This window comes from Theropithecus gelada, chromosome 14 (genome assembly GCF_003255815.1).
Source record: "Theropithecus gelada isolate Dixy chromosome 14, Tgel_1.0, whole genome shotgun sequence".
In the NCBI taxonomy this organism is placed as follows: Eukaryota; Metazoa; Chordata; class Mammalia; order Primates; family Cercopithecidae; genus Theropithecus; species Theropithecus gelada.
The window spans coordinates 12,421,149-12,543,044 of NC_037682.1; the positions used below are offsets into that span (position 1 = coordinate 12,421,149).

General features: G+C 50.9%; 4 protein-coding genes, 1 long non-coding RNA gene and 2 pseudogenes across 9 annotated transcripts; 5 read left to right on the forward strand and 2 right to left on the reverse strand.

Moving 5' to 3' along the window:
- The first annotated feature begins 32,981 nt into the window (after window positions 1-32,981).
- On the forward strand, window positions 32,982-33,531 carry LOC112605831 (annotated as a pseudogene).
- Window positions 33,532-33,670: 139 nt separating this feature from the next.
- LOC112605832 lies at window positions 33,671-41,008 on the forward strand (annotated as a pseudogene).
- A 12,275-nt stretch (window positions 41,009-53,283) lies between these two features.
- Window positions 53,284-67,562, forward strand: FADS1 (fatty acid desaturase 1). The gene is made up of 12 exons (XM_025356194.1): window positions 53,284-53,866; window positions 56,744-56,854; window positions 57,418-57,615; window positions 59,024-59,125; window positions 59,220-59,348; window positions 63,412-63,472; window positions 65,064-65,140; window positions 66,064-66,161; window positions 66,370-66,466; window positions 66,718-66,797; window positions 66,909-67,034; window positions 67,373-67,562. Exons 1-12 carry the CDS (start codon window positions 53,492-53,494, stop codon window positions 67,422-67,424), a joined length of 1,506 nt encoding a protein of 501 aa, XP_025211979.1. The 5' UTR covers window positions 53,284-53,491; the 3' UTR covers window positions 67,425-67,562.
- Window positions 67,563-72,941: 5,379 nt separating this feature from the next.
- Window positions 72,942-78,868, reverse strand: FEN1 (flap structure-specific endonuclease 1). Of its 2 annotated transcripts, none has more exons than XM_025356196.1 (2): window positions 77,132-78,868; window positions 72,942-74,840 (listed from the first exon to the last, which is right to left on the reverse strand). In XM_025356196.1, exon 2 carries the CDS (start codon window positions 74,817-74,819, stop codon window positions 73,677-73,679), a length of 1,143 nt encoding a protein of 380 aa, XP_025211981.1. In that variant the 5' UTR covers window positions 74,820-74,840; window positions 77,132-78,868; the 3' UTR covers window positions 72,942-73,676. The 2 variants fall into 2 exon arrangements, with proteins under 2 accessions (XP_025211981.1, XP_025211982.1); XM_025356197.1 differs by having other exon boundaries at window positions 72,950-74,840; window positions 76,951-78,868.
- TMEM258 (transmembrane protein 258) lies at window positions 77,476-81,003 on the forward strand. Of its 3 annotated transcripts, none has more exons than XM_025356198.1 (4): window positions 77,476-77,605; window positions 79,534-79,643; window positions 80,220-80,356; window positions 80,893-81,003. In XM_025356198.1, exons 1-3 carry the CDS (start codon window positions 77,603-77,605, stop codon window positions 80,344-80,346), a joined length of 240 nt encoding a protein of 79 aa, XP_025211983.1. In that variant the 5' UTR covers window positions 77,476-77,602; the 3' UTR covers window positions 80,347-80,356; window positions 80,893-81,003. The 3 variants fall into 3 exon arrangements, 2 of the variants coding, with proteins under 2 accessions (XP_025211983.1, XP_025211984.1); XR_003115600.1 differs by having other exon boundaries at window positions 77,547-77,605; window positions 80,220-80,410; XM_025356199.1 differs by lacking the exon at window positions 77,476-77,605 and adding an exon at window positions 78,604-78,686.
- A 616-nt stretch (window positions 81,004-81,619) lies between these two features.
- Window positions 81,620-118,252, reverse strand: MYRF (myelin regulatory factor). 2 transcript variants are annotated; one of them, XM_025357856.1, is made up of 27 exons: window positions 118,106-118,252; window positions 104,656-104,743; window positions 104,146-104,409; window positions 100,679-100,740; window positions 99,485-99,764; window positions 98,228-98,478; window positions 98,026-98,149; window positions 95,838-96,033; window positions 93,820-93,896; window positions 93,521-93,631; window positions 93,075-93,165; window positions 92,488-92,688; window positions 92,110-92,221; window positions 91,486-91,595; window positions 90,580-90,740; window positions 90,433-90,505; window positions 90,059-90,147; window positions 89,699-89,767; window positions 89,195-89,275; window positions 88,942-89,027; window positions 88,657-88,848; window positions 88,162-88,413; window positions 86,466-86,568; window positions 86,163-86,237; window positions 85,710-85,815; window positions 84,241-84,315; window positions 81,620-84,054 (listed from the first exon to the last, which is right to left on the reverse strand). In XM_025357856.1, exons 1-27 carry the CDS (start codon window positions 118,149-118,151, stop codon window positions 83,974-83,976), a joined length of 3,456 nt encoding a protein of 1,151 aa, XP_025213641.1. In that variant the 5' UTR covers window positions 118,152-118,252; the 3' UTR covers window positions 81,620-83,973. The 2 variants fall into 2 exon arrangements, with proteins under 2 accessions (XP_025213641.1, XP_025213642.1); XM_025357857.1 differs by lacking the exons at window positions 89,195-89,275; window positions 118,106-118,252 and adding an exon at window positions 115,440-115,487 and having other exon boundaries at window positions 86,466-86,553; window positions 88,942-89,030.
- On the forward strand, window positions 113,100-116,859 carry LOC112606906. The gene is made up of 4 exons (XR_003115703.1): window positions 113,100-113,274; window positions 113,400-113,681; window positions 115,186-115,247; window positions 116,444-116,859. It is a non-coding gene; the product is annotated as an uncharacterized LOC112606906 (long non-coding RNA).
- Window positions 118,253-121,896: the final 3,644 nt, after the last annotated feature.

The following is a 121,896-nucleotide window of genomic DNA, read 5'->3' on the forward strand; positions in this document are numbered from 1 at the left end:
CTTCTTAGGGGTAAAATAATGGAAAAAGCATTTAGACACACTAACCTAGAAGGTCTAAAGTCCTGCTCTTATGTGAACAGATGCAACAAGCCAGTGAAATTCATTCACAGGTGCCACTGTGAGCTCAATGGCTCCCTGCCGGGTTGCTAAGACCCAGGGATATCCAAATTGTGTTATTTGTAACAAAAAACCCCAAACTCCTGACTCCCTGCAAACAGGGACACCACAGGAGTCTGCAGTCTGTCCTCTGCCCACTGTGCTTCTGTACCAGGCTGGTCTCTTCCAAAGCCCCGATCTGTCCACAGGTTGCTCCTTGGCTTACTGTTATCTCTGAGTCATCTTAAGAAGCTACCAGTTCACTCCAGGCACTGAATGAGAGGATCCAGGAGGTTTAGTACAGATTGTGTTTAGCCCTAAGGAGCAAATCCCGTCTCTGATTGTGTCAGCTTCCAGAACAGTACTCCAAGCCTATGGCTGTTCTGGACACATTCACTGAATGGGGATCTCTTCCCTTTCTGGCCCCTGTCTCAATGGTCCCCATAGAGAGCCTGGCAGCCGTGGCACCAGCAACCTTCTTTTCCCTCTCCACTCCTCTCTTGTAGCCTCCTGATAATCCTCCGGCTTCCACTCTTAGCCTGCTCCATTCAGTTTGAGTGACCTTAAAATATAGGTTGGGTCCTGTCATTTCCTGGCTTAAAACTTTCCCATTGTACTTAGAGTAGTCCTAATGCCTCACGTCAAGGCTGCTTGATGGTTTTGAAAAGTCAAGTTCTTTCCTGTTTCATGGCCCTTGCCTAAACTGTTGCCTCTGCCCAAAATGTCCCTCCTCTCCTCGAACTCATATCTGGCTCAAAAGTCATATCTCAGGTGAGTTTTCCCTAACCGCCCTGACCACTTTTTATTTTCTGCCACCCTGTTTGTTCTCTTCATACATACATTTGTTTGCTGATGGATTTATTGTCTTTCTTCCCACTGGAAAGGCTGGAAACTTCCTGAGGGCAGAACCCAGTCTATCTCGCTCACTGCTGTATACTCAGCCCCTTGCAGAGAGCCCAGGACATAGAAGGCATTCAATAATTAGTTGTTGGATGAGTAAATGTATGCATGAGCAAACATTGTGCTGCAGGAAGGAGCGGGCTGGTGTGAACGTACATGGGACTGGTCAAGGAACTGGAAGACTGTCCCTCACTGGGCCTGCCACCCACACCCAAACCCCAGCACTGCTATTAAGGATCCACATGGGCCTGTGACAAGAGGGGACTGAGGTCAGAGAGGGTGCAGCCCAATATCTTCCAAGGTATAGTCCCGAGGGACCCTGGGGGACTTCATATTTTTTTTCTAATCCACGAGGCCTATTGGAAATTAACTCTGAGGTTAACTTTCAAGTTTCTACCGCCTCCTTGGTAGACCTGCTCTATAAGCGGGTAGGAAGGGTGGTTCCTCCTCTGCCTGCCCTAGTGAATATGTTCTAAAGGCTGGACAGGAAGGAAGAGAAGGCTTAGTCACCAACCTTACAGTGCCAGCAATGTGAGCAACATCGATATTTTTCTAGGGTGCTTTTATTTTCAAGGAACTGTAATGACTTCTATACAATTTCCATGAAAAAGGTCTCTTCCACTGACTCAGCCACGCTAATTCGTTGTGCTATTTGTAACGCCAGTGGGTTTATGTTTTCAAGGAATTGTCATGTTTCTAATCTTTCTGATTGACTTAGCTTAATCATCTACACCATGCTCTGGGGAAGAAAATAGAAAGAGTGTCAAATAACTTAGCATATAGTAGAAATGTGCTTTACAGATTTTATCTCATTGATCAGTCACTATCTGAGAAGTAGGTTGTATTATTTCCATTGTACAGAAGAGGAAACATAGACTTGGAGACCATGAGTAATTTATCAAAACCACAAAGGTATTAACTGAAAAGCCATTAAGAGTTTTTCAAAAGAACAGGTTGTATTTTTCCGTCTTAAGGATGTGTGCTAAAAGATTTGGATTAAATGCATATATCCACTGCGCAATCTATGATCAAGAGACACTTCCTTAGAGAAGATTCAATGTTAACAAAGTCAAATAACATCTGTTTATCAGCCAGCAAGTGAGTACTGGGAGATCTTGGCTGCAGGGAAGTGAGATTAGAGATCTTCCTGTGACACAGAATGAAAACTTCACTGGACCAGGAGGCCTGAGTTTAGGTCCAGTCTCATTTTTCACACATGATGTGCCTTTCACCATCCCCTTCACCTCTCTGAGCCTCAGTTTTTTCAACAATAAGGCAAAGAGGTTGAACTATATCTCACTAACAAAGTTTCTTCTTGCTCGAATGTTCTGTGAGTGAATCATTCATCTTCTGTAAGACTCAATTCAACCTTCCTGGACACAGCACCATATTTCCTGAATTATTTTCTGACCGGCTCTACCGTGTTTCCTGGCGGCAAATTGTGAAAATTCAAGGTCCCCATTCCCCTCTCTAGCAAATAAGTATTACCTCCACAGCCAGTATTCTTTCTTTCATGTTATTCAGATTTCACTGCTTCCCCCTCACCCTGCCTCCCCTTTCCTGCCACCACCATGCTGGTCCAGGTTGTAATTGCTTTCCAATTGGTTTCTCCCTCAGTGTCAGCTCTGGCCCAGCTTGTGGATGCCACCAGACTGAGCTTATTAAGAGATTGCAAAACTGTTCTCTCTGTTCTAAACCCTCAGTGACATCTCTGAAGACATGGCCTTTCCCTCCAATCCCTCCCAGGTCTAATCCCAATCCATTCTCGGTGCCCTCTTAACTAGTCCCTTGGAAACGTGACTTCTCCTGGCCTCTTTCCTTGTCCCTAAAAAAACAGAGAGTAGATAAAGTCCTGCTCAAAGTCCCCTTTGATTGAGAATCCCCTAACTCTACCATAGCCAGGCTCTCATTTGTCAGCTGGCCCTAGCATTTCCAGCCCCTTGCCTGCCTACTCACTACTCTGTCTGAAATGTCTTGGGAGCAACTGAGAGTGTGACTGGTAGAGAGTACGGAAGGTCTAGGCCCATGATCTGGGCTAGTTCTATGATTCTGGATATAGTGTTTAACTCCCTGAGCCTATCTCTTCAACTGTGAAAAAGGCAAAGCCATCCTTTTCCTGTCTCCTTTACAGATTTGTTGAGAAGATCAAATGAAGGAATGATTATAAAAGTAGCACTTCCTTCTTTCCTTCCAAAAGTATTAATGCTAGGCACCAGGCACTTTGCTGGGCATTAGGTATGTTGTGGTACACTGGGCAGATTTGGTCTCTGCGCTCAGGAAAAGTTTTCAGTGTAGACCAGAGCTATCCAATAACACTTTCTGGGAGGTAGAAATATAGTAGCCGCTAATCACAGGTGGCTACTGAGCACTTGAAACACAGCAAGTATGACAGGGTCTGAATCTTTAACTTTATTTATTTTTATTTTATTTTAATTTATTTTTTTGAGATGGAGTCTTGCTCTGTCACCCAGACTGGAGTGCAGTGGCATGATCTCGGCTCACTACAACCTCTGCCTCCCAGGTTCGAGCAATTCTCCTGTCTCAGCCTCCCAAATAGCTGGGATTACAGGCCCGTGCCACCACACTCAGCTAATTTTTGTGTTTTTAGTAGAGAAGGGGTTTTGCCATGTTGGCCAGGCTGGTCTCAAACTCCTGACCTCAGGTGATCCACCCAAAAAACCCAAAGTGCTGGGATTATAGGCATGAGCCACCACACCCAGCCAACTTCGTTTAATTTTTAACTAATTTCATTTTAAATAAGCACACAGGGGTAGTGCCTGCTATATTGCATGGTGCAGGCCTGGACATTTAGTGAGTAAAAGAGGTATTAAAAACAAGTTAATGGAAAGTCCTAGCCAGAGCAATCAGGCAAGAGAAAAAAATGAAGGGCATCCAAATTGGAAAAGAAGAAGTCAAATGATCTGTCTGCTCATGATATGATCTTGTATATAGAAAATCCTAAAGACTGCTCCAAAAGGTTCTTAGATTTGATAAATGAATTCAGTAAAGTTTCAGGTTACAAAATCAATGTACACAAACCAGTAGCACTACTATAGACCCACAACAATCAAGCTGAGAATCAAACCAGGAACTCAATCGCTTTAACAACAGCTACCAAAAAAGTACCTAGGGATATACTTAACCAAGGAGGTGAAAGAGCTCTGTAAGGAGAACTACAAAACACTGCTGAAAGAAACCACAGATGACGCAAACAAATGGAAAAACATTTCACGTTCATGGACTGGAAGGATCAACATCATGTAAATGACCATACTGCCTCAAAGCAATCTACAGATTCAACTCAAAGCAATCTACAGGTTCAACACAATTCCTATCAAAATACCAATTTAATTTTCCACAGAATTAGAAAAAAAACCCCTGAAATTCATATAGAACAACAACAACAAAAAAGCCTGAACAGCCAAAGCAATCCTAAGCGAAAAGAACAAATTTGGAGGTATCACATTACTCGACTTCAAATTATACTACAAGGCTATAGTTACCAAGACAGAATGATACTGGTATAAGAGTAGACACATAGACCAATGGAAGAGAATAGAGGATCCAGAAATACTTACAATCAACTTATCTTCAACAAAGCACACAAAAATATAGACTGGGGAAAGGACATCTTACTCAATCAGTGATGCTGGGAAAACTGGACAGTCACATGTAGAAAAATGAAACTAGATTCCTGTCTCTCACCACATACAAAAATTAACTCAAGATGGATTACAAACTTAAATCTAAGGCCTGAAATCATAAATATCCTAGAAGAAACCCCAGGAAAAACTCCTCTGGACATTGGCCTAGGCAAAGAAGTAGTGACTAAAGCCCCAAAAGCAAATGCAACAAAAACAAAAATAAATAAATGGGACTGAATTAAACTAAAAAGCCTGCAAACTAAACACAGCAAAACAAATGAGTAACGGAGTAAACAGACAACCTAAAGAGTAGGAGAAAGTATTTGCAAACTATGCATCTGACAAAGGACTAATATACAGAATCTACAAGGAACTCAAATCAGCAAGTGAAAAACAAATAATCCTATTTAAAAAGTGGACAAACGACATGAATAGACATTTCTCAAAAGAAGATATACAAATGTTAAACATATGAAAAATGCTCAACCTCACTAATCATAAGGGAAATGCCAATTAAAACCACAATGAGATGAAAACTTACCCCAGCCAGAATGGCCATTATTTAAAACTCAAAAAAAAAAAAAAAAAAAAATAGCGGGGCACAGTGGCTTATGCCTGTAATCCCAGCACTTTGGGAGGCCGAGGCGGATGGATCATACCGGAGGTCAGGACCAGCCTGACTAACATAGTGAAACACTGTCTCTACTAAAAATACAAAATTAGCCGGGCATGGTGGGGCATGCCTGTAATCCCAGCTACTTAGGAGACTGAGGCAGGAGAATGGCTTGAACCCAGGAGATGGAGGTTTCAGTCAGCTGAGATCGTGCCACTGCACTTCAGCCTGGGCAATAAGAATGAAACTCCTCCTCAAAAAACAAACAAACGAACAAATAAACAAAATGTTGGCAAGGATGTGGTGGAAAGGGAATGCTTATACACTGCTGGTGGGAATGTAAATTATTACAACCCCTGTGGAAAACAGTATGGAGATTTCTCAAAGAACTAAAAGGAGATCCACCATTCAATCTAGCAATCCCACTATAGGGTATCTACCCAAAGGAAAAGAAGTCATTATATCAAAAAGACACCTGCATATGTATGTTTATTGCAGCACAATTCACAATTACAAAGATATGGAATCAACCTAAGTGCCCATCAACCGACGAGTGGATAAAGAAAATGTGACACATATATATAACTACTATGCAGCCATCAAAATAACAAAATAATATATTTTGTACAACTTGGAACTGGAGGCCATTATCCTAAGTGAAGTAACTCAGACATGAAAAACTAAATACCACATGTTCTCATTTACAAGTTGGAACTAAACTATGGGTATGCAAAGGCATATAGGGTGGTACAATGGACACTGGAGATGCGTGAGAGGCATGGGGAAGTGGGGGAGGAATGAAAAAGAATGCACAGTATTCATGTGACCGGTACACTGAAATCCCAGACTTCACCAATATACAATTTGATATGGCTAGGCTTTGTGTCCCCACCCAAATCTCATCTTGAATTGTAATCCCCATAATCCCCATATCCCCACATGTCAAGGATAAGACCAGGTGGAGGTAATTGAATCACGGGGGCGGTTTCCCATGCTGTTCTGGTGATAGTGAGTGAGTGCTCACAAGACCCGATGGTTTTCTAAGGGGCTTTCTCCCCTTCAAAAGGCACTCCTCCTTTCTGCCAACTTGTAAAGAAGGTTCCTTGCAGGCCGGGCACAGTGGCTCATGCCTGTAATCCCAACATTTTGGGAGGTCAAGGCGGGCAGATCACTCGAGGTCAGGAGTTCGAGACCAGCACAGCCAATGTGGTGAAACCCCATCTCTTTTTATAAAACTGCAAAAATTAGCTGGGCATGGTGGCACACACCTATAGTGTCAGCTACTCAGGAGGCTGAGGCAGGAGAATTGCTTGAACCCAGGAGGTAGAGGTTACAGTGAGCCGAGATCTCACCACTGCATTCCAGCCTGGACGACAGAGCGAGACTCTGTCACACAAACAAACAAACAAACAAACAAACCCAGAAGATGCCTTGCTTCCTCTTCACCTTCTGCCATCATGATTGTAAGTTTCCTGAGGCCTCCCCAGCTATGCTGGACTGTGAGTCAATTAAACCTCTTTCCTTTATCAATTACCTAAGCTTGGGCAGTTCTTTATGGCAGTATGAAAATGGACTAATACACACTTCATCTCTGTAACCAAAAACTATTTATACCCTTAAAGCTACTGAAATTTTAAAAAGTTTAATAAATTCATGAATGATTTCTGAAAAAGTTAAACATAGACCTACTTTATGACTCAGCAATTCACTCCTGGGTATGTACCCCCCAGATTGAAAACAAGTACAGGCATTCCTTGTTTTCCTAAGCTTCACCGTATTACACCCTGCAGCTATTAAGTTTTTACAAACTGAATGTTTGTGGCAACCCCGCGTCGAGCAAATCTATCTACACCATTTTTCCAACAGCATGTACTCACCTCCTGTCTCTGTCACATTTTGGCAGTTCTTGCCTCTGTTGTAGTGATCTGTGACCAGTAATCTTTAATGTCACTATTGTAATTGTTTTGGGGTGCCATGAACTGTACCTGTATAAGACAGCAAATTTAATTGATAAAAGTCATGTGCTTACTTGAGCCCTGGAGTTTCAGATCAGCCTGGGCAACATAGTGAGACTTCATCTCTACAAAAAAATTTTTAAAAATTAGCCAGACATGGTGGTGCATGTCTGTAGTCCCAGCTACTCAGGAGGGTGAGGCATGAGGACTGCTTGAGCCCAAGACGTCAAGGTTGCAGTGAGCTGTGAGCACCACTGCACTCCAGCCTGGGCAACAAAGCAAGATCCTGTCTCCAAAAAAAAAAAAAGTCGTGTGTGTCCCGACTGCTCCACTGACCAGCTGTTCTCCCATCTGTCTCCCTCTCCTCAGGCCTCCCTATTCCCTGAGACACAACAATATTAAAATTAGGCCAACCAATAACCCTCTAAGTGTTCAAGTGAAAGAGTCACATGTCTGTGACCTTACATCAAAAGCTAGAAAGGATTAAGTTTAGTGAGGAAGACACGTCTCTACTAAAAACACAAAAATTAGCCTGATGTGGTGGCAGATACCTGTAATCCCAGCTACTTGGGAGGCTAAAGCAGGAGAATCACTTGAACCTGGGAGACAGAGGTTGCAGTGAGTCGAGATCACGCCACTGCACTCCAGCCTGGGCAACACAGCGAGACTCTTAAAAAAAAAAAAAAAAAAGTTATGCTAAGTGAAAGAAGCCAGATGTAAAAGAGCACATATTTTTTTTTATTCCATTTACATAAAATGGCCAGCAAGGTAAATCTTTAGAGATCAACTGGTGGTTGCCTTGGGCTGAGGGAAAGTGGGCACTGGGGAGTGATTGCTTAAGGATATGGAGTTTCCCTATGAGATGATGAAATGTTTTGGAACTAGATAGAAGTGATAATTGCACAACATTATAAATGTACTAAGTGATCCTGAATTATATACTTAAAATGATTAATTGCATGTTATGTAAATTTCACCTCAACGAAAGTAAATAAATGCAAATTAATACTTATTGTGACTGATATTTTAAAGGAAAAACTGGCATGCTTTGGTAGAGAATAATGGGGAACCGGGAGGGGACCTTGTATCCAAGGTTGATAAGGAAGGGCTATCCAGCTGATACCTGCAGGTAAGTAAGGACTTTGCTGTGGGAGAGTAGGTCACTGGTGAAAAGCTACAGATCCCCCCAGATAGAACTCCCATCTGTGCTCTGCTGGGGGGCCCGTGGCCTCCAGGAAAGAATGCCTGCCCTCTCCCCAGCCTGAACTTGTGCTGTCCCCCTGCCAGACTTGAGTTCAGTGAGGGAAAGGTTTCCAGTAACCACAGATCCTGACACTAATTTGTCATGTGATCTTTAGCAAGCCCCTTTCTTCTGTGTCCCTTTGTGTCTTTATCTGAGTAGTGAGATACCCAAGGCCCTCTTTACCTCCAAAATTCTCCAGGCTAGAGTGTCAGGGCAGTCAGCACTGAGCCATGTGCCTCTGTGTGTGAGGCTGGGAGGCCCAGGAAGTGTGCTGACATCCTACACCTGCAGGAAGGTCATGCCCACGGCCTGGGCATTCGTGCCCCACCTCTTTTCTGGGCAGGACTGCCAAGGTAGAGAATCAGACATACTACCAGTGATCGAGGGGACCCAAACCAGGTGGGCTTTGCTGGTGTCCTCTGAGAGGGTGCTGCATCTGGGCCTGGGCCACCACTCCACTTCCACCCCTCCTCACTCCCCAATCACAAACATACACATCTCTCCTCCTGAGGCTTAATGATTAGCATAGGTGGTGGGGTCAATAGCCCCTGGACCCACAGGCCAGAGGCAGCGGGCCAGACTTGGTCACAAAGCACCTCCACCTACTTTATCTCCACATCAAAGCTTTATGGGAGGCATTATCTCTATCTGGATCAGATAAAAAAATATAGATTACAAGAACTATGAAATAAACAGCCCCAGATCACACTGCAAATACTTGGTAGACCTGTGTCTGTGGCTTAGCTCTTATATCTTCTTTAGCAGGATTCCTTGTCTACACCTGTGGATGCCAACATTTGTCCTTGCAGCCACGCTAGGCTGGCTACACTGGGAATTAAGGACTTGCTTCTAGAGATGCTGATTCAAGAACACAGGAAGTCTGTGGTCTAAAGCAACAAAAGGCTTCACTTCTCTGCTACTCCCACATTTTGATATGGATTCTGGCTCCCTATATTCTCCTCAGCCCCGACTTTGGCCATCACCAATGGGGACGTCCATGTCTATGCCAAGTTCCATCTCATGTGGTAAATTGGTCTCACAGGGTCCACTGCCACGCCCCAACCACATACCGCAGTCTCTGTGTGAATTGCCGACGTCGGGGGTCTTCCTCCCTAACATGCTCCTCGATCATTGCTCCTTGCCTTACTGACAGGTGACAATGTGCTAGCAGCCCTCACTCTCAGTGCCTCTTCGGCCTCCGGCCTCGGCATCCACTCTGGTGGCGCTTGAGGAGCCCTTCAGCCCGCCACGACACCGTGGGAGCCCCTCTCTGGGCTGGCTGAGGCCAGAGCCTCCTCTCTCTGCTTGTGGGGAGATGTGGAGGGAGAGGCGCGGGCGGGCCACGCACACCTAGCGGCCGGCTGGCACCACCGGCCCAGGGCAGTAAGGGGCTTAGCACCAGGGCCAGCAGCTGCGGAGGTTGCACCGGGTCCCCCAGCAGTGCCGGCCCGCCGGTGGCGCCGCACTCAAATTCTCCCTGGGCCTTAGCTGCCTCCCGGCCAGGCAGGGTTGGGAATCTGCAGCCTGCCATGTCTGAGCTCCTCCCCCTGCGATGGGCTCCCCCGCGGCCTGAGCCTCCCCAACGGGCGCCGCCCCCTGCTCCGTGGCGCCCGGTCCCATCGACAGCCCCAGGGCTGAGGCGTGCAGGCGGGGCTCGGGACTGGCGGGCAGCTCTGCCTGCAGCCCTGGTGCAGGATCCACTGGGTGAAGCCAGCTGGGCTCCTGAACTGGATGGGGACTTGGAGAACTTTTATATCTAGCCAGAGGATTATATGTGCACCAATCAGCACTCTGTGTCTAGTTCAGGGTTTGTAAATACACCAATCAGCACTCTGTGTCTAGCTCAGGGTGTGTGAATACACCAATTGGTATTCTGTATCTACCTAACCTAGTGGAGACTTGGAAGACTAGCACTCTGTGACTCTGTGTCTAGCTCAATGATTGTAAATGCACCAATCAGCATTCTGTGTCTAGCTCAGGGTTTGTAAATACACCAATCAGCACTCTGTGTCTAGCTCAAGGTTTGTAAATACACCAATTGGTACTCTGTATCTAGCTAACTCTGTATCTAGCTAACTAGCACTCTGTGACTCTGTCTCTAGCTCAAGGATTGTAAACACACCAATCAGCACTCTGTCAAAACGGACCAATCAGCTGTCTGTAAAATAGACCAATCAGCTCTCTGTATAATGGACCAATCAGCAGGATGTAGGTGGGGCCGAGAGTCAGCCAGCGGCCCTTAGGTTCCATTCTGCGTTGTAGAAGGGTTATTCTTTGGCTCTTTGCAATAAATCATGCTGCTGCTCAGTCTTCAGGTCTATGCTGCGTTTATGAGCTGTAACACTCACCACGAAGGTCTGCCCTTTCAGTCCTGACAGAGAGACCATGAACCCACCAGAAGGAAGAAGCTCCAGATACATCTGAACATCTGAAGGAACAAACTCTGGACACACCATCTTTAAGAACTGTAACACTCACTGCGATGGTCCACAGCTTCATTCTTTTAAGTCACTGAGACCAAGTACCCACCAATTCCAGACGCATTACCCTGCAAAGCACACACAGAACTCACTCGGACCTCCGGTAGGGGGTTAGGCTGCTTGTTCATTCCCTAGCCTTCTAATTATTGTTTGTTTTTAAGGTATCACTGTCCATCTCTGTTTCATTTATGGCTCCATAGAACAGGTAATAGGAATGAATTACAAATAGTAAAATACACCATCTCAGCTGCCTGTAGGCCTGCTTATCAGGAAGCCGAGGCTGGAGGATCGTTTGAGCCAGGAGTTCAAGTCCAACCTGGACAACATATTGAGAACCCTCTTTAAAAAAAAGAAGTAGTTTGGTTGGGTGCGGTGGCTCAAGCCTGTAATCCCAGCAAATCACGAGGTCAGGAGATTGAGATTATCCTGGCTAACATGGTGAAACCTCGTCTCTACTAAAAACACACACACACACACACACACACACAAAAGCCGGGCGTGGTGGGAGGCGCCTGTAATCCCAGCTACTCAGGAGGCTGACACAGGAGAATGGCGTGAACCCGGGAGGCGGAGCTTGTAGTGAGCTGAGATCACGCCACTGCACTCCAGCCTGGTCAACAGAGTGAGAATTCGTCTCAAAAAAAAAAAAAAAATTGGAAGAAGTTTCATAAACAACAAAATGAAGGCCTCCAGGTGGCTCTGACGCCCAGGCAGGTGTGGAAATAACGGCAGGGTCCCATCGCCATTGTCCCCCAGCCTGCCTCCCAGCGCCACCGCCACGGCAGCTTCTACTTTCCACAGCCTCCAGTGTGTGCCTCACTACCCAGCCCTCTGTCCCCTAATTCCTGAAGCCCAGGCCCCCTTTGGGGCAGGCTGCCTCATCGTCTGTTTTCTGATATGTCTGCTTGGACAGCATGATCATTCAGTCTGCAGTGCTGGCCTTCCCTCGCTTAGAGAAGGCAGAAGCCATGCTGGGCCACAAAGGCTCTCCAGGGTGTCAGTCATCCTCCACATCCACATCTGCCTGGGCATAGTCTGCAGAGCCGCAGAGGCTGGTCAGCCCTCCCTAAGCCCCAGGCCTGGTTAGCCACCACCACGAAGGACCAAGGGCCAAGGACCAGCAGGAGCAGTGGAAGCAGCTCCCACAGTCATCTGGAAACCCCAGGGCTATGGTTGAGATGGGGCTCCCAGAAGGCCATGGCCTCTGCTAGGAGAACAAAGTGCCACCTCTCAGCTATGGTTAGGAGGACAAGGAGAGAAGGCACGAAGAGGTTGGGGTTAATGTCACCCCACTGCCAAGGGCACAGGACCTGGGCTCTGTGATGCTAGATCCTGAGAGCCCCCCCCAAACAACCAAAATGGCTGCAAAGTGTACTGAATGTCCTAGGGGCACATACAGCGCTAGGCTCAGTGCCACCTCTGCCTCCTCCTGTCTGCAAGTAGATGCAAACGCACTGCAGGGCCAGCCCTAAGGCAGAGATGTGCCCTCAGATGTTCACAGTCCTCAAAGAAGATAAGATCCTTGTAAAACTAGGAGCAAGAGCCATCAGGCTACAGGAGCTCGGGGCAGGCACTGCAGAGGAGGGCAGGAGGCCAGAGATGACAATCAAATTGGCTCTTTGAGGATGAGGACAATACTGCTAGCTAAAAGGGTGGGGAGAGAAGGCAGCATTCTAGACAGAGGGTATGTCATGGGCAAGTCACAGAAAACATCGTGGGACCCCAGAATCCTCATGGACAGTAGCCTGTTGGAGAGAACACACTGAAATTCCTTCACTTGTCCAAGAATCCTACCCTAAGCCCTCACCACGTGGAAAGCTCTACACTGGGTGATCAGGGGTATGGATCCAAGAAGAAACTCGTCTCTGCCCTAAAGGACATCCGGTCTGCAGGAGAAACAAAAAGGAAATAGTAGCTGAGGATTATGGAGTTTTATCTATCAATGGAAATTTCCAGATGACTTGGCCTGAATTTTTTTTTTTTTTTTGTAAACAAAAGAGAAAGAAGAGGTGGAGCAATATGTCCAAGACAAAAATCGTGCTGGTAGGAGGGCCTGAATGAGACTCAGGTCTTGAGATTTCCATTTCTTTTTCTTTTTCTTTTTTCTTTGTTTTTTTGAGACAGAGTCTCACTCTTGTCGCCTGGGCTGGAGTGTAGTGGCACAATCTTGGCTCACTGCAACCTCCACCTCCCAGGTTCAAGCGATTCCCTGCCTCAGCATCCCAAGTAGCTGGGATTATAGGCACATGCTGCCATGTCCAGCTAATTTTTGTATTTTTAGTAGAGACATGGTTTGACTATGTTTGCCAGGCTGGTCTCGAACTCCTGACCTCAGGTGATCCGCCCACCTTGGCTTCCCAAAGTACTGGGATTACAGGCGTGATCCACAGCGCCCAGCCCAGATTTCCATTTCACGCTCCTTTCCCTGTACCAGGCATGGCAGACACCACAGAAGAAAGGTTTAACTGGCTGTGGGAACTGGGAGGACAGTGGGAAGACTTCCGGTTGGGTGGTGTCTGAGCGAGGCACCCCGGAGCTGGACGTCAAAGGCGGGAAGGCCATACTGTATGTGCTCAGGAAATGTGTCCCGTGGCCATGAGACAAAGGGGATAGAAGGGGCCCAGTGCAGCCAGGCATGGGAGGACCTTCCAGGGAGTTGATACTTTGTTTCTGAGCAATGAGGACGTGAAGAGGCATTGGAGGGTGTTGTGGGATTTGAGTTGTGTTTTTGAGATCATCTGGGGCACATGGGGCGTGGGGTGATGGAAAGGGCAGAGACCTGAAGGAGAGGACCAAACAACTGTGGCTGCAAGGCTGAGGAAAAGATGACAAACACAAGGATGCTAGTGACTTTGAGGTGACAGAAACAACAAGACTGAAGGACTGAGGAGTGGGAAGGAACAGCTGGGACCAGCTAATCATTGTCCAGGAAGAGCACACAATGTAACGCAGGACTCCGACTGCCACCTGCCTGCCATCACTAGTCCTCCCACAACACCCTCCAATGCCTCTTCACTTCCTCATTGCTCAGAAATAAAGTATCAACTCCCTGGAAGGTCCTCCCAGGCCTGGCTCCAGTGGGCCCCTTCTGTCCCCTCTGTCTGGCGTCTGCCACGCCTGGAACAGGGGAAGGAGCGTGAAATGGAAATCTGGGCAGGGCACAGTGGCTCAGGCCTGTAATTTCAGCACTTTGAGAAGCCAAGGCAGACAGACCACCTGAGGTCAGGAGTTCGAGACCAGCCTGGCCAACACAGTGAAATCACATTCCTACTAAAAATACAAAAATTAGCCAGGCATGGTGGTGCACGCCTGTAATCCCAGCTACTCGGGAGGCTGAGGCAGGAGAATTGCTTGAACCCGGGAGGCAGAGGTTACAGTGAGCTGAGATCGCGCCACTGTACTCCAGCCTGGGCAACAAAGGTGCACTCCACGTTTCTAGGCTTATGTCCCAGTGTTCCTGTGTGTATATACTGCTCCAACCAGAATTGACTCTGGTTTGAGCGCCATTTAATGGTATCAAGCCTCTGTTGCAGCTACACAACTACTCAACTCTGCCAGTTTAGCATGCAAGCAGCCATAGACAATAAATACACAAATGAGTATGGCTGGGTTTTAATAAAGCTTTATTATCAGAAACAAATAAGGGGCCATATTGGGGCTGTGGGCTATGGTTTGCGAACTTGATCTAGGGGTCTGCACCTCTATGTGACTTTCTGTTGACTACTGATTAAAGACTTCTGGGTCTGTGAAACTCCATGTTAACTTGTAGATTTTTGTCAGGCAGAGTGAAAATAATTTATCTCAGGTAGGAAAGATCATTCCAAAGGATTTTTGTCCTAGAGGACAATGCCAGTTTTGTATCTGACCTATCAATTTTATTCTAACATTCATTTTTTAAAATCTCTATACTTTCTTCCTCAAATTCTCCCTAGCGCCATCTTTATACCTGCCGAGTCCCTCGTTAATGAGTTAAATAAACCTCTAACCCATGTTATTTCTTTAAAAAAAAAAAAAACCTGGCCAGCCACAGTGGCTCACACTTGTAATCCCAACATTTTTGGAGGCCAAGGCAGGAGAATCGCTTGAGCCCAGAAGTTCAAGACAAGCCTGGGCAACAAAGTGAGACCCCCATCTCTACTGAAACAAAAAAATTAGGTGGGCATGGTACATACCTATAGCCCTAGCTACTCAGGAGGCTGAGGCAGGAGGATTGCTCCACAGTGGGGCGAACACCCCCATCAGGCAGTGTCAACCGCACTGTGCTGAAGAGCACGCTGTGGTGTGGAGGGAGAGTGGTTTACCCAGCACTCAACATGTTGCACGCAGGGCTGGGGCTTGAACTCTGTGGCCTGGGTTTTTATGACACTTTGGCCCAGGCCTTTCACTTCCGCCCACTCCTTTTATGTGAGCCCCAGGGGCTCTACCAGAGACCCAGAGGCTATGCTGGATGCTACCAGGCTGATGACGCAAATGGAACAGTCTTAAACTGTTTACGGTCTGCTTCCAATGATGTTATGATGTGTCTGGTTGTAGGAAGGGCTTGCTATGAGTCATTTGCAGCTGCTGGTCTCCGGCATTCCAGGCTGCGCCCAGAGTGTGCACACGGAGCGCTGAGCATTTAAGGCTATCTCAGTCTGTTTGCTTGGGGATTGCTGCCTCTCTGCCTTAGGACATTGATTTGCTGGCCCTGGTGGTGCCACAGGCTGAGTTCCTCAGGGGCACTGTCCTGCTGTGACAGGGGCATGTTGGTTTGTTCCTTGGCTTCTCACTAATTAGGACTGATTCTAAAAAACTCAAAATCCTCCTCTCGGCAGGCATGAACCCTGGGACCCTGGCCTGAGCCAGTGAGCCTCTCTGCAGCCACAAGGATGTGAGCTTATTCCCCCAGCCACTCATTGAGCTATAGGGCCGCATCAAGAAGCACAGGTAAACAGCCAGGGAGGTTCCTGAAATGCCTGCCTTGAAACAAGCTGCCCAGCCGTGCTCTGGGTTATGGGGATTAAGCAAGGTAAACTTTCTGCAGTCTTGAGGCTCTTCAGGTCAGCCTCTGGCTGCTGCCCCTTCCAGAGAGGGATGAGGTTGTCAGGCGCATGTGCTTTTCACCATCCCACATCACTAGAGCTCCTTCTGTCATGTCATTCATGGCCAAGACAAATCCCTGCAGATCTTTCTGTTTCCTTAACAAACAAATCATGAGCCAGCAGCTCCACTGCTAGGTGTAACCACAAGAGAAACGAGTACATCTGCCCACCAAAAACACGTACAAGATCCATCAGGGGAGCTTCACTCATAACAGTCCTAAATTGGAAGCACGCCAAATGTCCATTAGTAGTAAGAAAGGATAAGCATATTCAAACAAGGAAATACTACTCAGCAGCAAAAAAGAACAAGCTACATGCAACAGCTTGGAGGACTCTCACAGACTCTATGATAAGCAAAGACGGTAGACATAAAATGCCCCCTGTGTATGATTCCATTTAGATGAAGTTCAAGAACAGGCAAAACTACTCGATGGTGCTACAAGTCAGAAGAGTAGTTATGTTGGGGCAGGGTCAGGGAGGTACTGTATGGGAAGGGGAATAGGGAATTTTCAGGGTGCTGGAAACATTCTTGGTCTGAGTGGTGGCTGCATAAGGTTTGAGTGTGTGCATACAGGTGTGTAAAAATTCTTCAAGTTGTACACTTGAGATTTGTGCACTATACTGTATGCATGTTAGGCCTCAATAAAAAACTGACCAAACACATTCAAAATTTGTCCTTTGAAATATACATTCCTGGCCAGGTGCAGCGGCTTATGCCTGTAACCCTAACACTTTGGGAGGCCAAGGTAGGAGGGTTGCTTGACCGCAGGAGTTCAAGACTGGCCTGGGCAACATAGAGAGACCCCATCTCTACAAAAAATATGAAAGTTAGCAGGGCGGGTCGGGCACGGTGGCTTACACCTGTAATCCTAGCACTTTGGGAGGCCAAGGCAGGTGGATCACCTGAGGTCAGGAGTTTGAGACCAGCCTGGCCAACATGGTGAAACCCTGTCTCTCCTAAAAATACAAAAATTCGCTGGGTGTGGTGGCACGCACCCGTAGTCCCAGCTATTTGGGAGGCTGAGGCAGGAGAATCACTTGAACCTGGGAGGTGGAGGTTGCAGTGAACCAAGATCGCGCCACTGCACTCCAGCCTGGGCGACAGAGTGAGACTCCATCTCAAAACAAAAAAAAAAATGTTAGCCAGGCGTGGTGGCAGATGCTTGTGGTGGCATATGCTTGTGGTCCCAGCTACTTAGAAGGCTGAGGTGGGAGGACCACTTGAGCCCAGGAGGCCAAGGCTCTAGTGAGCTATGATTGCACTACTGCATTCTGGCCTGGGCAACAGAATGAGACCCTGTCTTTAAAAAAAAAAAAAAAAAAGTTATACATTCCTATTCTCTTTTCCAACCAGCTGAAGCATCCCAGGAATACTTGCTGTCTCCGTCAGCTGGCTACTGGATTAGCTGCTTCCATAAGTGGCTCTTCAGCGGTTTCAGCTCTGAAGTGTGGAACACTGTGACCTGCTGCCCCCAGGACCTGCCTACATAAGCAGCTTCTTCTCTTTGCCATTTGTCTCCTAACCCTTTATGTTCCTGTATTAGTTCGTTCTCACGATGTTAATAAAGACATACCCAAGACTGGGTAATTTATAAAGAAAAGAGGTTTAATTGACTCACAGTTCCGTGTGGCTGGGGAAGCCTCAGGAAACTTACAATCATGGCAGAAGGCACCTCCTCACAGGATGTCAAGAGAGAATGAGAGCCAAGCAAAGGGGAAGTCCCTTATAAAACCATTAGATCTTATGAGAACTTACTATTATGAGACTAGCAGGGGGAAAACTGCCCCCCTTGATTCAATTACCTCCCACCAGATCCCTCCCATGACATGTGGAGATTATGGGAACTACAATTCAAGATGAGATTTGGGCAGGGACACAGCCGCACCATATCAGTTCCTATATAAAGTGTCCCCAGGGGCAAAAACAGAAGAAAAAGAGGGATCCTGAGCAAGGATGTGGGATGTGGGGAGGCCTTAGGAAGGAGTGAAAATTTGAGCAGGGCTATGGTGGAAAAAGACCTGGAAGGGGCACGCTAGATTGGTAACTGTGGTCGTCTCTGCAGAGAAAATGGTGAGGGGGGTGTTCACAATTTACATATTTCTGCAATAGCTGAAGGTATTAAGTGAATATGAATTTATGACTTCTGCATTTAAAAATAATAGCACATATTCATAACCTCATATAGTCCAACCTCCTCCATTTGCCAGTGGCAAGGTTGTGGGCAGAGATGAGAGGAATGCTTTGCCTGAGATGATGTGACTGTCCCATTGTGGGCCAGGGCTGGTCTCATGTCTCTGCTGACCAGGATCTTGTTCTTTGGAACTTGTTTTATACAGGAGCCAGCCTGGAATTACAGCTGACTGCTTTTGGTTGTACCCCTTGGTGACAAGCTGATTACATTAGCCTTGTTCAAACTGGAAAAGGTCAGCAATTCCTCTTCACTGTGATTGATACGCATATCAGTCTTTCCTGCCCACAGAGCCTCAGCCAGCACTGAGGGCTTGCGGTACTCAATATGACAACATGAGACCCCACATTGTCTAGCATGGGACTAAGCACACACTCAAGAGCAAAGGAGGTGTGGCAGTGGGTATGTGACCATGAAATCCACTGGCCCTATCTCATAGGGCTCCACTTAGATGCTGACAGCCTGGCAGAGTGATGGAATAACCTTTTGAAGGCACCAACATGGAGACCATAGCTTTCAGGATGAGGTGGCATCTTCTAGGATGCAGTATTCACCCTAAGACAATGACTTTTATAAGATACCATGTCTTCAGTAGGTAGAATCCATGCCTGTCTCTAAGAACCAAAGGGCAGAAGTATGTATGCCATTACTCCTGGTGGCAGGGTTAATTGCTCTCTGATCATCATGAACAGGTAGGATTTCTGTTATACAATAAGGGCAGGGAAGAATATGTCTGGCATCTAAGTAATCCATGGAGGGCATCTTTTCATAGCCAGTTGTCTGTGTCAGCTTTATTGAGATAAAACTGACATACAATAAACTTCCCTATTAATAAGTGACCAATTTAATAAGTTTTGGCAAACACATAGAAGCAATATAACCACTCCCACAATCATATTACAGAATATTTCTCTCTCTCATTGTATCATTTCTTTCTCTCTCAAAAAAAAAAAAAAAAAAAAAAAAACCTAACCCAGGAGCCACATTGCATTTAGTCATCATGTCTCCTTAGGCTCCTCTGGTATGTGACAGTTTCTCAAACTTTCCTTATATTTTTAAGTAGTTTTTTAATTTTTATGTGGGTACACAGTAGGTGTATATATTTTGGGGTACATGAGATATTTTGACCATATTACAGAACATTTCTGTAATATGATTGTGGGAGTGGTTACATTACTTCCCAGAAAGTATCTTGTGCCCCTTTGCAGTAAAATTTCTTTTCCTACACCGTAGTCCCTGGCAACTGCTGAGGTGCTTTTCCTGTCATTATAGTTTTGCCTTTCCTAGAGTGCATTAGAAGTGGACTCACACAGCATGTAGTTTTAGGTGTCTGGCTTTTTTCATTTAGCTTAATGCTTTCAAGATTCATCCATGTTGTTGCATGTAGCAGTAGTTTTTTCCTTTTTACTGCTGCATAGTATTCCATTTTATGGATATACCACAATTTGTTTCTCCATTCACCAGTTGATGGACATTTGAGTTGTTTCCAGTTTTCAGCTATTATGAATAAAACTGCTATGCACATTACAAGTCTATTTCCTTCTCTCTTGGGTAAACGCCTAGGAGTGGAATTGCTGGCTCACATAGTAAGTGTATGCCTAACTTTAAAAGAAACTCCAAACTATTTTCCAAAGCAGCTGGACCATTTTGGGTTCCCACCAACAATGCATAAGAGTTCCCAGTTGCTCAATAGCCTTGCCAATACTTGGTGTTTTCAGTGTTTTAAATTTTAGTCATTCTATTGGGTGCAGTTGTACCTTGCAGTGATCTCATTGTGGTTTTAATTTGAATTTCACTAATGATTAACGATGTTGTGATATATGTTTATAGAGGTAGATATATATAAAATACTTAGTGAAGTGCCTTATTTGCCACCCATATATATTGAGGAAGTGACTATTGAAATATTTTGCCACCTTTTATTGGGTTTTTGCTTTCCTATAAGCGGGTTGTCAGAGGTCTTTACATATTATGTGTACAAGCCCTTTGATGGATTTTTGTTTCACAAATATTTTTTCTCAGTCTGTGGCTTGACTTATTTTATTATTTTATTATCTGAGGAAGAAAACATTTTTAATTTTAATGAAATGCAATTTATTAATTTTTTCTTTTAGAGTTTTTGCTACTTTTGTGTATTCAAGAAATCTTTTCCTAACTCAAGGCCACTATGATTTTTTTCTTATGTTTTGTTCCAGGATTTTATCATTTTAGCTTCTAAATTTCTTACATTTAGGTTTATGATTCTTTCAGAGTTATTTTTATATGGTAATTATTTCTTCTTCTAATTTTGGAAGATTTATGTAGAACTGATGCTATTTTTTCCTTAAATGTTTGGTAGAATTCACCAGAGAAGCCATTTGGACCCAGAGTTTTCTTTGTGGGATTTTTTGTTTGTTTGTTTTTTAAGTTTATACTTTGTTGAGCTTTCCCTAGTTTCAACCTAGTGTCCATTTTCTGCTCCAGAATCTAACCCAGGAGCCACATTGCATTTAGTCATCATGTCTCCTTAGGTTCCTCTTGTCTGTGACAGTTTCTCAAACTTTCCTTATATTTTTAAATAATGTTTTATTTTTATGTGGGCACATGATAGGTATATATATTTTGGGGTACATGAGATGTTTGGATACAGGCATCCAATGCATAATAATCACATCCTGCAGAATGGGGTATCCATCCCCTCAAGCATTTATTCTTTGTGTTACAGACAATCTAATTATATACTCTCTTAGTTATTTTAAAATGTTCCAGTAAATCATTATTAACTATAGTCACCCTATTGTGCTATCAAATACTAGGTCTTATTCATTCATTCTTACTATTGTTTTGTACCCATTAACTGTCCCTAACTCCCCTCCACCCCCACCCGCAACTACCCTTCCTTGCCTCTGCTAACCATCCTTCTACGCTCTATCTCCACGGGTTCAACTGTTTTGATTTTTAGATCCAACAAATAAGAGAGCATGCAATGGTTGTCTTTCTGTGCCTGGCTTATTTCACTTAATATAATGACCTCCAGTTCCATCCAGGTTGTTGCAAATGACAGGATCTCATTCTTTTTTGAAGGTACCAGCACGGAGACCATGGATTTCAAGGATGAGGTGCCCTCTTCCAGGGTGCAGTATTCACCCTAAGAAAATGACTTTTTAAAGAGATTAATGTGGCTGAATAGTGCTCTATTGTGTGTATGTACCACATTTTCTTTATCCATTCATCTGTTGATGGACACTTAGGTTGCTCCCAAATCTTGGCTACTGTGAACAGAGGGGCAACAAATACGGGAGTGCAGATATCTCCTTAATATACTGATTTCCTTTCTCTTGGGTATACGCCTACCAATGGGATTGCTGGATCATATGGTAGCTCTATTTTTAGTTTTTGAGGAACCTCCAAACTGTTCTCCATAGTGGTTGTAAACTTTCCTTGTTTTTGATGACCTTGGCAGTTTTGAGAACTACTGGTTTGATAATTGTCAGAGATCCCTCAATTGGGATTTATGTGATGTTTTTCTCATGATTAGATCCGGGCTATGACTTCTGGAGAGGAAGACCACATATAGATCAGTTATGGCAATAATTAGCAATGGCTTAAGTTTCTCCAATAAAAAGTCAAAGACTCAGACTAAAGATGAGAGTTAAATTATAGGTTGTTTACAGAGACTCACTAAAAACAAAATGACCCCAAACAGTTAAAAGTTAAGGCTATGGCAAATGCACACACAAAAGAAGCAAAAATTAATGTCAGATAAAGTAGAAACCTCTATTAAATGTCAAAGACACTGTTCTTTTGTTTTTTCAACTTTTATTTTATGTTTAAGGTTCATGTGCAGGTTTGTTATATAGGTAAATGCATGTCATGGGGGTTTATTGTTTCATATTCCAGGTACTAAACCTAGTACCTAATAGTTATTTTTTCCTGCTCTACTCCCTCCTCCCACCCTCTACCCTCAATTAGGCCCTAGTATCTGTTGTTCTCTTCTTTGTGTCCAACAGTTCTTATCATTTAGCTTCCACTTATAAATGAGAACATGTGGTATTTGGTTTTCTCTTCCTGGGTTAGTTTGCTAAGGATAATGGCCTCCAGTGCCATCCACGTTCCCATAAAAGACATTATCTTATTCTTCCTTACGGCTGCATAATATTCCATGGTGTATATGTACCACATTTTCTTCATCCAGTCTCTCATTGATGGGGATTTAGGTTGATTCCATGTCTTTACAATTGTGAATAGTGCTGCAATAAACATTCATGTGCATGTGTCTTTATGGTAGAATGATATATATTCCTCTGGGTATATACCCAGTAATGGGATTGCTGAGTCGAATGGTAGTCTGTTTTTAGTTCTTTAAGGAATCACCACACTGCCTTCCACAATGGTCAAACTAATTAACACTCCTACCAACAGTGTATAAGTGTTCCCTTTTCTCCATAACCTCGCCAGCAACTGTTATTTTTTGACTTTTTAATAATAGTCATTCTGACTGGCTTGAGATTGTATCTCATTGTGGTTTTCATTTGCATTTCTCTAAAGATCAGTGATATCGAACTTTTTTTCATATGCTTATTGGCCACATGTAGGTCTTCGTTTTATATGTCTGTTTATTTCCTTTGCCCACTTTTTAATGGGGTTGTTTGGTTCCCCCTTTTTTTTTTTTTTTGAAATTTGTTCAAGTTCCTTATAGATGCTGGATATTAGACCTCTGTCAGATGCACAGTTTGAAAATATTTTCTCTAATTCTGTAGCTGTCTGTTTATGTTGTTGACAATTTCTTTTACTGTGCCAAAGCCGTTAAGTTTAATTAGATTCCATTTATCAATTTCTGCTTTTGTTGCAATTGATTTTGGTGTCTTCATTATGAAATCTTTGTTCATTCCTGTGTCCAGAACGGTATTGCCTACGTTGTCTTCCAGGGTTTTTATGGTTTTAGGTTTTACATTTAAGTCTTTAATCCATCTCTTCCATGCCACTGCTCTTACTAAGGTCATCCTCATGGCCCCCAGTAGCCTGGCCTCTGTCCACGGCCTCTCAGAAGCTTTTTGTTGTTGTTGTTTTGTTGTTTTGAGACAGAGTCTCGCTCTGTTGCCCAGGCTGGAGTGCAATGGTGTGGTCTCACTCACTGCAACCTCCACCTCCCAGGTTCAAGTGATTCTCCTGCCTCAGCCTCCCAAGTAGCTGGGATTACAGGCACGGACCACTATGCTCAGCTAATTTTTGTATTTTTTTAGTAGAGACAGGGTATCATCATGTTGGCCAGGCAGGTCTCAAACTCCTGATCTCAAGTGATCCATCTACCTTGCCTCCCAAAGTGCTGGGATTACAGGCGTAAGCCACCGTGCCCAGCCTCTCAGAAACTTTTGACAGTTGCACACTTTCTCCTTCTTGAACCACACTTTTGCCCTGGCGGCCATGAGCCTGTCTTCTCCTGTTCCCTCTCCCATCCCGGATGCTCTTTCCAGGCTCCCTGGCCACCTCCTTTCCACTGCCCAGCACCCCGCTATGGACGTTCCTCAGGGCCCTGTCCCAGGACTCTCTTCTCACTCTCCCCAAGTGGCTTCCATCACCACCTAAGGGCCCAGGTCTCCCCAGACCTGAGTCTCTCCAGAGCTCTCTCTCCAGCGGCTGAGTGGACAGCTTTGCCAGTGTCATACACATTTCTCAGACTCAGAACACACAAACCTAAGCTCCTGTTCCCTCCACCTGCCCCTGCACCCCTCCTTCTTTCTCTTGGCCAGTGGTACCACTGTTTGCCCAAAACAGCAATCGCTTTTGGTTTCCCGTTGCCTCACCATGTTCAATCCACATAAGGCCGGTCTATCAATTTGATGCCACCCCACCCCGACCACACTGCATGGCAAGCTCGCTCATGCCCCTTTGCTGCTTAAAATGGGTCCAGGTTCCTGACTCCCCTTAGAATATCTAAGTTCAAACCGCTGACCATGGCCTCCACGCCCAGGCCCCTATCTGCGTGTCTAGCTTCCTTCTTACCACTCCCCATCTCACCTCCAGCCCTCTCTACTACACATGCTATCCCAGAGCCTTCCCTCTAGGTTCTCCAGGGTCCTCCCCTTCTCCCACCCTCGCGGTCCTGTGCCCCATCCTGCTTTCCAGAAGATGGGAAAACTGCCAGGACAAGCGCTGAGTCCCGTGCACCCCTAGATGGACAAAAAAGACCCACATTTCTCCAGAAGTTCATCGACACAGCAAAGAGCGAAAGAGAGAGGGAAGAGAGAGACAGGAAAAGAGAGAGAGAAAGAACAAAAGACAGGGAGAGAGAGAGACCTCCTCCATGGCAGGAAGTCCAGGGCTATTCATTCATGGAGGTAGGCAAACAGAGACCCACTGGGCATCAGGGCTCCCGGCTCCCCTTCCCTTGTGGGGGTGAGCTCCAGAGATGGACCCAAGGCTTGGGAAGTGGTTCATCAGTCACTGATGACACCCACCTGCAGACCTTGTTTATTCTGTAAGGCAAGGATCTGCTGCCTTTCAGGGAGACTAATGGGGGTGCCTTGCTTAGTCTTCTGGTTAAGAGCCATCAGTGGGCTGTGGGCCTACCTGTCAAAAAATAGTGGGGAAGTTATTATAGAATTTTGACAAGATTTCAAGAAACCGCAATGAAAGGGAGAACTCCAAAACTCACACTGGAAGTTGCTCACCCTGGATCTAGCCAAGCGGATCCACTTCCTCTTCCCTGACCCCTAAGAAACCTAGGTCTGCTCTCCCTGAACCTATAAAATCCAGCAAACCCTGTCCTCTGAATAAGTCACAGCTCCTCTGAGTCCTGGGTCCCTGAGAACTACATTCTATTTATTTATTTATTTAGAGACAGGGTCTCACTCTTGTTACCCAGGCTGGAGTACAGTGGTGCAATCACGACTCACTGCATCCTTAGCCTCCCGGCTCAAGCCATCCTCCCACCTCAGCCTCCCCAGTAGCTGGGACCACAGGTACACACCACTACACCTGGCTAATTTTTTTTTTTTTTGTAGAGGTGAGGTTTCGCCATGTTGCCCAGGCTGGTCTTGAACTCCTGGGCTCAGGAGATCCTCCCGCATCAGCCTCTCAGAGTGCTGGAATTACAGGCGTAAGCCACTGCACCCAACCCCAAGAACTACATTCTTGAGACTCTACCAGCATTAGACGAACAGGCTCCATCTCACTCCAACTCCAGGAGCCCTCCCCTTATTAGGACTCACATTAGCAGGTCGGGTTGTGTCTCACTGGCCATTGGGACTGGAAACAACTCCCTTGTCTGGATGCAGGAAGCCAGATTCCATCATGCCCAGGAGTTCAAGAGGCCCACAGTCCCTCCCCCTGACTCAGCTATGCCCAGAAAAGCCTTGGAAAACAGCCAGTTCTGTATTCACCCTGAGACACCTGCGCTTGCTAAGATTTAGCTAGCTGCTAGGCCTTCTGGGAAGTTGCTCACTTGCCAGGGACCCCAAAGCCCTTGTCAGTTTATTCTTCCAGCCTGGAAGCCTGGAAGCCTGGGACCAGATTGTCCTTAACCTTCAGAATCCACTTACAGCATTCACAGGAGTTCCAGAAAAGCTTGGAAGGAAGTGACATTAGCCCAACTTGAGACTTGGAGAGATTAAGAGACTGCTCCAGGATCACACAGGTAAGTTTCAAGGCTGGCTTTCGATCCTGGCCCTGTCTGCCCCTAAAGCCTATGCATGCTCTTTGCCCCATGCCTCAAAGGCCTTTAGAGAAGATATTCTTAGTGCCAACCCTGGCACTTAGAAACCTTATGTGGAAAAAAAAAAAAAAAAAAAAGACTTCTCCCAGGGGCTGGGGAAGATGGGGAACGACTGCCTCTGAGTACAAGATTTCCTTTCAGGGTGATAAAAATGTTTTGGAACTAGATAGAGGCATTGTTGCACAACATTGTGAATGTTCTAAACACCATGAACTGTGCACTTTAAAAATGGTTAATTTTCTGTTGCAGGAATTTTTATCTCAATTTAAAGAAGAAATTGTAAATAAAAAGGCTTCTCTTTAACAGGATGGGCATCGTGGCTCCCACCTCTGCTAAGACAGCAAGGGATTTGGCTTTTGAGTACAGACAGCCTTCCTGTTAATTTTCCTCAATAATCAGGCTCTGGACATTTCTGACACATCAATCTGAACCACTTTTCAATACCCTTGTCTGCTAATTCCATTATTTGTCAACACTGAGTCTGTTTCTATTCATCATATTTTCCCTAAGTCTTAGTGTTCCAGAACATCCAGCATGAAGTTCACATATGCTCACACATGACTGAATTCCACAGATTTTATTCAGGGCAAGTGAGAAAAGCTGATTCCATTGTTCTTACAGGCACCAAGGATCAGAAGTCAAAAGTCGACTTGTGGGTTCAGGCTCAGGGAATAATTCCAGGACAAAACTGCAGAGGTCACCCATTAGACCAGGATTACATAGGCCTTTTGTTGTTGTTGTTGTTGTTGTTGTTGTTACACCTTAGCAATATTACTCCATTTTTTAAAAAGCTTTCATGAACCACAGTATCTCATTCCTAGAAACCCTTACCTTCTTGCTGAAATGAGAGCATGAGCAGAGGACCAGGGATAAGAGCCAGTATGCCTGGGTCAGGCCAAGGCCTCTGAGCAGAAGGGCAGCCAGCAACACCGTTTCCATCCTTAGCTCATCTTGACTGTCTTAGTCCATTTGGGCTGCTATGACAAAATACTATAGACTGGGTGGCTTCTAAACAACAAACATGTGCTTCTAAGTCCTGATGGCGGGGAAGTCCAAGTCACCATCAGATTCAATGTCGGACGGCCCATTTCCTGGTTCATAGATGATATCTTTTCATTGTAGCCTCATGTGGCGGAAGGGACAGGAAGCTCTCTCTGGCCTCTTTTATGAGGACACTTCCTGTCCTCATAAGGAATGAGGTCCTCATGAGGACCATTCCTGAGGGCTCAGCTCCCAAGACCTAATCACCCCCCTAAAGTCCCCACCTCCAAGTACTATCACCTTGAGGGTTAAGCTTTCAATATACAAATTTTGGGGGGACACACACATTCAGGCCATAGCACTGAACAAGACACAGGAGAGTCTCAAGTCAGGAGGACTGCACAGAGAACTGCAGGAGGATCTGCTCAAGTCTCTGGCTAAGTGGTGGTATGAACACACACGAGCGGAAATGACTCAAGGCCAGGGGAAGAACCACCAGCCAGCTGGAAACCAAATGATTTCTGGAGCACACATAAAGCCAAGATGGTTCTAGTAGCTGAGTGGAAAGACCTTACAAACACACAGGGCAGTGCCATAGTAGTGGGAATGAGTTAACCCTGGATTAAAGGCTGCTATGGATCCACCATAACAAAGTTTAAAAACAAGTCTCAAAAGCATCAATCAGATTCCAAGTCACTTACTGCATGCCAGAACAAAGGCCAACATCATTTAAGTGAATACAACAAATCCATCATCCAACAGTATAAAACTGACACTGTCTGGCAGCCAATCAAGTATTACTACACATGCAAAGAGTCAGCAAGTATGGCTCATATCCTGGGCCATACTTAAAAAACTTTCACGAACCACAGTATCTCATTCCTAGGAACCTCTACCTTCCTGGAGAAAAACTGATGAATAGAAACAGACTCAGTGTTGACAAATAATGGAATTAGCAGACAAGGGTATTGAAAGAGCTATCAAAAATATGCTCCATATTTTCAAGAAGTTAGAGGAAAATGGGAACAAGATGAAAGAAATGAAAGATATGTTTTTAAAGATCCAAATGGAACTTCTAGAATGGAAACTACAACATCTGAGATGAACGCTAGATTGGATGGGATAAACAGCAGACTAGACATTGTAGAAGAAAAGATCAGCGAGCTTGAAGGCATAGCAATAGAAACTATCCAAAATGAAGAATGGAGAGAAAAAAGACTGACAAAATATGAACAGATCATCAGTGAACCATTCTAACATACGTGCTATTAGAGTCACAGAAGGAGAGGAGAGAAGAGGGGCAAAATAGAAAAATAGCTGAAGAAATAATCAGGCCACTTTTTGCTGAAAACCCTTCAATAATTTTCCGTGTGCCTTAAAGCAGTGCCCACAGTCCTTACGTTGACCCGCAAGATCCTACTAGCCTCCCTGCTGCCTCTCCTGAGCTCCACCACTCACTCCTTCACTCACTTCACTCCAGCCATGCCAGGCTTCTCTCGACTCTGTGAAATTCCTCCTCTCCTGGGCTTTCCCACATGCTGTTCCCTCTACCAGCAGGCTCTCCTGACTCTCAGTTGACTTATACCCCTCCTTTGGATTTCAGCAAAATACCACTTCCTCAGAGAAGCCCTCCCTGACTTCCCAACCAGACATGGTCCTCTCAGCACCCTTAACACCCACACTTCTCCATGGCAGCATTTGGTACCTTTCAGATGAATTAATTACGGTTTTACTCTCTTCCTCCTTAGAGTCTTGTTCATGGCCATATTCTCAGTGCTTAGCCTAGTGCCCCAGCCCTCCAGCTAGAAAGTGAAAGAGATGAAACTTCTTTTCCTTGGTTTGTCTCTCTCTAAATTACGTTTGCAGTGGCAAGCAATTACCTGGTGGGACTTCTGCCTCCTCAGCATGGAGTGGCTGTCTCAATGCAGTCTACGGTAGCCCCTCTTCTATCTGCTGGCAAATACTGTCTTTTCTATGAGCAAATGGGCCAGGGCAGCCCTTGGAGAGGGCCACAGATATCCATCTGTATTAGTAAGAGCTCTCCAGGTAAAACGGAACCAATGGGATTAGGGGGGCAGGGGGGGAAAATTGGCTCACTGCATTATAGAGGCTGACAAGTTCGAAGTCTGCAGGGTGATGGCTGGGCGCAGTGGCTCACGCCTGTAATCCCAACACTTTGGGAGGCTAAGACTGGCTGACCACCTGAGGTCAGGAGTTCAAGACCAGCCTGGCTAACATGGTGAAACCCGTTAACTACTAAAAATACAAAAATTAGCCAGGCGTGGTGGCACGTGCCTGTAATCTCAGCTACTCGGGAGTCTGAGGCAGGAGAATTGCTTGAACCCAGGAGGTGGAGGTTGCAGTGAGCCCAGATCGCGCCACTGCACTCCAGCCTGGGCAATAAGAGCAAAACTCCATCTCAAAAAAAAAAAAAAAAAAAAAAAAGTCTGCAGGGTGGACAGGCTGGAGACCCAGGGAAGGGCTGATGTTGCTGTTCAAGTCTGAGGTCCTCTCTGCTGACAGAATTTCTTCCTGCTCAGGGGAGGTCAGTCTTTGTTCTATTAAGACCTTCAACTGATTGGATGAGGGGTATCTCCTTAATAGAGGGCAATCTGCTTTACTCAAATACCACTAGCCTAAATATTAATTCATCCAAAAAACACCTTTATGGAAACATTCAGAATAATGTTTGACCTGATGTCTTGGGCACTGCGACCCAGCAAAACTGACACATAAAATTAACCCTCATACCATTTAAGAATGGACGCTTCTCTGCAAGGAAAGGAAACTATCATCAGCATGTACAGACAACATACAGAATAGGTGAACATTTTTGCAATCTACCCATCTGACAAAGGTCTTATATCCAGAATCTACAGGAATTTAAGCAAATTTACAAGAAAAAAACAACCCCATCAAAAAGTGGGAGAAGGATATGAACAGATACTTCTCAAAAGAAGACAATTTATGAGGCCAATAAACACATGAAAAAAAGCTCATCATCACTGGTCATTAGAGAAATGCAAATCAAAACCACAATGAGATACCATCTCACGCCAGTTAGAATGGCAATTATTAAAAAGTCAAGAAACAACAGATGTTGGCAGGGCTGTGGAGAAATAGGAATGCTTTTACACTGTTGGTGGGAGTGTAAATTAGTTCAACCATTGTGGAAGACAGTGTGGCGATTCCTCAAGGATCTAGAACCAGAAATACTATTTGACCCAGCAATCCCATTACTGGGTATGTACCCAAAGGATTATAAATCATTCTACTATAAAGACTCATGCACACGTATGTTTATTGCAGCACTATTTACAATAACAAAGGCATGGAACTAACCCAAATGCCCATCAATGACAGACTGGATAAAGAAAATGTGGCATATATACACCATGGAATACTATGCAGCCATAAAAAAGAATGAGTTCATGTCCTTTGCAGGGACATGGTTGAAGGTGGAAGCCATCATTCTCAGCAAACTAACACAGGAACGGAAAAGCAAACACTGCATGTTCTCACTTATAAGTGAGGGTTGAAAAATGAGAACACATGGACACAGGGAGGGGAACATCACACACCAGGGTCTGTCAGGGATTGGGGAGCAAAGGGAGGGAGAGCATTAGGACAAATACCAAATGCATGCAGGGCTTAAAACCTAGATGATAGGTTGATAGGTGCAGCAAACCACCATGGCACATGTATACCTATGTAACAAACCTGCACGTTCTGCACATGTATCCCAGAACTTAAAGTAAAATTTTTTTTTTTTTTTTTTTTTTTTTTTTTTTTTTTTTTTTTTTGAGACGGAGTCTCGCTGTGTCGCCCAGGCTGGAGTGCAGTGGCGCGATCTCGGCTCACTGCAAGCTCCGCCTCCCGGGTTCACGCCATTCTCCCGCCTCAGCCTCCGAGTAGCTGGGACTACAGGCGCCCGCCACCACGCCCGGCTAGTTTTTTGTATTTTTAGTAGAGACGGGGTTTCACCATGTTAGCCAGGATGGTCTCGATCTCCTGACCTCGTGATCCACCCGCCTCGGCCTCCCAAAGTGCTGGGATTACAGGCTTGAGCCACCGCGCCCGGCCTAAAGTAAAATTAAAAAAAAAATTAGAGTGAGGACTGCTTTATGTTAGCTTTATACATTCAGGAAAAAAAAAAAAAGAGAGAGAAGGAATGCTTCAGACATACCCTGCCTGTGCAACCTCTCCCATTCCCATGAATTCTCCCAAAACACTTTGGGCCTTTGTTATGGAAATTATACTCTACTTGCATCTGTCTCCCTCTATGCAAATGGAGTGAGGGGTCAATCTTACTCATTTCTGTGTCCCCAAAGGCTTTTCTTGGTATCTGACTCACAGTAGACACTTGTCTACACAGGCAAACACTTGCTAAGTTGAATGGCATGAATTAACATCAGGGAACATGCTTAGAGGAGCTCTTTCTAAACTCGCCAACCTAAACTCAGGGCTCACATTTACCTGGAGAAGCAAAGGGAAGGCAAAGGAGCCAGGTGAGGCTGGAGCTGGGTCCAGACCCCTTACAATGCCTTGTGGAGGCTGAAGCTACTCTGTGGTGGATGCTGATTTGCCATGTTGACTTCTGATTAACCCCATCTCTGGGAAGGCCTCTAAGATTTCCAGTTCCTTGTGTAAGGGCACATACTTTCCATGAATCCTGACCTTAGGTCTAAACCTTAATGTTATTGTACTTTGATTATCTTACACATTCCTTCTGAATCACACGTACTGTTCCCCTGTGGTATATAAGCCCTGGATCTGGGAGTAATGGCACAGGATCCACCATATTGTCTTGCTGCCGCCAGAGACACAAACATGGCTTCTGTTCCTAAGTGTCTATTAAATCTTTCTAAAAAACTGGATCTGTTAGCCTCTTTCTTTGGCCTCTCAGCTCCCTCAGACTTTTGGGGGTAGGCTTGCATAAACCTGCCCACAACAAAACACACCTGCCCAACCAACCCCAACTGGCTTTGGGGCCTTAACAGCTGATGGAGACACTCATTAATCCCTGCTTCACTGATTCCATGATTAAGGACACAAGCCTTCACCATAAGGCAATAGACACAGGGCACGGGCTTTGGAGTCCACAGAATAGGAGTTGAATACCAGTTTCTATCTTAAAAAAAAAAAAAGACAGAGAAAGACGAATGATACAATGGAACAATGGCTAAGGAATGTAAGTCAAACAGCCAAAAATATGCTTGATTTCATTAGTAATTAAAGAAATATATATTAAGCAGGACACAACTTTTCATTTAAGAGATGAACAGAGATATAAAAGAATGATAATATACAATGTTGGGCGAGCTGTAAGTTGTAAGGAAACAAAAAACCCTGCACAGAGGAGCATCAATGAAATGGTATACCCTTTGAATGAGTAAGTCCACTTCTAGGAACTTATTCTATAGAAATTAGCAAAGATATGCCTATAAGTATGTTCAAAGAAGTACCAGTTTTGAGTACATATAATTTAAAAATACTCATAAAGTGATATATGCAGCTATTTTTTAAATGGCACAGAGCCATATGCTCTAATCTAAAATGATATACAATTATATAAGTGACCACAAGCAAGTTACAAAACATGTAATCTAATCTTTGTTTAAAAATGTAAGATAAGGCTGGGCACAGTGGCTCATGCCTGTAATCCCAGCACTTTGGGAGACCGAAGTGGGCGGATCACCTGAGGTCAGGAGTTCAAGACCAGCCTAGCCAATGTGGTGAAACTCCATCTCTACTAACAATACAAAAAATTAGCTGGGTGTGGTGGTGGGTGCCTGTAATCCCAGCTACTTGGGAGGCTGAGGCAGGAGAATCGCTTGAGCCCAGGAGGCAGAGGTTGTGGTGAGCTGAGTTTGCGCCATTGCAGTGAAGCCTGGGCAACAAGAGCAAAACTCCATCTCAAAAAATAATAATAATAAATAAATAAATAAGATAAATATGTCGAGCCTGTCGCTGCCACCATCGCCTGAAGGGAGCAAGAAGAGGTTGCAACCAGGGAGAAAACACAGGAGAGGAGTCAACTCCCTAGCCGCAGCCACTGCCAGAGAGGCCCATGCACCCATTTCCCCATCCCCCTGTCCCCTTTACAATGCCACCTGCTTCTGCAAAGTGGTACAATCAATCGAAGGGACCATGTCTTCACTGAATTTTCTGTTGAAGACAGTAAAGCTGCTCATGTACATTTTGAAAAATCCAAACTTACTTGGAGGAAATGATCATTTTAAGCATTTAAATGAAATTGATCTTTTTCACTGTATTGATCCAAATGATTCTGAGCCTAAAAGAATGGACAGATCAATTTTATGTTGTTTATGAAAAGGAGAATCTGGCAGTCATGGCCAAGGTTAACAAACAAAAAAAAAGGGCAAAGCTTAACTGGCTTAGTGTGGACTTCAACAATTGGAAAGACGGAAGATGATTCAGATGAAGACATGTCTAATTTTGATCATTTCTCTGAGGTGATAAACAGCATGGGTGGTGGTGTGGATGTAGATTTACCAGAAGTAGATGGAGCAGATGATGACTCATGAGAAAGTGATGATGAAAAAATGCTAGAGCTAAAGAATATTGTCATTACTTGGATTTTGAGAAAGAAAAATAACTGCTCTGCAAGATTTCAGAACGGAGAGAACTCCTGAATTGATTGCTCAAAAGGCATGCTCTATTTGCCTACTTTAACCCATTTTTCAACCTGTTTTGTTTTTGAAAAGGCTTCACAGAGGGTTGATATGTACCATTGTAAGGGGCAATTTTAAGGTCAGCTAAGGCAATAACCTGATGTATGAAGACATCCCAGATTTCCAGGAAGCTGTTGAGGTCCTAGGCAATGGATGCAGCAGTTGGAATAAATACAAACATCTCACCTAAGTCTCCTTTTCTTCATAACATAGATACTGACATGATAGAAAGCTCTCAGCTTAGGGAAACAGAACTAAATTTTAGGTTATAGAACATGGATTCAGAAGTGGCTGGAACAAATTGGCTGACACCTTACTGGTAACCTACTATTCTTCTGGTATTATCCTTCAGGATTTTTCACTAAAGTTTATTTTTCAAAAAATTTACTTCACATGATTCTTGTCAGTGTTCCAGATGTATCTTAGCTAAAACTAGTGAATGCCTTAACTTAGATGGTTTTTTAAAATTCTTCATTTGGGCCGGTTGCGGTGGCTCACACCTGTAATCCCAGCACTCTGGGGGGCCAAGGCAGGTGGATCACCTGAGGTCAGAAGTTCGAGACCAGTCTGGCCAACATGGGGAAACCCTATCTCTACTAAAGTACAAAAATTAGCTGGGCGTGTTGGCAGGCACCTGTAATACCAGCTGCTCAGGAGGCTGAGGCAGGAGAATCACTTGAACCCGGGAGGCGGAGGTTGCAGTGAGCCGAGATCGCGCCATTGTACTCCAGCCTGGGTAACAGAGTGAGACTCTGTCTTAAAAAAAAAAAAAAAAAAATTATACATTTGGTATTGTTTGACCCTTAAGCTTTTACATCTCTTAGCATGGAGGACAAAGAAAGCTGTACGTTGTTGTATGAGAGTGTGTACATTTAGACCAGATTTGTAGTTGCACTGTCAATATGACAAATGAGTGAAAAAAATGTTTAATACTTTTTTTTAAATTTCTTTTTTTGATTCAGCTTATACCAGAGCTGAAAACCTCAAGTTAAGTTCATGACAGTGGGGATTTTTAAAAACATCTACATTCTTTCTAATAAACTGTTGGAAGACTTAAGAAAAAATAAGATACATATCTACTGGCATACGTGTAGAAAAAGTCTGGAGAAACAGAAATAGAAGCTCTTTCTGGGGATGCTTTTACTCTGGTTTGTTTAAATTTGTTAGAATAAGCATGCATCCTGCATACCATCTTCATAATAAAATAAAAGCAATCAAGACTTTAACAACAAATGGGCATCTGGGGCAGGTCCCTTCTAAAGTGCCTGTAGGTGCCAGGAGTCGCACAGCCCACTCTCCATGCCTGACCCCGCTCTGTGCACTCTGCACGCCGACCCAGGTCACTGCTGAGCAGCTGGAAGGAAGATGGTGCCTGATGGACACCAAAGGCTTTGATGAAGACATGAAAGAACTGGCAGTGGGAATAGCTCTGCAAAACATGGGTGCAATGGCCAGACCAGATTGTATCATCTCTCATGATAGCAACAACCTCACCATAAAAACTGAGAGCACTTTGAAGACAACAGTTTTCTTCTTACACCCTGGTTAGAGAAGTTAGAAGAAACTACAGCTGATGGCAGAAAAACTCTGACTGTCTGCACTTACAGATGGCACATTGGTTCAACATTGGGAGAGGGATGGGAAGGAAAAACACAACAACAAGAAAATCAAAAGATGGGAAATTAGTGATGGACTGTGTCATGAACAATGTCACCTGTACTCAGATCTAGGAAAAAGTAGAATATTACACCATGGAATACTATGCAGCCATAAAAAAGGATGAGTTCATGTCCTTTGCAGGGACATGGATGAAGCTAGAAATCATCATTCTCAGCAAGCTAACACAGGAACAGAAAACCAAACACTGCATGTTCTCACTCATAATTGGGAGTTAAACAATGAGAACACATGGACACAGGGAGGGGAACATCACACACCGGGGACTGTCGAGGGGTTGGGGGCAAGGGGAGGGATAGCATTAGGAGAAATACTTAATGTAGATGATAGGTTGATGGGTGCAACAAACCACCATGGCACGTGTATACCTATGTAAGAAACCTGTACATTCTGCACATGTACCCCAGAACTTAACGTATAATTTAAGAAAAAAGGAAATGAAAAAAAAAAGTAGAATAAAAATTCCACCATCACTTTGGACAGGAATTAGCTACGAAAATAAACAGGCTCAGTTCAATGAGCAGATCTCCATACTGCTGGGTTTGTTTTTTTTTCTTCATTACTGTGTTCAATTATCTTATCACAAACATTTTACATGCAACTATTTCAAAGTGTTGATTTGGTTAGGATCATCCCTTTGGTTAATAAATGTGTCCACGCTAAGAACAAAAACAAATATAAAACAAACAAAACAAAGAATGCAGTGTGTTTCCTTTAGCAGCTGTATGACCTCAGGATAAGTTATTGACTTCTCTGACTCACAGCTTCTTCATTTGTAAAATGGTCAACAAGAATATTGTCAATTTCAGAAAGTCATTGGCAGAGTTAAATGAGGAAATATATGTGAACGCTTGAGCACAGGACTTAGCCGATGTCCGTGCCTAATAAATGATCCCCTCTCTCTTCTTTACTCCTTCTATCCCTGTAGCCATGTTCTGTCCCCCTAGGACGTTAGTCTTGAGTGAATGGCCAATTTTGGTTCTCTGTACAGGAACAGTTTGTCTTTCTCTTCCATGTCGCTGGTTTTCATCCTTGGATTGTCATTTTGTGTTTATTAACGACGGCGAGGTTGACTATTCTAGTAGCCAGTGGGCATGTCCTGTTTCCCCAGATCTCCTTCTGGCTTGGCCCATCTGTGTACCTGGGTAGGGCTTGCTGATTTGTGTGTGTCACATTAGGACGAATGGGTTGGGAGCTGGCCTTTGGATTGTGGGAAACTGAAGTGGCAGAACGGAGGGGCTCTCCTCTGGGTTGCCAACTCACCGTAACTGTCAAAGCTCTCCTTTAGCAGTTCCTTCATCTAGAGCTAAATGGCTGGTGTCTACCAGCACAGGGTGAGGGGACAGGGAGAGGGTGCGAGAGTGTTAAAGAGTGTGAGCAGCTGACAGATGGAGCTGTTTAGTAGGTAGACTTTCAGGAATCCCTGGCATGGCCCCGCTGGCTCACTCCCATCCCCTGCCATCCTCCTGTCCAGGACTGACACTGCGCAATGGGATAGCTGTATCCTCCCACATTCTTTCTTTATTTATTTTTTTTGAGATGGAGTTTCAGCTCTGTCACCCAGGCTGGAGTACAATGGCACGGTCTCAGTTTACTGCAACCTCTGCCTCCTGGGTTCAAGCGATTGTCCTGCCTCAGACTCCCAAGTAGCTGGGATTACAGGCACCCACCACTTCACCTGGCAAATTTTTGTGTTTTTAGTAGAGACAGGGTTTCGCAATGTTCGCCAGGCTTGCCTAGAACTCCTGACCTCAGATGATCCGCCTGCCTTGGTCTCCCAAAGTGCCCGCCCACGCTCATTCTTGGCTGTGGTTTTCTACATTCCACTGAAATTCATTTAACTCCCTTGTCCACTGAAGGGCCATCCTATTTTCTTCAGTTTTATGAGCTTAGTTTTCCTTCCTTCCTTCTTTCCTTCCTTCCTCCCTTCCTCCCTTCCTCCCTCCCTCTCTCCCTCCCTCCCTTCCTCCCTTCCTTCCTCCCTTTTTCTTCTATCCTTCCATTTTTCTTTCTTTTGCTCTCTCTTTCCTCTTCTCCTTTTTCTTCTCTTCTCTTCTGTCTTTTCTCTTTTCTTTTCTTCTTTTCTTTCCAGGATCTTGCTCTGTCACCCAGACCGGAGTGCAGTGGTGCAATCACAGCTCACTGCAGCCTTGAATTCCTGGGCTTAAGTGATCCTTCAGCCTCAGCTTCCCATTGTTTCTTTGCTTAATTTTAATGGCAAATCAGGAGGGGAGAAAGACAAACACGTGTTTGGTTTGCTACACTGCAAAGAAGTCCGGACTAGCCTTTTAAAAGGCTGACTTCTTTTCTGACTTCTTTTCATTTGAAGGTTTTGATCCACGCCAAAGTTCCCATGTCCCAGAAGAGGTACTACTTGCTGTTATGAACATTGATGCCCTTACGTAAATGCGGGCTGTGAGCACACCTTCTGATCCACCTCGATGGATCAGTCTAGATGTCATGCACCGTAGGAGTTGCTGTGCATGCATAACTCGCTTACTCCTCATGGGAACCCAGCGAAGCGGGTATTACAATCCCCACCTTAAAGATGAGGTAATTGGGGCTTAGAAAGGAAACTAACTTGTGTGAGAATTTTTACAATATTCATTTATTCAAGAAATATTTACCAAAAGCCTTCTATGTGGCAGTCACTATTCTAGGTGCTGGGGATAGAGAAGTAAACAAGACAAAGTCTGCCCCCCAGAGCTTATATTCTAGTTGGCAGAGATGGACAATACAGGAACTAACAAACAAACAAATATATGGCGTGTCAGGTGGTGATTGTGCTATGGAGAAGAACAAGGCAGGAAAGGGAGCGGGGACAGGAATTGAAGTAGGGCACCCTCTTAGACTAGATGAGAAGGCCTCACTGAAAAGGTAGCGTCAAGACCCAAATGGGGACAATACAAGCTCCCTCTCTGATAAATGACAACCACAAAATGAGTCTTTTTTCAAGAAGGGAATCAACTCTAATTAAATAGAGACCATGAGGCCCGGGTGCGGTGGCTCACGTCTGTAGTCCCAGCTACTCGGGAGGCCGAGGCAAGAGGATCTCTTGAACCAAGGAGTTCAAGACCAGCTTGGACAACGCAATGAGACCTCTGTCTCTTCAAAAATAAATAAACAAATGGAGACTATAAAGCAAGGTACTTTATTTGGGTACTATACAGGCATTTCTCTGGGAAGCTGACTTTCCAACTGTAAATGACTACATAAAGATACTGGATGAGCTGAGGTATGAGCTCAGGTGAAGGTCCCAGTGAGCTCTGCTCTGTTCTCTATCATAGGTTACAGGTTCCTCCACCGTAAACGACTACATAAAGATACTGGATGAGCTGAGGTAGGAGCTCAGGTGAAGGTCTCAGTGAGCTCTGCTCTGTTCTCTATCATAGGTTACAGGTTCCTCCACTTCATCTTCCTACTATTTGACATAAAGAGATAAGAACTCTCCCATCAAACTGTTTGATTGTAATATGCCTTTACTACCTAAAATATAAACTTTCATGTTTGGTAGACATCAAGGATTGTGAATCAGGTTTTAGCTATAAGAAGCCATAAGACGGTATGCCACCACTTATGTAAAAAACAGGAAAAGGTGCATATGCACACACATGAGTACATACATGCACTCATCTTCACACACATGTGCTGTCATAGACAGCAGAGAATGCCCTTAATTCTTCTCCTCTCTAAATGTGTGCCCTCTTGCAATGAGACTTTACACTTCTTTCCACCATGATGTGGGGTCTATTTCTCCATCCCTTGATCCTGGACGTGGCCATATGAGGTTCATTAGCAAATATAATGAAAGCAGAAACTTGATACGGCTTGTGTGTTGGAGTATAACCCCTTTCGCTGCTGGGAACTCTTCTGTCATCACATGAGTCGGAGCTAGTCTCCCAGATGATGGGAGGCATGTGGCCATCACTTCAGTTGACATAAGCCAACTTCCAGACATGCAAGGATCTTCTGGTCCACCCAGCCTGACAATTCCAGACACGTGACTGAGGGTATCCTCTACCACCTAGCCTTGCTGAGCAAGCCCAGACTAGAAGTGCTCCACGGGCCCATAGACTCCCAAGCTTGTTTTTTTCTTAACTCACTAAGCTTTGAAGTGTCTTGTCATGCAGCAAAAGCCAACATATATGTGCAGAGAATATCTCTGGAAAGATTTTAACTGCTGACATTGATTGGCTGCTGGGAAAGGTGGGTGTGGTCAGAGGCAGGGATCACAGGGAAACTTCGTTCACTGCATTATACTTTCTTTTGTATCTTTTGAATTTTGAACCCTATGTATTAACCTGTCCTAAAAAACACACACACAACTGTAAAATGTTACAGTCATAAAACATGACTGATGGAGAAGAGAGTTTTCATCCATAAATTGTACATTTTGCTGTTACTTCAAAAATACAGTAGGTCATCATTTAAGGATGCTGATAGGTTCTTGGGAACTGCAACTTTAAATGAAACGACGTATAACAAAACCAATTTGACCACAGGCTAATTGACGGAAACAAGAGTTAGGTTCCTACAGCATATTTCTGTCACAAAAGCATCACCAAACTTCTAGATAAAGACCAGAACACTCCCAATATATTAACATTGAAATAAATGTGAACTACACATACATTTATGAAAGATTGGTAAAAACAAATAAGATAATTAGTTACCCAATTGTTTCAGTTCAAGTGGCCGGAGTCTATCTCTGCAACTCAGGGCATAAGGTGGGATCCAACCCCGGGCAGGACACCATCCTGTCGCAGGGCACGCATTCACACCACACACACACACACCTCTGTCTCTCTCCCACACACACTCACACACACATGCACTCACACACATATACAGTGACACACACTCTTACACACTTACACTCACTCTCTCCCCCACACACTCTCACACACACAAACACACACACACTCTCAAACTCACACATACTCTCACACACTCACACTCACACATTTTAACACACACACTCACACTGTCTCACACACACTCTCACACAGCCTCTCACACTCTCTCACACACACACATATCCCCACACTCACATCCTCACTCTCCTTCACACGCTCACACTCACATCCACACATACACCCACACTCACTAACACACACCCACACTCCCACACACACACTCACCTCCCCACACTCATACATGCACAGTCACGTACCCACTCACATCCCACACTTACCCACACCCTTACACACACCTACGCTCACTCACATATCCACACTCACTCAAACTGGGACAGTCTAAACACAGTGTAGACAATTTAGATGTGCAATTCACATCTTTGCACATCTTTGGGATGTGGGAGGAAGTCGGGGGACCTGGAGAAAACCCTGCAACACAAGCTCAGACACCCAAGGAGAACGTGCAAACTTCACTCAGAAAGTGGCCCCGGCAGGGAATCGATTTTTCCTCTCAGCAGCGTTATAATGAAATGACGTTAATCGAGGACCCGCTGTAACTGAACTGAAAACGAACATGCACGGCTTTTTCTTTTGTTTCCCTTTCTCAGATGCATCTAAGACCTTTGTCCTCAACACAAGCCTCAGCGTTCTGTCTGGTGTTCCAGACAATAGCCCAGGCTGCAGTGGCTGAATGTGAGTGCTTCTGACAGTTTCTAAGCCTGTAACACCATGCAGTATTGTTTTGTTCACATCTTGCCAAAGTTCTTATTCCGAGGTCCACTTTCTTTCCACTGTAGTGTGCTACCTCCTTACTGGGGAAGAAGGATGAGAGCACGGGGACCTGAGCTAAACTGGTTGCATCTGATTAAACTTGAATTGGCTTAGAAAATAGGAGGGGACTGGGCGCAGTGGCTCACGCCTGTAATCCCAGCACTTTGGGAGGCCAAGGTGGGAGGATTGCTTGAGCTCAGCAGTTTGAGATCCATCTGGGCAACATAGTGAGGCCCCATCCCTACTAAAAACTTAAAAAATTAGCCAGGTGTGTTGGCACGTGCCTGTAGTACCAGCAACTCGGGAGCCTGGGGTGGGAAGATTGCTTGAGTCTGAGAGGTTGAGGCCGCAATGGGCCATGACCACGCCGCTGCCCTCTAACCTGGGCTACAGAGTGAGACCTTGTCTCAAACAAAAAAGAGAACAAGAAAAGAGAAGGATTTATTCCCTTGCTCAATTCAGGGAAAGGTTGAATAATCTAACCATGGGAAATGCGGGGATGGGGCAGCCTCGGGAACAATTGGATCCCGGGACTTGAATGCTGCCAGGTTCTCTCTCCTGTTTCACCTTGAGGTGGCCTCATTCCCTCTTCCTGAAGACAGTTTCTGGCAACAACTCTTGTTTTCTGGCAACAAGACGGTTCTGAAAACAACTGAGTCAGCATTTATGGCTTGCTGCATTAGAACGTAACACCTGGCCGGGCGCGGTGGCTCACGCCTGTAATCCCAGCACTTTGGGAGGCCGAGGCGGGTGGATCACAAGGTCAGGAGATCGAGACCATGGTGAAACCCCGTCTCTACTAAAAATAGAAAAAATTAGCCAGGCGCAGCGGCGGGCGCCTGTAGTCCCAGCTACTCGGGAGGCTGAGGCAGGAGAATGGCGTGAACCCGGGAGGCGGAGCTTGCAGTGAGCCGAGATTGCGCCACTGCACTCCAGCCTGGGCAACAGAGCAAGACTCCGTCTCAAAAAAAAAAAAAAAAAAAAAAGAACGTAACACCTTCTAATCTCTGGAGGTATAAGGTCAGAAACCCGAGGAAGATCTCTGACCGGTACTCCCTCCTTGGGTCAAGTTCCCATGACTGGATGGATCAACCATGGCCTGGAAATCAACCTTCCTTGAGCTCAGTCTACACGCTAGAGTAGGAGAAGAAGCCATTTTCAGAAGAGGTGGCTGCTTCCAGGAGAAAAGTAACTGCTAGACATAATACTAGAATCTGGGTGCAGAAAACTATGGGCTTTGGAGTCAAGATTAAGTAAGCCACCCAAAGTCACACTGTGGTGGTGGCCACTCCACTACAGTGTGACTTTGGGTAGTTTAATCTTTCCAAGCCTCAGTTTTGCCATCAGTAATACCTACCCCATAGGATTGCCTTAGGTGTTGACGATAGCATGCCCGGTGCGCATAGTACGGGCGTCCGCACAGGTAAAAACTCTTCACTGTGTCTGCTCAGCCCCAGCACCAAATAGACCTACTGGGGACCCTTCTGCAACATGGAAACTACTTGTGAATAAAGTCTCAGAATATTAGGTTGGAAGAGACCTGAGATATCATTCAGTCATCCCCAAGAGCTGGTCCACAAACTGGTCTGAGATATGACAGAGTTTTCAACAGCTAATGAAAACACTAGAAAAATAAAAAAGAATGTAGAGTATTCCATAAAATTAAGGTTATTCCATTTAAATGTTGGCCTTTTATGAAAAAATTATGTCCTAATTTTTTGGTACTAAAATGGTTTTTGTTTTTTTATTTTGTGCTGTGTGTTTTTCTGGGGATTTTCTGTTTGTTTTTTGAGATAGGATCTTGCTCTGTCACCCAGGTTAGAGTGCAGTGGCACAAACACAGCTCACTGAAGCCTCGACCTCCTAGGCTCAAGCAATCCTCCCACTTCAGCCCCCTGAGAAGCTGGGACTACAGGTACACACTACCACGCCTGGATAATTTTTACAATGTTTTGTATCAAAATGTTTTTTGTTTTTTTTTTTTTTAATTCTTTTTTTTTTGAGACGGAGTCTCACTCTGTCACCCAGGCTGGAGTGCAGTGGCCGGATCTCGGCTCACAGCAAGCTCCGCCTCCCGGGTTCACGCCATTCTCCTGCCTTAGCCTCCCGAGTAACTGGGACTACAGGCGCCCGCCACCTCGCCCGGCTAGTTTTTTTTTTGTATTTTTTAGTAGAGACGGGGTTTCACCATGTTAGCCAGGATGGTCTCGATCTCCTGACCTCGTGATCCGCCCGTCTCGGCCTCCCAAAGTGCTGGGATTACAGGCTTGAGCCACCGCGCCCGGCCTCAAAATGTTTTTATAATGAAATGATGACAGTTGGTGAGTTTTAAAAAATGTTTATATGGCAAAATGAAAAGTTGGCAACCCTACATTGATTTCTATTTTTACTTCTTCATGAGAAACCCAAAAGTACAAGAACCACTGATCTAGCCCAGCTCTTCTTTTTCAAGTGGGAAAAAAAAGAAAATCAAGCCCTAGATTAGTTACATGACTTGCTGAAAGTCCTAGAGTTAGCAAGTCGCTACTACAGAGGTCACCCAGCATTTTGACTCAAGGTGGGATTACATCTGCAAGAACAGGTGGTTTTCTATCTTTAAAGTCTCTTTCATTATTATTATTATTATTATTATTTTTTTTTTTTGAAATGGAGTCTCACTGTGTAGCCCAGGCTGGAGTACAGTGGCAAGATCTTGGATCACCGCAACCTCCACCTCCTGGATTCAAGCGATTCTCCTGCCTCAGCCTCATGAGTAGCTGGGACTACAGGCTCGCGCCACCACGCCTGGCTAATTTTTGTATTTTTAGTAGAGATGGGGTTTCACCATGTTGGTGAGGCTGGTCTCAAACTCCTGACCTGGTGATCCAACCGCTTCAGCCTCCCAAAGTGCTGGGATTACAGGCGTGAGCCACCGCACCCAGCCCTGACTCCAGTTTTGAGCATCTGAAAGAAGTTCAGTAGGTCTGGAACACAGAAGCAGCCAAGGGATGGGGAAGTGGAAGGGAGAGTTTCAGGCAAGAGGAAAATTGAGAGACAAGGCTGGAGGGGCAGGCAGGCTCAGGCTGCAAGGGCCTGGCAGGACACACTGAGGAGCTGGACTTTATCTTCAGGTTAGGGAGAAGCCAGGAGATTGACTGGCTACAGATGGAGAGGAAAGTAGAGGGTGGCAAGACTGGAGGTAGGAGGTAATCTACTCACTCATTCAACAAATATTTATGGAGTATCTACCCTATGCCAAGCACTGTTCTAAGAAATGGAAGTACAGCTGTGTGCAAGCATTTGCTCCCACGCTACTCGTATTTTAGTCGGGGAGACAGATAACCACCAAATAATTTCCGAGAGTCGTCAGTGTGCTGGGAGGAAACAAAAATAATAGATAGAAACTGATAGACGGCAGGAAGAGATGGGGCACCACGGGAGACAGGTTATGAGGAATATTGAAGAGCTAGAAGGAAAGACATGGTTCGTCTCCTAGATGAAGATGGAGTCTTGTCAGTGCTGAGTACAGTTAAGGACTAGCAGATCCCAGTATTTATAAAAGCTGCCCTTAAATGGAAGCATACAGATTGTTAGTGTAGTCTTCCCACTTAGTGATGTAAGCCTGAGTTTTAAAAAGCAGTAACGTGGCAAGAATCTGGTTTCCTTCTCAGTTCTGGCAGGAGCTTTCTTGTGCAAAAGGATTAGGAGCAAGGGAAAAGCTGAGACAGATGTGTAGCCTTGCTCATAGCCATCTCTCTTCCTGCAAGTCCGATACCATTGGCTATGTAAAGTCGGAACTTAGAGTAGGAGTGCGTGTCTCTGTGTTTTTGTATGCGTGTTCTCTTCTTGCCAATCTCTAACCTAATCTGACACTGCAGGAAGGCAAGAAAGGCCTCTCTGAGAGAAGGATATTTATTGAAGCTAAGAACTGATTACTCCTGTAATCCCAGCACTTCGGGAGGCTGAGGCAGGAGGATGGCTTGAGGCCAGAAGTTCTAGACCAATCTGGGCATTATGGCGAGACTGCATCTCTACTAAAAAAAATTAGCCAGGCCTGGGGGTGCATGCCTGTAGTTCAAGCTACTCAGGAGGCTGAGGTGGGAGGATCACTTGAGCCCAGGAGGTCAAGGCTGCCGTGAGCCATGATGGTGCCACTGCATTTCAGCGTGGGCAACACAGTAAGACTGTCTCAAAAACAAAAACTAACTGAACCCTAAGGAGCCAGGCTAACAAAGATCTGAAGGAAAAGTACTACAAGAAGGCAGAACAAGAGAGTGGTGAATTTGGCATGTTCAAAGCATAGAATGAGAGGTGGTGTGGCTAAAGTATGTAGTGCCTGAGGGGGCACCAGTAGAAATGAGGTTTGTGGTTTGAGAGGGAAGCAGTGGCCAGATCACCAGAGATCTTGAAGGTCTTGGTAAGGTATTTTTAAGTACACTCAGAACTCCTGTAAGTTCTGAGCAAGAGAAAGAAATTATCTGACATATTTTTTAAAAGATTAGTTTATTTGTAAAGAATCTGTTGTAAAGGGGAAAGAAGGAAAACACAGAGCCCAGTTAGGCGACTATTGTAGCAGTCCAGGCAAAGATAGATGTCGCTTCAATCAGTGGCAAAAGTGATGGAGATTGAGAGAAGCAGATACTTTTAGAATGTCTTTTCTTTCTTTCCTTCTTTCTTTCTTCCCTTTCTTTTTCTTTCTTTCTTTCCTTTTTCTCCTTCTTTCCTTCCTTCCCCTTTCCTTTCTCTTTCTCTTTTCTTTCTTTCCCTTTCTTTCTTTGTCTTTCTTTCTTTTTCTTTTCTTTCTTTCTCTTTCTTCCCTCCCTCCCTCCCTTCCTCCCTCCCTTCCTTCCTTCCTTCTGACCGAGTTTCGCTCTTGTCACCCAGGCTGGAGTGCAATGGTGCAGTCTCGGCTCACTGCAACTTTCATCTCCTGTGTTCAAGCAATTCTCCTGCCTCAGCCTCCTGCGTAGCTGGGATTACAAGCGCCCGCCACCATGCCCAGCTAATTTTTATATTTTTAGTACAGATAGTGTTTCGCCATGTTGGCCAGGCTGGTCTCGAACTCCTCACCTCAGGTGATCTGCCCACCTTTGCCTCCCAGAGTGCTGGGATTACAGGCGTGAGCCACTGTGCCCAGCCTAGAATATCCTTTGGAAGTAGAATAAAGACCTCATTAGTTGGAGGTACAGGGGCAGGGGTGATGGTAGAGATGAAGGAATAAGAGAAATAAATCTGATTCTAGCATTTGAGTTGAGCAAATAAATAGATAATGGTACCATTTACCAAGATGAGGGAACAGAGTGAGTACAGGGGTGAAAAATTAAAAATTCTATTTTAATGTTATGTTTGAAACACCTCAGCTGGGAGCAGTGGCTTATGCTTATAATCCCAGCACTTTAGGAGGCCGTGGTGGACGGCACCATGCCCAGATAATTTTTGTATTTTTAGTAGAGACAGGGTTTCACCATGTTGGCCGGGATGGTTTCGATCTCCCGACCTCATGATCTGCCCACCTTGGCCTCCCACAGTGCTGGGATTACAGGCGTGAGCCACCGCACCCAGCCAAGGCCTGATTCTCTCTTACTGCAGAAGGGTCTCCTCCATGTGACAAAAAAATATGACTGTATTTGCTAAGCAACATTAGCAGAAATAACTCTCCCCCATTCCCTACTCCCAAGGATTAATTCCAGTTTAATGGGCTCTGCGGCAGCTGCTAATCATTGGGTCATTGTTATCAGAGGGTTGAGTTACTCTATTCGGTGTAGGTCATAAGCCAGGCAGCAGACCTGGGCTTTGGGAAACAGGGTCTGTTCCTTTTTGTAGGAAGTCACAAACCAAAAGCAATCACAGACCTCTACAGTATTCCTTTTCCATACCTACCACGTGATGTTAGACCTCTGTCTCTGACCTTCCGTTTCCTCATGATAAAAAGGAAATAGTGACTTCTTTTCCTTCCTCCCCTTCCTCCCTCCCTCCCTTTATTCCTTCCTTCCTTTCTTCCTTCCTCCCTCCCTCCCTCTTTCCCTCCCTCTCTCCCTCTCTCTCTCTCTCTCTTTCTTTCTTTCTCTTTCATGAGACGGAGTCTCACTCTGTCCCCCAGGCTAGAGTGCAGTGGTGCAATCTTGGCTTACCGCAGCCTCTGCCTCCCAGGTTCAAGCGATACTTCTGCCTCAGCCTCCCGAGTAGCTGGGATTACATGGCATGCGCCATCACGCCCGGCTAATTTTGTATTTTTAGTAGAGACAGGGTTTCTCCATGTTGGTCAGGTTGGTCTCGAACTTCCGACCTCAGGTGATCTGCCCACCTCAGCCTCCGAAAGTGCTGGGATTACAGGCATGAGCCACTGCACCCAGCAGAAATAGTGATTTCTAACCTATCTCATCTATTTTAATAACGAGGCTTAAAGGACACCAGGTATGTTAAAGTGCCATACATGTATTTTCTTAGCTAGCAATATTGGTGAGGTCAAACTTTAACCAAGCTCACTAGATAATGATTTATTAATATGTGGTGAAAGTCATAACTATTTTTTTAAATAAATAATTTTCTACAGCAAAAATGGCATCAACTTAGTAAGTGCATCAAATTTAGATGACTTAAATGACAGGCTGGGGAACCTATCTAAGAAACTGGGTTAGGCCAGGCATGGTGGCTCACGCCTGTAATCCCAACCCTTTGGGAAGCCAAGGTGGGAGGATCACTTGAGCCTAGGAATTTGAGACCAGCCTGGGCAACACAGTGAGACCCTGTCTCTACAAAAAATAAAAAATTAGCTGGATACAATGGTGCATGCCTATAGTCCCAGCTACTTGGGAGGCTGAGGTGGGAGGAACGCTTGAACCTCAGAGGTGGAGACTTCAGTGATCCATGATTGTGCCACTGCACTCCAGCCTGGAATGCAAGACAGAGCAAGACCCTGTCTCAAAACTCAAATAAAATAAGGTGGGTTGTTATCTGTAGGTGGACATTGATAAAAAGTATGGTATGTTAGGTAAAACTTTAATTTAAAGCACAGATTCCTAGTGCTGGAAAGCATCTGGCCAATCTCTTCACTTTACAGATAAAGGATCCAAAACCCATAGAGGTGGACATAATTGTCCAAGATTACACAGCAGTAGGTGGACTAGCAGGTCCAGGTTGCAGGTGTCTCAACTACAATCCTTATTCTTTCTATTCTACCACATTGCCTCCCTTCCTTGGTACATTCTACTGAAACTTGATGGATCCTTCTCCAACTCTGAAGTGCACAGAGAATAGAATTTGAGATCTTCATATCCCAGAGTCTAGTGCTTTGTTCCTGCATCTTTAGCGTGCACAGTATTAGTGGAGAGGTACTTGGTCAAGGAGCTGTAGGACACAATTCCTTTCCTGTTCTGGTGACGAGAAGTGCAGTAAAACTAAGGAATGCATACTAAGTGCTCGAGGAATACCTGTGAAATAATTTGGCAGCAGGCCGGGCGCAGAGGCTCAAGCCTGTAATCCTAGCACTTTGGGAGGCCGAGACGGGTGGATCACGAGATCAGGAGATCGAGACCATCCTGGCTAACACGGTGAAACCCCGTCTCTACTAAAAATACAAAAAAAAACTAGCTGGGCGTGGTGGTGGGCGGCTGTAGTCCCAGCTACTCGGGAGGCTGAGGCAGGAGAATGGCGTAAACCTGGGAGGCGGGGCTTGCAGTGAGCTGAGATCGCGCCACTGCACTCCAGCCTGGGCGACAGAGCAAGACTGCATTAAGGAAATCCCATGAATTCCTCTATGAGCCTACCTCCGCCCCATCCCAATCTCCATTCTTAGAATGCAGCAAAATGAAAGAGTCCTGTTTCTAGCTCTCGCTCTGCCTCTAATAGAGGTATGACTGGGATTCTCCTTTTAGTTTAAGCACTGTATGTCATAAATTATTTGTAATATTACTTGACATTAATCTGCAGAATTATTATAGATGACTTTTCTTAAAACAAAGACTGGTTCGGTTAACTTTAGTGCCTACTGTGTGCCTACTGTGTTGTAGTCACTACACCCCCATAAGTTATCCAATTTCACAGAAATCCAGATTTTTCAAAAATGGTTTTGGTCTTTAATGGCCTGAGGGATTGCGACTGAGGGGAGGCTGCAGCAGAGGCAGAGCACAACCAGTATTGCTCCTCCTATGAGTGTTGACTTTGTAAAGGATACAGGCTATTGGAAAAACTATTATGTTTAGGATCTTTTGTTAAAATGAATCAAAATTTGAACTCACAACTCAGGCTATTCCAACAGCCACTGGCAGTTAGGTTATTCAATTATGGCTTCACTACAATTGGCATTAAGGTCTTTTTTTTTCTTCTTTAGAGAGAAAATGGTGGGGCAGTGGGGAAGGGGTCTCACTATGTTATCTAGGCTGGTCTTCAACTCCTGGGCTCCAGTAATCCTCCCACCTCAGCTTCCCAAAGCACTGGGATTATAGGCACGAGTCACTGTGCCTGACCTGGCATTAGGATCTTAAGCTCATTTCGTTCTCTTCCTCGAGGATTAATTTGGCTAGAACAAGTAGTATTCATAAGTGGCAACCTAAAATTAAGCATGTGATTCATATCCAGGATAAGGCAAGTTCTCTTAGGATCAACAGGGCCCACAAGGCAAACGTTTCCTTTAGTTGGCCTGGATATGGGTTTATTGCAGTCTGCATGACCACATGTGTAGGTGGATAAGGAGATGAGAGGGCAATACAACATTTGCCTAGTAGCCTATATGCTTACTCACCTGTATTTTTTCAGGTTGAAATCATCAGTTAATTCAGCAAATTATTTATTCATTCATTCATTCATTCATTCATTCATTCATTCATTCATTCAATTTTGAGACAGAATCTGGCTCTGTCGCCCAAACTGGAGTGCAGTGGCTCAATCTCGGTTCAATGCAACCTCTGCCTCCTGGGTTCAAGCAATTCTCCTGCCTCAGCCTCCCAAGTAGCTGAGATTACAGGCACCCCCCACCACGCCTGGCTCATTTTTGTATTTTAGTAGAGAGAGGGTTTCACCATGTTGGCCAGGTGGGTCTAGAGCTCCTGACCTCAGGTGATCTGCCCTCCTCGGCCTCCCAAAATGCTGGGATTACAGGCATGAGCTACCACGCCTGGCCAACTCCACAAATTTATGTGGGATTCCACCTAGAACTCCAAACCAAGGTGCTCTGAACATGTATCGGTAGTATAAACAGAATCCACAGTCCTATCCTGAATTATAACCTCGTTAGGGAGGTGGCAAAATATATAACACTGACCTAAGAACATGAATAGCCAAGAAACATGAATGCAAATTCATGTCATATAAGCTGTTTAAATCCTGAGCAAGATGCATTTAATTTGCATCTATCCTACTGACCTATTATCCATGATTCTCTTGTCTCTCTCCTCCCACAGACATGGCTAGGCATGACCCATATAGTACTGAACTTTGGATTCCCAGCACCTTACCAAAGTAGCTGCTGGGGATACAAAGAGAAGACACCCCACAAATGCTGAATAAAACACTTAATGAATGGTTCTAGGTAGGTGGGGTTAATCAAGGAATTATCCTACAACTGGTACGGGTTTTTTGGCTTTTTCTGAGATGTGGTCTCACCATGTTGCCCAGGCGATTCTCCTGCCTCTACCTCCCAAGTGGCTGGGATTACAGGCATTAATTTTTATATTTTAGTAGAGACAGGGTTTCACCATGTTGGCCAGGTGGGTGTCGAGCTCCTGGCCTCAGGTGGTCCACCTGCCTCTGCCTCCCAAAGTTCTGGGATTACAAGTGTGAGCCACCGCACCCAACCTAGTCTTTTTTAATGAACAGTTATCTCTGCAGTCAAACTTACATCACATTATTTTATTTAATTTTCCTTGATTCTGTATTAAAGGAAAGATGATATTATTTTTAATGTCTGCAAAGTATTTCACTGATGGGCATTTACAGTGTTTCCATTTCCTGCTATCATAGATACTGCTTTAATGAATATTTTTTCTTTATAGTTTTTTTTTTTTTTTTTTTTTTTGTAGAGACAGAATCTTGCTCTGTCGCCCAGGCTGGAGTGCAGTGGCACAATCTCGGCTCAATGCAACCTCTGCCTCCCAGGTTCAAGCAATTCTCCTGTCTCAGCCTCCCGAGTAGCTGTGACTACAGGCGCACACCGCCACACCTGGCTCATTTGTTTTGTTCAGGCTAGTCTTGAACTCCTGAGCTCAGGCAATCCTGAGGCACCCTGCCTGATCTATAAATATTTTTCTAAGAACATTTCTTTAGGCTATATTCCTAAACATGGAATTATTGGGAATATTTTCTTTCTAATTTTTTTTCATCTCTTCAGTATTCAAAACATTCCTAAATTCAGGCCAGGCACGGTGGCTCACGCCTGTAATCCCAGCACTTTGGGAGGCCGAGGCGGACGGATCACGAGGTCAGGAGATTGAGACCATCCTGGCTAACATGGTGAAACCCCATCTCTACTAAAAATACAAAAACAAAATTAGCCTGGTGGGGTGTCGGGCGCCTGTAGTCCCAGCTACCTGGGAGGCTGAGGCAGGAGAATGGCATGAACCTGGGAGGTGGAGCTTGCAGGGAGCTGAGATCGCGCCACTGCACTCCAGCCTGGCTACAGAGTGAGACTCCATCTCAAAAAAACAAAAACAAAAACAAAAAAAAACTTAAAATTTTGATATAAAGTTGTCAAAACTATTTTTTTCCAGATTAATCAACTTAGACTTCTACCAGCAGTATGACACCTTTTATCCCACTGCACCATCACTATAGGGAAAATGGTTTATGTAAAGGACCTCTCTTCTGTTATTTAATACCCCTGAATTTCTTACATAGTTGTAATCAGTGAACCCATACTACTTTGGGTTCTGCTTATTTCACGGGGAAGGATTCTGTATCTATCAATATAGTTCACATTCTGGCCATTCAAAATCATTCTTTAATTCTTCATTGTGCTAACAGATCCCAATAAGCTTGGTGATTTTCTTATTGTCAGAACTCAGGGTTGTTTCCAGTTTTTGCTATTAAATTGGCTATTTCTGCAACTTTGCACAGTCTCCCCAACTTTATCAAGAGTGAAACTGCTTGATCAAAGAATAGAAAATGTTTTGTAGCTCTCATTAGACATTGCCAAGTTGTTGGGCAAGGTGTTTTAAAAAGGAGTACTGGCTGTACAGAAGTGCAGCTGTGTGGACCATCATTCTTGAGCAGGGTCCAATAGCCTGGCATCTTACCTGGAAGTCAGGACATCTAAACTTCCCTATGGGAACTTGGGAAGTCCCTTCCCCATTTCGAACCTCAGTTTTCTTATCTATAAAATGAAGAATTTGGATGGAATGAATTAAATCCTTTTCTACCAGAAATCTAGCCATATTTCACCTAGTCTGTTTTGTATCACCCTCTCCTGACTCCTAGGGGCTCAGAATCTAGCTCAGTGCTTGGGACAGTTATGTTTCCTTTCCCTTTCAAGTGCCCAAATACCAGTGTAATCAGAAAGATGGCAGAGCCTGGGAGTTCAGAGCACAGGCCAGGGTCAAATCTCAGCCCTCCACTTACAAGCTGTGTGACAAAATAACCTCTCTCCGGCTCAGTTTCTTCACTGTAAATGAGGTTAATAGTTCCTACCTCATAGGGTTGTTAGGAGAATTAAATGGACTTAAGGTCTGCAAAACGCAGTAAGTGCTTTATAGTGTTTGTTGAAATAAATAAAATTTTAGACCTAAACTCTGGGTCTCTTTAGAACTGCAACAGCTTCGTAACTGGCATCCCCACTTTTGGGTGCGTTCCCACTCCTCTTTCTAAAACTCAGATATCTAAATGCCAAATCTTTTGCTTAAAATGTCTCCCAGGCCTCCAAGGCACCTCCAGGCTAGAACAGAAATGCCTCAGCTTGAAGACCCAGGTTTTTCAGGTGAAACACCTAAGGGTCAGGAGATGCTAGGATCATCACTGAAGGATCTCAGTGTTTTTTTTCAAAATATATATTTAAAAAAAAGGCCAACAGGGTTATAAAAATTGTGGGGTATTTAACAGCCCTCCCCCAACCACCACCAAGCCCAAGAAACCCTAAATATGTTGTTCACAAGATAACTGCAACTTTCAAGGGCTCTCAGGCTTCTACTTCGGGCGGCACAATTGGCGGGACGACGTGGCGAGCAGGCAATAGTTTCCATCCCTGGAGGGTCAGCGTCTGGAGACCCCGGCGACGGCATCCACAGCCTAAAGATGATGTCCGCGACCGCCCGGGCAGCCTCGTGCACAGAAAAGCCTCGGCCCCGGCCCCGACCACCCTTCCTGCGGCCACCCCGCAGCCCTGGACCCTCCGTCCATCCACTCCTGGAGCGCGGTCCCGCCAGACCCGGTCCGGCCGGGCCCCGCACCGAAGGCCTGCACGGGAACCGCGATTCCCACCGCGGCGCTTCTGGGAGCCAACGCCGCGACGCCCGCCTGACGTCAGGAAGTGGAATCCGGCGGCGACGCCTTTAGGGAGCCCGCGAGGGGGCGCGTGTTGGCCGCCCCGCTGTGAGTTGCCCAAGACCCGCCGGGGGGCGGGGTCTCGCTCCCCGCGCCACGAGGCTCGGCCAATGGGAACGCGCGCTGCGAGGACCGGAGGTCCGCGCCGCGGTGCTGAAAACCCCGCGCGCAAGCGGCTGGCGCTGGGCGCGCGCCAGCAAACCCACTCCCGGAGCCCGCGGACCCCGAGCACGCGCTTGACAGCCCCTGCTGAGCCGGCGCCCGACGTCGCCAGGCCAGCCATGGCCCCCGACCCGGTGGCCGCCGAGACCCCGGTTCAGGGACCTACCCCGCGCTACTTCACCTGGGACGAGGTGGCGCAGCGCTCGGGGTGCGAAGAGCGGTGGCTAGTGATCGACCGTAAGGTGTACGACATCAGCGAGTTCACCCGCCGGCATCCAGGGGGCTCCCGGGTCATCAGCCACTACGCCGGGCAGGATGCCACGGTGAGCGCAGCCAGGCGGGGGCACAGGAGAGGGCGGGACCGGAGGCAGAGTGCAGGCGAGACAGAGTTACGCACCCCGAGCCAAACACCGACTAATTCGGAGGAAAGCCCGGAGGCGCCTGAACATACCTGTTGCCCGGTGATTGGGTGTCCTGCGGATGCGGGATGCAAAGGCGGGAGAGAGGCCCTGAGAAGTGGAGTCTGGGGAGTGGGGATGGAGGCCAGCAACACGCACACACAAACAAAGGGCCCCGCCGCCCAGTCGTGCATTCCGTCTGCAGCCCCGAGCCTCAGGTCTCCGGGCGAGGACAGGACCCCGAGCTGGGTGGGCTAGGAGGAAGGAGAGCAAGGATGCAGGCCGCCTGGGGAGGGAGGGAGTCAGTGGCCAGGGGAGGGAGTCATATCCTGTCTCGATGGCTAGGAGGTGCAGCGCAGCCGCGTCTGGACCTAGATGCGGGTCTCCACTCGCCAGCAGGAGCGGAAAGGGAGCAGGAAAGGAGCCCATTCTCGAGGATGGGGCTGAAACGGGAAGCTTGGGGAGACCGCTGCCTTGGGGACCGCTGCGTCGTGTGAAGACTGGAGGACGCGAAAGGGACAGTACTGTTAGGGGAGGGCAAGCGTCGGCAGGCGCACAGAAGGGATTGGGAATGGCATACACTTAGCGAGGACCCCCAGAGCTGTCCTCGATTCGCCGGGGAGGCCACTGAGCCGCAGGCTAGAGAGGTCTTCAGCTATTCCGCGGAGCGGGCCGCTGTTTACGCTCTGGGGCCGTAGGCCCTTCGCGGGGTCCCGTCCCTTCTTCCCTTGGTCTCACTGTGGGGTCGGCGCGCGCCACAGCCCCGGGTCTGCTGCTTCTCTTTCTAGACCATAGCCCTCAGAGCTAAGGCCCCGGCGCCTCTGCTGGGTTGGAGTGCTGGGGACTCAGCCCTGGGAACTCGAAAGTCCGGGCGTTCGCTTCACCACGTTTCCCCCTTGGCGGCCAGAATGGCGTCCCCTCCTCTTGCATCCCTTTCTGATCTCGTGCCCTGCAGCGTGACGCCCTCCACTGTCCCTATCCACTACCCTGGCGTCCCAGAGTGTGCCGCGGGTCACCAGGGTGCCCATAACGTCGCAGCAGAGCTTAGACGCTGCGGGGCGAAGACCCGCCCCACCCTCTGACGCGACCAGCCTACAAGGCGAGGCCAGAGCTTGCGCGGCTCAACCAGAGCGACCACTCGGGAACACTGACGGCGGCCGAGGGCGCAGGCGTGGGCCAGCGCATGCGCAGACGAAACAGGCACCAACGCTGGGGCTTCCCGCAGTGTGATTTGGGGCGCGGGATGCCGCGGCGGGGACGGCGATTGGTCCGGATGTGTGGTGCCACCGGCCGCCGGCTCCGCCCCACACGCTGAATCGCTTACAGGGCCTGGGGCTGCTTGACCGGTGGACGTGAATCTTACCGCTATGGACCTTACCTTGCGCAACCCAAATTAGCTGCCTTGGGGCAGGAGGTGGCCACAGTGCTTAGGGAAATGTGGAGCCCTACCCAGAACAACGGTGGAGGGAAAAGGAAGAAATGCAAGTGCCCCAGTTCGGACGTAGGGCAGTCTTTCTCTTTGTGGTTTTTGGAGAACTCTAGCTAAGAGAGGAAAGGGACTTATTAAAAGACCCGCAAGAAGAGACGGAAGTCTCATAGCCCTGAGAGGTGAAACCAGCTGAACTTCCTGGGTCTAGTAGGGACCTAGAGAACTTTTCTGTAGCTAGCTAGAGGTTTGTAAAATGCACCAATCAGTGCTCTGTAAAATCGCACCAATCGACGCTCTGTAGCTAGCTAGAGATTTGTAAAATGGGCCAATCAGCAGGACATGGGCAGGGGCAACTAAGAGAATAAAAGCTGGCCCCCCCGGCCAGCTGCGGCAACCCTCTGGGTCCCCTTCAGCACCGTGGAAGCTTTGTTCTTTTGTTCTTCACACTAAATTTTGCTGCTGCTCACTCTTTGGGTCTGTGCCACCTTTAAGAGCTGTAACACCGCAAAGGTCCATGGCTTCATTCTTGGTCAGTGAGAGGAACCCACCTGAAGGAACCAACTCCCGATACAGCCCCACCCATCCCTCCTGTTTCTCACCTATACCGAAATTCTTGGGCAAAAACTCTCTGTGGACACACCCAGGAGAAAGGCCAGCCCAGGCAGGTGTTCCTTGGTGGTCCCCCTCAGCCAATGCTTCCCATTCCTTGATGCACCCTTCTAACTAGAGCAGATGCTGGGTGATCTTAAACTGTGGACACCTGGGAAGGGTATGAGCACCCTCAAAAGGCAGCTGGGCCAAGGGAGATGGCCTGTGCTTCTGTGTCGGGAGTTGGTTCCTTCGGGTGGGTTCGTGGTCTCGCTGACTTCAAGAATGAAGCCACAGACCTTCGTGGTGAGTGTTACAGCTCTTACAGGTGGCACAGACCCAAAGAGTGAGCAGCAGCAAGATTTACTGTGAAGAGCAAAGAACAAAGATTCCACAGCGTGGAAGGGGACCGCAGCAGGTTGCCGCTGCTGGGGGCGGGGGGGGGGGGGGGGGGGAGGCACGGCGAACGGGGTGGGAGCAGCTTTTATTCCTTTATTTGTCCCCGCCCATGTCCTACTGATTGGTCCATTTTACTAAACCTCTAGCTAGCTACAGAGCGTGGATTGGTGTGTTTTTACAGAGCACTGATTGGTGCATTTTATAAAACTCTAGCTACAGAAAAGTTCTTCAAGTCCCCACTCGACCCAGGAAGTCCATCTGGCTTCACCTCTCACTTCAACTTGGGTACAGCCTTCCGGCAGGCAGGAGAATGGCCTTTGGTGTGAACACTGCCGGAGTCCAGGGGGCTGGCTCCCTCACCTTTCATCTTCTCCCCGCACTTGCAGGATCCCTTTGTGGCCTTCCACAGCAACAAGAGCCTTGTGAAGAAGTATATGAACTCTCTCCTGATTGGAGAACTGTCTCCGGAGCAGCCCAGCTTTGAGCCCACCAAGAATGTGAGACCCTGTGTTTGCTATGTGGCAACTCTTGGTTGTTGAGAGGGACAGAGAGGAGATAGGACAGTCTAGATGGGATCACAGTCATAGTAGTCATAGTCAGTAGTAGCTCTGGGGAATCTTGAGGTCCCTGCTTCTTTTGCATAGTCCTGAGGTCACAGGGCCAAGGGAGCATGACTTTGCAACCTATGGCTCCCCCAAGGCTGCCACTACCATGGCTTCCATCGTTATCATCATCATCAGTATGAGCACTTACTATGCGCCAAGCATAAACTCATAACTCTCACACATTTACAGATGAGATAACAGGCTCAGGGAGGTTAAGCAACACAGCCAAGGATCACACAGTTAGTAAATGGCAGAGCAAGGACTTAAGTCCTCTGAACTCTTAGGCACTATCCCATAGCACCTCCTTCTGTCATCCTCATTGTCGTGGTATCTTTGCCTAGGACTGTGGACTTCTACAGCTACCTCAGTGGGAGGTCCTTGAGCCTGAGAGGGCCCTTGTCTCCAGTAGCGTTGGGGTGCAGATGAGAATAACAGCTCCTCCTCCTCTTCTGCAGAAAGAGCTGACTGATGAGTTCCGGGAGCTGCGGGCCACAGTGGAGCAGATGGGGCTCATGAAGGCCAACCATGTGTTCTTCCTGCTGTACCTGCTGCACATCTTGCTGCTGGATGGTGCAGCCTGGCTCACCCTTTGGATCTTTGGGACATCCTTTTTGCCCTTCCTTCTCTGTGCCGTGCTGCTCACTGCAGCTCAGGTGAGAGCCTTTGGCTTGTCAAGTGCACTCAGTATCCCTGGGGAAAGCTCCTTCGGTGTTTGAGGAAGGCCAAGAATTCCTGCCCTCCAAGTAGGGTAGATCTGAAGGTATGCGGGAGAGTGCAGGAACATGCATTCCACTGTCTTGGCCTGTCTGCTCTTTAGCCACATGGGCATCTTCATTTCTCTCACTGCCTTTTTAGCTGCTTCTCCGAGGGTTCCCTTATTTCTACATGGTTTGTCCTCTGCCACAGCCCACCTGTGCCAAGAACCAAATTTCTGGTTTTTTAGCAAAGCCTGGCTCCCTCCCCACCACTGACATTGCCCAACATGTTAATAATGATTGAGCACTAATTCTTGACTGTCAGGACCCATTTGGCAAGCCTTCTGCTCATGTTTGAGTCCTTTCTATATTCCAGATGTCAGTCCATCATAGCTCCTGGGCTTCAGGCCGGGCGTGGTGGTTCATGCCTGTAATCCCAGCACTTTCAGAGGCCAAGGTGGTCGGATCACTTGAGACCAGTTCAAGACCAGCCTGGCCAACGTGGTGAAACTCCACCTCTACTAAACATACAAAAAGGCGCGGTGGCTCACGCCTGTAATACCAGTACCTTGGGAGGCCAAGGCGGGCAGATCATTTGCGGTGAGGAGTTTGAGACCACCTGGCCAACATGGTGAAACCCCATCTCTATTAAAATACAACAAGTAGTTGGGAGTGGTGGCGGGTGCCTGTAATCCCAGTTACACAGGAGGCCGAGGCAGGAGAATTGCTTGAACCTGAGAAGCAGAGGTTGCAGTGAGCCGAGATGGCACCACTGCACTCCAGCCTGGGCAACAGAGCGGGACTCGCTCTCAAAACAGGCCAGGTGTGGTGGCTCACGCCTGTTATCCCAGCAGTTTGGGAGGCCGAGGTGGGCAGATTACCTGAGGTTGGGAGTTCGAGACCAGTCTGGCGAACATGGTGAAACCCCCAACTCTACTAAAAATACAAAAAAATTAGCCAGGCATGGTGACGGGCACCTGTAATCCCAGCTACTTGGGAGGCTGAGGCAGGAGAATTACTTGAATCCAAGAGGTGGAGGTTGCAGTGATCTGAAACTGCACCACTGCACTCCGGCCTGGGCAACAAGAACAAAACTGTCTCAAAAAAAAAAAAAAAAGAAAAAGAAAAAAAGTCATGAGCTTTGGAGCTGGCGAAACTGAAGAACAGAGAAGGGATGGTGATTTGCCCCAACTCACGTGTGAGTCAGTGGCAGAGGCAGAACTAGGCCCCATGTTTCCTGACTCCTGAGGTGCATCATAGGCCTTAGCAGATGAAGGAAGTGGGAAAGGCTGAAGGAGGCACAGAGGTCAGTGAAGGGGACACTGGGTCTGGTGGGCTGCTCTCAGCATTGACTCTTCTCACCTAGATCCAGGCTGGCTGGCTGCAGCATGACTTGGGGCACCTGTCGGTCTTCAGCACCTCAAAGTGGAACCATCTGGTACATCATTTTGTGATTGGCCACCTGAAGGTCAGTGGGATGGGGAGGGGCTCTCTGAAACTCCAGGCAATGAAGGGCTGCCTTGGGGGAAGGTTTTCATACTCGTGTCCCTGCTTTTCTGTAGGGGGTCCCTGCCAGTTGGTGGAACCACATGCACTTCCAGCACCATGCCAAGCCCAACTGCTTCGGCAAAGACCCAGACATCAACATGCATCCCTTCTTCTTTGCCTTGGGGAAGATCCTGTCTGTAGAGGTAAGTGGAGGTATCAGTGGAAAGGTCTTGGGGAATAGGAGGCAGCCAACATAGGGGGGTTGGGGAAGGTGCCCACAATGTCAATGTGGGCAAGACACTGGAGCTGGGCTAGCTGGGGCTTTTGCGATTTTGGAAGTTCTAGAAGGCAACAGGCAATAAATGGGGGCTGCCCAGAAGGGAATCACCATCTTCCCTAGACCGTTCAGTCAGCAAACCGTTACTGCATAAAAGGCACCTCATTTTGCAAAGGATCCAGAGGATGACCAGAAGCATCCAAAGGATGAGATGGCCTATCCTTGAAGGTGCTGATGGCACCTCCTGGAGGTGATTTTTTGACTCTTGTCCCAGGCAAGCATTTCCCTTGCACTATGTATTTCTCTCCCACACTTAGGTAGCCTTCTTGTCAGTCTTCTCTGTCTAGGGTTGGACTGTCTGACTCTTCTTTGAGGTCCAGTTATCTGGAACATTCATTCACTGAGTACTTCTTCTCACCCTGCTGATCCCCAGCCTGACTTCCTGGGTGGTCAGCATTGGGTTTGAGTTGTCATCTGAGATTGTAAGCAGAAATAATGTAGCCGCTGAAGGAATAATGCCTGGGGGTGGAGATCTGGTGAACTTTTAGTGAGCATTAGGCAATGGAAGGTTCTGAAAGGCCAGCAGAGATCTTTGGAAAGTTAATTTAAAGCCCTTTGTCCCAAGCCTCTAGGCTGCAGAGTTCTTCCAGGTCCCCTCCTCCACTTTATGATGTTTCAGCTTGCCAGGAATTAATTTGTCGTTAAAACATTTCAGTTCTAGGCATGAGTCCAAGGTAGCCTGGCTCTCATCTCACCGTGAGAACTTTGAAAGGGCTTTGGCAGCACTGGCTGGCCAGGCATGAGGAGCTCATAGCTTGAGGCTCATGCCCCACCTGTCCATAATGCTCTTATTTTCCCATCTCATGAGCATGGACTTGGGCTTGTTATATGTCCGATACCATTACGGTCAGTACTGTGTGGATGATGAAGCAGCCCTGTGGGTCTGACTCCCGTGGCTGCTTCAAGGGCAGTGTGGTTATTTGCTGGGCAGTAGCATGGGGCTTGTGCATTTCTACTGTCACTACAGAGGGTTTAAAAAAAGACACGGGCAGGTTAAGTGGAGGGGAACCGTCTCACACCACCACCTTTACTGTTTCCTGGTACTTGGGTTTTCAGGAAATTCCTATCAGCAGACATAAAAAATAGAGAATGAAGGGACGCGACTGGCACGTGCCAGTGGTCCCAGCTACTTGGGAGGCTGAGGTGGGAGCATCGCTTGAGCCCAGGAGGTGAAGGCTGCAGTATGATCACGCCACTGCACTCCAGCCTGGATAACAGCGTGACCCTGTGTGTAAAAAAAATAATAATTTTTTAAAAAGATTAAAACCAAAAAATATTGTAAACAGAGCTCAAGGTGACTTACAGATTTAAAAAAGTAAAATATGACAGAAACTGAGAGGTAGTCATGACCAGATATGGCCTCCTTCAGGTGCTGACATCTGAATTGAGACCTGAATGATGAAAAGGGCCAGCACTGCAAAAATTCAGGGAAGGAACATTTGGAACAGAGAGAACAGTCAAGTACAAAGGCTCCTGGATGTTCAGAGACAGTAAGCAATGAGAAAATGAGAAGACCAGAAAACTAGGGAGGGGCCAGATCATGTAGGGCCTTAGAAAGCCATGGAAATGGTGTGGTAAGAAGTTTGGGTTTTATTCCAATAGCAATGGGAAGTCACTGGAGGGTTTCTGGTGGGTATAGCAATCTGCTTTGCACTTTAAAAGGCTTGCTCTGGCTGGAGGTGGAGAGGATGAATTATAGAAGGTAGGTATAATCACAGATATAACCTCAGAGAGGAGGCTGGAGCGAGTCCAGACCAGACCAGGGAGGAGCAGGTGAAGCCAATGGATTTGGGATATGTTTTGGAGGCAGTGTAAACAAGGCTTGCTGAGGACCTGGATGTGGTGGTGAGAATCACCCCATCTTCAGCAACATTAACTGAGGGAAAATTGAAAGAGGGGCACCCTTGTTTGGTGGGATGAGTGGGGCAGAGCCCCACCCCACCAGGGTGGCCTCCTATTGTGGAACTGTTACGGAAAGGAGCCCCATCCATTGCTTCCTCCTTGAATGGCAAATGCCTTTATGACCCCTATAACTTGCCCCATTATGTTTAGACCCTTGGTGGTCAGAAGGGTTCTATTTAGGTCAGTGTCCCCTGCCCCTCCTTGTCCTCCAGGAATTTTTGAGAGGCACTGATGTGGATGTCATGGGGTCAGCACAGGCATCAACATCCCCAAAGGGATGGAACCAAGCAGCCTATTGCCCAGGCATTCACTAACAGGCAGCCCATCCTCAGCCTCATAGCTGGCAGGGGTGAAGAAAGGCTACTTTGAGTCCCAATTTTTTTTTTTTTTTTTTTTTTTTTTTGAGACAGAGTCTCGCTCTGTCACCCAGGTTGGAGTGCAATGGTGCGGCCTCAGCTCACTACAATCTCCACCTCCCAAGTTCAAGAGATTCTCCTGCCTCAGCTTCCTGACTAGCTGGGACTACAGGTGTGTGCCACCAAGCCTAGCTAATTTTTGTGTTTTTAGTAGAGATGTGGTTTTGCCATGTTGCCCAGGCTGGTCTCAAACTTCTGGGCTCATGCAGTCCACCCACCTCAGCCTCCCAAAGTGCTGGGATTACAGGTGTGAGCCACTGCACCCGGTCTCTGTTTACAAATTTATCACTAGCTTCATCCCCTAAGGTTATAAGCTCCAAGAGGGTGGGAAGTCTATATTGTTCACCTCTGTATCCTGAGCATCTAAAACATAGCTTGGCACACAGTAGGTGCTCAAGTACTTGAATCTGTTAATGTAGAAAGCATGCTTCATCTAGCTGAAGTGCCTTGCACAGAATAAGCTCTCAATAAATGAACTGTGGACACATGGAAGGGTGAGCTAGAGCTCTGCTCAGGGGTTGAGTGCTCCTCTTATACCCTTGTGGTTGTCTGGTTACCTGAACTAATTGGAGTGCGATACAGACAGTCATGGAGTGAGACAGCAGAACTTTGCTGTCTGGTTTGTGAGCCCACACCAGGGGTTCTAGGCTGGCTGGGTGACATGGTGGCCCCAGCCCGTCTCTTCAGCAGCTCGGCTTATAAAAAATAACCACCACCTACTGGGGAAAACTGCTAGAACCTTCAGATTGCCAAATTGTTCTTGGTGTCTTTTCCAGAAATATTTGCCAAACTAGCCTTCAGGGGATTTGATAAAATCCCCTGAAGTCTAGAGACCATGTTGAAGTCAAGAGACCAAAAGATTTTGATGGGGAGGGTTAGGGGCTGGATATAGAGGGAATACTTAACCTGTATAGGGGCAGATATGGTTGTCCATGGACATTCTGATGTCAAAAAGTACGACGGCGGCTGGGCACAGTGGCTCACACCTGTAATCCCAGCACTTTGGGAGGCCAAGGTGGGTGGATCACCTGAGGTCAGGACTTCGAGACCAGCCTGAACAACATGGAGAAACCCCATCTCTACTAAAAATACAAAATTAGCTGGGTGTGGTGGCAAATGCCTGTAATCCTAGCTACTCGGGAGGCTGAGGCAGGAGAGTCACTTGAACCCAGGGAGGCGGAAGTTGTGGTGAGCCAAGATCGTGCCATTGCTCTCGAGCCTGGGCAACAAGAGTGAGACTCTGTCTAAAAAATAAATAAATAAATAAGCACGATGGGAGAAAGGGGGAGAGGGTAGTGGGGCCTGGAAACCTTATGACAAAGAGAATGAACACAAGAGGGCCTGTGGTCCTGTAGACTGTGCTGGGCACATCCCTCATGTGAGCATGGGCCATCCAGCTGCAGGCCATGGTGTGACACGCTCTGCAGATTACAGCCTAGGGCTTCATGTTCCATGTGCTGCAGGTAAGGCTGGGCCTCTTGGAGCTTTCCAATAGCACCAACAAACTGTCAGCCCTGGAGGAGGCCTAAACTTCCAAGCAGGGAAAGGTCAAGGTCACAGAGGGAGGAATCACTGGTCTCTGAATGCTCATGTGTTTGCTTTTCTTCACAGCTTGGGAAACAGAAGAAAAAATACATGCCGTACAACCACCAGCACAAATACTTCTTCCTGAGTGAGTGTCCCCATCCAACACAGGGGAGTTGCCTCAGGAGGGAATGCTGAGGGAATGAGGAGGATGTGGCTCTCCAAGAGATTATGGTATTTTAAGGAAAGAGGCTACAGGAAGTACCCCACCCCCACCCCCAGTTACTCCCTGCTTGAGAGCAGTTTGCCATTTCAACTGAGTGAAGTGAAGTTAGGCTGATGATTGGCTGAAGGTTATTTGGTTGGGGGCAAACTAGTTCCTCCCATCCAACCCCAGTTTCCACTAGGAAGCTGGGTGTTTGGAGTGTAGAGAGGCCTTTTGCTTTACCCTCAACCTTATCTTAAACTTTGTCAAGATGGGCCAAGGTAACCTGGTAGAGCCCAGTCCAACCCCCAGAGGAACAAAGGTACGGATAGTTCTGGAAGGATGGGTCTGGAGGAGACAGGAATTGCTGTTAGAACTGAGAGATCTTTCTGATGATTCCATATATTCCCAGCTTTAAAAGTCTGTCCCAGCTACTAGGGAAACTGAGGTGGGAGCATCCTTTGAGCCCAGGAGTTTGAGGCTGCAGTAAGCTCTGATTGTGCCACTGCACTCCAGCCTGGGCAATGGAGTGAGATCCTGTTTCTTAAAACAACAACTCTGCTCCATAATGCCTAAAATGAGCTTTAAACGCCTTTAAATTTTCAAATTTTTTAAAGAAGGAAGGGAAGGAGTCCACTGATCTTATTTTAGTTTGAAGGAATTCATCCTAACTGCCTGTCACCAACTATCACTAATAGAGAAAGGTGGATGGGGCAGAAGGGTAGAGCAGAGACCTCTGGAAGAAATGATTTTAGAATCCATGGCACATCAAGATGGAGGAGCCATGGGTGGTCATTGTCATACTAGGAGTTATGGGTAGCATCAGGTGCCACAGAGAAGGGCTACAGAAAAGGAAATGAGGCAGCATGTAGAATGCAACACTTCTTCAACTCCCAGTTTTCTTTCAAGAGAGACCCCTCAGTTCCTTCCCACAACTGACCTCCAGGGCTTCAGATTGGGGTGGCACAAGCCCATCTCCCTAGTCTAAGGAAGTGAGCTTCACAGCCTGTGAAGGATCCATAGGGTCCTTCCCAACACACACACACTTTCCTGCTCCTGCCCCTTCACCTGCATGGTGGAGCTGCCAGGAACAAAGGGCAGATGACTGTAGGGACAGGACTGTGGCCAAGGTAAGTAAGAGAGTATTGGCACCCTTTTAAAGGTGTGGGATCCATGAAGTGTGTATATAGGGAAGTGAAGAAAAATGAAAAATAATAAAGGTGTGGGAGCAGAGCAAGTCCCATGCGTGAGGCCTGAGTTCCCAGGCTGCCTGTCACTGAAGAGTGCCACTCACGCCCCTCACCTTCCCTGGCATCCTCTTAAGAGTTTTTGCCCTCCCCATACTTGGATTTATGCCCACCTTCGGTGCCTGCTGGTTCCAGTGGATTGCAGAGCACTCAAGCAGCTGGAGGGGAGACAGAAGGGATGATCGCAAGAGGCAGTCCCCTGCTAGAGGCCATCTCTCCAGCATCAACTGGCCCTTTCATGACCGTCTTGTGCTCACGCCTCCTCTTTGTCTTGGTTTCCTCCCCAGTTGGGCCCCCAGCCTTGGTGCCTTTCTTCTTCCAGTGGTATGTTTTCTATTTTGTTATCCAGCGAAAGAAGTGGGTGGTGAGTATCCATGACCCAAGAAGCCCACATCCTTGTCTCCAGCACCCAGAGTAGGGCATAGGGATTCCCCAGGGGAAACTGAGGCTGACTCCAGGCCTAATTTAGAGCAAACTAATAGAAGCAGACACAGATCCTTGCCTTCTCTAAGTGGGACAAAATGATTTGAGCTTAGCAGGCAGCCTGATTCCCAATGTGCAATTTCATGCAGCCAGTGTCTCCAGAGGTTCTTGTACTGGGCATAATGCCAGGGGGCTGAGTTGGGAATGGGCAAGATGAATGATAATACCTACTTTCAAGGAAACTTCTGATGAAGCAGAATGTGGTTGTTAAATCAGAAAAGAGGTACAGGCAATAGGTTCTGGGGACTCCAAAAGGGGCCTGACTGCACCTGGCTTTGTAAAGTCACTTTTCTAGCTGGCCTTGAGGCTGGGCGGGGTTTCTGACAGGCAGAGGTGGGGCAGTGGGGATGAACTTCAAGCAGAAAAGCTGGAAATGAGGGGTAAGTTTGACAACCAGACATATTGTGGAGGACTAGTGTCAGGGGAAGAGTATGGTGCTTGGTTCAGTGTACAGAAAAGCAATGAGAGATTTCATCAGGGCACTGGCATGGACTGAGCCATGGTCCTGGAAGATTCATTTGGCAGCATGCTGAAGGATTTAAATTGGCTGGGAAGAGCTAGAGGCAAGGAGACCTTGTAGGCCTTGGTACTTTTGAAGGGGACAGCAAGAAGAGCTGGGGGGTGCCAATGGGAATGGAAGAAAGGAGCAGTGGCACTAGATATTGCAGGATTGGACCCCTGAGAAGCTGAAGACGACTGAGTCTGGATACCCAGGAGAATGGCTGCACCATACAAAGAAAGAGCTGGTGACAGGAAGAGAAGAGCTGTTCGTGACTGTTATGCTCACTGCTTTCCTCACTATAGGACTTGGCCTGGATGATCACCTTCTACATCCGCTTACTCCTCACTTATGTGCCACTATTGGGACTGAAAGCCTTCCTGGGCCTTTACTTCATAGTCAGGTAGTATTTGGTGGGGGCGGGTAGGGACTGGTGAAAGAAATGTTGGGGAGTGACCAGTCTGGTCTAGGGGCCGTGCTGGGGCTTTGGGTAACAGTGGGTGTTTCAGGAGTTGGCTTGGGAAAGTAGATAGGCTGGAGCAGTTATCTGAGGGGGAAATCCGAATTCTGGGCTCTGTGTATACTGTTTTTGTCTGTGTAACATTCAACAGGTTCCTGGAAAGCAACTGGTTTGTGTGGGTGACACAGATGAACCATATACCCATGCACATTGATCATGACCGGAACATGGACTGGGTTTCCACCCAGGTAAGGGACAGTCACTCAGAAGACTGGAGCATAACATAACTATTGAAAAGGGTGGGTAGGTGAAAATAGCAAAAACAAAAAGTCCCCCAAACAGCATTTTCTCATTAGCCTGAGGCTCTTGTTCTGCTACCATGTGAAGGGAGTGACCAAGACAGTCTCACGTCCCTGCCTCACCCAGCTTTACCTGGAGAATGCTGGGCTGGCCTTTCCATCTGATACTCAACATGCTCTCCCCTGACCTTTTCCTCCAGCTCCAGGCCACATGCAATGTCCACAAGTCTGCCTTCAATGACTGGTTCAGTGGACACCTCAACTTCCAGATTGAGCACCAGTGAGTAGGGAGCCTGGGGAAGCAGGGTCCTGGGGAGGGTATAAGTGTAGGGTACAGGTGGGAGCAGAGAAGCAGGAACCACTGACTCCCTGCTGTTCGTTCTCCCTGAAGTCTTTTTCCCATGATGCCTCGACACAATTACCACAAAGTGGCTCCCCTGGTGCAGTCCTTGTGTGCCAAGCATGGCATAGAGTACCAGTCCAAGCCCCTGCTATCAGCCTTCGCCGACATCATCCAGTGAGTATCTGAGCCCAAGAAGATGGCCGGTAGGGAGGGAAGAGGGCAGGGCAATGGAAATGATGACATGTAGGGTGGGGAGTGAACAGAAGGTATTCCCAGTCGTGTGGGATGGAGTTCACCATGGCAAAGGCAGGATTCTTTATTGGTCCTGTGGCCAGGTCAGGCCTTTGCCCTCACTGGGGTTCCCCTCAGTACCATGGCCCAAGCTAGCTTTCTCTAAAGTAGAGGGGAGGAAAGCCTCCAGCTGGAAGAAGGCCTTAACCTCACTGCTGCATCTCTGGTGGGTTCAGCTCCGCTTGCCTCCCTCACTGTCTGCCCCCATTTTGTTCCTGCAGCTCACTAAAGGAGTCAGGGCAGCTCTGGCTAGATGCCTATCTTCACCAATAACAACAGCCACCCTGTCCAGTCTGAAAGAAGAGGAGGAAGACTCTGGAGCCAAAGCAGAGGGGAGTTTGAGGGACAATGCCACTGTAGTTTAATACTCAGAGGGGGGTGGGTTTGGGGACATAAAGGCTCTGACTCAAACTCCTCCCTTTTATCTTCTAGCCACAGTTCTAAGACCCAAAGTTTGGTGGACACAGAAGCCCCCAGAAGGAGGGAAGGAGCTGTTGGGGCAGGGGTGTAAATTATTTCCTTTTTCTAGTTTGGCACACACAGGTGGTTGGTGAGCAGAGAGAACCAGGAGGGTAACAGAAGAGGAGGGACCTACTGAACCCAGAGTCAGGAAGAGATTTAACACTAAAATTCCACTCATGCCAGGCATGGCGGCTCACACCTGTAATCCCAGCACTTCGGGAGGCCGAGGCAGGCAGATCACAAGGTCAGGAGTTCGAGACCAGCCTGACGTAGTGAAACCCTGTCTCTACTAAAAAGAGAAAAATTAGCCGGGTGTGGTGGCGCACGCCTGTAATCCCAGCTACCCAGGAGGCTGAGGCAGGATCATCTCTTGAACCGAGGAGGTGGAGGTTGCAGTGAGCTGAGATCACGCCATTGTACCCCAGCCTGGGCGACACAGCAAGACTCCATCTCAAAAAAAAAAAGAAACCAAAAATCCACTCATACAAAGGGTGAGCTCAGCTCACTGGTCCACTTCTCAGTGCCTTCTCCATCCTCATTTGCAAACCTCAGAGGGATAAAGCAGTTGAACCTGATGAGCAAGAATTATAACAGCAAGGAATCATTAATGCTTAGAATTCTGAAGTCCAGCACAACTCAGTCTCTAGGAGCTCAGCTCACTGCCCAGGGATAGGTATGACCTACGTCTGCCTTAGGCTGCTGGTAGAAGCCATTCTCCAGTTTCAGAAGCAGGAAGGGCAAAGGTCAAGACTGTGGTATTGGAGTCTTTTGGCTCTGAAGGATCCTGGAACCACTGATTCTGTTTTATTCCCTCCAGGGTCTAAAGAGAACAAGAGGTGCTAGCTCTTACCAAAACAGATGGTAGAGAGTTGCTGGCTATTTAAAAGCCCTTTCATCTTTTAATTCACTTCTTCTTTTCACTTCTTAACCATGCAACAGGAACAGAACACTCCTAGGACTGGGAGTCTTACTTTTAGCTCCATAAGCAAATGAGCAGATGGGACAAGTTAGTCTTTTCTCCCTAGAAACAAAGGGGATGCCTGGTGGTTTCCCTTTGCTTCCCAACCTAAAATTTCAAGTTTAATAAAATAGCAGTTAGCATAAGTGACCAAATTGGGAGATAATTATCAGTCATGAGGAAAGATACACATTTCAGTCATAAAGAATGTAAGGGCTATAAGCACAAACTTTCTATAACCTAAATGATGTTATAGCATTAGTATTTTTTAGCAGGAGCAGAAAGATTAAATATGATCACTTCATACTTCTAAATCAGAGATAGGAAGATTAAAACCACAGAACAGTTTGTGACTGCCGTTGCTATAGCTAGGTATCTTACTCTGTCCACTCTTGTTCAAGTATCTAACTCTTCTGGAGACCAAATAGGCTTTAGAAGAGATTATCCTAAATTTCTATCAGTGTAATACTAAAATACAACTTTTTAATCACCTGGTTTTTAAAAGATAAACAATTTAGCCCATCTCTCCAGAGAGCAAACATAGGAATATGCCTCAGGAGCCTTTACTCCCTGGGTTTATCATCAGCCCTCATACCCGTTTCCCCCTCCAACCCACAGCCTTTGCTTCCAGGTGGGGGGATTACTTCTTTGCCTCTTCAGCAGCATCTACTCTAGGCGTATTGATCACTTTGGACACTGGGAGAAGAACCTCAAACTAGGAAGAAAAGACAGAGCCTACATTTAGTTTTGGGAGGGGATGGCAGACAGCAAGGAGATGAGCATCCTAAGGCATGCTGGGATAGGGTCAGAGGCACCACCCATGGAGAGGTTTGTCAACACAAAGACGTGGAAGGTTAGAGGTTTGTCAACACAAAGACACAGGAAGAATGGGCAGCAGAAGATTTAGATGTTTTCCATTTGGGCACATTTAACTTAGCTGGATAACTTGGTTTAAAACAGCCTGGGTAGGAAAATTAGAAGCAAGCTGGGTGCAGTGGCTCATGCCTGTAATCCCAACACTTTTGGGAGGTCCAGGCAGGAGGATCGCTTGGGCCCAGGAGGTCAAGCCTGCAGTGAGCTGAGATCACCACTGCACTCCAGCCTAGGGTGACAGAACAAGACCCTGTCTCAAAAAAAAAAAAAAAAAAAAAAAAAAAATAGAAGCAGAATTGAGGAGCTGTACCTCATTGGCTTCCTGACTCCAAAATAGGTGCTGATCCTTCCTATTTGCCGCCTAAAGTTTGTGTGTGGTGTCACCAGCCTGTTTAGCCAAATGGCTTTGGGCCCAGGCTGCCCAATCTGAGCAAACACCAGTGAGGCTCTATCGAGCCAAGACCAGGTCCTCAAAGCACCTGAACCACTGTGGCCTTCTCAGCCTACAGCACGGTGGTCTTTCACATGGCCACAAAGGGACATACAGTGACAAAAGGCTCAGAATGTTACAGTGGTAAAATGAGTGATCTCAAATCTACTGACAGACGTAAAATAGGCTTAGAGAGGAAAAGCTGCCTCTGGTCAAATAGATCATGGCAGAACGAATTCCAACTCACATTTTTACAACTCCAACTCCTATGTTTATCTTGGTTCATTTTTTTTACAACCTGGCCAGAGGCATTTTTTTAAATCAGGCCCAATATCAGTATCCTTTTTGTGTGTGCCAATTTTGTTATCATATCCCTGTGAAGTTGAAAAATAAAGTTAATTTTGACCAAAAGACTTCATTTGTAACCCATGGTGTTCCTCTGTGTGTGCAGGATTCCTGAGTGCCTCTGCTACAAGTTACTGTTCACCTCTCTGTGCTCTTTAATCACTAGACTCCCCTTTGTATAAGCTCCTTGGGCAGAGGAAGGAACATCAGGACCCTCGAGAAAACACCAAGACAAGGGTGGAGTATGGCAAGGAAGAGGAAGGCAAACTCCTTCTGATGACTCCCGTGTTCAAATGTGAGATTGTCAGTAATCTCACCAAGTTTCACATGTATCAATTCCTCCTATTCATGAGGTAATGCCCTTGCCCTTTTGTCCTTCAGCTTTCCATTCTGAATTATTTTCTCTTTATTTTTACTTACGTGTTTTGAGACAAGGTCTAGCTCTATGACCCAGGCTGGAGTGCAGTGGTGCTGCCATCTCAGTTCACTGCAATCTCTGCCTCCCAGCCTCAAGTCATCTTCCTACCTCAGGCTAATCGTTTTTGTTTTGTTTTGTTTTTGAGACCAGAGTTTCACTCTTGTTGCCCAGGCTGGAGTGCAGTGGCATGATCTCAGCTGATTGCAGCCTCCGCCTCCTGGGTCCAAGCAATTCTGCTTCAGCCTCCCGGGTAGTTGGGATTACAAGCATGTACCACCACGCCCAGCTAATTTTTTATTTTTGGTAGAGACAGGGTTTCACCATGGTGGCCAGGCTGGTCTTGAACTCCTGACCTCAGGTGATCCACCCACCTCAGCCTCCCAAAGTGCTGGGATTACAGGCGTGAGCCACTGTGCCTGGCCTCTCTTTACTTTTAAACTCATTTCTAGTTTCCAAATAGTCTCCCTAAGTCCTATCTGCCTAAATTCTTTCTCTGCAAGTGTGATCCCTCAGAGCTGGACTGCAGAGCAATGCCTCTTAACCATCCAACTAAGACAGCTCTCCTGAGCAAAAACATTTGTAGGCATCATTAATCTTCCCTGCAGTGTGCACACAGAAAGTTAGATAGCAAAATTCTATAGGAGACAAACTTACCTTCAAAAGACAAAAGAAAACCACTACAATCTTGACTACCACAGGGTATAAGCCCTTAATTATCAAGTTACTGCACTGAGGCAATAACTCCTAAGAAATCTTAACATTTCGCCAGGCAAGGTGGCTCATCCTGTAATCCCAGCACTGGGAGAGGATGGCACACGCAATCCTAGCCTTTAGGAGGCCGAGGCAGGAGGATTGCTTGAGCCCAGGAGTTCAAGACCAGCCTGGGCAACAGTGAGATCCCATCTCTACAAAAAATTGAAAAATTATCTAGACATGGTGGCCTGAGACTAATCACAGCTGCTTGGGAGGCTGAGGTGGGAGAATCGCTTGAGCCCAGGAGGTTGAGGCCAAGATCACACTACTGAACTCCAGCCTGGGTGACAAGAGAGACTCTGTCTCAAAAAAAAAAAAAAAAGGGCCAGGCACGGTGGCTCACGCCTGTAATCCCAGCACTTTGGAAGGCCAAGGTGAGCAGATCACGAGGTCAGGAGTTCGAGACCGTCCTGGCTAACACAGTGAAACCCTGTCTCTACTAAAAATACAAAAAAATTAGCCAGGTGTGGTGGCAGGAGCCTGTCGTCCCAGATACTCGGTAGGCTGAGGCAGGAGAATCGCTTTAACCCAGGAGGCGGAGTTTGCAGTGAGCGGAGATCGCGCCACTGCACTCCAGCCTGGGCGACAGAGTGAGACTCCGTCTCAAAAAAAAAAAAAAAAGAAATCTTACCATCTTTACATCTTTAGTTCCTATCACTACTACTGCAGACTTAGAAGCAATCTACCTGAATCAGAAAACAGAGCTCAAATAAGTTGTGTGGCTTGGTATAATCTGGGAAAATCAGTTTCAAAAGTTACCTGCCCTTGGGATAGAACTTTTTGTCAGCATCAGAGTTTTCAAAAAGTACCCTAGTTATGAAGCCATTGTTGGGTAAACTTTATCCCATTCCAGCTTCAACCAGAGGCACTTGTATATCCTGAAATTTCACATAAGATTACACTTGAAGAATAGGTTTCTCCATTAAAAAACTTGAAAACTACTGGTCTTCAGGCTCCCTAACTGTTTAATCTGTCAAGACATTGCCAGCTTAAATTTCGGACAGTTACATAAGTGTCCATGTTAACTTCAAATGGCCCTGACAGGAATGCTAAAACATTGGACATTCAAATGGGCCAGTTCCCCACCAAGCTTTCTCAGGATTATAAAACTTTCAAAGTTCAAAAACATGCGATCTCTATGGGAAACAATACCTTGGATTTCAGTTTACAAAAGGAACAAGAAAATGGTTTCTGAATGGCAGCTTTCAGTTTACAAGTAGTGGCAAAGTAAATGCTTGGATGTTATGACGTAGATGATCTAACTTGTGAGACTTTCTTAAAGGCACTCCTTTGATCTCACATGAGAGATCTAGAAATCTATTCAAGGTATTAAAACTCCTCTCCCAGCAAGATGAAATAAAGCATCCTCCTCCTAATGGCCGAAGTTCCATCTGCTATGGCCATTTTATGGAGCATGGTGCCATCTTGTGGACACTCTCAAACCACCCATTGTTAATCGGGTGCAATTACACAGCATGTTGAGTGAAAAGGAAAACTATTTGGAGTCATGGTCACTTGGGATATTTTCAAATGTTCTCAAAGAACATGACATTTTGGTCACTTTTATAATTTTATTGACCTTTTTTCTTCATAACTTTAAAACAAAAACAGCGCATGAAAACCAGTGTCTTATCCCAGTCTCAACTCAGCTGATTGCCAGATGAACATCACCATCTTACTCCTCTGAATAACCAGACACAAATTACATAGCAAGTTCGAGTTTCTGCCCACCCAAGACATAGCCAATAATCAGTCACAAACACAGACACAGTCAACTCCAGGGGCTCCAGCTCTCTGCCTATCTTCTATCAGCAGTTCCTCCCATCTGCTAAGAAGCACCTTCCTGATGGCTCTCTCTCAAGGTAAGTCAAGGCTGAACAAGACAGAAAAGCACAGTCTAGGTCCACCATCACCTCCCACTGGCCACCAGTTGGCCAGCCAGGAAATCATTTCTGTACATCTTTTGTCTCCCCCTTTTATCTCCTCTCTTCTGCAAAACTTGTTGCTATCTATCACTTTCATGTAACAATGGACTTAGTGTCCATTAAACTGCCTGAGAAGTGGTTTGAGCCTGATATATTTTCCTGAGCTAAAAAAGGAAAAGTACCTCTGTGGCCTTCTTGCCATTAAGATCAAGTAAAAAAGGGACTAGCACTACTGAAAAGGGTCACACTAGAAAAGCCTTAGAATCCTCTCTCCACTCCTGTGAAGGTTTCTCTAGTTGTAGCTCTTAAGGGTACAAGAGGGCAAATATTCTGGGGTCAAGGAGGTATAATGGGGAAACATTTATTTTCCCCTTTTAAACTTCCCTGCTGCCCCAGTCTTTGCCTTCTTCTTAGTGGATCCCTTGGGTTCTGGCTCCTTGCGCTTAGCTGAAGAGAGTGAGCCGGTCACCTTGAAGAAATCATCCAGGCGGCCCTGGGTGCTGCCTTGGCGGCTCTTACTCAGCCTCTTGACCCCACTGCGGATTCGCTCCTCAGAGAACTGCTTTTCACCACACATGAACTTAACCAGCTCTTCCTCATTTGGCTCGCTCCACTTCAGCTCCACAGACTCTGGGTCCAGCACCTCAGGTTTCAAGAAGAGCTGGTGAGCCTCCTTGTGGAGCCAATTTTCTGGCACAGGGTACTTGCTGGGGTCAAGTCGCCGCACAATCTCCTCGATGCTCTTGTGCTTCTGGATGAGGTCCACAGCCCGCTTGGGCCCAATACCCCGGATACTCTCACAGTAGTCACTGCCTAGCAGGATGCACAGATCCACAAACTGTTCCTGGTTCAGGCCCAGCTCCTGAAGAATCCGGCTCAGGTGGAATTCCTGGATTGGCAGCTTTTTGGCTTCACTGGCAGTCAGGTGTCGCATTAGCACAGGGCTGCCGAAGGTGAGGCAGTCCATGTCCTCGGTAGCCGCAGCATAGACTTTGCCAGCCTTCACCAGGGCAGCACAGCTGGCCTCTGCCTCGCTGGGTGCATCAAGATAAGGGATGCCCATGAGGCTCAGCAGATGTTTGCACTCATCGTTGTGCTGCTTAGTGACCTTCACCAGTCGCTTAGTGAATTTTTCCACCTCCTGCTCGGCCCCAGCAGCCTGAGCCTGCTGCAGCTGCTTCTCTGCCTCAGCCCGCCGCTCACTGCGTTTCGCCAGCTCACCTGACTTGAGCTGTGGCGGCTTGCCATCAAAGACATACACGGGCTTGATGCCATTCTCCATCATGCGAATGGTGCGGTAGAACATGCCCATCAGGTGGCTGGTGGTCTCACCCTCCTCGTTCTGCAGCACATCACCACCCTGACGAACAGCAATCAGGAACTGATAAATGCTCATAGAGGCATCAATGGCCACCTTACGGCCAAAGTAGCTCTTGATGTCATTCTCCCGGATGGCACTGGGGGCCACATCAGCAATTAGTTTGGCCAGGCCTTGAATTCCCATGGCAACACAGAGGAGGAATGACTAAAAAAGAAAGGCAAGTCAGAGACGGAGGAAAGGAGAAGGGTTATAATTGGTGTTATCTCACCAACTTCATGCCTTCAACTAAATTCCACACAACAAAAAGGACAAGTCAGCACTGCTAAAGACGAACAAGACAAAGTCCTCATTCTCAAAAAACTCAGTCTAGCAGAATTTACTCAATAGTAAGGCTTAATGAGTACCAGAAATAGAACCAGGTGCTTAGAGAAATAAGATATTGTTGATATTCTAAGGTAGCAGCATTATTTATTATACAAAAAAACCCTACAACATGGGTCTCTATCAAGGACCACAGAAGGCCAGGGTGCCCAGCCCAGCTTGAGGAGTCCGGGGACCATAATGGCAGACCTGAAAGGCAAATACCAGCTAAACAAATAGATCTGATTTGTTTTGAGTCTCTGGAGAACCCTGACTGATAAGGCAGTCTTGAAAAAGGATTGCAAACATATCTGAATGGAGGTGATGTGGCTTTCTCACAAGCTTCTCTAAACTCTCTTCATCATCGCCTCAGCACATAAGAGTTTCTACTTTTATTATGATGTTACTAGAGTTTCAAGTCTTTCCCTTTGCGTTTTCCCTCCACTACTCAGTCTGAAATGTTAACTCCATGGCTCCTCCCCAGGTCCTGATTTAGGGGTCTGGCATGCTATAGTCACTGGGCTCAAAAAAGTATTGCACTTCAGAGTTCAGTGTTTCCCAGATAGCAGTGTTTCCCAAATCACCCTCACGATTTTTGCCACTTCCAACTAAAACCTGTACTTTCATTCACTTAGAATTTTTTTTTAAAAACTAAACTGGAAAACTCATAAGCAATAATATTTGTGTTCTATTAGTTATATTTTAATATGTGTTAAATATATAACTATTAAAAAGGATTTTTAGGAGGTGCAATTTAAAATCATCTTGCCATCCTGGCCAACACAGTGAAACCCCCTCTCTACTAAAAATACAAAAAAAAAAAAAAATTAGCTGGGTGTTGTGGCGCACACCTGTAATCCCAGCTACTAGGGAGGCTGAAGCAGGAGAATCACTTGAACCCAGGAGGCACAGACTGCAGTGAGCCGAGATTGTGCCACTGCACTCCAGCCTAGTGACATAGTGAGACTCCGTCTCAAAAAATAAAAACTCATCCTGTACCCACTGGCGGTATGTGTCCAATACTCCAAGAAATATTCTACCAGGGCCAGGCAAAGAGGCGCTGGCCAGTAATCCCAGCACTTTGGGAGGCCATCATGGGAGAATCACATAAGCCTAGGAGTAACAAGCTGCAGTGAGCTATGATTGTGCCACCACACTCCAGCCTGGGCAACAGAGCAAGACCTTGTCAAGAAAAGAAGAAAAGACAAAACAAAACAAAAGAGAAAGAAGAAATGGAAGACTCCACCAGGACTTTTCATTGTTCCCATTCTTCCTTCACAGGGTTCTTTCTAGAGCATCAATGACTGTTCAATTCTTCCTTCTAATTAATTCAGTCCAAACACTTCAGCATGGCGTCACGATCTTTCATGTTCTGGTTCCCAACCTAACCTTACATTCTGGGATCTCAACAGAAAGCTGGAATAAGGCCCGCCTTTTTCCACTTTTCCTTAGCTGTGCCCTCCTCTCGCCATCCTCTCACGCGTCCTTCCAGGTCCATCCCTGGATTATTAATCAATTAATAATTAATTGATAAGGAATTATTCATTTGATTAATATGAATAATTCCCCTGTGAATTGCAACGGCGAAAGCTCTGGCCTTGAATCCAGGCGCGGCATTTTCCATCCGTGTGACATTACCAAGCCACTGAGGTTTATGAAGAACGATTACCATGATTGTCTCTCAGGGCTGCTACCAGGGTTAACTGAGACAACAGACGGAAACCCCTAATGTCCCCTCTCCAGGCCTGTTCAACCCTTCGGCTCTTGCCTCAAGCCGGCGGCCCTGCTGGAATGTTGACTGAGGACCAGGCCGTGTAGCCCTTGATCCCCTTGCGGCGTCCCACAGACAGGCAGGCAGGCAGGAAAAGGGCTAAACAACTCAAGTGTCAGAACTCTTTCTCGTCCAAGGTCTTAGGAAAAATACAACACGACCCCATAAGGTGGAACTTATTACCGCCTTTCTACAATGGAGGAAAGAGAGGCTCGGAGCTTACGCGACTGGCCCACGGCTCACAGGGGGTAAAGTGGCCGGACCGCTTGACTGCATATCACGCGCACTCCAGACCCCGGCTCCCCACGGCCCCAGCGCCAAGCGGACCCCGTCGCTCCCGGAGGCGCTTCCCAGGGGGTCTCACCTGGCCTTTGAGACACGAGGCCTCGGCAGCTAAAGCTTTGTTCGGGGTTGGCCCGGGCAGGCGGTTCCTAAACCTGATTTCCCTCCTCAGCTTAGCGGCGGGTCGCCTGACGCTCAGCCGCCTTCCAAAGCCCGCGCTCCCATCACGTGACCTGCCCGCCACGCACAGCCTCTTGGGGAGTGTAGTGCAGGCTGCGTCCCCTCAGACGGCTCCTCTCATGGCAACCAGTCCCTCCAGGGAGAATAGAGTCTCTCAGCGACCGTGGCGCACTCTTCTCCACCGCTTGTCCCTACTCCACCCACACCAGGTCCCCGCAGGCCCCTGCTCCCGCTACACCCGAAATCGCGGGACTACAAGTCCCCCAATGCCACTTGCGCCGGAGGCACTTCCTTTTCCCGTTGTGCTAGGCGCCTGCTCCTGCGGACGTGTGCTTCCGGTGGCGGAGCGGCGGATTATCCTGCGCGGGGCAAAATGGTGAGAGGGTTAAGGGGAGTTCCCGACGGAGATGCGAGGACCCCTCGGGATCTGACCCACACCGCGCTTCTCTCCTCAGACGCCAGAGATCCAGAGGGCTAGACGCTCTTGGAAACTCCGGCTTGGGCTGAAGGGTGGGGAAGTGGGAAACCCCTTGTCATGAACTCCTTAGGTTTCTGAGCTCGCGATTTCTAAGAATGAGAGGCGTGGGGCGTATTTTGAATACCTTCCAGTTTGTATATCTGTTATCTGTGGTGTGTTATCTTTATCTGGAAAGTTCTTCTGCCGAACCCGTGCCCATGCTACAATGCCCTGGGCAAATGTTGTTTCTTGGTGAGGCACTTCCAACTCTGAGGCACTTGGCCAGACTCTCCTAGGAGCGCCCACAGCCTCTGTACACGTTCCATGGACTCCTTTGTTTGCGGCCGCGCCTCCTAGTGACCACCGTCTGACGCGCATCTAGCTCTGGGATGATGTCTATTCATCTTTGTGTTCCCAGTGCCAAACAGAGGGGCTGTAATTGGAAGCTCAATAAATGGCAGTGATTGTCTTTATCATTTTGGGGGAAGGGGGCCGTGATTGTTTACTGAATTGAATTCCAGTGTCTCAGAACAATGGGAGCAGTTTACTTCTCTAGAGTTGTTATGTTCTGGATTTTAGAAGCGTTGGCTGACGGGTGACAATGAAGTTAACATTTGTACAGATCTTTACGTTTACAGCCCTCTTTCATAGGCATTATGTCATCATGTTCCCTACAATCTTAGGAAGGAAGCAAATACCTATGGAGCAAAATCTTCCCTGCCAGGCACTAGAGTTTTGATTCATCATCTTTCTTATACATCAGTCCTGTGAAATAGATAATACAATCACTTTACTCAGACTCAGATTACTCAGTAGAACCAGAACTTGAATGCCTTCCCTGTAGATCACAAGATTCCATAATAGTATAGGTAGTGAGGAAAATACTGAATTAGAAATTGAGGACCAGGCTCGGTGGCTCACGCCTGTAATCCCAGCACTTTGGGAAGCTGAGGTGGGCGGATCATGAGGTCAGAAGTTCGAGACCAGCCTGGCCAGCATGGTGGAACCCCGTGTCTACCAAAAATACAAAAAATTAGCCGGGCATGGTGGTTCACGCCTGTAATCCCAGCTGCTCCGGAGGCTAAGGCAGGAGAATCACTTGAACCCAGAAGGCAGAGCTTGCAGTGAGCCGAGTTCGTACCACTGCACTCCAGGCACTTCAGCCTGGGCGATAGAGCAAGACTCTGTCTCAAAAAAAAAAGAAAGAAATTGAGGCTGTGTGTGGCAATTCACACCTGTAATCTCACTACTTTAGGAGGCTGAGGCAGGCAGATCACCTGAGGTCAGGAGTTTGAGACCATCCTGGCCAACAGCAAAACGCATCTCTAGTAAAAATACAAAAATTAGCCAGGTGTGGTGGTGCGCACCTGTAATCCTATAGTCCCAGCTACTCAAGAGGCCGAGGTATGAGAATCTCTAGAACCCAGGAGGCAGAGGTTACAGTAAGCCGAGATCGTGCCCCTGCCCTCCAGCCTGGGTGACAGTGAGACTCCGTCAAAAAAAAAAAAAAAAAAAAAATTGAGATCTGGGTACCACCAGTGACTTATAGCAGGCGTTCTCAGCTTGGTGTCTATAGACACTGGTCCGCAAAGCTCCAGAAATTGTAGGCAAACTTTTTCTTGTATGTGGTTTTTCTCAGGCAGAGAGTTCGTACCTTTAGTCACATATTCATAGTGGTCAGATCATTGGCCTCAGAAAATGATAAGGACCATTGATCTGCAGCTACATTTCCAGGCCAAAATCAGCCTCTGTTTCACAGCAGCACCAGGCTCCTTGATAACCCCATGTTCTCTCCAGGCTGAAATCATGGAATTCTTTGATAATTCTGATCTCTTGCCTTCCCCTAGGAGCTCGAGGCCATGAGCAGATACACCAGCCCGGTGAACCCGGCTGTCTTCCCCCATCTGACCGTGGTGCTTTTGGCCATCGGCATGTTCTTCACCGCCTGGTTCTTCGTGTATCCTTTCACTGAGCAGCCAGAGGACCAGTGATTAGTGATTTGGGAGGCTAAGGGAGAAACCATGCTAAGTACATGGACCCCGCCAGTTTTGTACATTGGATTGGGGCTGGGAGAAGGTAAGGAGGGGAGGAGGGCTGGTTATGCCCAGGAGCAGGTTATGGCCTTATTTCCAAAGTTCAGGTGAGCTCAGTTTGTCCTTTGGATTTTCAGGACAGTGAGCAGGGAGGGGGCCTGGCTGGAGTGGAGGTGGGGAATAGGGGTGCTACAGTTGGAAAGGTGGCATAAGGAAGGGTGCACTCAGGTGTCGGGAGGTCTGAGGGATAGTCCCAGCTCCGGCCCTCATGAGCTATGTGACGTGGGGCAAGTGACCTAACTCCTCTGGGTCTTATTTTCTTCATGGCAGTGGAGCACCAGAGTCCAAAGCATCTCTTAGGCCCCTCTGCCTGGCTGCTCTGGGCTGGATATGCCTCCCAGAAGGCATTGAGCCAATACCTTTCTCCTCAGAGTGCCACTGGCTGGGCTCTCTGCACTCCACAGTCCATCCCTTCACTTTGCCTTAACTGCTGTGCCCAGTTACGAGGTCACCTCTACCAAGTACACTCGTGATATCTATAAAGAGCTCCTCATCTCCTTGGTGGCCTCACTCTTCATGGGCTTTGGAGTCCTTTTCCTGCTGCTCTGGGTTGGCATCTACGTGTGAGCGCCCAAGGGTAAGAGCTGCAATGGGATGGACGCATGAGCCAGGGAAGCCTCCCCATAGGCAGGTCAGTAGGGTCCTTAAAGCTCTTGCCAGCATGACCCCTTGGTTGATGGACACAGACTCAGTGGAATGGGTAGGGACACTAGACATTTGTGCCTCTTTCCCTGCCCCTCATACAGACTTGAGCCAAATGTGACTTTGTCAATTCTGAGCTCACATGGCCCAAGGCCTCGATCTGCCTTTGGGATGTACCACGTAGGAGTGTGAACGCAGGCTTCCCATGGTTGTACATTTATGCTCTTAGAAGTCAGACCCCAGTGACTTGGAGAGGCTGCTGGGAAGTTGGCTGGCTGAAAGGGGGTCAAGATCCGGGGCTTAAAACTTGCTGCAGACAATCCACCAAACAGGCCACTGGGAATCAGCTCTGGTGGCTCATCCTCAAAGGCATGTGCTCGACAGCCTTTGCCCCAGGAGCACAGGGGTGCAGGGAGAGAAGGTAGAAAGAAGGGCCATTGGTCTCATTTTGATACCCCTCTCCTCTTTTAGGTAACAACCAGATGGCTTCACTGAACCCCTGCTTTTGTAAATTACTTTTTTTTTTTTACTGTTGCTGGAAGTGTCCCACCTGCTGCTCATAATAAAGGCAGATGTATGGCAGTTCTGTCTGGGGTCCCTTCTGCGGGGGTGGCGGGGTGCTGGGACCTACATTCCTTCCCCAATCTCTTCCCTTTCCCATTTCTCATCTGCCTTTCGCAGTTCCTGCTGCTGATCTACTTCAGGGGGATGAGATTTGTGTGGCACGGGTGTTTTGTCATTGGAATTTAAGGCTCACTTGAGGATAGGAAGGGTCTGGGCCTACCCTTTTCTGTTGTTTCTAGGACAGACTTCTCTAGGAACCCGCATCAGTCCTTTCTGCCCTAGGCCAGTCCCTGCCATAAACATAGCCACCCTTCTCTGTGCTGGGGCATCCTCACCAGGCTCGGCTTGTCCCCCTAAGAAGGCTTTTCCCCTCGGTGGCTACTTTTAACACAGGTGGGCAGCAGCGGGTGTGCGGGAGGGGAAGGTGTGGCCACGGGAGGGGCTGCTGAATCCACTCCTAACTCCAGTATGAAGCTAAGAGGATAAGGGGTATGAAGCATCCATTTGGCCCTCTGGCTCAGGAGCTCAGAGATTCCAGGCTTCTCAGGAAGAACTTTGAATTCCAGTTGGCCCTCGCCTCATAGGTGACTCCTCTCCCACCAGACCAATCCCAAGAAGAGACAAGGAGGCAAGCTCAGATACAAAGCAGTATTTATACATTTATTTATATATGTATATTTACTTCAGAAGAAAAGAACATTTCGGGGACAGGAAGCAAGCAGGCCCGGGGCTGCTTCCCTCAACTGCCCACCTCAGAGTCAGAGTTGGCACACGATAAATACCAAGCTCAGGGAGAACTGGGAGTTAACTGGAAGGTAGGGGGCGCTCTATGCACACGCAGGCTTCTAAGGGGGCACAGAATGGGCAGGAGGATTTGCACTGGGAGGCCCTATGTACAGCTTGAAGCTAGGGAGAGATTAGCCCAGTGGCTACAGGAACAAACACCAAAGGAGAGAGGAGAAGGGAGGGATGACCTGCTGGACCCCAGGGCAGGGTTGGGGCCAAGACACACCATTGCCAGCCGGGCAGCTGGCAGCTTCTAGCAGGTGGCCCACTGACCTTCCCTGAAGCCGTTTTACCACAGGCTTAAGGCAACTTTGGTCCAAGGTTGACCCCCTCAAGCAGCTCGGAGCCCCAGCCTGGCCCCAACTCCTGCACTGAGGAACCCCTCCCCAGGCATGGAAACAGAGCCAGCTGCTAACAGGTTTGGGACTGTGCTGTGTCCAGATGGGCTCCAGGGGGCAGTGGACGGTCACTTTCCAGTTAAGGACTGAGGGGCCGCAGTCCCGTTGAGGAAGCCCAGGAATCCTATTACATGGAGTGGGGCTCGGCAGTTTTAAGGCATAGGGAGGATTCCCCTAGTGGGAGGGAGAACAAAGTCATCCTAAAGAAGGCTCAGCCCCTGCATGGTATAGGAATCATAAAATTCCTATGTCAGCGGAACCAAATTGGGGAGGGGGCTGGGAGGAAGCTATCCCTGCTATTCCTGCATTCCCCCTGCTGTTCCCTATCCTGAGGACAAGTGCTTTGAGATCAGTGGCAAAAGGGGGCCTGCAGTTCATAGGCTTCAAGGACTCGGCTCCACTATAGAAAGGCCTCCCATTCAAAGCTGAGAATGAGTGGTGGGACAGGGGCAAGGCCTGCTTCCCAAAGAGGTGGCAGCATACCACAGGGCAAGGACAGCAATTCCCTTTCCCATTTCTGGACCCATGGCAGACATGGCTAAATGAATACCACACTCCTTCCATGAGCCTGGATGTAGCCTCAGAATGTACCAGGCACCACTAAGAAACTTGAAGTTGGCACTTAAGATACAACTTCTTCCCTAACCCAGGGTCTTGGTGGTTGGGAGTGGGATGGGTGTCTGAGGCTCCCTGGGAGGGATCAGAGTCAGAGCCCTGTCTTTGCAAGTGTCACACCCCTGCTCTGGCCCACTCGGAGCTTTCTAGCTCCATCCTTCCACTCCTTCCTGCCCTGGTTTAAGTGCATTTAGTAATTACTTCATTAATAACAGCAAAAGCTATTTGCATTTGCCCACCAGCCAAGACCAGGCTGCTGCTTGAGGGATTCCTGCTCCTCTGCTCAGAGAGAATGATGTGGTCACTGATCACTGTGAGCTCTGGACGCTCCCAGGAACGCAGGCAATGAAGCTGCAACACCATCTGGGTGCTCAAAAGGGAATTTCCTCTTCCCGGATATTCCTGGTTCAAGGCTCTAGGGCTTACCTGGCCCACTGGCCCCTACTGGTTCAGGCCTGTGAAGGACTGAGGGTGGCTTCATCAGGCACTGAGTAGACTTAAGGCACAAAGTCAGTTTCTCCAACCCATCCAGGGCTGGCCTTGGCTGCCCTGGGACTTCTTGGGAGCCAAACTCTCCCAGGGAGAAGAAACCTCCTGGGCCACACTTAAAGCTTAGAAATCCGAGTCTGGCGTAACAGGCAAACCCCAGAAAGTCCACTACCAAGCCATCCCCCAGGGAACAGCTTTAAGGGGGAGAGCCGTCTGCCCTCCATTGACTCATGGGAGTCCACCCAAGTCTCTTAGGGCTGGATCCAAGTCCCCTGCTGATCTCAAAGGTGGGCAGGTCCTCTCTCCAAGAGGGTTGGCTCCAGTCTCAAAAGGGGAAGCAGGGAGAGTGGGCTCTGAACAAATCAGGGCCACAGGCTTCCCCTTCCCTCCAGGGTACCTGAACCAGCCCTCCAACCACCGTATCTGGAAAGAGGTAAACTGGTCCTGTCCTGGCCCCTAGAGGGTGGCAGGCAGGAAGGCCCAGGAAGTCTCCGGCTCTCAGGTTCCCTCTGTGCTGTGAGGGGCGACCAGCTGGAACAGTAACTCCAGTGTGAAGACTTCCAGTTTCACCAGTCTTGGGTAGGGCCAGTGAACAGCAGAGCTGGCCTACAGCAGGCTCCAGTGTAACACCATTGCATCCAGTATTGGGGGGTGCCTGGGCACCCCAGTCCCTGGTGCGGTGCTGCCTCAGGAGGGCAGCTCAGTTACACAGGCGGTAGAAGTGGAAGTAGTAGTCTGTGGCTGGCTGGACGAGAGCCTCCGAACTGCAGTTGGCCTGACCCTGGGTGGAAGGGCAGTGGGAAGGTGAGGCAGCTCTGGGGGTGCGAGACAGACGGCACTCCCTGCTGACGTTGCTTAACACTGTGCCCCCAGTGCTACCACATACTGTGCAAATCCCCCATTCCTCAAGCCCCACGTCGCAGACGGGTACCCAGACCTCCGGGGTAGGTGGGATGCCCCTGCTCACCAGCAGTGCCACCCGGAAGTGGTAGGTGAATTCGCGGAAGGACAGGATGGTTATTGGCCACTGGTGAGAGGTGCCCTGGAGAGAAGAGAGACGGGTCAGGACAGACGGCTGCCCTTATCCCAACCAGCATCTCTCACCACAGCCGTCACAGTTCTGGGGTCTGTGGGGAGTTTTATGAAGGAAAAAAGCAGAGAACTTTGAAGAAATGGGAAGGAGCATGTTCTGCTTTGGCAGAAGGAGCAATGGCAGCTACTCCATGCAGACTGTGCCTGGGACTGGCAGGTCCACGGCCACCTCCGCCTGGCCCCTGCCTCCTTCCCAGTCCTGTTGTGCTGGGTTCCCTCACCCGCTATGCTCTGGGCACATCAAAGTATTTCATTAGCCCCATCCTCAGGACAATCCAATGACACAGTGCTGCTACTAGCCCCATCTTCTGGATGAGGAAACTGAGCCACTTGCCTAAAAATCACAGTGTGGCAAAATCACACAGCTGGGATTCAAACCCAGGTCTGTCTGGCTGTCTCCCTCAGGGTGGCATGCAGCCTGCCCATCTACCTGAGGCTTTGGCTGTGCGTCTGTGATGTGGTTTCAGGCCCAAGCACCATGTCTGCTGCATGTCTAGCTGGGCTCTCCGTCTCTCTCAGACACTGGCTCTTCTGCAGGGCCACAGGGCTCGAGCCTCCCCGAGAAGCACCCCCTCCTCTGTTGCAGGAGCTTCCTGTATGTCTTTTCTCCCTCACTATAGAATACGTTCTTAGAAATCAAAACCTGTGTCTGTTCCACCTCTCTCCCCTGCAGCTGGGCCCACCCAGCACAGGGCCTGGGACAGATGGGGCCCCAGTCAATATTTTCTGAGTAAACACATGAATGGGCGAGAACAAAAAATCACTACTTCCCTTAATTTGGCCTGAGAGTCTTCTCCCATGGCCTCTTAGGCCCAAGGAGAATCTGGGGGTCCATCGGCCCCAGGGACAGCTATAACTTCCGGTTACTTGGCCAGGGAGGAGCTGGCCATCCAGTTCTCCCAGAAGAGGTGGCCAAACATGGAGCCTGAGGGGTCCTGTAATGCTGCACATCTAGCTGTGCCACTTCCCCAACCTGAGCATGAGGTCAGCTCCTTCCTGCTTCTGCAGACACCTCCAGTGAGCCACAGCCCTCCCCGCCATGGGCTTCCAGACACCCACCTGTTTCCATCATTGCACTCATCCACATTAGCCCCTGTGATCTGCTTTCTTCCCCAGGTCTCCAGCATGGCAGGGCCAGGAGATGCTCAGCAGAGTGAAAGGAACAAACACGGGCACGCGTGCCCCTCCCTGGGACACAGAGGCCCAGGCCCCAGAGTGTCCCTTGTGGAGATGGCTTCACTCTGTAACTCCCAGCTCCTGCTCCTTGCCCATTTGGGGGCCCAGTTGTGCCAGGAGAGAAGCAGCTCGGGCCTGGCCAGCTCACAGCTTCCCAGTCCCACCTACCTGGGTGTCCTGGTGGGTGTGGAGACTCTGTGGAAGGCTCCCTTCCTCACACGGCTCCTCCTTTGACCTCAGGCTGCACAGCATCACAGACACGGGGGAGGAGGAACTGGAGACAGGCCCAGATAGCAGAGAAATGAGGTTTTGGAGTCCCTCAACCTCAGCCCCCTTCCAGCCAGCCTGCCTCTGAATCTCCACCCAGCCTGAAACACCACATAATAACCAGGGCCCTCGAACAAAACCTTTCCCATCGACCATCCCACGTGGTCCTCAGGCCATGAGATCAGGTCATTTAGCCAATTAACCACGAAGCAGGCAATGAAGTCAGCACTCATCCCACCATGTAGGAAATACTAGAAACTCTCCAGCTATCCTCAGACTTGGCTGTTCTGAGGCTCTGCAGGAGATTCTCCCTGGCTCCCCTCCTGCCTCCCACTTCCCCGTGCTGGCACTCACTTCATCTGCAGAGTCAGGCTGAGGTGCAGTGGGGTGCTGCTGCTGACAGGGATGTGGTAGGTGAAGTTCCCAGGCCTGCAGGGGCAAAACTGGCACCTTAGCCTGAGGGCACCCTGCCACCACCCCCCACCCGTGGACTCCTCAGCCCCCAATCTGGGGAGCCCTGCAGAGGCCTGGAAAGGGGCTGCCCTGCCTTATGGGAGAGGCTTCTCACTGAGGGGGCAAGTTCTGGGCAATCTGTACCACCTGGGCTCATGTCACCTGAAGGGACCTCCCTGGGTGAAGGGAGGGAGCCCAGCCCACCTGCAGGCATCCCCTGGAGCACAGTACTGGGAGGTGATGGGCATCGAATTCTCCAGCACCTGGATGGAGGTCAGGGAGGGCACTGGCTCTGCAAGGAGAGAGGCTGTTGGGACAGGAGTAAGGTGACAAGGCAGGACACAAGTGAGAAGCAGGCAAGTCTTTCCTTGCCAGACTTGGATCAGTCACTCACACCTTAGTATGAATAAGTTCCAAGTTATTTTTTTCCAGACCTCCACAATGGCCAGAATCACACTACACCGTTCCCTCAGCAGCCCTAGGACTACCCAGTTCCCATGAACCTGACATCTGCCTCCTCAAAAGAACTGAAACACCCAGTAGGAGGGATGGGTCTTCACATCCCTTGCCAGGTATGCAGGAGCCCGCTCAAGGCCTCCGTTCCTGACTGCGGGCATCTCTCCCAATTCTGGGTTCAGAAACATCAGTTACATTGGTAGCTTGAAATCGGCGGTTGTGACAGCATCACACAAATGAGGCTCCCCCCCGCCCCGAGGAGGCTGGGTAGGGGTGGGACTGAAGTGTGACAAGCCAGATGGGAAGACAGGCCTTCTTGCTCATCCAGTTCACGTACAGTCTTGCTGCTGCCTGACTATCCACCCAGGAAGGGGGAAGCTGGGGCCACTCAACATTTGCTGGACCTGGTATGTTTTTAGCTCTGAGGCATGACCCAGGGACCCAAGGACCCCAACAGGATCCAGGACACCCTGTGTGGCCAGGACAGGTATCAGATACAGACGAGATGGAAGGTGCCCTTCCCACATCCCTTCTGGGCAAATTCCAAAGATCCTTTAAAGAGTCAGCTCAAATGTCACCAACTCCAGAGAAGTTTTCCCTGATCCTCCCCACCTGTGTCCAGATTAAGTGTCCTCCCCAGTCCCAAAGCTACCGGCATGTCCCCTCAGAGCCTCATCACACTGCTGTGTTTTCATCTCTGTGAAGTCTTTGGGGACAGGAGCGTATCCGTCTTCATCACCCCCAGTCCCCTGTACAGAGCCGGCCACAGAGTGGCAGGCAGCTCAGTAAATGGGTGCCTGGTAAACATCTCCCCCATGGGGTTCCCCCATCACTTTGAATTTCCATCTCTGTAAGCCACATTATGTTCCAGGGTTTCTTTTTCTTGAAGCCACAAAGCCCATCAAATGAAAGTTAGTGAGAGCAGAGCTGCCTGGTTGAAGCCAGGAAGCCTCCCACCCTCCCCTTCAACCCCCAGGGCAGCCCCCAGGGTGCCTCAGAGGAACCCAGTTTGAAAACTGAATAAAAGGTTCTGTAGCTTTGTTAAAACCAAAGATATGAGGTTTGGGAAATAATAGGCAAGACCCGGTATAGCACCCTCCTGGTGCTGGCATGGTGAAGGAGGCATCAGGCTCGGGATCAAATATAAGCCCCGCCTCAGAGGGGCTGTATAACCCTGGGCAGGTCACTTCACCTTAGTCTCCATCCCATTTCTTCAGCTGAACAATAGGAACAACAATTCCTTCCTTGCAGGAGTGCTGTGAGGACTAAACGAGATGATTTATGTAAGGCTGCGGGCCTGATTCCTGACCCTTACTCTATGCTCAGCAAACGTCTATTGACTGACAAGTCTGAACCCAGACAGTCACATGACTGGGCTGAGGTGGGCCCTGGCCAGTGAGCCTTGCCAGGCTGGGCTGGGTATTATCAGGGGTGCAGCAAGTACCTGACTGGCCCTGGGCCCAGGTGGGCTGAGCAGGGCCCACGCTGGACTGGGGGGCCCCTCGGCGGGCCCGGCCATGGAAACCAAGGCTGGGACTGTTCTTGGCTTTGCCCTGCCCCCCAGGGAAGGGGACTGCAGGGCTGGCCAGAGGCTCCAGGCTCTTGTGATGTTTGGAGTGGCCAATGCCATTGACTGAAAGACCCCAGGACTTGGCTCTGATGTTGGTGACTGGCAGAAGGGCCATCTGGCTGGGGCCTGTGGATAGAACCAGGGACAGGCTGAGAAGCAGGGAGCTGGCTGCTTCCTGTCCAGCTGTCTCTAGGGCCCCATAAGACTGAGTGAACCCCATGTGTCTCTTGGTCCTCTCAGGGGAACTTCCCAGTCATTGTCCAGAGCCCCTTTCTGGGCTCCAGGAGACCCTCCCACCAATGAGTATTTGGGCCTTTCTCTCTACTCAGGTAGCCCTCGCCCCAAGCTCCAGCCCAGAGAAAGCCTTACCTGAATGGTTGGTGCTGGGGCTGGGACTTGGGCTGAGAACATGGCCAGGGTTAAAGCTGGGGCCAAGACTAGGACCAGTGGTAGGGTTGGTGGTGGGTGAGGAACAGCAGACGACAGGGCAGGGGTGGCTGGAACATAGGTCCAGGGTGCGGACGGCAGAACCTGGGGCCGAGCTGGTGAGGCTGGTGGTCACTGAGGAGGCCAGAGGCTGTGTGAGCCGGAGGAGCCCCCAAGAGAGAACATAGCAGCCTCCCCGTCCCACCCCAGACCTGCCCAGACACGCACCCAGCAGCAAAGTGGGCTGTATGCCTGGTAGCCCAGTGGTTATGGGGGACTGTCGGAGCTGCGTGGTCCCAAAGCTCTGGCTGGACCTGCTGGGGAAGGATGAGCTGAGCTCAGAGGGGCTGGGAGAGCCTGAGGGGAGAGGGCCTGGCAGTCCTGGAGAGGCAGGAGGGCAGGAGAAGGCAGAGAGGGAGGGGAGGGAGGCAGGAAGAGGGGCAGCAGGAGCCAGAGGAGAGGGGTGCCGGTCAGCACGTACCATGGGCACAAGGCCTCACTCCCCCCAGGGGGCTGGGGCCGGAGCAGGGCCAGGAGACAGGAAGTGGACACGGCAAAAGAGCTAAGGGGCAGCAAAGAGGCAAAGGGTGAGACAGGCAAAGGGGAAGAGAGAAGAGAAGACACAGTCAGAGGTGGCCCCAGGAGCTGGGGGTGACAGTGGGCTCACAGAGCCCAAGGCCCTGCCCTGGCCCTCCTTCTGCCTACCCCATGTTCCAACCCCAGCCCCTCAGACAGCCCTGACTGGCAGTCCCAGCTACCTGGAGGGGCACTAAACAGGCCAGACACAAACATCGGGGTCAGCAGGGACTGGCAAAGGCTGCCCACCCTCCAAGGAGGCCCTCCCTGGACCCCCACAGCACCCCAGCAGGCCGAGAGGCTAAGGGTGAACTCCTTTAGAGAAGACAGTCTCATGGCTCTCTGACCTGGGCCTGCCCACCAAAGCCCCACCTGGCCTGGAGGCTTGGCGTGGCATCCAGGAACCTACCCGTCAGTGTCTACCAGGTCCTCCTCTGTGCGCAGGCTCAGCACGTACAGTGTGGACATGGACACCACGCTGGAGCCACGGAAAAGGGTGACCGTTAGAGCTGGAGCCACCAGCCAGTGCCCCCTCTCCAGGACAAGGTTGTGGTCCTTGCTCCTGAAGCTGGGCTCCCAGGTGATGCCTGCAAAATGGGTCACCCCAGAGGGGAGGAGGCAGAAAGGCCCACCTCACTGAGACCTCAGCTGCCTGATCTCCCAAGCTACATCCTCCTCTTCCCCTAGGCCTGAGCCCATGGGCAGCTGACTCCACTGGGTAGCTCCACTCCCCTAGTCAGCCACCCTGAGAGCCCAGGGGACAAGTCACCTGAAGGCCATGACCACCACCAGGGCAATGATGGTTCCCTGCAGGAAGCGCTGGCTGATGCAGGCCTGGTCCGGAACCACGGACGATGACTGAGGACCAAGAGGAAAAGTGCAAATGCAAAGAGGGCCAGGCTGAGGCTGCCCGCAGTGGGCTCTGCTGGAGGTCGGGCGGGGGGTGGTGGTTAAGGGGGTGCCCCATTCCCCCAGGGGGCAAAGGGAGAAGAAAGAGAAACTGGGGACTAGGAGGGCTACAGAGTCACAAGGAGAGGGAAGCACCAGAGGCCGTGAGGCTGGAGAACTGCAACCTGGAAAGGGAGGCCACAAGGGGTGGGGAACTCCCCATCCAACCCACCTGCCATGCCTGCTCACCCTTACCTTGCTGGCCACCTTGGGGGGCCTTTTCTTGTGGGGGACACTGCCTGCCCGGCTGAACTGGCTCCCTGCATGACTGCAGCAAGAGGGCCAGGATCAGGGGTGTCCCCGGGAAGAAGGGTCTCACCTTCCCCCACCCCGCACCCCTACCTGAAGGCGCCCGAGCTGCCGGTGGATTTGAGGCTGTCGAGCCGCCGCAGCTTGGCCAGCTTGTGGCTCCAGCGCTCCAGCTCATCAATGCGCGTCTCCAGGTTGTCCGTCAGCTTGCACAACTCCTTCACAGCCCCCACGTTCTCCATGAAGATGCGCTCCTGCCATGGGCCATAGGCCAACACAGAGGGCCCAGTCAGGCCTGGGAGCCCCAGACTGTCAGACCTCAGGGGGCAGGAGGGGCGGCCACTGTCCTTGGCCACTGGGAGGCCCTCAAAGCCTCCCTACCTGGGCGGGCCCCTCCAGTCCAGCCTCAGCACCCACAGCTCCTGTGCCTGTCTCCAAGCAACACCCCCACCTTTGCACCTTCACCTGGGCTGTCCCACCTGCCTGAATGGCCCTCCCCACTCCCTGCCAGAGCTCTCCTCCCCTAAGCCTGAAGGCTGCAGCCCCGGGATCTGCCCCCTCTGATGACTGCTGTCTCAGATGTCAGCATTTCACTATTCAACTGGGGTGGAGACCCATTACATGCCTCCTTGGCGCCCAGACTCAGGACAGGACAAAAGTCATCCTCACAAGAAATCACGTATTTCAGCATGGAGGTAACCATACGAGGATGTCTTTGCAGTTCTATTACTGCCCTCATTTTACTGGGGGTGGAAGGCCATGGCCCTCCACAGGGTTTCTCTTGCCCTTGATCACACAGGCTCCAGGGGCCAAATCCCTACCCACTCATCTCCTTGAACACTCACCCCTTCCCTGTGGGGTGCAGAGGGCACTCTGGAAGCAGCATGAGAGCTGAGGTTGCTCCTGCAGTGCCCCCCCAGTATCTATGGAGGTGATAAGTGTCCCCCAGCTGGCTCCCCCCTTGCCTCTGGGCTCCTTCCCATTGCCTCACCCACAGACCTTGTTCACCACCAGGAAGTTCTCTATGGTTTTCCCATTGGCAAAGACCATGTCTCCGGTGTCTTTCACAGCCTCAGGCAAGATCTCCTTCACCTCCTGAGCGATGACACCTGGAGGTGGGGGACAAGCCAAAGATGGGTGGGGGGGGTGGGAAAGGGCAGGATTGGAGAGGGTAAAGTTCTGGAACCCAGAGATTTGGATTCCAAGGAGCCCTGGAGCAGGGGGATCCCCGAACAAGTGTTCACAGAATTGCAATTCCAGGGGTCAGGTGTAAGGTTCCCGGGCTGGTGTGGGGCGGATTCCTGGGGGTAAGGATCCCAGGGGGAGTGGGTAGTATTCCGGCAGGTTAAAGGTAGGATTCATCTAGCGAAGGGCGAGGGTCCCTGGGCCGCGATTCTCGGATTTCCACTGACAATGGGGCGAGGTTCCGGGGACCTGGAGAGGTGCGATTTTCCAAGGTCTGAGGGGCGGGACTTCTAGAAGGCATGATTCCCAGGGGCGCAGTTCCAGGAGTCAAGAGGAGGGGTTTCTGGGAGTAGGATTTCCAGGTGACAGGGGGCGAGGTCACTGAGACCCGAGGTTTCTGGGTTCCCGGACCCCAGTCCGCGCCAGCCCGGTCCCTACCTGTCTCTGGCGCAGTGGCCTCGATGCCCGCGCTGGCGGCGAACTCGGGCTTGTATCTGTAGTGCACCAGCCGCATGCGCGAGATCCTCTTCAATTGCTCAGTGGTGTCCACCTGCGGGGAGCCAGGCCCGGGAATGAACCCCTCCCCTCCTGCGGCGGTCCCGGAGCAGGCCCCGGAGCCCAGGAGGGCGGCAACCTGGAGGCTGCAGTGTGGAGAGGAGATCCTACTACTGGAGTCGTTAGATCGGGATTCGAGGCCAGTCTTCCTTCCCCGGCAGCCCCGCCTTTCCGCGTGGTCACGCCCCCTCCCCAGCAGCCCCGCCCCCGCGACCCGCCCCAGCCTCTAGCCCCGCCCGGCCCCCACAGCCCTGTCCCCACCTCCTGCACGTGTTCCTTGGCGCGCAGGTCGGAGGGGTGCATAAGTGAGCCCATGACCTTGACATTCCCGTGCACAACCAGCGCCTCGTCCGGCCGGTCTGTGTTGATGCCCACGCGGCCGTGGTGGAAGACGGTGTCGGGCACCTGTGCCCGCTGCCACAACACATCGCTGTCGCTCTCGAACTGGCCTGGGTTGGAGGCCTACCGCGAGTTGGGGCTGGATCAGTCCTGGGGGATAGGGAGGGGACCTGCAGGGCCCTGGGAGCAGGGGAAACTCCACAGCAGCCCCTCCCCTTCCAGCCAGGGTTTCTCACTGCACCAAGCCCAACGTGAACTGTCCCTCCCATTGTGACAACTTTTTCTCACTTGTGGGATCCCAGAAGCTACCAGGTCTTTGTCCACCTCCCTGCTTTACTGTGGAGACCCTGCAGCCCAGAGAGGGTGGGAGCCTTGCCCAAGGCCACACAGCCAGTGCCTAGCAGGATGAGCATGCCCACTCTTGACTCTCAGGACCCAGGTACTTCTGCTTGCTGTTTCTCCCAGCCCTAGGGAGGGCTGTCTACGCCCTGGGAGGAGGTGGCCCTCACCCGCACGATGATGCGCTCTGAGATCTGGGCAGCCAGCGTGTAGTTCTGGTTCTGTGCGTGGGCCTGGAGGGCCACCACCAGCATGAAGTACCTGGGACACACAGGGGTCTCAGAAGTACTCAGGGCCTGCCCCCTCCCCAGGGCTGGCCTACCCTTTCCCTGGCCAGATGCATGTTCATCTCACCCCATCCTACAGAGGAGGAACCCGAGCCTCCACCAGGGGGCAGAAATTCCCCAGGGCCCACAGCAAGAAGCCAGGGCTGTTTCTCAACACAGAAGCCAGGCTTCTGCTCTTCCCACCCTTAAGTCAATGAAGGGTTCCAAATCTCAGGTCTCTCATCTATGAAATGGCTCAGCCTATAGGGCTGTGTGCCTGGTGTGCCACACAGGGTGGTGTCTTCCTGCCTCAGAAATGGAGGGCTCGGGGCAGGCTCCCACCTGCTCACCTCTGGTCAGGGTTGGGCTTGCCCTTCTTACGCATGTTGTTAGCGGTGGTCTCGCTGAAGTGCAGCCGCCCCACAGTCACCTTCGTGACCTGCTCAGGGGGCAGATTGACCCTGCAGAGGAGAGGCAGGGTGCTCAGGGGGCATGGAGGGAGGCTGCAAGAGCCACGCCGCTCAGGGGCACCCAGGCCAGCAACGTAGGCAAGGCGGACACCCTGGGTGCCTCCCTGGCCCCTCCATTCCCAAACCAGCTTTAGTGTGGGTCCTTCTAGGTACCACCCCCAACAGGGTCAAACACTCACGTGACCGGGTTGAAGGGCCGCTTGCTCCGGTCTGACTGGGACTGCTCGATGTTAATGGACTGGTTCAGGGCCTCCAGCTGCGGGGAGTGAAGCCAGTGGCACCTCAGGATGGGGCTACCCAGGTGGTCCTGCCCTGCTGCCCCCTCTCAGCCAGGCCTGGCCCAGCTAGAGCTCACCAGGAAACAGGGCAGCACCCAGCCCTTAGCCGTGTTTCCCACAAGCTCAGATGCCTTCTGCATGGTCACACCCCCTCACACCCTACTTCACACCCACACCCTCCTCACCCCCTCACAGCATAATACTCCCCCAACTTCTGCACAGCTGCGCATGCACAGTCACTCCCCAAACACCCACACCCCCATTCCACACCCACACACTCCCCCCACCTCTGCATGTGTGCACACACACACACACACTCACAGCCCCACCCTCCCTCACGTCCATACCTACACACCTCACAGCAGCCTCCAAGCCCATCCACTTGCACCCAGGCCCACTCACTCCCCAGATCCTCTCCATACCCACGTCTCCTCTACTCCTCCATGTGCACTGGCAGAGCCATGCCAAGGTGCCATGCCTGGCTCACTTATGACACCGAAGTCGACAGACCCAGCCGTGTTCCCAGGGAGCTCATAGACTCAAAATCAGCCACTACTGGGGTTGTGCTGTGGTGCCTCCCAATAGGCCTCAGGGGAGGGGCCCTGGGGAGAGGACCAGCATGGAGTCTGCCCGGAGAGGAGGGATGTGTGTTGGGAAGGGCATCCAAGGCAAAGGGAGCCGCAGGGTGGAGGGCAGGGGCTGTGATGGGCACGAGAGGTTTGGGGTACGACACGTGGCAGAGCTGGATTGGAGAGCAGGGCCCCCAAGGCCCCCGTGGTGCAGCTTGGAAGCCGGGGCTTTGATGGGAAGACACTGGGGGCCTTGGAAGGATAGGGAGTGCCGTGGCCCCCTGAGTCTCAAGTGGGCCAGGAGTTGGGGGTCCCAGCTGCCATGGACATTCTGACAAGGAAGGGAGGTAACCCAGACCAGGGGATGGACAGGAAAGAGGCAAGGACCGGACCAGGTACAGGGATCTTCCAGGGCAATAGCAGGGCCAGATGCATGATGAGAGGGGAAAGAGGGCCCTGACCCAGATTTGTGGCTCAGGTAACTAAGGCCCTGCACCCCATTCCCTGAGAGGGGAGCCCAGCGTGGGAGGCAAGTGTGCCGGGAGTTTAGTTTGGGACCTGGAGCTGAGGCACCTGGTAGAGGGCTCAGGTGATGGGTCTTGACTGGGATTGCAGACTTGGGAATCACAGGCTGGAGCAGGAAACGGGGTGAGAGGGAGGCAGGGAGGCAGAGAGGCAGGGAGGCAGGCTAAGGAGCCCAACGAGAGGGAAGCAGGCTGAGAAGCCTAACGTTTAAGGGGCAGGCACAGGGCGAAAGGGAGGCAGGGAGGCAGGAAGGCAGGTTGAGGAGCCCAACGAGAGGGAGGCAGGCTCAGGAACCCAACGTTTAAGAGGCAGGCGCAGGGCGAGAGGGAGGCAGGCTGAGGGGCAGGCACAGGGAGAAAAGGAGGGAGGGCGGGGTGGCAGTGGCAGGGCAGGATCTAATTTACACACACAAACACACACACACATTTGCACACATGCTTGCCTTTTTTTTTTTTTTTTTTTTTTGAGATGAAGTCTCACTCTGTTGCCAGGCTGGAGTGCAGTGGCACGATCTCAGCACCCTACAACCTCCGCCTCCCGGGTTCAAACGATTTTCCTGCCTGCCTCAGCCTCCCAAGTAGCTGAGATTACAGGCCCGCACCACCACGCCCAGCTAATTTTTGTATTTTTAGCAGAGATAGGGTTTCACCATGTTGGCCAGGCTGGTCTTGAACTCCTGACCTCAAGTGATCTACCCGCCTCCCAAAGTGCTGGGATTACAGGCGTGAGCCACAGCACCCAGCCAACCCTTGCTTTTTCTGGGGTCTTTCAGTGCCCCCCAAAGGGCCCTCCTGCCCTCCCTTCCTTGCCAAGCCCCAAACTTGCCTTCACTCCATGCAGCTTCAGATAGAAGCAGTCGAGGGGCTTGAGGCCCTCAGGCGTCTTGACGAACTTGGGCTCGCCCAGCATGCCGATGTACACCGTCACCTGGAAGTGGTTCTTCTTCTGGCACACAAAGGCATCATCGCCCACCGAAAAGTTGAAGCCCTTGTCCGCGTCCACACGGTAGGTGAGCATGGGCCTGGGGACGGGTAAGGGCACTCCCCTGAAGCCCCAGAGCCAGGCCTGGAACATCGGTGCCTCCCACCTGCTAGGTTGCAAAACCGTTTCCCACCCCACACCCCTGCATCCTCAAACCACCATTGCAGCTGCCCCTACTCCTGAGAAATGGAAACTGAGTCCCGGAAAGGATTCTAGTACAGGGTTGCAAACTCCTTAGACAACATTCTCTCCTCTACCCCATGCCTCAGGCCACCGCCCTGTCCTGGTGATGGGGGAAGCAGGGCCAGACCCTGAGGCCCACCAGATGGGAGGGAACTCCTGAGCCAGGGAGGGCTTGACTGCCCTCTCCACACTTGGCTCCTTCCCAGAAGGCTGCCTGAAGCCCCCTCACTCACCCAAGAGGGACTGTGTCTGCAGAGCCTCACAGAGCCTGACAGCTAGTTGCCCTGGAAACGGTGGAACCAGGCGCCTGCTCTGCTGCAGACCCAGCCCCTGCCCACCAGCTTGCTCAAGTCCCCAGACACCCTCATTCGCACTCCCTCCTCATTCCTACTCCCTCCATCTGCCCGGGGAGGGAAGGGGCACTCCTGGACTCTCCCTCAGACTCAGCCTCAGTTTGCCCATCTGTTGTTGGGTTTAGTGTCCCACGTTTGGCCCCTTTGGGACACCTCTAGTTGACAGTAAAAAGAGCAACTGGGCCAGGCTCGGGCTCACGCCTGTAATCCCAGCACTTTGGGAGGCCGAGACAGGCAAATCACGAGGTCAAGAGTTCGAGACTAGCCTGGCCAACATGGTGAAACCCCGCCTCTACTAAAAATACAAAAATTAGCCGTCTGTAATCCCAGCTACTCAGGAGGCTGAGGCAGGAAAATCTCTTGAGCCCAGGAGGCGGAGGTTGCAATGAGCCGAGATCACACCACTGCACTCCAGCCTGGGCAACAGAGCAAGACCCCGTCTCAAAAAAAACAGCAACTGTTGGCCTGTGGCTTAGCGCACCCTCACTCAGGTCCCCAGGCACAAGAGTGGTCACAGGATGCCCAGTGCCAGCCCGGAGGAAGCTGGGCAGGGAGAATGCTTCCAAACTTGTGGTAAGAGGCCTCTGGGCCTGGCCATTGTTGTCAAAGGCCTGGGCTCACCACCTCTTCCCTCCCGGAGCTCCACCCACCTGCCTGACCTAGCAAAGCACCCAGGAAGTGCCTGGGCCACTTCCGGGGCTGCAGCTGCCAAGCTTCCTGGCCTTAGGGCCTTGGGTGGCAAGGGTGGCCCAAAGAGTATGGGGGTGAGAGTAGGGGGCTTCCTCCCCATGCCAGAGAGGCTGGAGTGCCATACGACTGCAGCCCCACCTGTCAGGACTTCAGGGGACCCTCCAGCCACCCAGCAGCCAGATGCCCCCAGCCCTGGGGCTGCTGGCTAAGAATTCCCCCAAAGCCTGCAGCACCCAACTCCATGCAGCTGTTCTCATCTGCTGGCCCTGGCCTGGCCATATCCACGTTACCCTGTCACCGGCCCACTGGCCTTCTGGGGGAGCCACGGGAGTAGTCCCCACAGGGCTCCCGGCCTGGGGCCTGGAAAGATGGAGCCATCTGGTGTTGAGGGGGCACTAGGAATGCTCAGGCAGCCTCTGACCTGATCCTCCCCAGCCCCTCCTCCCTCCCTCTAGGGAGGGGCTGCCGGGAGGGTCCCGCTTGGGCTCAGCTTCTGGCTACCTTCCTGGAATGCAGGGGGAGGAGGCGGGGAAGGAGGAGCCGGGAAAAAGCACCCATCTGCCCACTTCTCCCTGACTTGGTTCCCAGCTGCCCCTCCCTGGCAGTCATCACCTTCTCAGGGAGGCCTGGGGCTGGCCTAGGAGTCAGGAGCCCTGAGTGCCAGTCCTGGCTCTTCCCTGAGCCTGTTTGCTCTTCTGTGAAATGAGTGCTCCCAGGCCCTGCTCTAGGACCTTGATGGGGTCCTGGGCTGGGGCATCCCAAGATGGGGGGCGCTGGAGGAGTGGGCAATGTCGCAAGGCACTCACAGCTCCTTGTAGTTAGCGTCGTACAGGGTCGCCCACTTGTTCTGCTGATGGGGCTGCCACTTGATGGACTGGTAGTTGGGGTCCAGGTAGGAGCCACTGAGGCTGTCACTGTCCTGCAGGAGGCCTGGAGGGAGGGAACGCCCATGTGGGCCCTGCACATTGGGCCCCACACCCCACCTTGAAGGGCTGGCCAGCCATGTACCTGGGGAGGGGGCACCTGGCGGGTGCCAAGGTGGTGTCTGGACACGGGCAATGCTGAGAGGCAAAGAACCAGGGCCTGGGGAGAGCGGACCCTGGGGAGGCCAGGGTGGGGATGGGGCTCGAGTGGGGTGCAGAGGCAGGGCTGTCACCGTCCCGGGCTCCTGTTTGATCATTCCATTCAGCATCTGGGCATTGAGGGTGCTGGGGGGGGATTCGGAGTGCTTCCTCTTCTTGGAGGGGTGTGTGGGGAGCCTGGGGGGACAGAAGTGTGCACCATGGGGGCTGGCTTTCCCTGAGCCCCTCCCACTGGGTAGTATCCACCTCTCTCCCCTCTCTAGCCTGTTTGGGCCAGGATATGCCCCGCCCAGAGGACACCTCCTGCAGGAAGCCCTCAGGCTTTGCCTCCTCCTACTCCCCATTGCTCTGTACTGTCATTTTCTGCTTCCATCACTCTTTGCTTCCCCTAGACTGTGGACAGGAGCCACACCTGACTTGGTGTCTCCATCATGCCCAGCAACTGGGCTGGCTCACGGAATCACAGCAATCGCTTGAGGAATGAATGAGTTTGTCCCTGCCTGCAGTGTCACACTCAAGGTCACCCTTTATAGTAGGGGCTCTACGGAGAGCAGGCCCCGTGATCAGAAACAAGCCACAGAGGGCCTGGGCGACAAAAGCCAGGAAAGGGGAGCTTCCTGGGGCAAGGAATTTAAAGGGGACTGCACAGCACTCCTTCCTTCCCCTTCTGGTTTACAAAATGCTTTGACAGCAGAACCTTCCTTTGAACTAAATCTTTCATGGAATCTCCATGTGTAAAACAGAAGAAAAGACAATCATGCAGGTTGAATCAGAGTGGGGGGCTTGGGCTTGGGTCTAGGAAGAAGACTCCTCAGAAACCTGAGGGTTCCATGAGACAGCTGCAAAATCACTGGGCTGTGGGTAAGAGCACAGTCCCGGGCCCAGTCCTGGCTCATGATCTGGGCGGGACGTTTCCCCCATCAGAACCTCAGTTTACCTACCTGTGCCCACCAGATAAGGTAGTTGTGAGCAATTAGCCCTCACAATTGAGGAACATGGCCCTCAAGGTATTGCTGGGCAAACGTGTGTAAATATGTTGACCCCCATCTGCCCTGCAGAGCCTTCTGCCCTCCCTGGGCACATCCCGGTCCCTGCCTCCCTCTCTGGCCTGCCCGTCGCCCTGCCCACCCTGGTTCCTGCACCCCACCTTCCCACCCCAGGGAGCCAGCCGCCCACGTCTTACTCAGCTCCATGCTGCTGCAGGAGCTGGTGCAGCATCTGGGACTGCTGGGTGTGGTGGAGATCAGTGGGCACCAGCCCCTGCCCCATGGCAGCGTAGGGGGGGACTGGGGGCTCGGCCTTCATGTACAGGTCCCGCTGCAGGACAGGGTAATGAGGTGGAGGTGGTGGGGGTGGCGGGGGGCCTGGCAAGTGGGCTGGAGGTGGGGGCGGATGCTCCAGGCGGGAGGGCACTCCCACGTGGCACAACGTCTCAGGGGTTATCGTGCGCAGGAGATGGGGTTCTGCAGGAGAGATGGGGGAGCGGACATCTGAGACCAACCGCACCGTCCTCCCCAAGGCAGAGTCTCCTGCTTCTACTGCGTCCTGAGCCAAGCCCGGGGACTGCCCCCCACCTACCCTAGGTGGGAGGGCCATTGGTCAGCCACCTACTAGAGGCCTGAGCAGGGAGGCACGACCCTGTCCAAGGAGGGGCAGCTCTTCACCCCATCCTAGCCACCTCCTGCCCCCAGGCTGGGCCAGGAGGATCCAAGTCAAATCTAAAGGTCCCCCTCCATCCCCATCTCCTCTGAGGCCTGCTCCTCCTCTGGGCCTCAGGAAGGAGTCTCTGGAGACCCCCAGCCCAAGCCTGCCCAGTGCTCCTCCCTCCGGCAGGCAGCCCCTCTTCTGGGCTCTCAGGGGCCAGCCCCCCGGCCTGAGTGGGGAGGCCCCAGCTCCCTTTGTTCCCCAGGAGGCATTCCAGGGATGTTTTTGGTAAGATAAACAGAACTCTTGACCCTAATCCGGACTGCGGGGAGCCTGCTCCCGCGGTGGTTCTGCTCTTGGCCACCTGGGGGCCGGGGCACCCCTGAGCACCCTCTAAGGTGAGGTGGGCCCGGCCTGGGAAGCCTGCGCCCAGGCTGCACCCGTGGCCACGGCCTTCCCCAGCCACCCACTTACCGCTGAAGGGTGCGTCCATGATGGCGCAGGCGGCCAGGCGGGTGGCATCACCGCGGGGATACTTGCTCAGAGGCAGGGCCAGGCTCCCCACCCGCCCGTGGGGAAACAATAGCCAAGCGCCAGGGAGTATTTGACCAGCGATAATCTCAGCCCGTTGTGCAGCCGCTGGCCCCCTCCCTCCTCCCCTACCTCCCTGATAAGGCCGCCCCAACCACTTGCCCGAACCCTGGAGCAGGAGGGCGGTGCCCGCTGGACTCACCATTCACCTGCTGGGGGGAGTAGGCCTCGGAGCCCGAGTCTGGGGGAGAGTCCGGCAGTGTGCTGTGAGAGCCAGGGGAAGGGGCCGGGGGGTGAGCAGCCGAGCCCCCGCCTTCCAGCTGGGCAGCTCCTCTGCATGGTAGGGTCCCAGAGCCCCCCAGAAGCTGGGGACACAGGTTTCCTCACATCCACCCTTAGGGGCATTTCTCTGCACCACCCACATAGGGGTGCCTGGCAGGGCCTGGGGCCGAATTGTGGGTAGGGGGCTGCCCCTTAGACCTACAAGGCACTTAGGGGGCAGTTACTAGTGTCCTTGATGATGGCACAGGGACTCAACGACTCCCGCCCCAGACCGAGGGCCAGGCCTTCTTCTCTCTTCCTGCACCCACTGAAGCCCCACAGCTTCCTGGAAACGCAGGGCCCTAGGGGGCTGAGCCTTGGGGCATTCAGCAGGTCGCGGGGGGCTGCCCCACCAGAGGCAGGTGTGAACTGGGAAGGGAGCCAGCACCACCAGGCCTGGGTTTATTTTTTTCTTGCAGGTTTCACTTTATCAGTGTTCAGGAAAAAGAACAAACTCAACCTAAGAGGTCAACACGTCCTGCGTGAACCCTGAGCTCGCCCAGCAAGTGGGAGGCTGTGGCCATATGGGATCCAGCTCTTTGGCCATCCCTGGTCCCCACATCTGGACAACTCCCCATTCCCATGCCCAGGGAACTGCCAGAGGCTATGGCCCTGTTGTGGACACAGCCCCAGGACTGGTTCCAGAGTCCCCTTGCACCCTGTGCCAGCCACCCACCCACCTTCGGGGCCTCGTGTAGAGACCTATACAACTATTCAAGAAGACAGACTCTGCAGGTTTTGTGTGAATGATACAAAAACATGGATGGGACTCAAACCCATACTCCTTGCCACAGCCTCAGGCACCCTGCGCTGCCACTCCATCCTGCACTTCCCTGACAATGCCCGGGCCTTCTGTAATGTGTGAAGGGCTTTCACACCCTGCAGTCCCTGCAGTCCCATGCCCCAAGTCCACAGCACCTTGTGTCTCTCCTGTTAAGTTCCTCTGGCATCTGATTATTACTCTACTTGGGGACGTAGTGGTGAATACCTCTCCCTACTTAGGCTTCAGGATCCACTGCAGAGCCGTGTGTCTGTATTTTTTTTTTTTTGAGACAGAGTCTTGCTCTGTGCCCAGGCTGGAGTTCAGTGACGCAATCACTGCTCACTGCAACCTCCACCTCCCGGGTTCAAGCGATCCTTGTGCCTCAGCCTCCCAAGTAGCTGGGATTACAGGCATGCACCACCACACCCGGCTAATTTTTGTATTTTTAACACAGACTGGGTTTCGCCATGTTGCCCAGGCCAGTCTCGAACTCCAGGCCTCAAGTGATCTGCCCACCTCAGCCTCCCAAAGTGCTGGGATGCGTGAGCCACCGTGCCCAGCCTTTTTTTTTTTTTTTTTTTTTTTTTTTTGAGAGGGACTTTCTCTCTTTTTGCCCGGGCTAGAGTGCAATGGCGCGATCTCGGCTCACTGCAACCTCCGCCTCCCAGGTTCAAGTAATTCTCCTGCCTCAGCCTCCTGCATAGCTGGGATTACAGGCATGCACCACCACACCTGGATCGTGATCTCAGCTCACCGCAACCTCCGCCTCCCAGGTTCAAGTAATTCTCCTGCCTTAGCCTCCCGAGTAGCTGGGATTACAGGCATGCACCACCACACCTGGATCATTTTGTATTTTTAGTAGAGGTGGGGTTTCTCCATGTTGAGGCTGGTCTCGAACTCCTGACCTCAGGTGATCCGCCTGCCTCGGTCTCCCAAAGTGCTGGGATTATAGGCGTGAGCCACCGTGCTCGGCCTTTTTTTTTTTTTTTTTTTTTTTGAGACAGGGTCTTACTCTGTCCCCAGCAGTGGCAGGCAAGATCACAGCTCACTATAGCCTCTACCTCGCTGGCTGAAACTATTATCTCACCTCAGCCTCAGGAGTAACTGGGACTACAGGCACATGCCATCACACCCAGATAATTTTTGTAATTTTTGTAGAGATGGGGTTTCATCATGTTGCAGGCTGGTCTTGAACTCCTGGGCTCAAGCAATCTGCCTACCTTGGCCTTCCAAAGTGCTGGGATTACAGGTGTGCGCCACCACGCCCAGCCTCATATCTCTCTTGTTTATCACCTAGACCCAGGCCTGGCCCTGGGTCCCTCCCTAGAGTGGCCCTGGCCACAGAGTCCCTGTGTGGCTCTGGACAAGCCGCTTTCCCTCTCTGAGCCTCAGTGTGCCATTAAAATCCTGACAGGAGCAGTGGCCAGGGCTCCTTGTGGGGTCTCCCAGGAGCTGGATACCTGGGAAGGCTGATGAGCTCACACAACCATAGGCACGTGATACAGCAGCGGGCACCAGCAGGCGCTCACCAAATGTTAGTTCTTCTCCCTCTGCCCCCAGGGGCCTGTAGTTTAGGAACAGCCTCACCGCCTCAAGCAAACAGTTTGCCTTCTGCAGCAAAGGTTCACCCCTGGCACCCCAAGCCTGGCCTCCACTCCCTTCCCCACAGAAGCCAGGGAGCTCAGGAAGCACGGCCGGCCATATGTCCATGGCCACCATGCACCCAGGGCTTCCTCTGTGCCCTTGCTTACTTCCCACGATAATCTTGAGGGGTAAGCATTTGGGGGCTCACTTCGCAGGAAACTGAGGCCATGGGTTAGATGGCTGGTACATGGGAAAGGTGAAGTTGGAGCCAGGCTGTCTGAACACAGTGTTCATGCACCTAGTGTTTTAATGCTTTTCTACCCAGAGACAGGGGCCCCTATGTTTGCCCTGAGCTCCCCTGCAGACCCACGCTCCCAGCCTCCCACTGTGAACATGTGCCCCGGGGGCTGCCCTGGCGTCTGGCTGGGCGGGTGGCTGCCTGGAACCTTTGGTCAAAGCCAGTCCCAAGGTTCAGCCCTGGGTCAGACCCCTGGTGTGGACTCCTCAGAAAGATGGGGGGAAGGGCCTGGGTTCTGGGCTCCATGAGGCTTGCTTTGGTAGGGGGGGAGCTAAGGTGCCACATCTGAGCCGTGGTCCAACTCCTGTGGCCATAGTACACGTCCGCTGGATGCGTGAGTGAGTGGGCCCGGCATGTGTGCACGGGTATGCAGGTGTTCCCATGAAGGTAAACAGTCACAGCCTCCAGTCCCGCCACCTCCTGTCCACTCACCACACAGCACCGAGATTTTTCTAGCACTTACGTCAGCCCTCATCACTCCCCTGCTTAGAAGCTTCATGGCTGCCCAGTGCCTCAGAACAAAGCCCAGGAGTCCCCCCTCGGCCTGGACCCAACCTCCCTTCCCTCACCTGCCCACACACAGCCGGTCACCCAACCCATCCTATGCCAGGCCAGTGTCCAGGACCTCCCAGGCCATGGCCACAGCCCTGCTCCCTGCCTGCACCTAGGCCTCTGTATCCCCCTACTCCCTGCCCTCACTCACCCTGGGGCATAGGGAGCCTTGGGCTCGGCCTTGATGGGGGGCCCGGCGCCCCCCGGGAAGGGCTTGGGGGCAGCGCCCATGCCGTTGTTGTTGTTGCAGTTCAGCGGGGGGCCGTAGCTCGGGGGTGGGAGGGGACCATGGCGTCCCGGGGAGGGTCCACCCCCAGGGGGGCTCAGGTGGTGAACCCCGCTGGAGCCGGGCATCGCAGGCTGCCCGTGAGAGTAGGAGGCCGAGCTGGCTGGAGCAGAGATGTCAGGGAAGCAGCTGCGGGGAAGGGGAGCGGCTCAGCTCCAGCCAGGACCCCGGCCCCAGCAGGGAAGTAGCCGCCCCCTCCCCTCAGGGAACTCTGGAGATTTCGGAGGAGTCAGTGGCTGGGAAAGGACGAGGAGCAGCTTTCAGAGGTGGGACCATGGGAGACCCCAGGTCCGGCCCTCAGACCTCCCTGGTGACAGAAGAGAGACAAAGGGCTGGGGGCTGGGCAGGTGCAGGGCAGGCAAGGGGGCCACTTACAGGTCGGAGGCATCCTCCTTGCTGATGTACTCCTCCAGGATGCTGGTGTCTATGTTGGAGGGCTCCAGGGCACCGTTGATGTCGTGGCCTGCAGGGCAGGAGAGGTGGGCTAGGGAAGGGGCCCAGCTCCCTGCAGACCCTGGGCATCTGGGACCAGCCCTCCATCCCTGCCCAGGCTGGCCATCCAAAACAGATGCCCCTGCTCCTTTCCACCCAAGTATCCATGTGGGGGCCAGCTCTCACCTCCACTGCCTGGCACCCCTCCAGGAAGCGCTGATAATGACCCCCGCCCCAGCACAAGGCCCCCTTGAGTCTCAGAGGAGAGGGGCCCAGGGCATGGATCTGGGTACAGAGAGGCCGATCCTGCCACGCCCCTTTCTAGCTGTGTGACAGGGAGCAAGTCCTTTCCGCTCATCTGTCAAATGGGGTCACTATTCGTCTGTCTTATGGGGTGCTGTGAGGCACAAATGAGGTGCTTACTGAGTTGAGAGCCCCATGGGTGCCCACTGCCCTCGATGGGATGGCTCGGACCCAACAGGCACTGTCCTGCCCTGTCCTCCAGGGCAGTTCCAGATGGCCTAGCTCCAGGCACGCAGGAGCACGAGGCCTGGCTGAGTGGACCGTATATCCTGGGGGCCCACAGGGCTGTGGGAGCCTCCTGCACCCAGGCCCTGGCCGCAGCGGGGAGTGGGGATCAGGATCAGGAGAGCTCCCTGCACCCTCACTGGATATGCCCATCACCCTCTGGGGCACGGGCTGGGGAACTTAGCCCCCTTTTTCCAGAGGAGGCAGAAGCCTAGAGAGGGAAGGGCTTGCCCCGGGCTCCCAGCAGGGAATGATGGCCGCCAGAGCTCCACTCCTCTGCCTGCTGCCCTCTCCTGGGCCCTCTGCGCTGGCCCCGGCCCCACCAAGGGGAGGGGCCCCTAGAGGAAAGGCAGCCAGGGCTCTTGGGCATCATGAGGGAGGACGGGGGAGGTGCCGGCCTTTCCCCTCCCAGGGTCACCTTGCGGGGGGAGCCAGAGGGCGGGGTGATAAGGGGGCTGACGTGGGAGATGCGTCAACCCCGATAATGGAGGACAGCCCCACCTACACAGTTGACCCGGGCTGGCCAGCCCCACTGAGGCAGGAGGGCTCCTCCCACAGGCCTCTGAAGCCTGAGTCTGGGGTCTGCCCTCTTCTGTTGAGCTCAGACAGGTCCAGGAACAAATCCTGGCTCAGCCACTCCCTGCTGAGTGATCTTGGGCAGGTCACACGCACTCTCTGAGCCTCAGTCTCCTCATTCGTGCAATGGGGACACGTACAGCTAGGGCTTCATGGGGCTGTTTTGAGTATGAAATGAGATGAGGTGTGTGAAGTGCTGGCCACTTAGTGGGTGCTCAGTGGTCAGAATAGCCGTCCTCACTTCCCAGCCCCAGAGCCCTGGGGTCCCTGGGAGCCCCCCGCCCAGGCCCCTCCCTGGCCCCAGCCGGCATTTCAAGAATGCTGAGCCCCGCTTAGGTGATTAATGAGCGGCTAAGCCCTCCTAGGAGTCACGCGCTGCCTGCGACAGGCCAGGGCCCTCCTGCTGACCCCCACCCCCAGCTCGCCCAGCTAGGAACAAGGGACACCCACCACGCACCACCAATGGCCGTCCAGGGCGGTGCGGCCCGGGGCAAGAGCAGCTTCTCCAGCTGGGCGTGGCCACTGTGCGTGCCTGGGTTCCAGGACCCTGCCTCTGCTCAGGCCCCACCCTGCCGTAACCACGGGTCCTATTTATTGAGTGCCTACTGTGTGCCAGGCACTTTGTGAGTCAAATACATTAATAATCACAGGAGTTTCTTGTCTTTACTTTTTTTTTTTTTTTTTTTTTTGAGACGGAGTCTTGCTCAGTTTCCCGGGCTGAAGTGCAGTGGCGCAATCTCGGTTCACTGCAACCTCCGCCTCCCTCCCAGGTTCCAGCAATTCTCCCACCTCAGCCTCCCGAGTTGCTGGGATTACAGGCGCCCGCCAGCACACACGGCTAATTTTTTGTATTTTTAGCAGAGATGGGGTTTCACCATGTTGGCCAGGCTGGTCTGGAACTCCTGACTTCAGGTGATCTGCCCGCCTCAGCCTCCCAAAGTGCTGGGATTACAGGCATGAGCCACCGTCCCCAGCCTAATCACAGGAGTTTCTTATGCACAAGGCATCCTGCAGGCTCTTCACCTGCAGCGTGTTACTCAACCCTCCCAGCCCAGAATGGTGACCATGACAGAGACAGTGACTTGATAGTGACAGAGACAGTGACTTGACAGTGGCTCACAGTGAGTATCTCCCAGTGCTTCTCAACTCATCATGGTGATGATGACAAAGACAGTGACAGTGAGTGCAGCTCACACTGACTGCAGCTCACACTGACTGCCTACCAGGCCCGGCACGATTCTAAGTGCTTTATGCATTTTCCCTCTCTAAACAGTGGGAATGTTCAAATAGGTACATGATCACCATCCCCACAGTTCAGAGAGGTCAAGTCTCTTACCCTAGGCAACACAGCAAGGAGGATTCCAGCCAGGTGCAGGGGCCTGACTCCAAGGGGAAGGGTGTGGCTAGCGGTTGCTGTGCCTTCCCCACCCCACCTGGAGCATCACCCCCACTCTGGCCGCTGAAGCTGCAAGTTTTTGAGCCTGAACTTGGAATCTACAGTGAATGATGGGCTGATGCAGCCATAGTGTTGCTATTTATAACAGACCCAGCCCCCTCCTCTCCTGGCCAGGAGCACTCCTAATCGCCCCTAATCCTCCTGCCCACCTCCCTCGGGATAGGGGGCCTCAGGCAGAGGCATCCTGGGAGACCCTAACGAGAACCAGATGTGCTTTGGGGGAGGAGGGACCCTCCCGTGCCAGGGTCCGGGCGGACGGAGGACGGAGGAAGGAGGTGGGAGGAGGGAACTGATGGGGCAGCGTTGCGGGGAGGCCAGTGGGTGGGGAAGAAGTTTGAGGGTTGGGGGCTCGGAGGGCCTCCTGAGGAACGCTGACCCCACACCTTCTCCTGGAAGCCCTGGAGGCCACGTCGTCTCTTCCCCACGCCGCTCGGCCCCCAGCCCGCCCGTGAACCACACTGGAGATTTCTAACAGACATTCCAGGTGGACAAGACGAGGGTGGGGGCTTGCCAAAGCCCAGGGATTGCTGAGGCTGGGATACAGCCCCTAAGAACCCAGGACGGGGGCAGGGTCCCATGGGCACCCTCTTGGGAGCACCTCTCCCCACTGCTCCCAAAAGAGCCCCAGAACATCACTGGAGCCCAGCCAGGGGTACCTGCCAGGCAGAACGTGGAACATGGGCCACATGGCTCACTCTGATCCTCAAGACCTCTCTGAGAGAAGGGAAGCCGGGCCCGCCAGACACCGCCCAGGGCCCAATAACCCAAAAACAGCACCATGAGCTCACAAACCAGGATCTCTGTCCTTCGCTTCTCAAACCCTTCAACAGCTTCCCACTGCTTGGGAGAAATCTGGAGCCCTCTGGCAGTCCAAGGCCTGACATGGTCTCCTGCCTGCCCCTGACTGCCTTTTCTCCTTCCCCAGGTCCCCTCCCTCCCCTCCTCTCAGTGGTTGGCCCCTGCGGTCAGCCCCTGCCTCCTTTCCATCCTCCATCCCACATCAAGGCCTTCACACGTGCCGTTCCATGCTGTTCCTATTCACGCTTTAGGTTTTGTCTTAAATGTAAATTCCCCCAAGAGGCCATCTCTGACTCTCCCATTCTCTTTAGCAAGGGATGGGCAGGGGCGTTGTAATTCCTCATCAGCTCTTTACCCTCCCGCCTACACACACCCTGATGGGCAGGATGGGCGTCTGTCCACCACCCACCCACCAACCACAGCTCACTCGCCCAGTGGCTGCTCTGTGCCCAGCCCTGTGCCATGCACTTTACATGGCTCATATTGAATTCTCATCCCAACCCTACAAGGTAGGTGATTTTCTTTTTCTTCATTTTACAGATGAGGAAACTGAGGCTCAGAAAGGATAGGCATGTGCCCATAGCTTACAGGGGCAGGTGCTGGGCTATGAGCGCTGCCCTGTTCTGTCTCTCTGGGATATAGTATGCCAGCACACAACAGGCACCTAGGAAATGTTCACGAAGTGGATGAGCCAAGTGGCCAGTGAGGGACCTCGGCCAGGCCATGCTGTGGTCAGGGCTGGGGCTACCCAGGGCCCCTCCAGGTCCTGCCCCTGCCCTGCTGAGCTATGCGCCTCAGCTGCTCCTCATTAATTAGGCCCTTTATTACCTGCCTGGAACAGGAGGCAGACGCTGCCCCTTCCCAGGCAGGCTGTGATCCAGACTATGGGAAGGCACCCCCTCCTCTCTCCTCTCCTCTTCTCTCCTCCTCTCCTTAAGGCCACCCAGCTGGCCACGAAAGGAATGGAGGCCACCCAAGCCAGGTGCAGGATGAGAGCAGGCAGGGGCCCAGGTGGTCCCTCCACCCAGGACCCCTCCCTTCCGCCCCTCCTTGTGCTCATGTGCCCCCTCCGCCCCCCACCAGCTGTGGCCGCTGGCTGAGTCTCGGCCATTGTCCCAGGGAACGGGGGAGGGTGGGGACACGGCACAGTGGGAGGCTTGTGCCCTGCCCACCCCCTCCCCTGCCCCGTCAATGGGGCACTTGTCAATTCATGCCCCAAACATGGCGGAAATCCCGTCAGCCACGTGGCTGTGGGTAGGGTGGGCCGGGTCCCGAGGATGCTGGCCAGGCCTGGTCGATCCGAACCTGGGGTGCAGAGGGCACCAGGGCCCAGGCGCATTCCCAAAGACCCCAGTTGCTCTGAGTGTCCACTCGGGGCATCTGAACCTGAGGGGTGCCCTAGCTTCAGGCAGCAGCTGAGGGCCAGGGTGGTAGCGGTCAGTGGACAGCCCATCTGGGCATAACTGCGATGCCCAGAGAGATCCCCAGAGTCAAAGAGGCCTGGTTGCTAATGTGGACTCCCCACTTCATGGCTATGACCCTCAGCAAACGACCTGAGACCTGGCTTCCTTCTCCATCAGATGGAGCACGAATCCCTGCCATGGAGTGAGCCTTAAACGAGGTGACCCCCACGAGGCCATTCCGCAGTCAGGGTGAACCGCCCTCTTTCCATCTCTCTTGGGACTCCCATCTCCTTTCCTGCCCTCACGCCTCCACCCAGGCTGTCCCCTCTCTCCCAGGCCCCTCCACCTTGCTGCACACCTGCTCCGGAGCCTCCGAGGGGCCTCCGTGCCTTCTCCTAAGTCCCTCTGAGGCATGGCCAGCACTCTGCTGCTATTCTTACACACGCACAGCATAATCCAGCCTGTCGGCCTCGGCCCCAGTCATCCCTTCCAGTGGGTCAGCCTTCTGCGACTGCCTCCCTGCCTGCCCAGGCAGCCCCTCCCGTCCTCCCAGTCACAGAGAGCACCTAGTGCTGTGGCTCATCTCCCAACCAGTTTACATGGGGGCAAGGCACTGTAGGCCTCAACTCCTTTGGTTTGGACTTTGTCTTCTTATTAATATGATCTATAGCCAGGCACGTTGGCTCACACCTGTAATCCCAGCACTTTGGGAGGCCAAGGTGGGCAGATCACGAGGTCAGGGGTTTGAGACCAGCTTGATCAACATGGTGAAACCCCGTCTCTACTAAAAATACAAAAATCAAGACAGGCGTGGTGGTGCATGCCTGTAATCCCAGCTACTCAGGAGGCTGAGGCAGGAGAATCACTTGAACCCGGGAGGCAGAGGTTGCAGTGAGCCGAGATCGTGCCACTGCACTCCAGCCTGGGTGACAGAGCGAGACTTTGTCTCAAAAAAAAGAAAAAAAAAGATCTATAACTGCTAGCTGTCCTGCTTTAGGCTTCAACTTGTGACCAGAGCCTTCTTAGTCAAAATGCCTTCAGGTCAAATGTTTGCTTGTGTAAGCAACCCTTTGCCTCTCCGAATCAAATCCTCAGTCAGCTTGGGCCCAGTAGCCACACCTGACAAAGATGGGGCTCTTGAGCCATTTTTCTATCAGGTTCTTCAATCTGAGTCACAGTAGTCTTTGTTCTCTCCCAACTTCTTACCAAAAATGCAGAAGAGCCCCCACAGGCTGCCTACAGAGACCCCTCTCTTTTTTTACTTTTTTTTTTTTTTTTTTTTTTTTTTGAGACAAAGTTTCACTCTATTGCCCAGGCAGGAATGCAGTGGCGCGATCTCGGCTCACTGCAACTTCCGCCTCCCGAGTTCAAGTGATTCTCCCACCTCAGCCTTGCAAGGAGCTGGGATTACAGGTGCGTGCCACCATGCTGGCTAATTGTTGCATTTTTTGTAGAGACGGGATTTCATTATGTTGGCCAGGCTGGTCTTGAACTCCTGACAGGTGTTCAAGATCCACCCGCCTCAGTCTCCCAAAGTGCTGGGATTACAGGCATGAGCCACCGGCCCAGCCGGAGAAACTTCTCTTCTAGGAGACCCAGAATCTTTTTTTTTTTTTTTCTTTTGAGACAGAGTCTCATCTCCAGGCTGGAGTGCAGTGGCTCAGTCTCGGCTCACTGCAAGCTCTGCCTCCCGGGTTCACACCATTCTCCTGCCTCAGCCTCCCAAGTAGCTGGGACTGCAGGCGCCCACCACCACGCCCGGCTAATTTTTTATATTTTTAGTAGAGATGGGGTTTCACCATGCTAGCCAGGATGTTTTCAATCTTCTGACCTTGTGATCCACCCACCTCGGCCTCCCAAAGTGCTGGGATTACAGGCATGAGCCACCACGCCCAGCCCGAGTCCCAGAAATCTTTAGCCACCCTTGGGCTATGGCTACATCCACTCCAAGTCCCCACGAAGCTGCCACCCTGTCCTCAGGTCAACACAAGGCTGAACTCACAGCCCCAACATGCTCCAAAGCCAGGTCCAACAGCACCAAGGCCAGCGGCTAGGACCTGTTCCTACTCTCTCCCACAGGGACCAGAGCAGGCAGGCCACCAGGTGCCAGGTAGAGACCCTGCAGCTTGGGGTGGACACAGGTCTCCACCAGGGTCACCTGTGCCCATCTGTGCCTACGCACTGGTATGACCCCAGGCAGGCACACTGCAACACACACACGTGTACATAAGAGTACACTCTGCAGTCAGGTATCCACTGACATGCACATGATCACGTACCACATGCCCCCTACTCACGCATACACAGTACTGACACACACAGCAGCACGCCCCACTCACATACCCACACACATGCGCACACCCACATTCATCTGTGTGCCTTCATTCATTCGGCAGTTATTTACTGAGCACCTGTTGTGTGTCAGGCAAGCATAGTGCCCAGCTTTGGGGCTACAGCAGTGAGCAAAAGGGACAAAAGCCTTGCCCACATGGAGCTGACATTCTAGGGAGCAGAGTCAGATGACAAGAGCAGTAAAATGCCTAGCATTCTAGAAGGTTCCAGATGGTAGGGACAGCCGGTGCAAAAGCCCTGAGGTACGAGCATGCCTGTGCATGTTCACACCTCAGCAGACTTCACAGGCGTGTATGCCAGGACACACATGTACACAAGTGCTCACTGACCCGACAGCAGGCCCAGGCCCACAGGCACAGCATCCCATGTGTGGGTTAGGTTAGTGGCCACCCAGGAAGAGCTCCCGCCTCCTCTTCTTCCCTCCAAGCCCCCTCCCGACCTGCTGTCAGACCCTCCCTAAGCAGCTCCGGCTGAAGCCAGGCCCCACTCAGTGAACTCAGTGTCACAGATGCAGCTCCACTCCCTAAAGGCAGCCCCCTGCCTCCAAGCTAGCAGGGCAGGGGATGGGGATCCCCTTCCCCCAGCCATGGAGGGAGACGAGAGGGGAAGTGAGGGAGGCCAGAGGGAGATAGGATCCTCAAACTCCACAAAGGAGAGACAGATGCTGTGGGTGTGCCCTCCGGGGGCTGCAGGGACCCGGTTCAGCTGGAGAGAGAACTTCCCTCACTGATGTGACCTGGGGCACAGGGAGGACAGAATGCCCGGGAACCCCCTCCATAATCTAGGCCGGCAGGGGGCTCCAGACCCAACTGTACTCCCCATCCAGGGGCTTTGCCCCTCCCCCTGCACTCCAGGCCCTGGCACTCATGGGGTCTAACTGCTCACGTCATGCAACCTTGACCATGTGAGTGAGGACTCTGAGGTCTTAGAGAGGTCAAGGAGGCTGCATGGATGTCATCTGGTGTGGCCACCCATGCTGGAGCCACTCCTCAGCATGTCAGGAGGAGAGGCCCCTTCCCTACCCACCCCAGGCTGGTACCCAGCTGGGACCCAGGCTCCAGTCCCAGCTCTGCTGTGGCCACCTTGAGGGAGCCTGATACATCATCGCCTTCCTCTCCTGCCTCACAGCATGCCTCAGAAATGGGAGGACATCACCCACCCTTCCACTGCACCCCAGGACTCCAGGAAGACAACATGCAAAGAGCCTGGGTGCGGCAGATGAAGCCACAATATAGTCAAGCCCCTCCCCCTTGGTGGCAGCAAGAACAGGACCCAAATCTCAGAGGGGGAGGTGGGGTGGGCCTACTGGATGTGCCAGGCACCAGGACCAGGTCACGCTGGGCCAAAGCTGTCATGGTGCAGGCCCTGTGCACAGAACCACAGAACATGCTCAACAAGCCCCCTAAGCTTAGGGGCACTGACCTATCCTGGGGACCAGTAATCTTCAAGGTAGGACGCAGAACACCTGCCATGGGCCAATGGAGTGTTCAGCAGGCCAGGCACTATCTTACCTAATCACCCCAGAAACCCTGGGACGGAGGCCCTGCCGTTACAACTGCATTCCCATTTTACAGATGAGAAAGCGGAGGCACAGCGGTGCCCTGATACGGCCAAGAGAAGGACTGTGGGTAAGCAGCAGAGCTAGGAACAGACCCCAGCTGCCCCCGCTGGCAAATGCACAGAACCATTACATCATCCCACTCCGAGACCCAACCAAGAGGTACCCACACCCTGTGGCAGCAGGGGCTGAAGCCCTGGAAATAGGAGAGGAGGCCCCCATATACTCCAGCACCCAAGGCCATGAGAGAAACTGAGGCCCAGGAATGTGCTAGGTCCGTAAGGAGGAAGGTGGGAAGGTAAGGCAGGCTGCCTGGGCAGGGCGGGGCCACCCGGTTAATGATTCAGTTAATAATTTCTGCTCCCTGCTCCTTATCAGGGAGGGCAAAGTCCAAGGGTGACAGCCAATCAGCAGCCCCGCTGGGCTGTTACCCAGCAGCCTCCGCTACCAGGGCCCTCCAGTCTGTAACCCCTTGGGAGTTTGTAAGTGGGGAGCCAGGCCCCCAGGGAAAAGGCCATTCTGCCCTCAAATGCCCTCCTTGGCTCTACCTAAGACCCCAAGGAGCATTCCGTCCAGCTTTCCAGTCTCAGGAGAGTCCCTGAGGCCAAAGGGTTAGTAACTGCCTGCTTCTTACCCCTGCACTGACCCCAAGCCCTCCAGAGAGGTGCTTTCTGGGGTGCGTCCCCCACCCCCACTGCCTCTGTTCACATACCCATTGTTGCCTCCACTGACCCTGAGAACACTTCCTGCCCACTCCCCACCCCTGCCCTGCACTGGGTGCTGGGGACACAGGGATGAGTCAGACCCCCCACTACCATTTCCTCTCCTGCCAGGCTCAGGGCCTGGGGCGGGTCTGGCAATCAGCTCCATGCACTGAGGCTAGGACCGGAGTCCTCAGCGGGGCTCTGGATGGACCCAGGAGGCAGGTCCTCTCCCTGGGAGTCAGGGGTCAGGAAACCCTGTGCCTGGCCACCCCTCCCATCTACTTACTCCCTGGGTGCACCAGGGACAGACAGAGACAGACAGGCTGACATGGGCCACAGTGCCACCTCCATCACACAGCCCAGCTCAGCCCCGGATTCCTGTCCAGGTGGGGGTCCTCTCTTCCAAATCGTCAGGTGGTCTCTACCTGGGACCTCTTCCTGCCCTCCAGAGGCAGAGATGTTTGTACCTGACAGGTAGCCCCCCACACCAAGGTACTGGTGGCAGGGTAGGGAGCTGGGGGCTAGGTGTCCGCTCTGGCTAACTCTGGCCAACTCCCTTCTCTCTGAGCCTCAGCCAGCACCATTCCCCTCCCCTCACCCATCCCACAGCTGGGAAGGGTGGCTTTTGAACCAGTATCCTGGTGCTCCAGGGGCTGTGGGGAGCCCAGCCCCCCTTATCCACTGTATCTGCCCTATCAGGAGACTATGAGTTTGTTTGATGGTTAAAAAAATTACATTGGAAGCCCCTGCTCTGGTCCAACACACTTACTTACCCTGGGAGGGGAATGAGGCCAGAGAAGGAAGTCACTAGTCCAGGCCACCCATCAGCTTCAGAAGGGGTGAAATCCCAGGCCTCCCTCCTCTGGCCTTAGTGAGGCTCCAGAGGCCAGGCAGAGGCCCCACTAAACTCCAAGTGGTCTCTCCAGCACCTGCTGGAAGGCGATGTCCCTCCATCCTCCAAGGCTCCCTGCACACCCACCTGCTTTCTGGGGGGCACTGGGCTGCTCACTCCAGCCTCATGTGCCCCTACAATCTGGGGCCAGCAGCCACCCCTTCCAGGCTCGGCCATTCATACTCTAACATGTCCCTCCTCCCCAGGGCTGGGTGGTGAGCTTCTTCAGAGCTGAGGTTCTTCTCTGCCACCCTCTCCTGTCTTGCAGGTGAGGAAAAAGGACCTAGAGAGGGCAAGAGCTCTCTGGGGGTTCCCTGCCAGGCACAGACAGTCACCCCGCTCTCAGTGGTCCAGCCTGCACTAGAACTCTGAGGTCCTGGCCAGATTCTCAGATGCTGCCCTGTCCCGTGCCTGCCCTGGCTCTGGGGTCCAAGGCCCCCTTACACTGTGGCCCGGTTACCTGTTGGGAGCCAGTGCATCCTGCCCGGTGGGTCCCCTCTCTGCAGGCCCTGTGCCCGCCAATCTGGGCTGCCTTGCCTCTCTCTAGGGGATTAGCCGGGCGGTCACGGGGGCCCGGCTGTACCAGCCTCGAGGGGGCCGCCCTGTCCCGGCCTCCCACCCGAGGTCCAAAGCGCCTTAGCCCCCAGCCCACCACCGGCACAGGGCAGGACCCAGCACCTATGCTTGGTGTGCCCAGGGAGGGGCACCACGTCAAGTGAGGGGGCGCGCTGTGCTGCAGCCCCTTCAGTAAAACCCTTTCCCAGTCTCCCAGCCCAGAGCCGAGATCACAGGGTCCGCTATCAACTGTCCAGAGGGATGACCAAGGCCAAGTGGGGACCAGGAGGAGAGCTCAGGTGTCCCCAGCCCCAGTCCCGAGTGTGAGAGCACTCAAGAGTGACGCAGCCACGGCTCAGAAGCACAACTTCCCGCTCCCTCGCACTTTACACTCACACTCACAAGCACACCAGGCCCTGCCGCTCCCAGGCCCGCTCTCACCTACAGTGTGAGGCCCACATGGGCCTTCCCCTCCCAAGTGGCCCAGAGACCCTAGCCCTCAGGGCCCACCCACACCTTCCCCCATCGCAGAGGCTGGGAGCTGTTTCCAGCCCAGCCCTCCTAGGCGGACAGCTTCACACCCCTCCCCTGCTCCCCACAGACATTCTTGAGTCTCCTCTTATCTCTCTGGAGGGAGCAGCGCAGCCTCCCCCCGCCAGGCTGCCAGGCCGCTGCATGGCTAAGCCGTGGCGTCAGCCCCCACCCCCAACCCATGGTCAGGAGAGAGCCAGGGAGTCCAGGCCAGCCAGGCCCACCCCTCTGCTCTCTGTCCAGGTCCAGGGTCCTGAGGAAGGCAGTGTGGAAGTCAAGGGAGCCTGGCCTACGGGTCCTCTGGGTACCCAGCAGGCTTAAGGCCCCCCAAACAGTAACCCAAGCAGGCACGAATGTCTGGTCCCCTCTTCCCTGAAGGCCTCAAACCGCCTCAGGCCCCTTGAGAGCTCCTATGGATCAACAGTGTCTGGGGAGAGCCAGAGCCCCGGGACAGATGGGGGGCTGCCTAAGACCCTCAGATGGCCCAGCTGGCACAGAGTCAACCGTTCAATCTAGTCCAAGCCTGAATTCTTGGGGTCTGGGTCTGTGGGGTGTCCAGAATCCTGAAGTGGGATGACTGAGGCTTGGGGGTGCCCCTGCCTGGGCTGCTCAGCCAGTAGGCGTGAATAAGGGTTCCCACCTCCCAAGTCACAGAGGGAGAGAAACTGAGGCACTGGAAGAGCTGCTTCTCTCTTCCACAGGACTCCACAGGAATCTGGGGCTTGAAACTTCGACCCTGGTTCCCTGCCCTGCAGCCCTGATAGGTTCACACATGAAGGAATGTTCTCAGTGCACCAAGCAGCAGGATGTGGCCTTAGGGACTAGGGGGAGCTCGGGGCAGGGGCTGGGCTCACTACCTTGGTAGACAGGGGCACAAAAGGGGGCCAGAGGGTCTGGCTAGATGTTCCAGGGAAGTTCTGAGAAGTGGAGAGAGCTGGGAGGCGCCAGCCTGCACTTCCCCTCCCCCTCCCATGGCTGTCCCATCCCTCCAGAACCCACCACCAGGAGGAGTGGCGGCCCCGAAGGAGGGGCAGGGGCCATCCAGGAAAAGACAGGGAGTTGGTTAGATGTAGGAGCAGACCTCCAAAACCAATGTAGGGATGGGGGCAGAAGAAGATATTATGGAGTGTATGTCAATTCCACCCCAGAGGGCTCCTTTCAGGGTCAAGGGGGGGGGTGAGGTCACTCTTTGAGGGGGTGAGGTCAGAGAGGCGCAGCTCCAGGGTTGGGGGGACACAGTGCTGAGGAGCCTCAGAGGGCTGGTGGGACAGAGTTCACAGCACTAGAAGGGTCTCGGAGAGCAGAGGTAACTGGTGGCAGGGATGTCAGCTTCAAGAAGGTTCCAGCCGTAGGAGAGCATGCTAGGGAGGGGGGTCCCAGCCCCAAACAGCAGAGGAGTCACTAGAGGCAGCATTGTGGAAAACAGGTGGCAGTCTCCAAGGGGTCCCAGTCTCTAAAGTGGTCCTACCCTCATGGAAGCACAGTGGGGAGGTCCCAGCTCCTCCTAGAAGTCAAGGGTGATGGCGCCAACCTGAAGGGCACACAGGGGGTCTTGGTCTCTAGGTGGGGGTCACAGATTCTGGGAAGCAGGCTGGAGTCCAGCCTCAAGATGTATGGAAGGTCCTAGAAGGCACGCTGGGGGTCTGGGCCTTGAAGGGGGTTCTAGCCCGCTTGGGGTCTGGGGAAGAACAGTGGAGGGTCCCCAGACTCGGGAAGTTTGCTGGGGGCGGGAGTGTCACAATTTAGGGAAAGTTCCGGGTCCTGGAAGGCTCAAAGGAGGTCCGGACCTGGAAGGGGACACAGTCCCAAGGAAGCTGCGAGTTGAGGAGCGGGGAGGGGGAGCCCAACTTCAGCGGCGGCGGGTGGTAACCGCCAGGGGACTTCCAGCCCCGGCAGCCTGTCTTGGCGGGCTGGTGCCAGCCTGAAGGAGGGTCCCAGCCAGAGGAGGCGGAAGCACAGCGGGGGGCCCCAGCCCCCGGGGAGATCAGCAGGGGGTTCCCAGAGCCAGAGGATCGCCGCCGCCAGCCCGCGGTCTCTCACCTTCGAAGAAGCGCTGCAGCGCCTCCGTCTCGTCCACCACCTCCATGTCCCGCCTGCCCGGCGCGCACTCCAGCCGCGGCCCCGCTACAGCCCGGCCCGGGGGCGCGGCATCGCCGGCGCGGCCCGCGCGATAGTCCCGGCTAGGCTCCGGCTGCGGTCCCGCCCGGTCCGCAGCCGCGCTCGCCCCCCGCGCGGCCCTGGCCCGGCCCCTGCCCGCCCCACGCGCCCCGCCCGCCGCGCCCAGCGCCCCCTGCCGGCCCGCGCCGCGCCCATCCCGGTCGCGGGCACCACGCTCCCGACTCCTGCAGGCGGCGCTCAGCTCTGGGCCGCCCCAGGCTTGCGGGGCCTGGGGCCGTCCCGGCGCGGGACCGTCCCGGGTTGGGGGGCGCGGGGCTGTCCCAGGCTTGCGGGTCGAGGGGCCTTCTCGGATCCGGGTGGCGCGGGGCAGTCCCAGGTTTGCGGGGCGCGGGGCCGTCTCGGGTCGGGGGAGCGGGGCCATCCCAGGTTTGCAGGGCTTTGGGCCTTCCCGGGTCGGGATGGGGGCGAAGGGCCACCTGGCTTCTGTGGGGTCGGGACTGGAAGGGTGTGCCCTCGCCGTCCTCGCCTTCGTCTTGCACAGGACAAGATGTCACGATTCTGAATCCAAACCTCAGAGACAGCCCCCATCCCTCTCATTAGCCACCCACCCAGCTCAGCAACAATAACAACCTGCATTTAGGGAACGTGTGTTATATGCCAGGCCACACAGGCGTTATCTCATGTAGTCCTCACAGGCACCCTATCAAGGAGACGTTGTTGTTACCTGCATTTTACAGATGTGGAAACTGAGGCTTAATGCATTAAGGACTGCCAGGAAGTCCTGTCCTGTGGCTGTGATGATGGAAATGTTCCCTGGGTTGTCCAGTATGGTAGTCACTGGCCACAAGTGAGTACTGGAAATGTGCCTACTGAGACTGAAGAACTGATTTTTTCATTTTGTTTAATTGTAATTAAACAGTTACGTGTGGCTGTGGTATTGGACAATGCAGGTCTAAAATCTTCTTTTTTTTGAGATGGAGTTCAGCTCTGTCACCCAGGCTGGAGTGCAATGGCGCGATCTCAGCTCACTTGCAACCTTCGCCTCCTGGGTTCAAGCGATTCTCCTGCCTCAGCCTCCTGAGTAACTGGGATTACAGGCACCTGCCACCATGCCTGGCTAATTTTTGTATTTTTAGTAGAGACGGGGTTTCCTCATGTTGGCCAGGCTGGCCTTGAACTCCTGACCTCAGGTGATCCTCCCACCTTGGCCTTCCAAAGTGCTGGGATTACAGGCATGAGCCACGGCTCCCGGCCCTGGCCAAGAGTTTCGAGGTCATTAAAGTTCAGAGTCAAATCCTGGCTGCCCCGAGAATCCAAGCTCTCCTTTACCGTGACCCTGTCTGGTATAATGAAACCTGGAGATTCTAACTCGATGTAAGTCCAGAATAAAGCCATTGTCCTTGTGCCCCTGCCTTCACCCTTATGACTGACTGCCTCCGCATCTCTGTCCCGCCCAACTTGCACAGCCTCTTGTCTCAATGATTTCCCCTTCAGTCCTCCCAAATCACCCTTTCTGAAACATACATCCAATCATGTCATTCCTTTGCAAAACTAAGTTTCCCTTTGCACTCAAAACAACATCTGAATGTCTTGCTCTGGTTTCTCAGGCCCCACCTCTACCACTGACCTCAGCTCTTCCCTTCTCTACATTGCTCACTGAATAACAGCTACTTAGGCCTCCTTGCCATTGCTCAAACATGCAAGGTCTGCACCTGCCACAGGGCCTTGGCACATGCTATTCCATCTGTTTACAATGCTTGTCTCCACATGGCTAGTTCTTTGCAGCAGCTGGTCTCAGCTCAAATGTCATGTCCCCAACCACCCTACCTAAAGCAGTTCTCCCTACCTAGGCATTTCTTGCTCACCATGTAAATGATTCCTATTTAGTTTCTGTTATTATCCTTCTTGCTCTAGAACGGAAGCCCTATGAGGGCAAGATATTTTTCTGTATCAGTCACTGCTATAACTTCAACACCAAGAACATGACCTGGCACGCAGTAGGTGCTCAATAAACGTGTTGAATGAATGGATGGTGGCATCTTCAAACTACCGAATCCAGTCAGGCTCCAGTGGCTCACACCTGTAATCCCAGCACTTTGGGAGGTTGAGGCAGGAGGATCGCTTGAGGTCAGGAGTTCAAGACCAGCCTGGGCAACATGGCAAGATCCTGTCTCTACAAAAAATAAAAAAAATTAACTAGGCATGGTGGCACATGCCTGTGATCCCAGCTACTCAGGAGGCTGAGGCAGGAGGATCACTTAAGCCCAGGAGGTTGAGGCTACAGTGAGCCATGTTTGCAGCACTGCACTCCAGCCTGGGCAACAGAGCAAAATCCTGTCTCCAAACACAAACAAACAAACAAACAAACAAAAATCTACAGAATCCCAGACCTCTGAAACCTTGGGAGCAGATAATTCTGGAATCCCCAACCTAGAGAATCATCCCACTTCAGAGTGGCTCAACTTGAAGCCTCTCAGGACCCTTCAAGGCAGCACGTAAAAGCTGGAAAAACCTACCTCACCCAACCACTGTTTGACAAGCCACTAAACAGAGGCCAGAGGTGTGGGGGACTGCTGGCAGATCAAGATGCCAACCTAGCCCACCTCGGACTCTCACCTCTGCCTTGCAGCATCCCTGGGGAGGGCGGGGCACAAGCCAGGCCGCCCCGTGGGGATGGGGTGAGAGGCCTGGAAGCCGCTCCCACCCCAGCCTCCCTGTCAGTCCTCAGTGGCCAGCCGTGGGGGAGGGGCAGCCAGTGCCTGAGTCCCAGATGTGGCCCAGTCAGCAGGCCCGTGGTGGCCCGCCGAGGGGGGTCAATGCCACGACAGTTCTGGGGTTGGGGGAGGGGGTGCTGAGGCCGGCGGGTGCCTCACAATGAGGTTTTGTCCCTCTGGGGGCCGCTCTCGGAGCTGTTGCTCTTAGATATATAGAATGGGATTTTGCTGGAGGCCCCAGCTGTGTGTGCTGACCGCAGCTCCCCCACCGCCTGCGCAGGGGCTGGGCTGAGAGGGGGGAGAGGGGCCACACTGAGACTCCTATTCTTTTCCAGCTGATGCACCCAGAGGTTTTTCTCCCTCCGCAGACTCCCTTAAGACAATTGTTATTCTCCACCCTGCCCCTCCTCCACCCGGGGTCAGGCCTGCCTGCGGACAAAGTAGACACCCGCCTACACCATGCGATTCTTAAAAATGGATTTACATTATGAGTTGCCTGGGACCAGCCACAGAACCAGCTTCTCTATAAGCCTCCACGTACCCATGGATCTTTCCTCCATATCCCACGTGCTACATAACTGACCATCATCTAAGTTCTCACCACCATCCGTTGAGCTACACATTGTCCCTGTCCTGGTCAGCAAGGGCTGGAGGTAGGAGGGAAGACTCGCACTTTGTCCCTAACGCTCCAACTCCACTGAATTATAATCAATTAAGATTATAGATTATTCATTTTCTGGGGTAGCCTCGAAGTTGGAAGGGGTGGAATGGAGCCTCCTGTTAACCCCATAGGAGCTGATCTGGCCAAGGGAGCTCAGGCCTTGCCATCTCCCCTGTTCAACTAGGTCACTGAGCAAAGGAGCAACTGTCCCAGGGATTTTCATCTCTGGACTGGAGGAAAGAGGTGACTGAAATGTCCCAGACTCAAGGGCTCAGCCAAGAGTCGAGGCTGCCATCTGCCAACTCCATAATGAAGTTGGGGCCCAAGCATCGCTGGGG

Bases quoted from the DNA above. Each gene is read 5' to 3' on its own strand.
- TMEM258 (XM_025356198.1), top strand. The intron at 79,644-80,219 runs GTATCCTTTCAC...TGCTGTGCCCAG, and splicing joins TTCACCGCCTGGTTCTTCGT to TTACGAGGTCACCTCTACCA.
- FEN1 (XM_025356196.1), bottom strand. From the start codon at position 74,819: ATGGGAATTCAAGGCCTGGCCAAACTAATTGCTGATGTGGCCCCCAGT.
- MYRF (XM_025357856.1), bottom strand. From the start codon at position 118,151: ATGGAGGTGGTGGACGAGACGGAGGCGCTGCAGCGCTTCTTCGAAG. The intron at 90,741-91,485 runs GTCTGTGGGTGA...GGCCCATGGCAG, and splicing joins ACTTCCTGGTGGTGAACAAG to GAGCGCATCTTCATGGAGAA. The intron at 88,849-88,941 runs GTGCGTGTCTGG...TGGCCTCCTCAG, and splicing joins ACAGCCCACTTTGCTGCTGG to TGACCACCAGCCTCACCAGC.
- FADS1 (XM_025356194.1), top strand. From the start codon at position 53,492: ATGGGAACGCGCGCTGCGAGGACCGGAGGTCCGCGCCGCGGTGCTGAA. The intron at 56,855-57,417 runs GTGAGACCCTGT...CCTCTTCTGCAG, and splicing joins GCTTTGAGCCCACCAAGAAT to AAAGAGCTGACTGATGAGTT. The intron at 66,798-66,908 runs GTGAGTAGGGAG...TTCTCCCTGAAG, and splicing joins AACTTCCAGATTGAGCACCA to TCTTTTTCCCATGATGCCTC.